The sequence below is a fragment of the Sorex fumeus genome, unplaced genomic scaffold (genome assembly GCF_029834395.1).
Source record: "Sorex fumeus unplaced genomic scaffold, SorFum_2.1 ptg000007l, whole genome shotgun sequence".
Lineage (NCBI taxonomy): Eukaryota > Metazoa > Chordata > Mammalia > Eulipotyphla > Soricidae > Sorex > Sorex fumeus.
The window spans coordinates 7075186-7219364 of record NW_026606064.1 but is presented as its reverse complement, the minus strand read 5'-3'; the positions used below and the strand labels follow the sequence as shown (position 1 = coordinate 7219364).

The following is a 144179-nucleotide window of genomic DNA, read 5'->3' as shown; positions in this document are numbered from 1 at the left end:
CTTGTATTGCCTTATCACCTCTTGAGAGATCAAGAAGAACAAAACTCAGCTAGGAAACTTTGGCTTTTAAGGAAGAAATAGAAGAGAGAGGGCTTATATCCCTATTCAGGGCTTTACACTCCAAAAAAGAAAGAAAGAATATACATTCTTTTCTAGTGCACACGGAATATTTTCCAAAATAGACCATGTGCTAGGACACAAAACATAATTCAATAGAATCAGGAAGATAGAGAAAGTATCAACAATCTATTTTTTTTATTAGTGAAACACCATGAGGTACAGTTGTAGACTTACAAGTTTTTGTGCTTGGGTTTCAGTTATACAATGATCAAGTACCCATTCCACCACCAGTGCCCATTCTCCACCCCCACCAATCCCAGTATTCCTCCCACACCCCCATCCCCCATCCCACCCTGCCTCGGTGGCAGGGCACTGTCTTTTGTTCTCTTTCTCCTTTTGGGTGCTGTGGTTTTCAGAAGAGGCATTGGGTGGCAATCATGTTCAGTCTATAGTCTACTTTCAGCATGCATCTCCCATCCTAGGCGGATCTTCCCAGCACCCTTTATTTGGTGCTCCCTTCTCTATCTGAGCTGCCTTTACCCCTAAGTGTGCGGCTGGCCTTGAAGCAATGGAGTGAACCTCCTGGTATTTATCACAGCTGTTCTTGGGTGTTAGTCTCTTATTTTGTTACTTTATGTTACCTTGATAAATCCAATATTTCTATGTCTATCACTCTCTTTCTGGATCATTTTGCTTCTTAGCATGATATTTTTTATGTAGTACCACTTGTATGTAAATTTCATGACTTCATTTTTTCTAACATCTACAAAGTACTCCATTGTGTAAGTGTACCAAAGTTTATTTAACCAGTCATTTGTTCTCAGGCATTCTGGTTTGTTCCACATTCTAGCTATTGTAAACAGTGTTGCAATGAACAAACAAATGCAGATGTCACTTCGACTATACTTTTTTTGCCTCTCCGGGGTATATTCCCAGGAGTGGTATTGCTGGGTCAAATGGGAGCTCAATTTCTAATTTTTTGAGAATCATCCATATTATCTGGCCACTTGGCATTCCCACCAGCAGTGAAGGAGGGTCCCTTTCTTGCCACATCTGCGCCAACACAAGTTGCTTTTGTTCTTGTGGATGTGGGCCGGTCTCTGTGGTGTGAAATGATATCTCATTGTTGCTTTGATCTGCATCTCCCTGATGATTAATGACGTGGAGCATTTTCTCATGTGCCTTTTAGCCATTGGGATTTCTTCGTTGAGAAAGTCTCTGTTCATTCTGTCGCCCCATATTTTGATGGGGTTGGATGTTTTCTTCTTGTGGAGTTCAATCAGTACTTTGTATATCCTTGATATCAACCCCTTGTCGGATGAGTATTCACCGAATATCCTTTCCCATTCTGTAGACTGTCTTTGTATTTTGGTCACTGTTTCTTTGAGGTGCAGAAGCTTCCTAGTTTATGATAGTCCCATTTGTCTATCTCTGTTTTCAATTGCTTGGCCAGTGGTGTGACATCTTTGAAAATACCATTAGTTTCGATGTCATAGAGGGTTTTGCCAACTTTGTCTTCAATGTACCTTATGGATTCTGGTCTTATGTTGAGGTCTTTGATCCATTTTGATCTTATTTTAGTACATGCTGTTAGAAATCTGAGCCCATGTTTTGCATGTAGCTGTCCAGTTTTGCCAGCACAATTTGTTTAAGAGGCTTTCCTTGCTCCACTTCACAGTTCTTGCTCCCTTATCAAAGATTAGATGATCATATGCTTTTTGGGGGGGGATGTCAGTATATCAACCCTATCCCATTGGTCTGCAGCTCTGCCTTTGTTCTGGTACCATGCTGTTTTAATTATTACTGGTATGTATTTTAGTTTGAAGTATGGGAGAATAATTCCTCCCATTTTCTTTATTCCAAGAATTGCTTTAGCTATTCGTGGGGGCTCATTGTTCCATATGAATTTCAGGAGTGTTTGCTCTATTTCTTTGAAGAATGCTATGGGTATTGTTATAGGGATCACATTGAATTTGTACAAAGCTTTGGGGAGTAATGCTATTTTGACGATGTTAATTCTCCTGATCCATGAGCAGAGGATATCTTTCCCATTTTCTCATGGCCACTTTTATTTCCTGAAGTAGAGTTTTGTAGTTTTCTTTGTACAGGTCCTTTACTTCCTTAGTTAAGTTAATTCCTAGGTAGTTGATTTTCTGGGGTACAATTGTGAACGGGATAGTTTTCTTCATGTCATTTTCTTCTCTCTCACTATTTGTGTATAGGAAAGCCATGGACTTTTCGGTATTGATTTTATAGCCTGCAACTTTACTATACAAGTCTACCGTTTCTAGGAGTTTCTTGGTAGAGATTTTAGGGTTCTCTAAGTATAGTATCATATCATCTGCAAATAGTAAGAGCTTGATATCTTCCTTTCCTACCTGGATGCCCTTAATAACTTTTTCTTGCCTAATCGCAATTGCAAGTACTTCCAGTACTATATTGAAGAGTAGTGAGAGAGTGGGCATCCTTGTCTCGTCCCTGATCTTAGTAGGAAGGCTCTCAGTTTTTCCCCATTGAGACTGATGTTTGCTGTAGGCTTGTGGTAGATGGCTTTAACTCTATTGATGAAAGTCCCCTCTATTCCCAATTTGGTGACGGTTTTCATCATAAACGAGTGCTGGATCTTGTTAAAGGATTTTTCTTCATCTATTGATATGATCATATGATTTTTATCTTTTCTTTTGTTGATATGATGGATTATGTTGATTTTTTTCGAAGGTTATACCATCCTTGCATCCCCGGGATGAATCCCACTTGGGCATGATGTATGATCTTTTTGATGAGTTGTTGAATTCTATTTGCTAGTATTTTTGTTGAGAATCTTCGCATCCGTGTTCATCAGGGATATCGACCTCTTGTTTTCTTTTTTTGTGGTGTTTCCTTATGTTAATAGGTCTATTCAGGTACTCTGTATCTTCTAGACTTTGCTTTGGGAAATTATAGGAATCCAGGAATTTATCCATTTCTTCTAGGTTCTCTTGTTTCGTGGCATACAGACTTTCATAGTAGTCTCGGATGATCTTTTGAATTTCTTTGGTTTCTGTTGTGATATCTCCATTCTTATTTCTGATTCGGTTTACTAGGGTTCTCTCTCTCTGTTTTTTTGTGAGAGTTGCTAGTGGTTTATCTATCTTGTTTATTTTCTCAAAGAACCAGCTCTTGGTTTCATTGATCTTTCAGATTGTTTCTTTTCTTTCCATGTCTTTGAATTCTGCTTTAAGTTTTATGATCTTCCTTCTGCCTGATTTGCGCTCCTTCTATTGATCCTTTTTCTAAGATTTTGAGCTGTGAAGTCAAGTTGTTTATGTGCATCCTTTCTTCTGTCCTGAGATATGCTTGCAGGGCCATAAATTTTCCCCTTAATGCGGCTTTAGCTGAATCCCATAAGATCTGGTAGCTCCTGTCTTCATTCTCATTTGTTTCCAGGTACCTTTTGATTTTTTGACTTCCTTCCTGATCCATTTATTGCTCAGCATTGAGTTGTTTAATTTCCAGGTGTTTGATTTGGTTCTCCGTGGTTACATATGGGCACTGTAGCACTGTAGCACCTCAGCACTCTCCTCCCATTGTTCATTGATTTGCTCGAGCTGGCACCAGTAACGTCTCACAACAAATTGTGAGATTTGCAGTTACTGTGTTTGGCATATCAAATCATCATGAGTAGATTGTGAGGCTTTCCTGTGTGGGCTAGGTACTCTCGGTAGCTTGCCAGGCTCTCAGAGAGGGGCGGAGTAATCAAACTCGGATCAGCTGCATGCAAGGCAAATTCCTATCCGCTCTATTGTCAAAAAACAAAAATAAAAAACAGGTTACATTGCATTGAAAAATATTCACAGAGCTAAAGCAACTCTACCCAAAATGAAAAAAAATCAACCATTATATGCAAAAATAAGTGTGTACCTTATGTCAAATAAAGGGTTAATACCACAGATTTAATCACTTAATCACTTAACTTCCCGTTAGTCGTCGATTTGCTTGAGCGGGCACCAGTAATGTCTCCATTCGTCCCTGTCGCGTGCCAGTGTAGCCCAATGGCATCCGTTCGCTCTGGGAACATGAAGAGCCTCAAACCGATCGTTCATGACCTTGATGAAGAAGTCTGACCATCTGGAGGTAGGCGGCCACGCGGTCTTTTGACATCCCATGGGATCCAGTCGGTAACAGCTCTAGTCCAGCGATCGTCTTTAAGTTTCATTACGTGACCAGCCCATCTGATTTTTGACACTTTGGCAAATGAGACAGCGTCCCTGATTCTTGATCGTCGACGGATGTCAGAATTCCGGATTCTTTCTCTCATTTGAGTGAAACGTGATATTCCAAGCATAGCTCTTTCAATTCCTCTTTGGGAGACCCGAATAGCATTCTCATCCTGTTTATGTAGGGCCCAGGTCTCTGAGGCATATGTTAATGCAGGAAGAACAGTGGAATCAAAGAGATGTGCCTGGAGCCAGAGGTTCTTCGTCCTCTTAGCTATTTCTTCGATGCTCTTGAAGGCATTCCAAGCCGCTCTCTTCCTCCTGCGCAGCTCGGGTGCTAGGTCATTTGTCATGTTGACTTCTCGACCTACGTACACATAGCTGTTGCATTCGGAGATGGTCGTTCCATTGAGAGCGAATGGGGTATCAGGAATGAGGCTGTTTCTCATAAACATTGTCTTCATAAGATTCAGCTGTAGTCCTACCTTTCCACACTCACGGTCAAAGTCGGCCAGCATTTGTGCCACTTGGCTGATGTTTGGTGTTATTAAAACAATGTCATCAGCAAAGCGGAGGTGGTGTAGTTGCTGACCATCTATCTTCACTCCCATTCCTTCCCATTCCAGTCGTCGCATGACGTTCACGAGGGTGGCACTGAAGAGTTTCGGTGAAATGGTATCACCCTGCCGAACCTCTCTCTTGACATCAATGATTACTTCTTTGTAGAATGGTGAGATCCTGGTAGTGAATCCGCAATACAGCTCACGGAGGATCTTGATGTATTGGGCTTGAATGCCCTGATTGGCTAGGGCTTCAATGACCGCTTCTAGTAATTACAACTGGTCTCATACCACAGACATATTACACATTCACAAAACCAAACACACAATAAAAAACCACATCAAAATACAAGATTAGATAATTATGTACTTCCCCCAAGAGGATTACACATGGCTATCAGGCATATGAAAAATTATTTATCATCACTTATTATCTTATTAATGAAAATCAAAACGACAGTGATATATGATCTAATAAGAGTAACAAATGTCAAAAAGCTGGAAATAAACTGTTGACATGGACGTGATGAAAAGGAATCCTCATTCACTATTGGTGGGAATGTTGTTAAGTTTCTATTGAGAACAACATAGAGGCTTCTGAAAAATTAAAAAATAGAGCTTTCTTGGAATACATGTCAAGGTATGAAATTTGGAGTCAAATAGGAGCTCAATTCCTAGCGTTTTTGAGAATTGTGCATACTGTTTTTGTAAAAAAGGCTGGACCAGTTGACATTTCCACCAGCACTGAATGAGGGTTCCTTAACCAAAAAGCAAAATATCATGTCTTAATTATTAATAGTTAGATAGTTTTAGTCTTCTAGTACTTTTTAACACATGCAATTTATGATTTGTAAGCCCCTCTGGTAATTCATTAGAGATGGATTTTGTTCAAATCTTGGGTTTATTTACCTTTAATTTTTTTAGATTCTTGATATAGAAGCTTATTTTATTATCTTATTTTAATACAAATAAAAACATAACATCCTGTGTATATAGAGCTATAGTAATAGTAGAGTGGGTTAGATATTTGCCTTTCAAAAATGCCAATCAGAATTTAATTTCTGGAATTGCAAATTGTCTGTAGAACAATGTCAAGAGTGCGCCCTGAGTGCACCCTGAGTGCATCCAGGAGGAGGTCCTGAGTATAGCTGCATGTGGCCTCCAAATAACAACAATCAAATTCTCTTTATATTCTACTCACACTGCTATGCTTATATATTCAAAATTTTATGAATTTTTTTCTGCTTAATTTGTGGTAATTTAAATTGGACTTGCCATATTTTCATTATTAAATTATACTTGAATCCTACTATTAACAGTTCTATATTCTATGTGAAACACAATGGAAGTTGTTATGACTGTTTTGCTGACTGTTCCATGAACTCTTTGAGAAGAATAACGTTGACCCACCCCTGCTCTCTCTCTTCCACATTCCATACTAAAGCAGATAGTTACCTTGTCTGTCTCAAAGTATGTGGTGAACTGTGTATGTAGAGCCAGAGTGATAGTACAGTGGGTTAGATATTTGCCTTTCACACAGGGGTGATAAAGGGGAGGTCTCTTCTTTTTCTGTACTGAAATCAAGACATAAGAATTATTCAAAATTTAACTTTCATCACTATTCTAAGTTCATTTAGGTATCAGCAATTATAAAATAATTTAAAGAGGCTTTTCTTTTTCGAAGTTCATGATCAATCCACACATGAGAGTTTTTATATATTTTACTTTTGTCCACTCACTTTTTTTTTGGTCATTGGAGCTCATGTTTTGCAATATCTTCCCCAAAGGACATGTAAGTCTTGCTCTCCATGATGATTATCCTGGTGGCATCTCTGGAGATTCAGAGTAAACTTAGAATAATGATGAGGTCCCAGTGAATTTAATTATAGAAGAATCATCTATGGAGATGAGCCAATGAACTACTTTAGAAGATGTACTGTACTTCAATTGTAGCTAGTGTTTATAGATCTTCGCTCTTAACCCAGAGACTGATTCATGTACCAGTATTCACTCACGTGAACGGATTATTCAACAATTGAAATGATTGATTCAAAACATAAGTACAGTATATTAAACATTTTGCATTTACGAGGCAAATTAAATTTAACTATGCCTTATGAAGAGAGAGATCATTACTACTGTTTACAAAGCCAAAGTTAAAAGCTATTTTTTTAAATTTTATTGGTAAAAATATAATATGCTAGATATTTATCAAAACCCAATGTTCTCTCTTGGAGGTTAATGCTTATTTTTTACCTAACCTTAAACTTTTGAGTTCTGGTTGTTTTTCATTAGAAAATATTCTCACAGCAAAAAATTTTTGGGGTCTCTAAGTTCATATTTCTTATAACAAGTAAAACTTTGGGTATCAATGTTCATATTATAAAACACTTATCCTTTTGACTGCTACTGTTTAAAAGTAATGTTTAGCTCAATGACTAAAATGGATTAGACTTCCTTTAAGCATAAAAAACGTTGGTAACTAGAAACAGTTCATTGTACAGTGATGGTATCTCCCCTCTCCTGCTGTGAACACTGCTAAGAATTGAAAGATACAAGCAACATCATTCAACAGGTAGGTGGAATGGTTGTCTCATCATACAGCTGTTCAAGGAAGTATATTAATTCGTAAGTTTCCAAACTAGGCTTTACATTTTCCGTGACTAACTGACCTTTTAAAAGTTCAGTGTGAATATGATGACCAACCTGACTGACCCCTCAAAAATGGAAAATGAATGAACTTCGTTGTGTTCTTTTGGTTAGTTTTATTTTTTGGACATTAATCATCATTTTTCTTCCTTCAACAACAGTTTTTTTGTGTGTATATTGGAGGTGAACTCCTTGTAGGAAGCTTCTCAGCCTTAACCAGGGTTATTCCCTGCAGTGTTTAACAGCACATGTTGCCAAGAATTGAACACAGGACACAGTTCCGGGACCTAATATCATTATATATGCAGATAATCTTCTTTTGAACTCTACAAAGAGACAGACAGGAGAACCAATGGAGCAAAGGAACAACGTGACTGAGTTTGTCCTCTTGGGGCTCACTCAGAGCATCCAAGGTCAGAAGATATTATTTGTTGTCTTCTTGCTGTGTTACATTGTGACAATGGTGGGAAACCTGGTCATTGTTGTGACTGTGATGGTCAGTCCAACCCTGGATGCCCCTATGTACTTCTTTCTTGGCAACTTATCATTCATAGATGCTATTTTTGCGACAACAGTCACCCCAAATATGATTATAAACTTGCTCTACGTGAAGAAAACCATTTCCTTCGATGCCTGCATGAGTCAACTTTTCATAGAGCACTTATCTGGGGGTTCTGAGATTTTACTCCTGGTGGCCATGGCCTATGACCGCTACGTGGCCATCTGTAAACCCTTGCATTATTCAACAATTATGAATAAACAAAAGTGTATGTTGTTGCTGCTCTTGTCCTGGTTCGGGGGCTTTTTGCATGCTGTAGTTAACTTTTTTCCTGTTTATAAACTTCCCTTTTGCGGCCCCAATGTCATTGACCATTTCATCTGTGACATGTACCCCTTATTAGAACTTGCCTGTATTGATACCTACATTATTGGCCTGACTGTGATTGCCAATGATGGGACACTCTGTGTGGTCATCTTTGTGCTCTTGCTCATTTCCTATTGGGTTATTTTGCGCTCCCTAAAGAATGTTAGTCAGGAGGGGAGGCATAAAGCCTTGTCTACCTGTGGTTCCCACATTACTGTGGTGGTCCTCTTCTTTGTCCCCTGCATTTGTACTTATGTGAGACCTCCTACCACCTTACCTATTGATAAATCTATGACTGTGTTTTACACAATTGTCACCCCCTTCTTGAATCCCCTAATCTATACTCTGAGAAATGCAGAAATGAAAAATGCCATGAGGAAGCTCTGGCCAAAGAAACAAAACTGAGAATGGAGAAGAACACTATATTATCTAATTTAGTTAGTAGCTGCTCATTTCAGAGCATCATATGTGAGTATTTGTAGGATATTTTTCTCGGAGTTTATACTTTGCACAAAATAGAATTTGTTATGTGAATACATTCAATCATCAAATATATTTAAATTGTTTCTATTTTTCTTAGTAAAGTGTATTTTTCAAACATATTTTAATATTGTCAAAATTTCTTGCAAACTATGCTTACTTGTTGCATAAAAATATCTGTTGAAGTAATAGATTTTTTTCATTGATGCATCGTGTCATAGTTGTTACTGTAAATTTAAGGTATGTATCTTATGTTAATATTTTGCTGATATATTCTCTATATTATTTTGATTAGATCCTTAACATATTACACTTAATATGGATGAATTTATATTTCTAATATGAATCTTAAAGATAAGTTTATTACTTGAATATGAACACTGTAGATACATATTAAAATAACTAAAGTGTACTGGTTTTTTGATTGGAAAGTCATACGTTTCTAACTATAGTGATTCTTTTTTGTTGTCATGGTTTCATATAGTATACTACTCACTCCAAATTTCAAAGTATCTGATAAAATGTCTTCTATTTCTCATATACCATATGTTCTTTTAAGTTTATGTTTCACACTCTTTGATGGCTTTTTGATTTTCACATAGAAATGTAGCATATTTTAGCATCCATTAGCAACTGAAAGCACCAAGTATTTTGTGCGATGTCAATTTCAAGAAAGAGTTAGCAGTGTAATTTTCCCCTTTCGTTATCAGAACGTGGATTATTGGAGCATAAGTATTTCAGAATAAAGTGTTTTATTTGACCAGTCCTCACTAATAGAAGCCTCTATCAATAGCTTTGTGGAGCTTGAAATAAAATATTTATTGATTCTAATGTGGTAGGAAGTCTGTGGTAAAGTAAGTTCTAATATTGCTTTCCTTGTTTAATCTAGATTCACGAGTGGCTCAGGAAATGGTGGATGGGTCTTTCCCCTGGAGAATTTCAGACATGATGTTGCTTATATCACCTGTTTACATAATTAAGTACTCCATCCTTAGACATATCTATAGTCCTAATATTTGTTTTCATACAAATTCCTAAGAAAAATCACATCAAAGATGGTATTTTAGAGGTAGGTTCTTTTGGGAAGGGATTAGGATATAAAGACAGATTCCATATAGATGAAAGTAATTAAATTGGTGAATAAATCAGTTGAAAGTCATAAATAATATAATATAAATAATATAAGTATAATATAATATAATAATATATAATTTAAAGTAAAACAGCATAGAAAATCTACTTGAGTCACTTGCTGTATGAAGACAAAATGAGAAGATGATTATCTATCAGCTGAGTTGTAAATCTATCAACTGGGTTGTAATTCCTCGACAGAATTAGAATCTATGAATCATGTTAGTTTTGGACGTGTCCACCAGAACAGTGAGCAATAAATGATTTTTTTCTTGTCTTTTCTGGGGATAAAGGGGTCATACCTGACAATGCTAAGAGGTTACTTTTGACTCAGGAATTACTACTGGTGATATTCAGGCAACCATATGGGATGCTAGAGATTGAACCAGGGCCACTGAATGCATGACAAATGCCCTACCATCTGTACTATCGCTCCGACCGAATTAATGATTTTTAAGTTACCAGTTCTTTGGTATTTGTTTTAGCAGTCAAGATGAAAAAGGTCAAGTTAAATTCCAAATTTACTTATTTCTTATTATAAGATAAAAGTCTTGGTTAGTAGATATATTCATTGTTTTATAAGCTCTATGAAGTTAGGGGAAGTTGCTAAAAGTCTTTGAGCTGTTTCTTGTATGATACCTTGGACAAACAATCTTTTCCATAAACTACCAACTATATTCTAGAATTATTATTACAATTGTTAGGTTTTTGGGTCACACTATGGTTATTCCTGGCTCTGTGATCAAAGGTAAGTCCTGCCAATGCTCTGGGGACCATATTCTGTAACAGAAATATAGTCAATCTTGTGAAAGGCAATCAGGTTATCCGTTTAACTGTCTCTCTGGTATTCCATTTTCGAATTTTTGACTATAGAAGTGACAATCTTTGATGGTGAAATTTGATGGAATATTTCTGTTTTAAATACATATAAACTCATATGCGTATTATTTCTATGAATTTGGCTGACCCGAGTTCAATTCCTCTGCCCCTCTCGGAGAGCTGGGCAAGCTACTGAGAGTACCTGTGATGTATTTGATATGCCAAAAACAGTAACAACAAAAGACTCCAATGGAGGTGTTACTGGGCCTGCTCAAGCAAATCGATGAACAACCGGAGGACAGTAACAGTGACAGTGACTTACTCTCCATCTGCTATAAATTGTCTCATATTATTTAGTTATAATTACTATTTTACATGGGGTGGAGTGATAGCACAGCCGGCAGTGTGTTTGCCTTGCATGCGGCAGACCCAGGTTCGATTCTTCTGTCCTTCTCGGAGAGCCCTACAAACTACCGAGAGTATCTAACCCACATGGCAAAACCTGGCAAGCTACCCGTGACATATTCGATCACTGTCACTGTCACTGTCCTCCCATTGTTCATCAATTTTCTCGAGCGGGCCCAGTAAGGTCTCCATCGTGAGAAATTATTGTTACTGTGTTTGGCATATCGAATACATCATGGGTAGCTTGCCAGGTTTTGCTGTGTGGGTGAGATACTCTCGGTAGCTTGCCGGGCTCTCCAAGAGGGGCGGAGGATTCAAACCCAGGTCAGCTGCAATAGCACAATGGCACCCTACCCACTGTGCTATTGCTCCAGTGCACATTTATATGAATGAGGAAATATATAATCATTTTTACACCAAGCAAGAAAATAATCTGCCAACATTATCATTGCCTTCACTAATAATATCAGATTTTTTTTATTTAAGATTTTAAATTTCTTACACCTAGAAGGTTCCATTGGGTGGGCTGTATTTGCTCTCCCTCTTGTTCTTTTCCATTTCTGCACTCTCTTTCTTCTCTTATTTTTCTTTTGCATATTCTACTCTCAGTAACATACACTTTTAGTGGTCAAATAATTTTTAAAAGTTTTATAGAGAAAAGAAGTTCTGACTTGAAACTATTTTTGTTTAAAAAGTGAAAAATACGTCATCTGGAATGAAAAATTTTCTAAACACATAAGATGGAAATTAAAAGAAGAATCAATAAACATGAATACAGTTTCTATCATTACTCTCTTCTCCATCTTTGTATCCCTTGAGGGGAGAGTATAATTGGGTCCATCCTTACTGATGCAGTGTCTACTTATGGCTCTGCACTCAGGGCTCATTTCCTACCAGTACTCAAGGAACCACATGCAGTACCATATCTTGAACTGAGGCCAGCTGCATGCCTTATCCTCTGGTAGCTCTCGGTTGCATTTTTGTATCTTGCTACTTAAAGGAGAAGTTCCTTTATTGGTCAAGGATTTCTAATTCATGTATTTTAATTATGTATATATGCTTAGTAAGTAGTCCTAATTAATCACCTTTTAAAAATATTTCTTTTAAAATATTATATTTTTTAATAAAGATTCATAGGTTCACTTTGTAAAGTTAAAAAACTTCCCATACAAAAATACTAATTTTGGGTAAAGTGACACATTTTAATACCTTGATTTCCCATCTAGATAAGCCACATGATTTAGAGTATTGATATCAAACTCATCTTAAGATTTTAACCTCTATATAGAGAGTGGATAAATGGAGCTCTTTTGCATTTAAAAGAATACATTCTTGCTTATTTTTTTCTATTTACATTTTATTCACACTTCAATTAGTTAATAAGAGGAAGTTAAGGTATTTTGCTGACATGAAACATAGAACCGTGTCTAAAGTCACTGGCATTTGTCTTTGTCCATCATCCTTTGTCAGACAACACAGTAAGATCCACACATTCAAGCCTGCTGGGACCTAATGTAGGCCTATATCCCCACCTACAGGTGCATATTAGATGATTTTAATGCCTACATCCAAGAGCAGATATGTGTCAGTATATGATCATATACAGAAAACTTTCAGCATATGACAATACATGGATCAGAATAATTGAACGTATTTTTATATGTATACATCTAAATATGAGTATATATCCGTGGATATGGATATCATAAATTCATGCAAAACCGTGTGCTTACATGCAGGGCCAAATGTTGCCGTATATTAGTCCTTAACTGACCATATGTCACCGTAGGTCACTGAACAATTCTGTTCTATTGGCATAGCAGATTGCATTGTTTCCAAGTAGGGTCAAAGGAGATTTCATTTATACATATATGGAGGATTTGAAATGGATGGCTGATGGGCTCTTCTGCTCCCTCTCCTTTTCCAGGTAGAACTAAGACTAGTGATCTCTTTGATGTGATCACTGGGCTTATAGTAGTAAATACCATTATTTATATAAAGGTTCAGGAGGAGAAATCAGAAGGGAATGGCCAGTTAAAATCTCATCCCATATTGACATCAGTTAGAATTCAAGGATTTCAAGTTTTTTTACCTGGTCTGTTTCTTTCCATCAAAAGAAACAATCAAAATAATATGATAGCTCCTGGTAAAGGAAAACATTTGCAAGTAACATGCAAAAATAAGGGATTTACAGCTAAAATAATGGGGAATGTTTATAACTTAATAAAAAGCCCCAAATCAAAGAGACAAATAACAAGAAACAAATTTCAAGGAAGTTATACACATAGGTGAACAACTTGTAGATGACAGACAATAGGCAGATCGGGCGATAGTTGCCAATGTCATGGATGTCTCCCTTCTTGAACAGTAGTACGGTCTTGCTGGTTTTCCATTGGGACGGAACCTTGCATTCCGACAGGTAGCGAGTGAAGAGCCAAGCCAGTGTATTGATGTGTACTGACGGCAGGTTCTTCAGGTGTTCAGGTCTGACCTTGTCTGGGCCGGGTGCTGTTTGTTTCTTTACCGACGAAATGGCGTGTTGGATTTCGGAAGGGAGAACGTTGGGAACGACATATCCATCCTGTGGAATTTGATATGTCGGCAAGTGGACATGGCTATCAAAGAGATTTGAGTAGAAGTCATGGATATTCTTCTCCATTGCCATTCTGGAGGATGTGATGGATCCATCAGGACGTCGGAGGACAATCATCTTGGTCTTGTAGTTGGCGAAGGACAGGCGGGCATTATGAATACTTTTCCCGGCTTCTGCCGCATCTACCATCCTAAATAAGATTAGCAGAACACTAGATGAAGGACAACCATGCGAGCAAGCCGGGTTCCGCAAAGGATTCAGCACCATCGACCATATCCACACAATAACCAAGCTCATTGAGGTTTCTCGGGAGTTCAAGATGCCGCTCTGTTTAACGTTCATTGATTTAAAGAAGGCCTTTGATTCTGTTGAGACGGAAGCGGTCATTGAAGCCCTAGCCAATCAGGGCATTCAGGCCCAATACATCAGGATCCTCCGTGAGCTATATTGTGGATTCACTACCAGGATCTCACCATTCTACAAAGAAGTGATCGTTGATGTCAAGAGAGGGGTTCGGCAGGGTGATACCATTTCACCGAAACTCTTCAGTGCCACCCTCGAGAACGTCATGCGACGACTGGAATGGGAAGGAATGGGAGTGAAGATAGATGGATGGCAACTACACCACCTCCGCTTTGCTGATGACATTGTTTTAATAACACCAAACATCAGCCAAGCAGCACAAATGCTGGCCGACTTTGACCGTGAGTGTGGAAAGGTAGGACTACAGCTGAATCTTACGAAGACAATGTTTATGAGAAACAGCCTTGTTCCTGATGCCCCATTCGCTCTCAACGGAATGACCATCTCCGAATGCAACAGCTATGTCTACCTAGGTCGAGAGGTCAACATGACAAATGACCTGGCACCCGAGCTGCGCAGGAGGAAGAGAGCAGCTTGGAACGCCTTCAAGAACGTCGAAGAAATAGCTAAGAGGACGAAGAACCTCCGGCTCCGGGCACATCTCTTTGATTCCACTGTTCTTCCTGCATTAACATATGCCTCTGAGACCTGGGCCCTACGCAAACAAGATGAGAACGCTATTCAGGTCTCCCAAAGAAGAATAGAAAGAGCTATGCTTGGAATATCACGTTTCACTCAAATGAGAGAAAGAATCCGGAGTTCTGACATCAGTTGATGATCAAGAATCAGGGACGCCATCTCATTTGCCAAGGTGTCAAAAATCAGATGGGCTGGTCACGTAATGAGATTTAAAGACGACCGCTGGACTAGAGCTGTTACCGACTGGATTCCACAGGATGTCAAAAGACCGCATGGCCGCCCACCTACCAGATGGTCAGACTTCTTCGTCAAGATCATGAACGATCAGTTTGAGGCCCTTCATTTTCCTGGAGCGAACAGATGCCATTGGGCAACACTAGCACGCGACAGGGACAAATGGAGACGTTACTGGCGCCCGCTCGAGCAAATCGACGACTAACGGGAAGTTAAGTGATAAGTGATTAAGTGATACACATAGGTATTACAAATATTGCAAAGCATTAAGCATTATTATTCAGCAGAGAACTGCAAAACAACACCTCCAAACTTCATAAATGTTAGGATAGCCATGATCAAAGATAAAGATAGAACAGATAGAGGTGAGGATACAGAGAGCAGAGAAAAGAAAGTAACATAAAATTCACTTGTATCACTTGTCATTCCATTGATATTCGATTTGCATGAGTGGGTGCAAGTGACATCTCCATTCATCCCTGCTGCGTGCTAGTGTAGCCCAATGGCATCTGCTTGTTCCAGGAACATGAAGAGCCACAAACTGTTTGTTCAGAATTTTAATGAAGAAGTCTGACCATCTCGTAAATAGGCTCCACACGTCCTTTTGACATCCCGTGGAATCCAGTCGGTAACAGCTCTAGTCCAGCGGTTGTCTCTAAATCGCATTATGTGTCCAGCCCATCTGATTTTTGACGACCTGGTAAACAAGACAGAGTCTCTGATTATTGATTATCAATGGAGGTCAGACCTCTGGATTTATTCTCTCACTTGAGTGTAGTGTGATACTCCCAGCATAGCTTTTTCGATTCCTCTTTGGGACACCCAAATCGCGTTCTTGTCCTGTTTTCATAGGGCCCGTGTCTCTGAGGCATATGTTAGCACAGGAAGAATGGTAGAGTCTAAAAGATGTGTGAAGAGCTGGAGGTTCTTTGTCCTCTTAACAACTTCTTTGACACTATTTTTATTTTATTTTATTTTTTGCCTTTTCTAAATAATATTTTTAAAAAATTTTTTTTAGTGAAACAGCATGAGGTACAGTTGTATACTTACAATTTTTTGTGCTTGGGTTTCAATTATACAATGACTGAGTACCCATCCCTTAACCAGTGCCCATTTTCTACCACCACTGATCCCAGTAACCCTCCCCCCCCCCATCCCATCCTGTCTCTGTGGAAGGACATTCCCATTTGTTCTCTCCTCCTTTTGGGAGCTGTGGTTTGCAAAAGAGGCAATGAGTGGAAATAATTTCGGTCTATGGTCTACTTTCAGCATGCATCTCCCATCCTGGGAGAATCCTTCCAACACCCTTCATTTGGTGCTCCCTTCTCTATCTGAGATGCCTTTACCCCTCGAGTGTGAGCTTGCCTCGAAGCCTTGGAGAGAACCTCCTGGTATTTATCACAGCTGTTCTTGGGTGTTAGTCTCTTATTTTGTTTATGTACCGCAGATGAATGTAATCTTTGTATGTCTGTCCTCTCTTTCTGACTCATATCGCTTAGCATGATACTTTCCATGTTGTACCACTTGTATGTAAATCTCATTAGTTCATCTTTTCTAACAGCTACATAGTAATACATTGTGTAGATGTACCAAAGTTTCTTTAACCAGTCATCTGTTCTTGGGCACTAAGGTTTGTTCTAGATTGTGGTTATTGTAAAGAGTGCTGCAATGAAAAAACAAGTGCAGATGTCACTTTGACTATACTTTTTGCTTCTCTGGGATGTATTTCCAAGAGTGGTATTGCTGGGTCAAATGGGAGCTCTATTTTTAATTTTTTGAGAATCGTACATACTGTTTTTAAAAAGGGTTGAACAAGTCGGCATTCCCACCAGCAGTGAAGGAGTGTTCCTTTATCGCCACATCTGCGCCAACACAGGGTGGTTTTGTTCTTGTGGATGTGGGCCCGTCTCTGTGGTGTGAAACGATATCTCATTGTTGCTTTGATCTGCATCATCTCCCTGTTGATTAATGATGTAGAGCATTTTCTCATGTGCCTTTTAGCCATTTGAATTTCTTCATTGAGAAATTTTCTGTTCATTTTGTCACCCCTTTTTTGATGGGGATGGATGTTTTCTTCTTGTGGAGTTCAACCAGTACTTTGTATATCCTTGATATCAACCCCTTGTCGGATGTGTATTCAGCGAGTATCCTTTCCCATTCTGTAGACTGTCTTTTTTTTTTTGCCACTGTTTCTTTTGATGTGCAGAAGTTTCTTAGTTTAAGATAGTCCCATTTGTCTATCTCTGTTTTCACTTGCTTGGTCAGTAGCGAGACATCTTTGAAGATACCATTAGCTTCAATGCCATAGAAGGTTTTGCCAACTGTGTCTTCAATATACTTTATGGATTCTGGTTTGATGTTGAGGTCTTCAATCCATTTTGATCTTAGTTTAGTATATGCTGTTAGAGATCTGAGCCCATGTTTTGAATGTAGCTGTCCAGTTTTGTCAGCAAAATTTAAGAGGCTTTTCTTGCTTCACTTCACATTTCTTACTCCCTTGTCAAAGATTAGATGATCATATGTTTGCGGGGGATGTCTGTATATCCAACCCCATTCCATTGCTGCTCTGCCTTTGTTTAAGTACCATGCTGTTTTAATTATTACTTCTTTGTAGTTTAGTTTGAACTTTGGGGGGATAATTCCTTCCATTTTTCTTTTTTCCAAGAATTGCTTTAGGTATTCTCGGGGGCTTATTGTTCCATATGAATTTCAGGAGTGTTTGCTCCATTTCTTTGAAGAATGTCACGGGTATTGTTATAAGAATTTCATTGAATTTGTACAATGCTTTGGGGAGTATTGCCATTTTTACTATGTTAATTCTCCTGGCCAATGAGCCGGGGATATCTTTCCATTTTTTCGTGTCCTCTTTTATTTCCTAAAGTACCATTTTGTAGTTTTCTTTGCAGAGGTCCTTTACTCCCTTAGTTAAGGTGATTCCAAGGTACTTAATTTTGGGGGGGGGGGCACAATTTTGAACAGGATTTTTTTCATGTCACTTTCTCTCTATTTGCTTATAGGAAAGTCATAGACTTTTGCGGATTGATTTTATAGCCTGCAACTTTATTATACAAGTCTATTGTTTCTAGGAGTTTCTTGGTAGAGGTTTTAGGGTTCTCTAAGTATAGTGTCATATCATCTGCGAATAGTGACAGCTTAATTTCTTCCTTTCCTACCTGAATGCCCTTAACATCTTTTTCTTGCCTAACCGCTATTAAAAGTACTTCCAGTACTATATTGAACAGCAATGGAGAGAGTGGGCATCCTTGTTTCATCCATGATCTTAGAGGGAAGGCTTTCAATTTTTCCCCATTGAGTATGATGCTTGTATTGTCTTATCACCTCTTGATATATTAGATCAACAAGAACAAAACTCAGCAAGGAAACTTTGGCTTTGAAGGAAGAAATAGAAGAGAAAGGGCTTAATGATCTATACAGGGCTTTACACCCTCAAAAGAAAGAATATGCATTCCTTTCCAGTGCACGCAGAACATTTTCCAAAATAGACCATGTGCTAGGACACAAAACATACCTCAATAGAATCAGGAAGATAGAAATAGTATCAACAATCTTTTCAGACATAGAAGTGAATCACACACAGACACAGAGAACCAAATCAAACCTTTGGAAAGGAAACAACTCAATGTTGAATAGCAAGTGGGTCAGGAAGGAAGTCAAGGAGGAAATCAAAAGATACCTGGAAACAAATGAGAATGAAGACACGAGCCACCAGAACCTATGGGATGCAGCTAAAGCTGTGTTTAGGGAAAAATTTATAGTTCCTCGATGCTCTTGGCATTCCATGTCGCTCACTTCCTCCTGCATTGTTTTGGTGCTAAGTTGTTCCTCATGTTGAGTTCTCGATCCAGGTACACATAGCTGCTGCATTCAGAGTTGTTTGTTCCGTTGAAAGCAAATGGAATATCAGGAACTAGTTCATTTATCATGAACATTGTCTTGTTGAGATTCAGGTGCAGTCTGACCTTTCCACACTCACTGTCAAATTCGGCCAACATTTGTGCCACTTCGCTAAAGTTCGGTGTTATTAGAACAATGTCATCAGCAAAGCAGAAGTGGTGTAGTTGCTGACTGTCTATCTTCACTCCCATTTCTTCCTATTCCAGTTGTCGCATGACGTTCTTGAGGGTGGCACTGAGAATTTTGGTGAAATGGTATCACCTTGACAAAACCCTCTTTTCATGTCGATGATCACTTCCTTGTGCAATGGTGAGATCCCGGTGGTGAATCCATAATACAGCTTGTCGAGGATCCTGATGTACTGAGTTTGAACACCCTGTTTGCCTAGGGCTTCAATGACCACCTCAGTGTCAACAAAATCAAAGGCCTTCTTTAAATAACAGTAAATTGTAGGTGGGAATAAAAGTTTGTTCAACATTATGAAAAGCGATGTGGAGGTTTCTCTAAGTAATTCAGAGTAGAATTACTACATGATCTTGGAAATCCTGGTGAACAAAAGTCCAGTCCTCAACCAATCATTCCAAGTCACCATTATGAAATAATTTTTGAACCTATTCAAAAGCTCTTCAATCAGCTAAATATAAAAAAGCAAACATATCATGCAACATGAATTGAAATAATTATTCAATCAAGCTCTATTTTCAGGTAATTATATAGGATACCATGGCATTTAACTTTAAAAAAAAGAGCCCCTAGACCATTTGCCAGAAAGAATGCAACAATTTATATGTATATGTATATGTATATGTATATATTATATATTTATTTTTCTACTTTAACAGTATTCCTACTTCCAATACATGTTATTTCTAATGTTTTTAACGTAAGTAATGGCAAGCAAAAGCAAAATGGGATAAAATCAAGTTAAAGGCTCTCACAAAGCAAAATAAAACTACTGTCAAAAGAAAGATAGTATACCAACTGATATATACATAATATGATAACACTGCACTGTAGCACTTTCCTCCCATTGTTCATTGATTTTCTTGAGTGGGCCCAGTGATGTCTCCATTGTGTGACTTGTTACTGTGTTTGGTATATGGAATATGTCACGGGAAGCTTGCCAGTCTCTGCCGTGTGGGTGAGATACTCTTGGTAGCTTGCTGGGCTCTCCGAGAGGGTAGAGGAATCAAACTCGGATCAGCCGGGTCAGCCACCTGCAAGGCAAATGCCCTACCCACTGTGCTATTGTTGCAGCCCTATATCATATATGTAAAGGCCCTCCCGTTGATCGTCGATTTGCTCGAGCAGGCCCAGTAACGTCTCCATTAGAGACTTTGTTGTTACTGTGTTTGGCATATCGAATACTCTCGGTAGCTTGCCGGGCTCTCCGAGAGGGGCGGAGGAATTGAACTCGGATCGGCCATGTTGGCCGCTTGTAAGGCAAACGCCCTACCGCTGTGCTATCGCTCCAGCATCATATATGTAAATTTTATATATATATATATATAAAATGTATTTTTAAGGGACTAATACCAAAAATAAATAAAGAATTTAACAACTCAACAATTGAAAAAGAAGCAATCTGGTTGAAGCTGGGCAAAAGATCTGAATAACCACTACTTTATAAAAATGATTTAGGTGTCCAGTCTTGCTCCTTTCCTCCCTTCTTCCTTTCCTCTCAATATTCTTTCTTCCCTTCCCTCTTTACTCTTCTTTTCTCCTTTCCTCCTCCCTTCCTTTTAATACCTGGTTGTGTTCAGTGTTTACTCCTAGTTCTATGCTCAGGATTCACTCTTGGCAATGTTCATGGAATCACGTGGTTCCCGGTATCAAACCTGGGTTGCTGTACAAAGTTGTACAAATTTGTACATGGTAAAATAATTTCTACAGTGCATTTGTATATAAGAATGTGTTTTACACTTTAACTTGCAGAATATTGTATGTCAATAGAGTAGCAGCGAAGTTGGGAAAACTCAAAAATAAATTTAGATTTAAAAATAATAAAATTCTGTGAATGATAGATTATTTTTTCATATGCTGTATATATGGTTATTTTGGGGGGTGCAGTAGTGGAAGCAGAAAATAACAGTGTAAACAATGGATATATTCGTATTTCTGATTATATCTTCTACTTTCTAAGGAATGTGAATCAGGAAAGGATCTGGGAAGTTCTTGAGATCTGTAGTTGTTTTCTTGTTTTTCTAAAACTTTATGTATGTGTGTCCTGCTAAGATATCCCCAGTGACAAATGACCAAGTTTATTTTATACAGACATAACCTTGCCTTGCACGCAGCCAACATGGCCGACCCAAGTTCGATTCCTCCGCTCCTCTCGGAGAGCCCGGCAAGCTACCGAGAGTATCTCACCCGCACGGCAGAGCCTGGCAAGCTCCCCATGATGTATTCGATATGCCAAACACAGTAACCACAAAGTCTCCAATGGAAACATTACTGGACCCGCTCGAGCAAATCGACGAACAACGGGAGGGCCTTTACCTTTACCTTAACCCATGCACAATAACCTACCCTCTGAGAAAATCAAAGATGACAAATGGTATGAAGAAGAGAACTCTGATCTATAAATAAGTTTGATCACTGTGAAGAAAGTCTTTGTTAGATCAAACTGAAGGCTATGCAGCAATCTGAAATCTGACATATATTTCCTTTTCTTCAAAAAATTTGTGATAATCATGATGAATAAATTACTATTTCTGTATGTTACTAATGTTTCCCTAATGAAATGTATGCTATGTGATATTATTACATTTGTGAGATGAAACTCATGTTTATTAGGATAAGTAATATATAAGGAAGTAAGCAAAAATATCTGTCACTGTCACTGTCCTCCCGTTGTTCATCGATTTTCTCGAGCGGGCCCAGTAATGTCTCCATTATGAGACTTTGTTGTTACTGTGTTTGGCATATCAAATATGTCATGGGTAGCTTGCCAGGCTTCATCGTGAGGGTTGGATACTCTCGGTAGCTCGCCGGGCTCTCTGAGAGGGGCGGAAGAATCGAACTCGGGTTAGCCATACCATAGGGTGTTTGTTGTGCAAGGCGAACACCCTACCCACTGTGCTGTCACTCTAGCCCAAGCAAAAAATAAAGAATTTATTATAATTCTTTTCTAAATTTACTTAAAAAAGAAAATTTATTCTCATCTTCTCTAAGTCAGATATCTGTAATGAAATGGTTTAAATAGGTATATTATAATTTTTTTTATAAATAAATGCTTTTAATTCTTTGAAAGTCATTGATGTAAGCATAGTAGTTTTAAGATATTTTATTTCTATCCACTGGAATTTTCCTTTTTGTGATTGAGCTCATTTTTCTTTAGTGATTGGCCTCCCCAGAGAACACATAAGTCCTATTTTATGTGATGATTATCCTAGCAGCATCTCTGGAGGAGGAGAGTAAACTTAGAACTAAAATTAGGTCCCAATGAATTTAATTAGGGAAGAATCATCCATGGAGATGAGCCAAGTGAATTAACTTACAGTATGTACTCTTGTTCAAATGTAGACAAGGTGTTTATAGATCTTTTCCCTTACCTCAGAGAGTGTGTCATATATCAGTGCTTGAAAGGATTTCTGAAGAAATGCAATGATGAATTCAAATCATATGTATCATACATTAGATATTTTGTATTTTTAAGGCAAGTCAAAGTTCGGCTATGTGTTATGGTGGTAACTGGTCATTATAATTCTTTCCAGGGAACAAGTTCAAAGTTATTTCTCTGCCTCAATTTTATTGTTAAAAATATAAATGTCTGGAGATTTATCCAAAATCAATCAAAATTTTTCTTTTACAAAGTGGACTTTCAGCTTGCCCTCTAAGTTCTCTCTTCAATATGAATCACATTTCCTTGTCTCTCTGAGGGTTTTTTGTTTGTTTGTTTTGCTTGGAATTTTTTTACTCTGGAAAAGTCTCTGTTCTCTCTTGAACATATTTCTTCTTTTTCTCTCCCATATTTCTAAGTAAGTCTTGTTCAGTAAGAACTACCTTGCTTCACTATTTCACTTCCTTCTGAAATTCTTTCTTTGTGAGGAAAAAACGACATATCTGCAATGCTGGTGCTGAGGCTGGGACTGACTTGATTTAGGCCAGGCATTTCCCAGGGCTCTGAGAACGAAGGTGTGTCCAGGGTAAAGGTGTAAACACTTTTCTGGAGCTGACCTTCTTTGTTTCCCACTTTACAAAGCTCCCTACACATATTTCCTAAATAAACCAATTTTCCTTTACTAAAAATGAAAAAGAAAACAGCAGATATTTTTTCTAACTAAAAATGTTCAGTTAGTATTTGTTTTTCATAAGGAAAAATGCTGATGGCAATACAATTTGGGATCTCTTTGGTCAGATCCTTTGAGTGGGTGTAAACTATTTGTATTTATTTTGAAAATCCTGATATTCTAAAGGTGATATTTGCAAAACGACTGAAATGAATTTCATTATTTTTCAGGCATAGAAAAAGTTGGTCACCTGGATACAATTTAAGGAGTGATGTTGGTGCCTGCATTTTACTTCTCTCTGTATACAGAGATGGCATTTCTGTTTGAAGTGCAAGGGAGAACCCCACCATTCAGCAGGTAGGTGGAATGTTTGTCTCATCAGAGTTACAGGAGTATTTTAAAAAAATTTATTAAATCACTGTGAGATATAGTTACAAAGTTTTCATGTTTAAGTTTCAGTCATACAATGGTCAAAGACCCATCCCTCAACCAGTGCACATTCTGAACCACCAATGTCCCCAGTATACCTCACCCCCCTTTCCAACTCTTCCCCCTTCCTCCATGGCAGACAATGTCCCCCATACTCTCTCTCTTGAGAACTTGTTTGGAGGTTCTAGCTGGTTCTATCTGGAGCGATAGCACAGCGGGTAGGGCATTTGCCTTGCATGAATGCTGACACGGGTTCGATTCCTCTGTCCTTCTTAGAGCTACTGAGAGTATCCGCCCACATGGCAGAGGCCGGCAAGCTCCCTGTGGCATATTCAATATGCCAAAAACAGTAAAAACAAGTCTCACAATGGAGACATTACTGGTGTCTGCTCTAGCCAAAATCCATGACCAATGGGAGGACAGTGCTACAGTGCTACTCTCTCTCTGTTTTTGGGCAATATGGTTTGCAATATAGACACTGATAGGTTATAATTTTTCGTCCTTTATCTACTTTCAGACCACATATCCCATCTCCAACGATTCCTTCAACCATCGTTGTCTTAGTGAACACTGCTCTATTCCAGCTGCCCTTCTCTGGCTAATGAGACAGGCTTCCAAATATGGGGCAATATTTACAGGAACATTTTTAATTCAATGGCTTCTGAACTAGTCTTTTCACTTTCCAAGAAACAAACTGGCATTTGAAAATTCATAGTTTCTTCAAAAGTTCAGTGGGGTTATGATGATACACCTTGTAAGCACCTGAGCTGAATTATAACTAAGATATTTGGAGACTGACTTAGCTTTGCAATGTATTCTTGGTTATTTTCATATTATGATCATTGATCATGATTTTTATTGATCTAACATACGTATTCTTTTATTTTGGGGTTTCAACTCCCTGTAATGAGGTTCTCAGTGGCAACCAGAACTGTTCTCTGTAGGACATGGGAATTCTGTAGTTCCAGAGGTGAAAACCAGGACCTTACACCTGCAAAGCATCAGTTGAACCACTTGAACCAGACCCTTACATCAGGGTTTTAATTCTTAAAACTAAATTTAACTATGACTATTTGGGTATATCTCAGGGACCTCTTCTAAATAATCTGTTATGTGTTGAAAGAAAGTCATTATACTTACTTTATTTTAAACAAAGTCACAAAGGTATTTATGATTGAATTTCTGGCATATCATGTTCCAACAACAATACGTTCACCCAGTATCCACTACAATCCACTAAAGACCCCAGTTTTGCTCCTTTCCCCAGTCTGTCTCTCTGGCTGCCACATTTCTCCTCCACCATCATCCTGGTGTGCATTTCCCTAATTTATCCTCCTCCCACCCCATGCCCCTGCCACTAGCACCCCCATGACAAGCTTTGAATGAAGACCAGTTTTCCTGATTTTTCCTTTCTATTGCTTTTGGGCATTTGATATTCCCCTTCAAAATTTGTTTATATCCTGCATATGAGAAAGAACATAGTGAGTCTATTCTCCTCCCTCTTATTGATTTCACTCAATTTCAGTCAATGAATACTCTTCAGATCCAAGCATGTAGCAGTGAATTGCTTGAGTTCAACATTTTTCTACAGCCAAGTAGTTCATTGTACCAATTCTTTGAGTGGAAAAAAAAATATCTTAAAATTTCGGAATGTCACACTAAATATTATCATTACAGCTAATTTTTTTTCCTGACCTCTACAAAGAGACAGACAGAAGAACCAATGGAGCAAAGGAACAACGTGACTGAGTTTGTCCTCTTGGGGCTCACTCAGAGCATCCAAGGTCAGAAGATATTATTTGTTGTCTTCTTGCTGTGCTACATTGTGACAATGGTGGGGAACCTACTCATTGTCGTGACTGTGATGGTCAGTCCAACCCTGGATGCTCCTATGTACTTCTTTCTTGGCAACTTATCATTCATGGATGCCATTTATTCAACTGCAATCACCCCTAATATGATTATAGACTTGCTCTGTGTGAAGAAAACCATTTCCTTCCATGCTTGCATGTGTCAGCTTTTTGTGGCACACTTATCTGGGGGTTCTGAGATTATACTCCTGGTGGCCATGGCCTATGACCGCTATGTGGCCATCTGTAAGCCCTTGCATTATTCAACAATTATGAATAAACAAAAGTGTATGTTGTTGCTGCTGTTGTCCTGGTCTGGGGGCTTTTTGCATGCTGTAGTTAAACTCTTTTCTGTTTACAAACTTCCCTTTTGTGGCCCTAATGTCATTGACCATTTTGGCTGTGACATGTACCCCTTATTAAAACTTGCCTGTACTGATACCTATATTATTGGTCTCACTGTGATTGCCAATGATGGGACGATTTGTGTGGTCATCTTTGTGCTCTTGCTCATTTCCTATGGGGTTATTTTGCGCTCCCTAAAGAATGTTAGTCAGGAAGGGAAACGTAAAGCCTTGTCTACCTGTGGTTCCCACATTACTGTGGTGGTCCTTTTCTTTGTCCCCTGCATTTTTATGTATGTGAGACCTCCTACCACCTTACCTATCGATAAATCCTTGACTGTGTTTTACACTGTTGTCACCCCCTTGTTGAACCCACTAATCTATACTCTGAGAAATGCAGAAATTAAAAATGCCATGAGAAAGCTCTGGACCAGAAAAAGAAAATGAGCCTTTGGGGGAAGGGGGTGGGGACAAAAAGTATTAACTCTGATAGTAAAGAATTATTCCTCCCGTTGGCCCGTGTGAATATTTGTAGTAATTTTCTTCTAATAATCTGGGAATAATATCATTTTATGTGAATACTTTAAAACATCTAATATATATTTTAAAGATGTTTATATATTTTTAGTTAGATAGGTACACATCTTATTTTTTTTGTATTCTAGATACTTTCTAAATGTTTTATTTTGGATATTTTGCATAGAAAACTCAGATTTAAAGATGATTTAGATAATGTAAATCATAAATACAGTGAGTTTACTACACGAATTGAATAAACAAGGGAGATTGCATAAAAATAAATAGCATTTATTTTTAAAGTTCAAAATTTATTTTCTTAAGTGTAGCTTTTTTATGTGTTATATTTTCTTAGTACATTATCTTTCCAGATTTTACAGTATCTGGTAACACTTCCTTAGTTTTTGAAATAGCCTTATGTATTTTTTTAAAGATACATTTATTTTATTTGTAAGCTTCAGTCAAAATTTAACTGGAGTTTGTAAATCACATGCCACATCAAGAAAAATTACTTCCTTAAGCCTTATGTATATTTTGTTCTTTATAATGTTTCACAGTCTTCTATATGACTTCTTTTTACAAATAAAATGTACAATCTTTAATCCTTTAGATTTCTATGTGCAGTTGAAAATGACACAATTATTTATGTGATACTAATTTCAAGAAGGAATCAATTAATGACAGTCTTGATTCTCATTGGTGAAACTCAGATTATTGAGTCATAAGGAGTTCAGAATATATGTTTTATTTGACAATATCTCATTTATAAGATGCTCTCTTACTTAATCATGCTTGAAAATGATAGTTTGTGCTTCCAGGGGAATTGGAAGTATGTGATGGAAGGATTTCCTGATATCATTTTCTTACTTAATCTAGATTCATTAGTGGCTAAGACTATGTGTTATAGATAATTTTTCACTTGAAAATCTTCTAATAAAACCATACATCATAATTTTTATCCACATGATGGAAATTTCTTATTTCATCTCAATGTTTTCCCAAACAAAGCTATTTTATACTGTATGTTTGATAATATCCCAGTTCATATAATTGAGTATACCAGCTGTAGACATATCTGTAGATTGAATATTTGCATTCAAAAAATTTCTAAGTTAAATCCTTTATGAAGAGATGATTTTTGTTTATTTATTTGTTTATTTTTTTGTTGGCTTTTTGGGCCACACCAGCGATGCTAAGGGGTTACTTCAGGCTCTATACTCAGGAACTATTCCTGTTGGTGTTTAGGGACCATATGGGATGCTGAGGATCAAACCTGGGTTGGTTATGTGCAAGGCAAATGCCCTACCCACTATTGCTCCAGCCCTGAGGATGATCTTTAGAGATAGGATCTTTGGGGACATGATTAGGTTACAAAGATGGATCTCTTATTCATGTTTTTAGTTCCTTTATTACAGAGACCCCAGAAAGAAAAGAGGAAGAAGAATCATTAAAGTGAATAAAAGGGGTCAATTTTATGACAAAAGATATAGTTAAACTTTAATGAACTTATGTTGTATGTACAAATGTTGACTTTTAATGCTGCATACCTGAACTGTAACATTATACAACAATTTTACATTAATAAAATTGTTTTAAAATTTAAATTAATATGAGCTGGAGCAATAGCACAGCAGCAGGGTGTTTGCCTTGCATGCAGTCCTCCTGGCCGAGCCGGGTTCGATTCCTCCGCCCCTCTCAGACAGCCCTGCAAACTACCGAGAGTATTGCGCCCACACAACAAAGCCTGGCAAGCTACCCGTGATGTATTCAATATGCCAAACACAGTAACAAGAAGTCTCAAAATGGAGATGTTACTGGGCCTGCTCGAACAAATCGATGAACAACAGGAGGACCCAGGAGGATTTACTGGAATCTTCTGCCTTTTGTGACTAATGAAGATGATTACTTATGAAACTAGAATGCACTTCCTCAGCAGAAGCTGAATCATCTGTCACTTCAGTTGGACTTTCTGGCACTAAAACTGAGAGAAATACGTGTTTAGCCACCCATTCTCTGGAATTCTATACTAGCAGCTGCATAGAAAAGACAGACATTGTTTTTATTTAAATTTTCTTTTATTATTTTAGATGATGAGATAAAAATCTTCTGGGTTCATTGGTTTACAAGCTGTTTGAAGTTAGGGAAAGTTGCTAGAAGTATTTGAGTTGTCAGTTACTTGAGCTACGTCTGGAACATGGAACATACCCCCACAAACTTGGTCAGTCAATTGTATTTTTGAATTATTGGAATGAGAATTTTCAGTTAAAACTGTTGATGAGATATTCCTAGATTAGCTATATCAATCGATGTATACATGTAAATAGCTATCAACAGTTATTCTTATTTGATATCTTCTACAATATTTTCACACTATTTAGTTATAACTATGGTTATTTTTCCATAAATTTGTTGTATATTAATATTATTTTACTTTTATCCACCATATCACTCTTGTAAATTCTATTTTCTCCCTATACTTTATAAATTTTAATATTGGTCTTAAAAAATTCTTGTAAAACATTTTTTGTTTAATTCATCTAGACTTATATTTGTACCCATGAGAAAATATCTAAACATGTTTTTGCAAGGAAGTAAAATAACCTGCCAACATTATTATTAATTCCAATATAAATTCAGTTGTCTTCTTTTGGAAATGTAAAATTTCTTACCCTTAGAAGTTTCAGTTGTGAGTAAGGTGTATTTTGTACTTTTCCTCTTTTTCCTTTTTATCATCTTCCTCCTTACAGACTAATTTCTCCTTCTTCTTTGGTGTTTTTTCCTAAAATAACAAGTTTTAGAGGTCAAATATTTCATTTTTTTTTTCTTTTTGGCAATACTCAGAACTGACTTGTGGCTTTGAGCTCATGAATTACTCCTGATAGTGCTCAGGGGACCATACTAGATGCTGAGGATGAAACTCAGGTTGGCCACATGCAAGGCAAGAGCCCTACCTGCTATAATATCTCTCCAGCCTCTTTAAATATTTTTAACAGAAAAATAAGTTTTACTTTAAAGAAATCAAATCTAAAGTTTAGAATTGAAAAATATATTAAATTAAAAATGCTCATAACAAAATGGAGATCAAGAGGAAAAGAATCACTAAACTTGTAAATTGACGGAGGGATTATACAGCGAGTAGGGCGTTTGCCTTGCACGTGGTTGATCTGGGTTCGATTCTTCCGTCCCTCTCAGAGAGCCCAGCAAGCTACCAAGAGTATTCCATCTGCACAGCAAAGCCTGGCAAGCTACCCGTGATGTATTTGGTATGCCAAAAACAGTAACAAGTCTCACATTGAAGATATTATTGGTGCCCACTTGAGTAAATCGATGAACAACGGGAGAACAGTACTACAGTGCTACATATTCTAAGTATTTATATTTAGTTGCAAAACTCTTTTTTATCACGGTTATCAATACATAAAACCTTTTCTGGGAAATGATTTCAGCCATTTATTTGATAGTTATAAATATATCAAAATCTGTTTTATTAGTCTGTTTTTGGTCTGTTTGGCAAAAAAACAAAAACAAAAACAAAACTATGAATAAGTTCACAAAGTCTAATTCCAAAAAGGAAAGTCTCTTAAAAGGAATGATTAACTACAACCAGACTTACTGTGTCAAGGAACATTGTGCAATTTAACGCAAGAAGATGATTCTATCCCCATTCCAATAAAGCCTGTTAGCTGAACTTCACAAATACCAAATTCTCACCATTTTGGGGTGGTGGAACAACAAACAGAATGTCATAAGTATTTTTTGATAAAAGTTTTAGGGGTGTTTTGCAATGTTTGAAAAGTTTTCACAAAAATATGCTTTGCTTCTTTGATGCTTTATAGTTATTTATTTGCTTGTCTGATTGTTTTTTGACCATAATTGGCAATAATCATGGGTAACTTTTTGTTCTGCACTCAGGAATCACTCTTAGTGGTGCTCAGTGTACCACATGGGATGTTGGGGTAGAATCCAAGTTGACTGCATGCAAGGCAAGTACCCTACCCGCTATACCTCTCCAGCCCTGACTTCATATTTATTTTGAGTAAAATGGCACATTTAATATTTTATTTTCTCACTTAGGAAAGACATATAGTTTGAAGATTTGATTGATAACTTAATATCAAAAACTTAGAGAGTATACATAAATCTCCTCTTTTTTATTTAAAAGAACTATCCTTTTACTTATTTTTCTTATATATATTTTATTCACATTTCAATTAATCAATAAGAAGGGGATAACTTCAAACTGTACTACAAAGCAGTAATAATTAAAACAGCATGGTACTGGAATAAAGGCAGAACTACAGACCAATGGAACAGGGTTGAATACACTGACATCTCCCCTCAATCATATGCTCATCTAATCTTTGATAAAGGTGCAAGTAATGTGAAGTGGAGTAAGGAAAGCCTCTTTAATAAATTATGTTGGCATCACTGGACGGCTACATGCAAAAAAATAGGCTCAGAACTCTGCCTAACACCATGTACAAAAGTAAGATCAAAATGGATTAAAGACCTCAACATCAGACCAGAAACCATAAGGTACATTGAAGATAAAGTTGGCAAAACCCTCCAGGACATTGAAGCTAATGATGGTATCTTCAAAGATGCCACGCCACTGGCCGAGCAAGTGAAAACAGAGATAGATAAATGGGACTATCTTAAACTAAGAAGCTTCTGCACCTCCAAAGAAACAGTGACCAAAATACAAAGACAGTCTACAGAATGGGAAAGGATATTCACCGAATACACATCTGACAAGGGGTTGATATCCAGGATATACAAAATACTGGTTAAACTCCACAAGAAGAAAACATCCAACCCCATCCAAAAATGGGGCAAGGAAATGAACAGAAACTTTCTCAAAGAAGAAATCCGAATGGCAAAAAAGCACATGAGAAAATGCTCTACATCATTAATCATCAGGGAGATGCAGATCAAAACCACAATGAGATACCATCTCACACCTCAGAGACTGGCCCACATTCAAAAGAACAAAAGCAACTGATGCTGGTGTGGATGTGGCGAGAAAGGGACACTCCTTCACTGTTGGTGGGAATGTCCACTGGTTCAGCCCTTCTGGAAAACAGTATTGACGATTCTCAAAAAATTAGAAATTGAGCTCCCATTTGACCCAGCAATACCACTCCTGGGAATATATCCCAGAGAGGCAAAAATGTATAGTCGAAGTGACATCTGCACTTGTTTGTTCATTGCAGCACTCTTTACAATAGCCAGAAACTGGAAGAAACCTGAATGCCCAAGAACAGATGACTGGTTAAAGAAACTTTGGTACATCTACACAATGGAGTACTATGTAGCTGTTAGAAAAGATGAAGTCATGAAATTTACATACAAGTGGTACAATATGGAAAGTATCATGCTAAGCGAAATGAGTCAGAAAGAGAGGGATAGACATAGAAAGATTGCATTCATCTGGGAGATATAAAGTAACAAAGTATGAGATTAATACCCAAGAATAGCTGAGATCAGCACCAGGAGGATTACTCCATAATTTAGAGGCCAGCCGGGTATCCTAGAGGAAAGGGCAGTTCAGATAGAGAAGGGAGCACCAAATAAAGGATGTTTGGAGGATCCTCCCAGGAGGGGAGATGCATGTCGAAAGTAGACTATGGACTGAACATGTTTGCCACTCAATGCCTCTTTTGCAGACCACAACACCCAAAAGGAGAGAGAGAACACAGGGGATTGCCCTGCCACAGAGACAGGGGGGATGGGGGGATGGGGGTGGGAGGGATATTATCCATGGTGGTGGAAAATGGGCACTGGTGGAGGGATGGGTATCTGATCATTGTATAATTGAAACCAAAGCACAAAAAATTGTAAATTTACAACTGTAAGAAAAAATAAAATAAAATAAAGGGAAAAAATTAAAAAAAAAGAAGGGGATAAATGTCTTTTCTTTGCATTAATTATAGCAGAATCCTCAAAGTTATAGGTTTTTTGGACGTTTGTCTTACCTATCAGCCATAGATCTTTATCTTACAACACACAGATAAGTGTATATCTACAAATTCAAATCAGTTCTGACCTCATGTAGTCCTATATTCTCACTTTTAGGTGAATATTTGGTGATTTTAGGTTTATCCTTAAGAGCACATATATATCTATATATGATCATGCATAGAAAACAGATGGCAACATTTCAATAAATATCTGATTAACCACATGAATGCATTTTTATATATACATTTATAAGTATTACCACTGTGTGGTTCCACTGGGACTTGAACCCAGGACCTTCTGTGTGTAAAGCAGGCGTGATAACTGCTACACTATGGGAGCGATAGCACAGCGGGTAGGGCGTTTGCCTTGCATGCAGCCAACATGGCCGACCTGAGCTCTATTCCTCCGCCCCTCTCGGAAAGCCCGGCGAGCTGCTGAGAGTATCTCGCCTGCACGGCAAAGCCTGGCAAGCTCCCTGTGACATATTCGATATGCCAAACACAGTAACAAGTGTCACAATGGAGACGTTACTGTGCTCACTTGAACAAATCAATGAACAATGGGAGACAATAACAGTGACAGTGACATTTAGATGTATGTGCACATGTCCTTGTATGTGTATATTATATGTTCATATAAATACCTGTGTTTATACAGAAGGATGTATGTTTCCTTCCACTGGCCTTTATCTGACCATGTATGAGTTTAGGCAAAACTTGATTGAGCAATTCTTTTATTCCATGTGGTATGATCTGAAGACACTTTGGCATTTACCTGATTATTGCAGAACTTTTAAGTGGAATCAAAGATGAGTTCATTCATAAAAAATGATGCCCTGGAATGAATGGCTGATGAATGTGATCTTCTGGTTCATTTCATTTTCTATACAAATAAAGTCTCTCATATATATGTATATCTTTATATCTCCTAGACATAGTTTTCCCTTTTCTTTCTTATGTAGATACAAAATCTCTCCTTGTAGTTGTTAGACTTATAAAATGGCATTGCAAAGGTTCTGGGACAAAAACAGAAGCTATGAGGTCCAGTTAAGATTCATCCTATATTGACATCAGCTTGATTCAAGGAACTCAAGTTGTAATTTTAGGGGCCAGAGACAGTATAGCAGGCGAGGCCTTGCATGCTGTTGACCTGAGTTTGATTCTGGGCACCGCACTGAGCACTGCTTTGAGGAATCCTGAGTACAGATCCAGAAGTAAGCTGGGTTTAAAGAAGAAAATAATCCCAGATACCCCTAACCTAATAACTTTGGACTTGAGTATCTCTATCTGTATTGCATTTCCCATAATTGCAAAGCCCACTTTATTGTGGTATTAAACAGAAATCTGATTATTTACAAAAGTCTCTTCTTGTTGGATAGTGAATCCCATTGCTAGTTTCCTGGAAAGGTCAAGTGTATAAAGGAAGTTCTACCCAGTTGGAAGTTAGAGAAAAAATTGTGGTTTTTAGAACTACGTATGCTTTAAATTAAAAAGAGAACAACAAAATATTTCTTTTTCTTTGCAGTGTGAGGTTTTGTATTGGTATCAGCAGCATACAAGGCAAGTACCTCCTATACTATCTCTTAAGTCCCCATCTCCAAATTATTTCTAAGAGAAGAAATATTTAATTACAGATTTGAATGCTCTCCAAATATCAATCCTAAAAATTCTTGATTCCATGTTCTCTAATGCCTTGAAATGTGAACATTTTATATTTTCCTAACTCTGGTTATTATCTGGCAACTACACCACCTCCTCTTCACTGATGACATCGTTCTAATAACACCAATCATCGGCCAAGTGGCACAAATGCTGGCCGATTTCGACTGTGAGTGTGAAAAGGTCAGACTACAGCTGAATCTCACGAAGACAATGTTTATGAGAAATGGTCTTGTTCCTGACGTTCCATTCGCTCTCAATGGGACGAACATCTCCTTATGCAACAGTTATATGTACCTAGGTCCAGAAGTCAACATGACGAATGACCTGGCACCTGAATTCCGCAGGATGAAGAGAGCAGCTTGGAATGCCTTCAAGAGCATCGAAGAAATAGCTAAGAGGTTGAAGAACCTCCAGCTCCGGGCACATCTCTTTGATTCCACTGTTCTTCCTGCATTAACATATGCCTCAGAGACCTGGGCCCTACGAAAACAGGATGAGAACGCTATTCGGGTCTCCCAAAGAGGAATCAAAAGAGCTATGCTTGGAGTAACACGCTTCACTCAAGTGAGTGAAAGAATCTGGAGTTCTGACCTTTGTCGATGGTCAAGAATCAGGGATGCTGTCTCATTTGTCAAGGCGTGGAAAGTCAGATGGGCTGGACACATAATGCAATTTGGAGACGACCACTGGACTAGAGCTGTTACTGACTGGATTTCACAGGACGTCAAAAGACCGTGTGGTTGCCTACCTACGAGAAGGTCAGACTTTTTTGTCAAGACCCTGAATGATCGGTTTGAGGCTGTTTGTGTTCCTAGAACTAGCAGACGCCCTTGAGATATACTGGCGTTTGACAGGGATGGATGGAGACATTACTGGCGCCTGCTCAAGCAAGTCAATGAGTAACAGGATGTCAAGTGATCAAGTGTTATTGTTTTTATTTAATTTTATTGAAATATATATGCATATAACCTTAAATAGATAATATATTTATATATTACACAATAATATATAATATAATAATAAATGTATGTTATATATAGTGATATATAGTGATATATTATATATCTATATGTTTACTTTGGGGCTACATCTAGAACATCCAAAGCATAGTACAGACACTGTGCTCAAAGGGCAGTTTGCAAAGCAAGTATCTTTAAAAAATTCTTTTTTATTTTATTGAATCACCGTGAGATATAGTTACAAGCTTTCATGTTTGAGTTACAGTCACACAATGATCAAACACCCATCCTTCCACCAGTGCACATTCCCCACCACCAATATCCTCAGTATACCCCCCTTTCCCACTCTCCCACTGCCTCCATGGCAGACAGTATACCTCATGCTCTCTCTCTCTCTCTCTCTCTCTCTCTCTCTCTCTCTTTCTACTTTTGGGCATTATGGCTTGCAATAAAGATACTAAGAGGAAAGAAAGATGGCGGCCGCATGGGAGCCTTGTGGAGAGCAGGTATGAGCCGGGGGTGTGGGGGCGACTAAAACCTCATGGGAAGGGGTGCGTTCCAGTCCGTCCTTCACGCCCTACCGAGGTCACCAGTTGCCCCCCACGAGCGGCTCTCCAGCACAGCCATGGCCCCAGAAGCACAAGGACTTAATGCAGAACCCAACAGCTTGGACCAGAAAAGTGAACGGACTATGCGTTAATCCAGGCCATCATGTCTGCCCGGAGGGGAAAGGGAGTTGCCCCATTCGCCCTCTCCTCTCTGGAAAGAAAGATGGCAGCTGCATGGGAGCCTTGTGGAGCGCAGGTATGAGCCGGGGGCTGGGGGCGACTAAAACCTCATGAGAAGGGCTGTGTCCTGGTCCGTCCTTCACGCCCTACCGAGGTCACCAGTTGCCCCCCACGAGCGGCTCTCTGGCACGGCCACGACTCCAGAGCACAGAAACCAATCTCTTAATTATCTGACTCTCAGTAGAAATACTTCCAGGGTTAATTAGCAAAATAGCGGAAATCCAAAACCAACATTTAATTCTTGAACCCAGCTGTAGAAAGCAAATCACTTCACAATGCTTTTTCAGCATGTCTGATTGGGGGGGGGGGCGGGGTAAACTCTAAATAATAGTGGTGCATCTTTTATTGAAACAATGAATCTAATCAAAGAAGATAGAGTGTTAACTAGAATTCATCTGCCTCGCAGACACTGGGAGGGGTGGGGGGTGGGGTTTTATTGGGGTTCTTTGGGGTAAAAAATAACTATTGGTAAAGGGAAATGTGTTTGATATTTGCATGACTGAGACCTAAACCTGAAAGCTTTGTAACTTTTCCCACAGTGATCCAATACATAAATTATTAAAAATAAAAAAGATACTAAGAGGTTATCATGTGTGGTCCTTTATCTACTTTCAGTATACATCTTCCATCCTGACCAATTTCTCCAATCATCATTTTCTTAATGATCTCTTCTCTATTCCAGCTGTCTTCTCCTCCTCCCTCCCCCACCCCCCCTGCCCATGATGCAGAATTCCAACTATGGAGCAATCTTCCTGGCCTTTGTATCTACTGTCCTTGGGTGTCAGTCTCATGTTATGTTATTTTATACTCCACAGATGAGTGCTGTCCTTCTATATCTGTCCCTCTCTTTCTGACTCATTTCACTAAGCATGATACTCCATGTCTATCCACTTATAAGCATATTTCATGACTTCATTTCTCCTAACAGCTGCATAGTATTCCATTATATAGATGTATCAGAGTTTCTTTTGCCAGACATCTGTTCTCGGCACTTGGGTTGTTTCCAGATTTTGGCTATTGTGAATAGTTCTACAATGAACATATAGGTTTGGATGTCATTTTTACTGTGCTCTTTTGAGTCCTCGGGATATATTCCTAGAAGTGGTATTGCAGGGTCATATAGAAGCTCAATTTCTAGTTTTTGAAAGAAAGGCTGGACCAGTTGGCATTTGGAAGTTGCCCACCAATAGTGAAAGAGCAACCATTTCCCCCCACATCCACACCAGCACTGATTGCTTTTGTTCTTTAGAATGTGTGCCAGTCTCTGTGGTGTGAAATGATATCTCATTGTGGTTGTGATTTGCATCTCCCTGATGACTAGGGATGTGGAGCATTTTTCATGTGCATTTTAGCCATTTGTACTTCTTTTTTGAGGAAGCTTCTGTTCATTTCTTCTCCCCATTTTTTTGATGGGGTTGGAGGTTTTTTTCTTATACAATTCTTCTAGTGTTTTGTATATCCTGGATATTAATTCCTTATCAGATGGGTATTGGGTAAATATTCTTTCCCATTCTTTGGACTCTCTCTGTATTTAGGTCACTGTTTCTTTCGAAGTGCAGAAGCTTCTTAATTTGATGTAGTTTCACTTGTATATGTTTGTTTCCATTTGCTTGGTCAGTGGAGTTTCATCCTTAAAGATGCCTTTAACTTCAATGTCATGGAGGATTCTGTCTACATTTTCTTCAATGTACCTTACAGATTAATGTCTGGTATTGAGGTCTTTAATCCACTTTGATCTAACTTTTGTGCCTGCCATTAGACAGAAGTCAGAGTTCATTTTTTTGCAGGTTTCTATCCAGTTATCCCAGCACCACTTGTTGAAAAGGCTTTCCTTGTTCCACTTCACATTTCTTGCTCCTTTGTAAAAGATTAAGTGGTCATATATTTGGGAGCCTGTGGAAGGATATTCAACTCTGTTCCATTGGTCTGTGGGTATGTTTCTATGCCAATATCATCCTGTTTTAATTACTACAACTTTGTAGTACAGCTTGAAGTTGGGGAAGGTGATGCCACCCATCTTCTTTTTCCCAAGGATGCAAAGAAAGCATCTTATTTTTTAATTATTTTTAGACACCATAATGTATATAATACTGTTAATGATAGGGTTTCATGCCTAAAATGTTCCAGTACCACACCATCCACCAGAGTGCTTACTTCCCTTCACCACTGTCCCAGTTTCCACCTATCATCCTATCCCTATCCCAAATGCATTGTTTCCTTCTGAATCTTCTGAAGACTAGTTCTCAGCCCCTGTTGCGTTTGGGAATTAGTTATTCCCAACTATGTTTTCTATTTTTATTTTAAATATCACACATTTGGGAGATATAATTCTGTATCTCCTTCTTCTCACTAAATTCCCCCAGCATGAAATGCTCTAAATCTATTCATGTGGCAACACGTTGCATGATTTTGTTTCTTGTTATAACTGAGTATTCTACTGAGTGTGCCTATATACATAGACTTATATATGTATATAAGTATATATATATATCATAGATTTTTTATCCAGTCATTTTTTTCAGGGGTTCTTGTTTTGTTTGTTTTGGGGTAACCCTTGGTGCTCAGAAATTACTCCTGTTTCTGAATCAGGGATCACATCTAGCAGTGTTCCAGAGTCAAAATTTGGTCCTGCGGATCAATCAGAACCAGGATGGTCAAATGTAACGCAAACACCCTATATATTTGACTCTTGTGATAGTTATTTTTGATTCATTATTATGGTTCTATTTATTTTTCTTAGGGGATTTGGTGAAAGGAATGATTTTTTTTTTTTTTTTTTTTTGCTTTTTGGGACACACCCGGCGATGCACAGGGGTTACTCCTGGCTCTTCACTCAGGAATTACTCCTGGCGGTGCTCGGGAGACAATATGGTATACTAGGAATCGAACCCGGGTTGGCCACATGCAAGGCAGACACCCTACTTGCTGTGCTATTGCTTCAGCACCAGGAATATTATTTTTATAATATGGCCTTTTCATTTAATTTTATTAGTTTGGCAATATATTTGGTTTCTAAGAATTATCTTAGGCTACTGCACATGTTGAGGTAAAATCTATATTAATGTTTTCAGCATGTTAATTCTTATTAAGTTGTTTCAGACATCAGATTCAACTTTTAAAAAATTATTTTTATCTAATTCAGATTCACAGAAAGCATCAATAGTTCTTTGCATTCACCGAAAAGACATGGAAAATAATTCCTATTCATAAATTAGATCTCTATTTCAAGCAACCTCAATCACATCATATCTTTAAAAGAACTTTTTAAGTGGAAATGCCGGGATTTACACAGTTGTTCAGAATCCAGTTGCTTCAGTCATTCAGTACTAGGACCCCAATCTCACTCCCAGTGTGACCAATGTTCCTCGTTTTCCACCTACTCCTTAAGCTTTATCTTTAGTGGGCACAAATTTACTTCATTTTGTTTGTTACAACGAAATGACAACTGGAATGATCAGAAAATAGATCAATAAATGTCAACTAAAATTCACTGTCGCAAGTTTTTCTAAATTCAATGGTGCTGGTTGAGCTTTTTGTGTTATTGTTTTCATGCATTGAGCATGGGCGTCTATGCAACTTTCCCATCAGATTTGCTACCGTCCTACTGGGCTGTTAGTACTGTGAAATAAAGATAAAGTGTAGCATGGTTGAATATGCTGTGCACTCCAGGCTGTGCAACTGGGCCCTTTAGATGTTGGAGTAGGTCAGGTGTGACAGGTGTTGGGCCTCTCTGGAAGGAAGGGTAATCTGCCCACCCCATTCTGAGAAGGGTTCTCAGCCCAAGATCTATCTACCTGAGATGATTAGGTATCTTGGCTTTTTATAACAGATCTTTTTAATTAAGGATACTATCCCATCTTTGCCACTAACCAGTAACAGAGGAACAGTGCTTAGAAGTCTTAAATATAGAAGTAATAGAATATTTGAAGGTGAATATATGTTCATTTGTTGATAAGTTGTAGCCATAAACTTTAAGTGGACCTCAGCATGTAATTAAATATGAAGCTGAATCAGATAGACTTTTAACATCTCTTTAGTTTGTGCCTAGAAAATTCAGTGTCAAGTGAAATATATGAGGACTGAAGATGTTTAAAGGAGACCATAGTCAGTTGTTGATTTTTGGTTTGTTTTTAAGCCACACAGAGAACTATTTAGGGGTTATTCCTGGCTGTACATGCAGGAATCACTGCTGGCAGTGTTTGAGGGAAATTAATGGGATCAAACTTGCCACGGGCTGTATGCAAGGTGAGCATCCCACTTGCTGTAATATTTCTCGGGTCTTATAGAGGATTATGTTAAGGAATAGTGAAGTGTTTGGAGATTTGGCAGGGTCTTGATAGGAAATGATTATTTTCTTATGGCAAAAGTTAGTACAGGGCTGAAATCTGGGAGTAAACTAATGAGAAGAAAATCCTTACGATTCCATCTAACATATGGGTTCTGAACTTTTTCAGTGTTCTCTCATAACTACGCAACCATGCTTTTAAGAATTTGAGCAACAATTTCAATAATGTTCTCAGTTCCAAAGCTCTGTGTAAGTCTCCAAGCCTCTTGTGCAGAGAATAAAAGCTAGAGCGTTGTTTCCTGGTAACTGATACTTGTCCCAAACCTCCATCAGGATCGGCAGGTGAAATTGGTCGGTGCCTCTGGTACAATTAGGAAAAGGAATTGTACTTTTCTGTTCATTTAAACAGATTTCAGAGTGCCAGTGAATTATTTTCTGAAAAGGGTGTGGTATCCAAATATGTTTAGAAACCTCTGAGTTAGTATAAGGAACTACTCTGTTAGATATTGTGTTATATAAGATAATCTTATAGTTTTCATTTCTTTGGTATAAATATTAATCAACATGAATATTATATAATATATAATATCCCATAAATATATCAGAATTTTCTAATGTAAAAGTTCTAAATATCAGTCACTTTTTATATTTTTAATTATTCCTTTCTCTATATTTTATATATAAATATGTATATATACATACATGCATACAGTAACAATAATGGGTCTCATTCCCCTGACCCTGAAAGAGACTCCAACATGGGAACATTGGGAAGGATGAGTAAGAACGTGACAGCAATGAATGAAGAAGTTACTGGCGCTTGCTCAAGCAAATTGATGACCAATGGGATGACAAGTGATACAAGTGATATATACATACATATATACACATATATGTATACATACATATATATATACATACAGACATATATTATACATATATGTCTGTATGTATATATGGTTCAAGGCTGGAGCGATAGCACAGCGAGTAGGGCGTTCGCCTTACACGCGTCCAACATGGCAGACCAGAGTTCGATTCCTCCTCCCCCCTCGGAGAGCCCGGCAAGCTACCGAGAGTATTCGATATGCCAGACACAGTAACAACAAAGTCTCCAATGGAGACGTTACTGGGCCCGCTCGAGCAAATCGACGATCAACGGGAGGGCCTTTACCTTTACCTTTACCTTTACATTTGGCAAGACCTGAACAATTTTTTCTATTTGGAACTTTCATAGGGAAAATTGTCTAAAAAGTGTATGTCATTTGCATTTTCAAATATTATACTAAATTATAATGGCTATTTTGTTAAAGAGATTGTCTACTACTTATCTATCTAGAGGCTGTTTACACATGTATAAATAGGAGGATTTATACATTCAGTAGAAGACCACTGTATCCATGTTCAAGATAGACTGGCCCAGAGGATTTTTGAAAATCTAAACTTCTGCCTAGGTTAGTACCTACTAACCTCTATTGGCATTTAATCTTCAGTTGTTCATTTATTGTATTTATTTCACTGTGTGTCTATTTTGGACATTTTGACTTACATGAAATGAAGCAGGCAAGAGAGATAGAAGCTTTTTTTTAATTAGGGAGGAAATGGCTTTAGGGAGTAACTGTTTGAATGACTAAAGGCTAAATATACCACAACCAACTGTAGAAAGCTCAGTGTTTGCTATTCCAGGGACATAAATCCTTTGCAATTGTCCCAGTAGGTATGAGAGAAACTGGTAACCAAAGACACCAATACTATTCTAAATTCAAGGTAAAATAGTTGGGGTTTGTCTTATCATTTGTGACTGAAAAGTCTACGTTCAAATTAGTCATTTCAATGTTTAAAACTGTTTATTTCATATATTTGTTAATAATGAACTTGATCAAATAAGTTCCACTAATTGTGTTATGTAGTCATGTAAAACTTTGATTTATGTAGTTTAATGTAGTCATGTAGTATTATATACTTATGCAAAACTTTGATTTTCTTTGAGGAAATTTTGTTAGCAGGCGAGAATATTCAACTATCTGTGAACAGTAAATTTATGCTATGTATATAAATGACTAATGTAGGCACTGACATAGGATTCATCCACTTTTTCTTGAAAAGCCGAGACGGGGCTTGTGTGGAATTATGGAAAGCATGGCCACTATAAACAATTTCTGGTTAATCCATCTGTCACATATTATTTTGTGTTCCACAGACAGACAAACAGATAGACCCACCCACACACACACACTACAGTTACATCAGTGGAAGAATAACTGATTTTAGAGACCAAGGAAAAAAACATCGAATTAAGGATTAAAATAGTTTACATGAATACTAATTAAAAATTCATGAATGCATATAATGTAACTAATTATTTGAGGATATCTGAATGGAGAAAATGAAACTACCAAGGAATATACTGTTAATCAAAATATACACAATGCCTTTGGGTATAATAGTAGAATATAGTGAATGTTTATTGTCCACTTTGCTGAATGAGAGAAATGGAATGCACTAGAAATAGCCTAATGGTTTTAATCTGCATCAGTGTATATATATTTGATGATATCTTAATATTATGTTGCCTTTAAATTAGAGGATTATATCTGATATATAATCTCAAACAAATATTAACATAATATTTGATTTGCCATTTTCTATGAGTTTGATATGATCTTTCATGTGAGAAACTTTAAAATTAATCACATCAGTCATTTTTGCATGTATCTATAATAAGCTCCACATTAGAAAGTGACTTATTACTATCTCTTAGAGAAAGATAAACTTAAAATTTTAAAGTACTACAGAGGCTGCTTTTGTTATTGTAAAAAATTTATCTCTTATAAATAATATGTTCTAAAAAACTGACGTTAAAATATTTTCATAAAATTGCTACTCATTTTGTAATTTTTTTGAAAGTCAAATAATATTGTGTTAAGTTTTTTGGGATTTTTTTGAGATGGGGCCACACCCTGCAATGCTCACGGGTTAGTTACTTCTAGATGTGTGTTCAGGGGTTACTCCTGACAGTGCCCAGTAGACCATATGGGATGCCAGGAACTGAATCTGGGTCAGCTACCTTACACACTGGCCCAGTCAAAGCAAATGACTTACACACTGGCCCAGTCTTTGGACTTTTATACATTTAAATCAGTCATATTGAGTTCTAGAGGATGCTTTAGAAGTCTAATTTTACCTGTATTCCAAATCACTAATCTAAGATTTATCCTGGTGAAAGTCAACTTTGATGATTAGTCAGAGTTTTGTCATTAAATGCTCTGAAAAGTAAGGAGTGAGCTAAATAATTAGATTTAATCTACCTTGCACCTTTAGATTCTTCATCAGGTGTGCTTCTATCAAGCTATAGCTCTGCCTTCAAAAAGAATCCCGAATCAAATGTCAGCAGAAGTCTGAATGATATGTGGAGAATATTGTTCATAGCTGGACTTTTAAAAATTGCTTGACCTTTTTGCACATCTTCCTTACAAAATTGATGTAGATAGACCCAAATTGTTTAAACTGAAGGTTAGTATTTCTATAATTTCCTGAGCTTTGAATGATCTAATCACTTAGGCTTGTATCTAAATTTGTGATTTTTTTCTCTTGCTTAATTTTGCTCTTAGCATTAGATGTAGAGTTTTTGAGAAAAAACATGATTTTATTTTTGTAATACACTTTTTCTTTGCTGAGTGTGCTCTGAGTTGATATGCTATTGTCTCTCAAATTTTCTTCACACATACAAACCTAAGATGATTGGACTTTGAGTACGTCTGTAGAGGAGAAAATGTTTGTAAGGATTTCTGTTTGTTTTGAGGGTTACACTCAGCAGTTTTCAGGGCTTATTCCTTGCTCTGCATTCAGGGACATTTCCTGGAGTTGCTCAGGACATCATATGAGTACCAGAGATTGAATGCAGATTTTATATCTGTGGATAGCACAGCGGGTAGGGCATTCGCCTTACAAGCGGCCAACATGGCCGACCCGAGTTCGATTCCTCCGCCCCTCTCAGAGAGCCCGGCAAGCTACCGAGAGTATTCGATATGCCAGACACAGTAACAACAAAGTCTCCAATGGAGACGTTACTGGGCCCGCTCGAGCAAATCGACGATCAACGGGAGGGCCTTTACCTTTACCTTTATTAATTTTTATAAACAATTTCTCCTTTTATTTGATCTGTCATTTTTTATCTCCCAGTTTTATATTGTTCTATCTCTCATCATCATAGGTAAATATCACTTATATATAAAATACATGATTTCTAAAGCAACAAAACGGGAGACTAACACCCAGGAAGGGCTCAGATTAGTACCAGGAATTTTGCTCCATGACTTGAAGGCCAGCCACATGTGCTAGGTGAGAAGGAAGCTCAGATAGAGAAGAGAGCACCAAATAAACGGTGTTGTGAAGACCTCCCAGGGTGGGAGAGACATGCTAAAAGTAGTCTATAGACCAAACATGATTGCCACTCAATGCCTCTCTGGCAAAACACAGTACCCAAAAGAAGAGAGAGAGAACAGGGGGGAATGCCCTGCCACAGCGGCAGGGTGGGACGGGGGGGGGGGCGGGGATGGGGGGTGGGAGGGATGCTAGGACCCGTGGTGGGGGAGGATGGGCACTGGTGGAGGGATGGGTACTCGATCATTGTATAACTGAAACCCAAGCACAAAATTTTATAAGTCTATAAGTGTACTTCATTGTGTTTCACTAATAAAAAAAATGATAAAAAAAGCAAACCATATTCATAACAAGCAATACAAAAGAGAGTATGAGGGAGATTGTCTGCCGTAGAGGCAGGGGGAAGGGTGGGATGATTGGGTGATCGATCATTGTATGACTGAAACTCAAACAGGAAAGTTTTGTAGCTGTATTTCATGGTGATTAAAAATAATAGCACAGAAAAAAATACATGATTTCTAAATATTATCCTTTGACTAAGAAAAGATTCATGAGTCTTAAGCATGCTATCCTTTTTTTAAAATCTAGGAATATATCTATAATTCTTGAAAACTTCACAAAGATCTAGATGATTTTTTCTGCTATTCATAGTAACCCTTTCAGAGTGAACATTAATCATTGCTATTATTTATTAATTTTTTTCAGGTTTCAAGTGGTTTTATAGGTTCATTGTTCATAATGAAAGAACAATAGAACAACTGGCACTATTGTCCTGAGCATGTATCAAATGATGAGTGTGAGGTAGAGATGATTCATTGAATTACTTGCGGTTACTGAGAGAGTATATGGTAAAGCCAGGATTTCAAAGAGGCAATACAACCTAAAGTCTGCTCAACTCTTTCTCCAAGGATATCATGGAATTTAAGAGATTTATAGTGAATGGGAAATCTGTATTTATTTTTTTTCAATAATGAATCAAACCACATTTACCTTTGGGGAATATTTTTAAATAACAGTGATAGGCTTGGAATCTTTTCTTTTATATAAAAGTACGAAAAACAAATGTCAGTAGAATAGAATAATATAGGGTGGTGTAAATCAGAGTTGGGCTGAAAAAGATTCTAATCTTATAAATCAATCACTTTGCCTTTCAGTTCTCAAATCAAAATCGACTTATAATGACAAATTAAAAATGAATTAACCACACAACTTCTTACACTGTATTTGGACTTTATCCTTGATACACTTCCTTTATAGTCTAGAACCTAAAAGTTTATAAATAAAACCATGGTCTATATACTCAATTTTGTAATATCTGTTTTTTAGTTATTACCCAGTGAGATTAAAAAGTTTTGCAAATTTTTTAAAAAAAGTTTTTGCAAAGACCTAGCTGCTAGTTCAGTAATTTGCATTCTTCAGGAGTGACTTCTTGTGGGCCCAAAAATATTTACTAAAAAGATTGCTAGTATATCAATATGAGTGTGGGATAGTCAAATATTAGCTGAAAAGAATTTAACCTTGTGAAAACCTGACAAAGAGTCCTACAAGAGAATTGCTATGTAGATAATATAATAAATAATTAAGTACTTAGCTATTCTTTAGGACTTGAAGTAAAGTTTGTTAAAATTTAATGATATTCTTAAATAACTGTACATCATTTGAGAGAAGAAGGACCAACCTACAATAAAACGATAAGTTAGTTAATAATTTATTCCAAGGACGGTATTTTTAGCCCTACATAGAACATTATAAAATTACTCAAGATAAATAATACCAGTTCTGTGGACTGATTCTATGACAGTTTGTTCTGTGATCCTTATCATCTCAGGGATCAAGCTCTTCCAGAACAGGAATCCTTTCCTTGTTTATCATCTCTAACTTCTGTGCCAGTAAGTTTTGTAGGGACATAATAAATTGTATGAATGACTGTTCATATCTTCTCTAAGTAAAAGGTTTAGAGCTATAAACTCTTATTTGTTATCCCCATAAAATCATATCAGGAGAAAAAAAATTTTATGGTCATTACGTAATGACTCTCTGAAGAACTCAGTAGATACTTGCTAAATGTTTATTGAGGCTAAATTTCTGTAGAAGATGAAATGAGAAAATGAGCTCCATTATAAAATGATGGATGTTATATTATTATACTATAATTATAAAATATAATTATATTAGAAGCATAATATATATAATATATCATATATTATATTTTATATTATTATATTGTGATTATAATATATATAGTACTGTCCTCCCATTGTTCATTGATTTGCTCCAGTGGGCACCAGTAACGTCTCCATTGTGAGACTTGTTACTACTTTTGGAATATGAATATGCCACGGGGAGCTTGCCAGGCTCTGCCTTGTAGGTGGGATATGCTCGGTAGCTCAACAGGCTCTCCGAGAGGGACAGAGAAATTGAACCCAGGTCCGCCATGTGCAAGGCAAATGCCCTACTTGCTGTGCTATCGCTCCAGTCTGATTATAATTATATAAGTTATATAAAAAATATAATATATATGATATAATTATTATAATTATAATTATATTATAATTATACATAATGTAATTATACACTGCACTGCACTGTACTGTACTGTACTGTCTTCCCATTGTTCATCAATTTGCTTGAGCGGGCACCAGTAACATCTCACAACAAATTGTGAGACTTGTTGTCACTGTTTTTGGCATAACAAATATTTCACAGATAGCTCGTCAGGCTTTGCAGTGCAGGTGAGATACTGTCAATAACTTGCCGCACTCTCCTAGAGGGGCAGAGTAATCGAACCTGGGTCAACTATGTGCAAGGCAAAGGCCCTACCTTTTGTGCTATCACTCCAGCCCGTAGTTATACATAATATAATATCACTGTCCTCCGGTTGTTCATCGATTTGCACAAGCGGGCCCAGTAACATCTCCATTGGAGACTTTTGTTGTTACTGTGTTTGGCATATCGAATACATCACAGGTAGCTTGCCAGGCTCTGTCGTGCAGGCGAGATACTCTCTGTAGCTTGCTGGGCTCTCCTAGAGGGGAGGAGGTATCGAACTCGGGTCAGCCATGTTGACTGCATGCAACGCAATCACCCTACGGTTATGCTATCGCTCCAGCCCATAATAATATAATATATTAGAATATAATTCATTATAATGTAATGGACTATATATATGATAATATAATACAACAGGTATATTCACAATGTCATTGCAGATCCATTTCTCCTGACTGATCTATTTCTCCATGAAATGGTCTTCTGGAAGATAAATGGGACACAGAAACAATGTTACTGAATTTGTCCTCCTGGGCCTCACTGAGGATCCCAATGTGCAAAAAGCATTATTTGTGATGTTTTTACTCATCTATGTTGTGACAATGGTGGGCAACCTGCTCATTGTACTAACGATTTTTGCCAGCCCCTCACTGAGCTCCCCCATGTACTTCTTCCTTGCCTACCTGTCGCTCCTGGATGCTGTGTATTCCACTGCTGTTTCACCCAAATTGATTGCAGATTTGCTTCGTGAAAAAAATTCTATTTCTTTCCCAGAATGCATGGGCCAGATGTTCGTAGCACACTTTTCTGGGGGTGCGGAGGTCTTTCTTTTGTTGATGATGGCATATGATCGGTATGTGGCCATCTGCAAGCCACTCCACTATGTGACCATCATGAATCAGAGAGTTTGCATCCTGCTCTTGGTGGTGTCTTGGGTTGGAGGATTTATGCACTCCATAGTACAAATTGTCCTTTTGTATGATCTCCCCTTTTGTGGCCCCAATATCATTGACCACTTTATGTGTGACATGTACCCGGTACTCAAACTTGCCTGCATTGATACCTTCTTTATTGGCCTTCTTGTAGTTGCCAATGGTGGAGCCATCTGTATGGTCGTCTTTACCCTTCTTCTAATTTCCTATGGTGTCATCCTCAATTCCCTTAAGACTCACAGTCAGGAAGGCAGGCGCAAGGCCCTGTCTACTTGTAGTTCCCACATCATGGTGGTAGTTCTGTTTTTTGTTCCTTGTATTTTCATGTATGTTAGGCCCGTTGCTAACTATCCCATTGACAAACCTGCAACAATGATGTTTACTGTGGTAACTCCATTGTTGAATCCTTTAATATACACCTTGAGAAATTCAGAGATGAAAAATGCAATTGAAAAACTCTGGTGTAAAAAGTGAAGTATTGATTAATTCTGAATGCGTCATTCTCACAGGTAATCTTGGTTACTTATTCATTCCAACAAACAGGCCATTCTAGGATGTGAAGATTAGTCATTTTAAATGGCTTATTTGGAGGTGTCTACTTATACAAAGTTAAAAAAAAGTCAGAACACATTTTTCTTTGATGAGTCAATACAGAAATTCTATAGGGTCTTTAATAGACATAGCTTTTTGCCCCTTTATAAGTAAAAATAAAGTACAGTTCACATTGTACTTGTATTTTTCTCAAATACTAGAAATAGATGTTTAGAGGAAAATCAGAAAACATTTTTCTTTGTAAAAGTAAAAAAATATATGTAGTTGAAAATTAATTTCATCCTTTTAAGAATGCAATTTGACTAGTATTTAGAAAAATCTCTGGTGCCAATATACTGCTTTGAAAAATTATTGTCTATTAGTTTGTCCTGACCACCAATTTTCTGAAGTTGCACTGTTCTTTTTTTTTCTTTAAATTTATTTCCATTGTCTTGCACTTGTCTGCCCTGCGTTTGATAGCGAGCACAATGTATGGTCCCAAAGCCCACCAGTAGTGAATTCCTCAATACAAAACCAGGAATAAGCCCTAAGTGCATATGGATTTGGCCCCCCAAATCCAAAAATAAATAAATGAATAAATTGGCTTCTATCAGTGTTGTGGTCTTTTGTGTTGAGTTTTTGTAAGTAAGAGAATATCATGTACAGAGACCCCATCAGTGAGCATTCAATGGGGTACATGACTAAAACAAATTTTTGAAGATAAAAATGTGTATGAATTCAAATTGTAAACATATTTTGATGTTGTTCCTTGCTTATTATTATACTTATTTTTTTCCATTCTTATAAGTGTGTATAGAGTTTTAGTATTTTTATGATACGAAGCTGGGGTAAAAATATACTATTTTACATAAGTCATGTTAAGAATATCAAAAATATATCTACAATTTTAAGAGTTTGTTTCTGACAAAAATAGGAATTTAATTTTTTTTTGTTTTACATGTTATTCTGTATTTTGTTAATGTTCAATAATATAGACACACAACTCATGAATATGTAGTTTTTTATCTAGAAGATTGTCAATATAGTAGAAGAAATCTGTTTTCTTTCATAATATTTCTTTCTTCTTCCTCGAGGTAATCCCAATACTGAACTTTTTTGATGATCATAGTCAAAAATGCTTTAAATACATATTCATGTATCCTTCAAGTCTGTGTCTCAATGTTTTATATTTCTTATTTTCATTAAAGTGATACTATATATACATATCTTTTTGCATATCATCATTACAAGTAATAGGTATAATAATGACAAGAGTCAATGTGATTACTATATTTAGCCGTCATAGAGGTTATTTTGATTTTGGTATAAGTTTTGCCGAATGTGTATAACATATTTTCAGTTTTATAAAACATTTTTGGTTTTATAAAAACATTTTTTTAAAAATTTCTCAGGTAGCATAATGATAGGGTCTATAATATTCCATTCTATCACTTTTTATATACTATTCTTCTGAATAATAGGAAGCTTGTAAAGGTTAAAGAAGATCATGACTCATTGCTTTTCCATAATATTGGCTTTTTAGTCAATATAGGGGCTGGAGTGATAGCACATCGGGTAGGGCATATGCCTTGCATGTAGCCAACATAGCTGACCCTAGTTCAATTCCTCTGCCCCTCTTGGAGTGCCAGGCAAGCTACTGAGAGTATCTCACCCACACGGCAAAGCCTGGCAAGCTACCCATGATGTATTCGATATGCCAAAAACAGTAACAACAAGTCTCACAATTTGACAATTTGTTGTGAGACTTTACTGGTGTCCGCTAGAGCAAAAAGATAAACAATGGGAGGACAGTGCTACAGTGCTACAGTCAATATAGGCTGGGTTTGCATGATGATGAATGAAACTAATTTTGTGAGTTCATGTATATTAATGACATAAACAGAATATCTACCTCTTTAACAACTGCCCCTTTAATGATTAGCAGTCTAATGTAACAACTGGTATCAGATATACCTTATCAGTTGCTACTTTATGTTCTATCTGATGTTTTCTACTGATACTAGTCTGAGATTTATGCTGTAGCAGTTGCCTGAAAACTCATCATAGTGTAGATAAATCTCTATAAATTCCTTAAAATGCTGCCTGTCTCCAAAGCTCTCTATTCAGATCTGAACTATAATCTATCTGGGTAGACAATTATTGGTCATGTACAGCATAAAACCCATTCTGTTCTGACTCAGAAAGTCACATTTGATAGGCCTGTTGTGGACCTGTATTTTTTAAATTTAATTAAAAAATTAAATGCCCCCATGCCTGGCTGTCCTCACCAGGGCCCCTTGGAGTGGAGTGGATTGAGTTTCTCTCCCCACCCCGAGCGGAGCCCCAGCAGCAGAAGACCTCTGGAGCCAGCCACAGCCATGCTTAATACCACTATTCACAGGATCGGATGAGCCTCATGCATGAAGGAACCGGCAGAGGAACCCAGGTGTGCAGGACCTGGGGCTGGGATCTCCAAGCCTGCTCAGATCAGGTCTGGGCCTCCTCCACACCGATTCCCCATCTTCCAGTAGCTAGCCATTACACCCACCAACTGCTCCCCTACACTGTGTAATCCCATCAACGGCCAAGACCCAGAGACTATAAAACCAAGCTCCTGGAAGTGCGCGACCTTGTCTCACTCTCAGAGAACCTGGCATGCTACTGAGAGTCTGGCAAGCTCTCCGTGGCATATTCGATATGCCAAAACCCAGTAACAATGATGGGTCTCATTTCCCTATCCCTGAAACAGCCTCCAATGTGGCACTTGCTAAAAATCTCAGGGTTATGATGAATGGAGACATTACTGGTGTCTCTCAAGGAAATCAATGAATAACAGGATGACAGTGATACAGTGATACAGTGAATTTTCTTATTTTTTAAATATATGATTTAATTATACTTAATATAATTCACTGGAGTGATAGTATAGTGCGTAGGGCATTTGCCTTGCACGCAGCCGAACTGGGTTTGATTCCTCCATCCCTCTCAGAGAGCCCAGCAAGCTACTGAGATTATTCCGCCCACATGGCAAAGCTTGACAAGCTACCCGTGATGTATTCGGTATGCCAAAAACAGTAACAACAAGTCTCACAATGGAGACATTACTGGTGCCAGCTCGAGCAAATCGATGCACAACAGGAGGACAGTACTATAGTGATATCTTTTAATTAATTACTGTGAGATACAGTTACAGACTTACAAACTTTCATGATTACATTTCAGTCATACAATGATTGAATACCCATCCATCCACCAGTGCCCATTCACCACCAATGTTCCCAGTATCCCTCCCGACACTCCCTATCCTCCACCTCCACATCCCTCCAGCCTCTGTGGCAGGCACATTCCTTAAAAGTGCAACTCTCTCTCCATTGGGGTGTTGTGGTTTGCAACATAGGTAGAAAGTGTTCAGTCTATAGTCTACTCTCATGTTCTACTTTCAGCATGCATCTCCCCTGAGTGAGCTCTCCAGGCATCATTCACTTGGTGGTTGCTTCTCTATCTCAGCTACGTTTTTCCCTGGCATATGAGGTTGACTTCCAAGTCATGGAGTAATCCTCCAGGCTCTTATCTCTATTATTTTTGGCTGGCAGTTTCCTATGTAGTCTTCAGGCAGCTAGGGAAAGTCCCGGTGGTTCTCCCTCTCACTGCCTGGGTTCAGTGGACTCGGGCTGCTTCCCCGCTCAGGATGACTGATGCCATGTGTGGACGAAGAGGTAACAAGGTCACCAGGCTGGTCGGTGATCAATTGCCATTTATTCCATTCTCCCCTTGTGCCTTTTCCAGTCTCACTGAACTCCCCATTCTAGTCTCACACTGCCCCTCATTCCTGTCACCTCCTGTCTCTCCCACTTATCTCTCCTCGCTTCCTCTTGCAGCCGCATCTCTCATTTCTCTCTCATCTCTCCACGATCTTCCATTCTTCCCCTACATACTTCTCCCTCTTTCCCCCTTGGTAGTCTTCTCCATGCTCCATCTTGCTTGTCCTGGTCTCTTTCTCACTCCTCTCCAACTCTGCAATGGGGGTAGACACCACACCCCCTCCAGTGGTAGAGCAATCAACATGTCAAAAGCCCTTCTGCTCAAGGGCAAAATACCACTTAGGGGTGTTTCTTCTCTTCTTAGTCCAATACCTTAATTAACATCTTAATTAACATCTTAATTCTACTTCTTAATATTAGTTATTTTGTATGGACAGAGTAATGGATACTCTAAGCTTGTAAGATGGCTCTCCTGGTTACACCTTGCTATAGATATTGACTGCAGTGCTCAGGCCAGATGAATCTTTCCTAACCCTAGCAGGGTCCAAATCTAGTTATTACTTTTTGCATTACGACAGCATTTGTCCATGACCATGTTCTTAACTTATTGTTAAGTTTTATGGTGCTTTGGCCAGGTCCATTTCGATGTCAGGGTTGCTCGTCACTTGCCCTGGGTTCATCTAGTCCCTGATAGGGACCCTGCTTTTGAGGTGCTAGGAAGTAAGGGAAACTGAGGCTTAGGTCTAGAGAAAAGATGCCTGGGAGGTAATATTATCTGGAGTCAATTAACTCCCAAATTACTAAAGCATAGCATTTACTGTCTTCTTGTGCCATACAGAAAGGACGTTGCTCTGAATTAACTCTGCAAAAGACATAAGGAGAAGAGAAAATCAGTATTTACAAGTTAACAGAGCACAAAGAAAGAGGTTACAAATAAACACAGAGGAATGGGAGCACTGTGATGGGAGGAACCCAATAAACCTAAGCTCCCAGAGGCAAGACTGAATGGACAAACCAATGTTATCCTACAGTTTCCCATTCTGTTACTTTATATTCCACAAATAAGTGCAGTCATTTTTTGTCTGTCCCCCTCTCTCTGACTCATTTCACTTAGCATGATGTTCTCTAATGTTGATCCACTAATATGCAAATTTCATGATTTCATCTTTTCTAACAGCTGCGTAGTATTCCATTTTGTCTATGTACCAAAATCTCTTTAACTAGTCATCTATTCTTGGGCATTTGGGATTTTTCCAGATTCTGGCTATTGTAAATATAGCTGCAATACAGATACAAGTGCAGATATAATTTCTACTGTATTTTTTTTGCATCTCTGGGATATATTCCCAAAAGTGGTATTGCTGGGTCAAATGGGACCTCAATTTCTATTTTTTTGAGAAACATCCATATTGTTTTCCAAAAAGGCTGAATCTTAGAAGATTTGTTTGTAAGTTCCTTTTCTAATCTTCTGCTTTCAATATTCTATCTCTCTCTCTTTTTTTTGCTTTTGTCATTGTGATTTTAATGTGTCTTGGATTTTTTTCTGTTTTTGCTGTATCCCATTGTCTGCACTCACCAACTCTGGGAAATTTGTATTTATGATTTCTTTATCAAATTTGTCTTTCTGTTCTTGAGGAACTCGAATGATTCTTATACTGTTCTTCCTGAGCTCATATCATAGTTCTCTGATGTGGTGATTATTTCTTTTCAGACTTTCCCACAGTCTGTACTATTTTTTCCAGAGGTTTCCTGGATCTCCTCTTGGAGTTACAAGGTATTTTCCTTTGCAGCTTTTATTCTGCTGCTTAGTCCTTCTCTTGAGCATACATATATCTTATACCATATTTTTCGTATTCTCTTTATTTCTTCCACTTTTGTTGTAGTTTTCTCATTTTGTCTCATCCTTTCTTTTGCTTTGCTGACAAACTGTGTCATTGTTTCTTCTAGCTCATTAAGCATTCTCAATATGGTGTTACGAAAGTTATTAGCTGTGTGAAATTTTTTTTGATATATTGTACTTCCTTCTGAGTTGAATTGAAACTTATTATTCTGACTATGAATAACTGCCTGCCATTTGTTGTTATGTTTGCCAACAATCAAAACTTCATCTTAAGGTCATTTCAGTCACTTACGGTTATCCTAAGGTCATCTCATGTCATTTTAATATTGACTTTAAGAATTTTTATATAATTAATAATAAATGATTCTTTTTTATGCAATCTTATATTTTTTGCTATTGAAATGTGATTTATGGGCCAGAAATACAATACAGCAGCAAGAATACCTGCTTTGAATGTAGCTAACCCAAGTCTGACCTTTTTCACCTCTTATGGACTCCCAAGTACTGCCAGATGAGATCCTTAAACACAGAGGCAGGAGTAAACCCAAATAATGCTGGGCATGACCCTCAAGAAAAACCAAAAGAAGAGACTTTTGCTGCTAGCTTGTAGATTTCCCACACTTAAATCCCTAAGTGTTAGGGTAGGAAAAGCCTTCAAAATACAGAGGATACTGGCTTGAGAGATAGTACAATAACTTGCATATATTTTTAGAAGTGGTGTATCATTCTTAGCTTTAATATTGTAAGCCAAAATCTCTAGAAATGAGTATATATACTTTCTCTATTTTCTAAAATATTATCAAATTAGTACAAATATAATAATTTTCTCTTGTATTTGTTTAGTATTGTCTCAGTGATTATTGAAATAAAGAATATAAACAGTACATCATAACACACCAATTATTGAGCTTGAATGCTCTGATTGGCTAGGGCTTCAATGACCGCTTCTGTCTCAAAAGAATCAAAGGCCTTCTTTAAATCAATGAACGTTAGATAGAACGGCATCTTGAACTCCCGAGAAACCTCAATGAGCTTGGTTATCATGTGGATATGGTCGATGGTGCTGAATCCTTTGCAGAACTCAGCTTGCTCGCATGGTTGTCCTTCATCTCGTGTTCTGCCAATCCTATTCAGGATGACTCGAGTGTACAACTTGTAGATGACAGACAATAGGCAGATTGAGTGATAGTTGCCAATGTCATGGATGTCTCCCTTCTTGTACAGTAGTACAGTCCTGCTGGTTTTCCATTGGGAGATCCAACCTAGGAGACCCATATGGCTGCGGTGTTTTTAGAAACACTCTATGAATACTCGCAGCTTTTCTACATTGCGGTGGTCTTTACCTCCTTCATCGTGACTACTGGCCTTGTATTGGGATGGTTTGGTTGGGATGTTCCAGTAATTCTGAGAAATTCGGAAGAAACACAGTTCAACACAAGAGTTTTCAAAGAGCAAATGAGACAAGTCAAGAATCCTTTTGGCTTAGAGATCACTAATCCATCTTCAGCTTCAATTACAAAGACCCAGGGATTGGATTGTGCACAGAAGACCCACCCTACCCCTACTGGGACCAGATAAATACCTCACTGGCAGACCTCCACTACCTCCAGTACCTCCACTACCCAGCCGCCGCCACACTCCAGGACACTTTCTGGACCCACGCAACACATTATAAGACACTAAATACCCATCTTCCAGAATTGCTACACCATATTTAATAGGGTTCAAATATGGTAACACCTACAAGGGCTATTAGAGGTCGCCCCCAAAGCCTCTATTACTCTCGGAAAGACTGGCAAGCTACCAAGAATATTCCACCAGCACGGCAGAGCCTCACAAGCTCTCCGTTGTGTATTCAATATGCCAAAACCAGTAATAACAATGGGTCTCATTCCCCTGACCCTGAAGGCATCACCAATATGGCAGCAATGAGAAGGATGAGAAAGGAGAGGCCAATAAAATCTCAAGGCCGAACTAGGATGCCACAACGAAGGAAGACAAAAGTGATCGTCTGTACTTTTAATGCACGTACGCTAGCATCAGATGCATCCATCAAGGACCTGATGGTACAAGCACGAAAGATCAAGTACGACATCATTAGTCTGACCGAGAGAAGAAGGCACCAATCTCATCACACTGTTTTCGACACTGGAGAAGAATTGTTCCTTGGAACATGCGATAAAAGAGGTGTTGGAGGCGTTGGTGTCCTTGTCAACACAAACTTGGCCATGAGCATTGATTCATTCGAATGCCTAACAACCTGAATCGGATGTTTACATTTGAAAAGATGTGGCTCACTGCCAGCAGTTTCTATCTTTATGTCTACGCACCAACATCCAAGTATGATGAAGGAGAAATTGAGAAGTTCTACATGGAGCTGGAGAAGTTCTATAAAATAGACCACACCTTCTACAAGATCATTGTGGGTGATTTTATTTATTTATTTATTTATTTTTTAATTTAATTTTTTTATTAAAAATTTTTTTAATAGTGAGACATCATGAGGTACAGTTGCAGATTTACACATATTTGTGCTTGGGTTTCAACCATACAGTGATCAAATACCCATCCCTCCACTGGTGCCCATTTCCCACCACCATGGATCCCAGTATCCCTCCAACCCCCATCGCCCCCTTCCCACTCTGCCTCTGTGGCAGGGAATTCCCCTCTGTTCTCTCTCCTTTTGGGTGTTGTGGTTTGCAAAAGAAACATTGAGTGGCAATCTTCTTTGGTCTATAGTCTACTTTCAGCATGCTTCTTCCATCCTGGGAGGATCCTCCCAACACCTTTATTTGGTGTTCACCTCTTTATCTGAGCTTCCTTTTCCCCTAGTATGTGTGGTTGGCCTCCAAGTCATGGAGTAAAATTCCTGGTACTGATCTCGGCCATTCTTGGGTGTTAGTTTCCTATTTTGTTACTTTATGTTCCCCAGACGAATGCAATCTTTCTATGTCTATTCCTTTCTTTCTGAGTCTTTTCGGTTAACATGATACTTTCCATGTAGTACAACTTGTATGTAAATTTCGTGACTTCATGTTTTCTAACAGCTACATAGTACTCCATTGTGTAAATTGTGTACCAAAGTTTCTTTAACCAGTCATCTGTTCTTGGGCACTCAGGATTTTTCCAGATTCTGGATATTGTAAAGAGTGCTGCAATAAACAGACAATTGCAGATGCCACTTCGACTATACTTTTTTTGTCTCTCTGGGATATATAGCCAGGAGTGGTATTGCTGGATTAAATGGGAGCTCAATTTCTAATTTTTTGAGAATCATTCATACTCTTTTCCAAAAGGGCTGAACCAGCCGGCATTCCCACCAAGAGTGAAGGAGTGTCCCTTTCTCACCACATCCGCACCAGCACTGGTTGCTTTTGTTCTTGTGGATATGGGCCAGTCTCTGTGGTGTGAAGTGATATCTCATTGTGGTTTTGATCTGCATCTCCCTGATGATTAATGATGTGGAACATTTTCTCATGTGCCTTTTAGCCACTTAGATTTCTTCTTTATAAAATTTTCTATTCATTTCATCTCCCCATTTTTTGATGGGGTTGAATGTTTTCTTTTTGTGGAGTTCAACCAGTACTTTGTATATCCTTAAAATTAACCCCTTATCAGATGTGTAGTTGGCGAATATCCTTTCCCATTCTGTAGACTGTCTTTGTATTTTGGTCACTGTTTCTTTTGAGGTGCAGAAGCTTCTTAGTTTAAGATAGTCCCATTTGTCTATCTCTGTTTTCACTTGCTTGGCCAGCGGTATGACATCTTTGAAGACACCATTAGCTTCCATGTCATGGAGGGTTTTGCCAACTTTTTCCTCAATGTACCTTATAGATTCCGGTCTGATGTTGAGGTCTTTAATCCACTTAGATCTTACTTTTGTACATGGAGTTATGCAGAGATTTGAGCCCATTTTTTTTGCATGTAACCATCCAGTTTAGCCAGCATAATTTGTTAAAGAGGCTTTCCCTGCTCCACTTCACTTTTCTTGCCCACTTATCGAAGATTAGATGCTCGTATGCTTGGGGGGAGATCTCAGTATATTCAACCCTGTTCCATTGGTCTACAGCTCTGCCTTTGTTCCAGTACCATGCTGTTTTAATTAATACTGCCTTTTAGTAGAGTTTGAAGTTAGGGGGGTTGATTCCTCCCATTTTCTTTTTCCCAAGAATTGCTTTAGCTATTCGTGGGGACTTATTGTTCCATATAAATTTCAGGAATGTTTGCTCCACTTCTTTGAAGTATGTCATGGGTATCCTAATAGGGATTGCGTTGAATTTATACAGTGCTTTGGGAAGTATTGCCATTTTGACAATGTTAATTTTCCTGACGCATGAACAGGGGATATTTTTCCATTTCCTCATATCCTCTTTTATTTCCTGAAGTAGCGTTTTATAGTTTTCTTTGTATAGGTCCTTTTCTTCCTTATTTAAGATGATTCCTAGGTACTTGATTTTTTGGGGCACAATTGTAAATGGGATTGTTTTCTTCATGTCACTTTCTTCTCTTTCACTATTTGCATATAGGAAAGCCATGGAATTTTGGGTATTGATTTTATAGCCTGTCACTTTACTATATAAGCCTATTGTTTCTAGAAGTTTCTTGGTAGAGGTTTTAGAATTCTCTACGTATAGTATCATATCATCTGCGAATAATGAGAGCTTGATTTCTTCCTTTCCTACCTGGATGCCCCTAATATCTTTTTCTTGTCTTATCGCTATTGCAAGAACTTCCAGTACTATATTGAACAGCAGTGGAGAAAGTGGACATCATTGTCTCGTCCCTGTTTTAGAGGGAAGGCTCTCAGTTTTTCACCATTGAGGACAATGCTTGCTGTAGGCTTGTGGTAGATGGCTTTAACTATATTGAGGAAAGTTCCCTCTATCCCCATTTTGGCTAGGGTTTTCATCATAAATGGGTGCTGGATCTTGTCAAATGCTTTCTCTGCATCTATTGATATGATCATATGATTTTTGTCTTTTCTTTTGTTGATATGGTGGATTATGTTGATTGATTTCCGAGTGTTAAACCAGCCTTGCATCCCCGGGATAAATCCTACTTGATCATGGTGTATGATCTTTTTGATGAGTAGTTGAATTCTATTTGCTAGTATTTTGTTGAGAATCTTCACATCCGTGTTCATCAGGAATATAGGCCTGTAGTTTTCTTTTCTCGTGGTGTCTTTGTTTCCTTTTGGTATTAGAGAGATATAGGCTTCATAGAAACTGTTTGGGAGAGTTTCCGTTTTTTCAATTTCCTGAAAGAGCTTGAGAAGGACTGACAGCAGGTCCTCTTTAAATGTTTAAAACAATTCGCTAGTGAATCCATCTGGACCTGAGCTTTAGTTTTTGGGAAGACTTTTGATTGCAGTTTCTTTTTTGTTGATGTTAATAGGTCTATTCAGATACTCCAAATCTTCTTGATTCAGCTTTGGGAGATTATAGGAGTCCAGGAATTTGTCCATTTCTTCTAGGTTCTCTTGTTTCGTGGCATACAGACTTTCAAAGTAGTCTCTGATGATCTTTTGTATTTATTTGGTTTCTGTTGTGATATCCCCCTTCTCATTTCTGATTCGGTTTATTAGGGTTCTCTCTCTCTGTTTCTTTGTGAGTGTTGTTAGTGGTTTATCTATCTTGTTTATTTTCTCGAAGAACCAGCTCTTGATTTCGTTGATCTTTCGGAATGTGTCTTTCGTTTCCATGTCATTGATTTCTGCTCTAAGTTTTATGATCTCTTTCCTTCTGCCTGACTTAGGCTCTTTCTGTTGATCCTTTCCTAAGGCCTTGAGCTGTGAGGTCAAGTTTTTTTTTTATTTATTTTTTTACAGTTGTAGATTTACAATTTTTTTTGTGCTTGGGTTTCAATTATACAATGATCAGATACCCATCCCTCCACCAGTGCCCGTTTTTCACCACCATGGATAATATCTCTCCCACCCCCATCCCCCCATCCCCCCCTGCCTCTGTGGCAGGACAATCCCCTGTGTTCTCTCTCTCCGTTTGGGTGTTGTGGTCTGCAAAAGAGGCATTGAGTGGCAAACATGTTCAGTCCATAGTCTACTTTCGACATGCATCTCCCCTCCTGGGAGGATCTCCAAACATCCTTTATTTGGTGCTCCCTTCTCTATCTGAACTGCCCTTTCCTCTAGGATACCCGGCTGGCCTCTAAGTTATGGAGTAATCCTCCTGGTGCTGATCTCAGCTATTCTTGGGTATTAATCTCATACTTTGTTACTCTTGGGTATTAATCTCTTGGGTATTAATTACTCTTGGGTATTAATCTCATACTTTGTTGTCATCCCCCAGATGAATGCAATCTTTCTATGTCTATCCCTCTCTTTCTGACTCATTTCGCTTAGCATGATACTTTCCATATTGTACCACTTGTATGTAAATTTCATGACTTCATCTTTTCTAACAGCTACATAGTACTCCATTGTGTAGATGTACCAAAGTTTCTTTAACCAGTCATCTGTTCTTGGGCATTCAGGTTTCTTCCAGTTTCTGGCTATTGTAAAGAGTGCTGCAATGAACAAACAAGTACAGATGTCACTTCGACTATACATTTTTGCTTCTCTGGGATATATTCCCAGGAGTGGTATTGCTGGGTCAAATGGGAGCTCAATTTCTAATTTTTTGAGAATCGTCCATACTGTTGTCCAGAAGGGCTGAACCAGTGGACATTCCCACCAACAGTGAAGGAGTGTCCCTTTCTCACCACATCCACGCCAGCATTGGTTGCTTTTGTTCTTTTGAATGTGGGCCAGTCTCTGAGGTGTGAGATGGTATCTCATTGTGGTTTTGATCTGCATCTCTCTGATGATTAATGATGTAGAGCATTTTCTCATGTGCCTTTTTGCCATTGGGATTTCTTCTTTGAGAAATTTTCTGTTCATTTCATTGCCCCATTTTTGGATGGGGTTGGATGTTTTCTTCTTGTGGAGTTTAACCAGTATTTTATATATCCTGGATATCAACCCCTTGTCAGATGTGTATTCGGCAAATATCCTTTCCCATTCTGTAGACTGTCTTTGTATTTTGGTCACTGTTTCTTTGGAGGTGCAGAAGCTTCTTAGTTTAAGATAGTCCCATTTATCTATCTCTGTTTTCACTTGCTTGGCCAGTGGCGTGGCATCTTTGAAGATACCATTAGCTTCAATATCATGGAGGGTTTTGCCAACTTTATTTTCAATGTACCTTATGGTTTCTGGTCTGATGTTGAGGTCTTTAATCCATTTTGATCTTACTTTTGTACATGGTGTTAGGGAGAGTTCTGAGCCTATTTTTTTGCATGTAGCCGTCCAATGATGCCAACCTAATTTATTAAAGAGGCTTTCCTTACTCCACTTCACATTACATGCACCTTTATCAAAGATTAGATGATCATATGATTGAGGGGAGATGTCAGTGTATTCAACCCTGTTCCATTGGTCTGCAGTTCTGCCTTTGTTCCAGTACCATGCTGTTTTAATTATTACTGCTTTGTAGTACAGTTTGAAGTTAGGGAGGTTGATTCCCCCCATTTTCTTTTTTCCAAGAATTGCTTTAGCTATTCGTGGGGGCTTATTGTTCCATATAAATTTCAGGAGTGTTTGCTCCATTTCTTTGAAGAATATCATGGGTATCCTTATAGGGATTGCATTGAATTTATACAATGCTTTCGGTAGTATTGCCATTTTGACAATGTTAAGTCTCCCGACCCATGAGCAGGGGATATCTTTCCATTTCCTCATATCCTCTTTTATTTCCTGAAGTAGCGTTTTGTAGTTTTCTTTGTACAGGTCCTTTACTTCCTTAGTTAAGCTGATTCCTAGGTACTTGATTTTCTGGGGCACAATTGTGAACGGGATTGTTTTTTTCATGTTGCTTTCTTCTCTCTCACTGTTTGCGTATAGGAAAGCCATGGACTTTTGGGTATTGATTTTATAACCTGCAACTTTACTATACGAGTCTATTGTTTCTAGGAGTTTTTTGGTGGAGGTTATTGGGTTCTCTAAGTAGAGTATCATATCATCTGCGAATAGTGAGAGCTTGATTTCTTCCTTTCCTACCTGAATGCCCTTAATATCTTTTTCTTGCCTAATCGCTATTGCAAGTACTTCCAGTACTATATTGAACAGAAATGGAGAGAGTGGGCATCCCTGTCTCGTCCCTGATCTTAGAGGGAAGGCTCTCAGTTTTTCCCCATTGAGGATGATGCTTGCTGTAGGCTTGTGGTAGATGGCTTTAATTATGTTGAGGAAGGTCCCCTCTATACCCATTTTGGCTAGGGTTTTCATCATAAAGGGGTGCTGGATCTTGTCAAATGCTTTCTCTGCATCTATTGATATAATCATATGCTTTTTATCTTTTCTTTTGTTGATATGATGGATTATGTTGATTGATATTCGAATGTTAAACCATCCTTGCATCCCTGGGATGAATCCTACTTGGTCATGGTGTATGATCTTTTTGATGAGTAGTTGGATTCTATTTGCTAGTAGTTTGTTGAGGATCTTTGCATCTGTGTTCATCAGGGATATCGGCCTGTAATTCTTTTTCTTTGTGGTATCTCTGTCTGCTTTTGTTATCAGTGTGATATTTGCTCCGTAGAAACTGTTCGGAAGTGTTTTTGATATTTCAATTTCGTGGAAAAGCTTAAAGAGCAATGGGAGTAAGTCCTCTTTAAAGATTTGGAAGAATTCACTAGTGAATCCATCCGGGCTAGGACTTTTGTGCTTGGGTAGACTTTTTATTACCAGTTCAATTTCCTTGATGGTGATAGGTCTGTTCAGGTATTCCAGGTCTTCTTGGTTCAGCCTTGGGAGTCTGTAGGAGTCTAGGAATTTATCCATTTCCTCGAGGTTTTGATGTTCCGTGGCATAAAGCTTCTCAAAGTACTCCCTGAGGATCCTCTGAATTTCTGTAGTTTCTATTGTAATGACCCCCTTTTCATTTCTGATTCGGTTTATTAGGGTTTTCTCTCTCCCTTTCTTTGTGAGTTTTGCTAGCGGCTTATCGATCTTGTTAATTTTCTCAAAGAACCAGCTTTTGGTTTCATTGATCTTTTGGATTATTTTCTGGGTTTCCATCTCATTAATTTCTGCTCTGAGTTTTATTATTTCCTTTCTCCTGTTCGGGTTGTGCTCCTTTTTTTGGTCCTTCTCCAAGCTCTTAAGCTGTGAGGTTAGGTTACTTATGTGTGTTCGCTGCTCCTTCCTGAGGAATGCTTGTAGAGCTATAAACTTTCCTCTTAACACAGCCTTTGCTGTGTCCCATAAGTTTTGGTAACTCGTGTTCTCATTTTCATTCGTTTCTAGGAATTTTTTGATTTCCTCTTTGATTTCCTGTCTAATCCACTCGTTGTTCAATAGTGCACAGTTTAATTTCCAGGTGTTTGATTTAGTTTTCTGTTTTTGTGTGTGATTTACTTCTAATTTCAGCGCATTATGGTCTGAGAAGATTGTTGATACAATCTCTATCTTCTTAATTTTATGGAGGCATGTTTTGTGGCTCAGCATGTGGTCTATCTTGGAGAATGTTCCATGGACGCTTGAGAAGAATGTGTATTCAGCTTTTTGTGGATGAAGTGTCCTATATATATCTACTAAGTCCCGTTCTTCCATTGTTTCCCTCAAATGAAGTATGTCCTTGCTAAGCTTGAGTCTGGTTGATCTATCAAGAGGTGACAAAGCAGTGTTGAAGTCTCCCACTAGTATTGTGTTGCTATTGATGTCTTTTTCCAAATCTATGAGTAGTTGTTTTAAGTACTTTGCTGGTCTCTCATTAGGTGCATATACATTTATTATTGTAAGTTCTTCCTGTTGTACAGATCCTTTGATCAATAAGAAATGGCCTTCACTGTCTCTTATGACCTTCCTCACTCTGAAATAGATGTGGTCTGATATAAGGATGGCTACCCCAGCTTTTTTATGGGAGCTGTTTGCCTGTAGGATTGTTTTCCAGCCTTTGACTCGGAGTCTGTGTTTGCTTTGACTATTGAGATGCGTTTCTTGCAGGCAGCAGAATGTTGGGTTCAATTTTCTAATCCATCCTGCCACTCTATGTCTTTTAATTAGTGCATTTAGCCCATTGACATTGAGAGAGAGTATTGTTATGGGATTTTGTCCCATTGTTCTGTTAAAATTTGGTGTATTTGAGGGGCCTTTCTTGCCTTAAAGTAGCCCATTTAGTTGTTCTTGTAACCATGGTTTTGAGTCTATGAAGTTCCTGAGCTGTTGTTTCTCTGTGAAACTGTGTGTTGTTCCTTCTATTATGAATGAGAGTCTCGCTGGGTAAAGTATTTTTGGAGAGGCATTTATTTCATTGAGTTTTTTCACTATGTCCCACCACTGTTTTCAGGCCATGAGGGTTTCATCAGAAAAATCAGCTGTAAATTTTAAGGATGCTCCTTTGTAAGAGATTTCTTTCTTCGATCTTGCTGCTTTCAGAATTTTGTCTCTGTCTAAGGTTTTGGTCATTTTGATCAGAATGTGTCTTGGGGTATTTTTATTCGGATTTCTTCTAGCTGGTACCCTTCGGGCCTCCTGAATGTGGTCACAAGTTTTCTTCAGCTCTGGAAATGTTGTAGCAATGATTTCTTTGACAGTTTCTTCTTCATCGAGGTTTTCTTCCTGTACCTCTGGGACTCCAAAAATTCTTATGTTACCCCTCTTGGCTTCATCACGATCTTCTCTTGCCATCTGTTCCCGAATTGTGAGTCTCTTTTCCATTTTCTGATCTTTTCTGGAGAGTCTCTGAACTTCATATTCGAGTTCACTGATTCTGTTCTCAGCAGCTGTTACTCTGCTGCTGAGGCCTTCCACTGAGCTTTTCAATTCGCCTACGAGATTTCTCAGGTCTGATATTTCTGATTGCATTTTCCTCATTTCTGCCTTCAGATCCTCTTGTCTTCTATTGGCATTGCTTTCCATTGTTTCTTTTAATTCCCTAAGCATCCTAAGTAGCTCCCTCCTGAATTCCTTGTCAGAGAGGTTGTCTAACACTACAGTACTGTTGGTGTCATCTGGGCTAGACTCTTCAATATGAAAGTTTGGTGGGCTTTTGCGTTGCTTTACCATTGTGAGAGGTGTGGTTTAGTCCTTCACGTTCACTGTTACTATTCTGCTTGATATGCAGTGTGAGTTAAGATAGGCTTATGAGTTATTGGCTACTGTGTTTCTAGTGGCTGAGCTAAAATAGAGAAGTTTCCATCTAAGAAGGTAGCTTATGGTTCCTAAGGCATATGTAGTGGGAAAATATTTCGCGGCCGCGGCTCCGGAAAGAGTCCCTGGCACTGGCGAGGAGTTGGGAACGTCTCCTGTTTGGAATTGGAGCCGTTCAGCTTTGTTGCCCAGAGCTGGGCCTCCGTGCCCGTCCCGCGCAGCTCAGGGGTTGAAAACCGGCTGTCTAGGGGCTGGATCTACGTGCGCATGCCCAGAAAGGGTCCCAGGCCCTTGGAGGCGGGCTGTACCTGTTTGAAATTGGAGCCGTTCAGCTTTGTTGCCCAGAGCTGGGCCTCCGTGCCCGTCCCGCGCAGCTCAGGGGTTGAAAACCGGCTGTCTAAGGGCTGGATCTATGTGCGCATGCCCAGAAAGGGTCCCAGGCTCTTGGAGGGGGGCAGTACCTGTTTGGAATTGGAGCCGTTCAGCTTTGTTGCCCAGAGCTGGGCCTCTGTGCCCGTCCCACGCAGCTCAGGGGTTGAAAACCAGCTGTCTCGGGCTGGATCTACGTGCGCATGCCCAGAAAGGGTCCCAGGCCCTTGGAGGCGGGCTGTACCTGTTTGGAATTGGAGCCGTTCAGCTTTGTTGCCCAGAGCTGGGCCTCCGTGCCCGTCCCGCGCAGCTCAGGGGTTGAAAACCAGCTGTCTAGGGGCTGGATCTACGTGCGCATGCCCAGAAAGGGTCCCAGGCCCTTGGAGGGGGGCAGTACCTGTTTGAAATTGGAGCCGTTCAGCTTTGTTGCCCAGAGCTGGGCCTCCGTGCCCGTCCCGCGCAGCTCAGGGGTTGAAAACCGGCTGTCTCGGGCTGGATCTACGTGCGCATGCCCAGAAAGGGTCCCAGGCCCTTGGAGGCGGGCTGTACCTGTTTGGAATTGGAGCCGTTCAGCTTTGTTGCCCAGAGCTGGGCCTCCGTGCCCGTCCCGCGCAGCTCCAGGTCAAGTTTTTTATGTGCATCGTTTCTACAGACCTAAGATTTGCTAGCAGAGCTATAAATTTTCCTCTTAATACAGCTTTTGCTGCATCCCATTGGTTCTGGTAGCTCGTGTTTTCATTCTCATTTGTTTCCAAGTATCTTTTGATTTCGTCCTTGACTTCATTCCTGACCCACTAGTTGTTCAGCATTGAGTTTTTTAATTTCCAGGTGTTTGATTTGGTTCTCTGTGTCTGTGTGTGATTCATTTCTATCCTCAGTGCATCATGGTCTGAAAAGATGGCTGATGTTATTTCTATCTTCCTGATTCTGTTGACGTATGTTTTGTGTCCTAGCACATGGTCTATTTTGGAAAATGTTTCGTGTGCACTGTTGAAGAATGTGTATTCTTTCTTTTTGGGGTGTAAAGCCCTGTATAGGTTTATAAGCCCTCTCTCTTCTATTTCTTCGTTCAAAGCCAATGATTTCTTGCTCGGTTTTTTCTTTTTTATCTGTCTAGATGTTATAGGGCGATGTTGAAGTTTCCAAGTACTATTGTGTTACTTGCAATGTCCTTCTTAAAATCTGTTAGCAGTTGTTTTAAATATTTAGCTGTTCCCTCATTAGGTGCATATGCATTTAAGAGTGTGATTTCTTCCTGTTGTACGTATCCCTCGATGAAGTGAAAATGGTCTTCACTGTCCCTTCTAGTCTTTTTCAAGGTGAAATTAATGTTGTCGGATACTAGTATGGCCACCCCAGCTTTTTTGCACGAGCTGTTTGCTTGCAGGTTGTTTTCTATCCTTTGACTTTGATTCTGTGTTTGCTCTGAGTGTTGAGATGAGTTTCTTGTAGGCAGCAAGATTGTTGGGTTCTGTCTCTGTATCCATTTTGCCACTCTGTGTCTCTTAAATGGTGAATTTAGACTGTTGACATTGAGAGAGAGAGAGAGAGAGTATGGTTATGGGGTTTTGTGTCATGTTTCTGTGCGGGTGTGTTGTGGTTGTAGGGTTTGTCTTGTCTTATAGTAGCCCCTTTAGGCCTTGTTTTAGGTTTGGTTTTGAGTCTATGAAGTTCCTGAGCTGCTGTTTATCTAGAAAATAGTGTAGTGTTCCTTCGATTTTGAGTGAGAGTTTAGCCGGATAGAGTATTCTTGGTGAAGCATTCATTTCAGTGAGTTTTTTCACTATACCTCACCACTGCCTTTGGGCTTGTAGGGTTTCCTCTGATAGGTCTGCTGTGAATCTCAGGGGTGCTCCTTTGCATGTGATTTCCTTTTTTGCCCTTGCCGCTTGCAGTATTGTGTCTCTATCGGCAGCATTGATCATTCTAACTATACTATGTCTTGGAGTGTTTCTGTTTGGGTCTCTTTTAGCTGGCACCCTTCAGGTTTCTTGTATCTGAATGGCTGTATTGTGGAACTCTGGAATTTTCTCGGCAATGATTTGTTTAAGCATGGTTTTTTCATAGGGATTTTTTCCCTGAGCTTCTGGTAGTCCAATGATTCTAATGTTGTTTCTTTTGGAATCGTCTCGTAGGACTCTGATTCTCTGTAGAGCTATTTTGAGGTCCTTTGCCACTGTTTGTTGTTGCGTGTTGGCTTGGTGCAGCTGATCTTCCAGCTCACTGATTCTTTCCTTAGCTGTGGTCATTCTATTTTTGAGGGCACAGAGTGAGTTTTTTATTTCATCTATGGAATCTGTGATCTGTGCCATTTCTGTGCGAAGCTTTCCAATTTCCGCTCTCATTTCTTGCTGTATGTTGTCGATTGTGCGATTGATTGTTTCTTTCATGTCCTCTTTCAATTTAGCGAATATCTGTCTGACTGTTTCATTGAGTTGATTGAACATCTTAATGACTTCATATCTAAATTCCTTGTCAGAGAGGTCCCTGAGGTGGCTAGAACCTGCTGAGGCTTCTGGACTTATTTCCTCATCGTCTCCCTGTGGCGGGGATTTGCGTTGTTTCTTCATGTTGTTGTGTAGGTGTAGCGGTGAGATTTCTTGATTCGAGTAAACTACCTGCGGCCGCGTGAGCGTTGGCCCACCGAAAATTAGGCCATGCCCACTTTTAAAATCCATGCCCACTTCTAAAGTGGCCACACCCCCACGGATACCTGGTGTGTGTCCAGGGAGTAAAGACTGGGTGGGGGAAGAGACCAGCTCGGCTTGGGCTGAGGAAAGGGAGAGGCAGAGAGGCTCAGATCTGCTTTGTCTCCCGGCATCCAGGGGACGCCTCGGGGCTTGCACGGTGGAATGCAAGTCACGGGTCCTTGAAACGGCACGAAGACTGACCTGGGAATTGGGGAGGAGAGACCAGCTTGGCTTGGGCGGCGGAAAGGGAGAGCTGTGGGTGATTTTAATGCCAAGATAGGACCAAGAAGATCAGCCGAAGAACTTCAGATTGGGACACATGTCCTAGAATGGAATGCACAGGATGAGAGACTGTCTGAGTTCATCATGTTGACCAAGACCACCCATGGTAACTCAAGATTCCAATAGGCCAAATCTAAACATTGGACATGGGAGTCTCCCGGTGGACGATTTCACAAAGAAATAGACCACATCATATTCAATCGATGGTTTTGTCTGACCAATGTCACTGTTGTCCCAAAATTCCAAATGGGATCGGACCACCGTCTCCTTCATGCAAAATTCTACTTCACAGAGCAGGGAGAAAGGGCTGCAAGGTTTAAAAAGAGAACTCCCAGAACGACCACCAACTGTAGCTCTTTGGCACTATTGTGGCAACATGGGAAGATTCCATTATTGACAACATTGACGAGGAATATGATCGACTGGTTCAGCACCTCCATGATTGTGCGAGGAACGCCAAGAGAGAGATAGCCACAAAAAAACGCCTGTCTTCGAAAACTCTTGAGCTTATTCTCCAACGTGGTTTGGCGCATGCCTCAGGCAACCACAAGTGAACGTCCGAGCTCACAAAGCAGTGCAGAGATGGGATCAAGAAGACCTCAAAGATAGAAGAGCAGAAGTGCTGGTAGATGAGGCAGAAGCAAGGAAAAGTATTCGCAATTCCCTCCTGGCCTTCGCCAACTACAAGACCAAGATGACTGCGCTCCGAAGTCCTGATGGATCTATCACATCTTCCAGAATGGCAATGAGAAGATTATCCATGACTTTGACTCAAATCTCTTTGATAGCCATGTCCACCTGCTGACATACCAAATTCCACAGGATGGATATGTCGTTCCCAATGTTCTCCCTTCTGAAATTTGACGTGCCATTTCATCAGTAAAGAAACAAACAGCACCCGGCCCAGAAAGGTCAAACCTGAACACCTGAAGAACCTGCCATCAGTACTCATCAATAAGCTGGCTCGGCTCTTCACATGCTACCTGTCTGAATGCAAGGTTCAAAATTTCAAACCAAACAAAATTAAAAAAAAAAAAAACCAAACAATTAAAAACACTGCATGTAGGTAACAAGCCTATTAGTGCAAAATTACAGTTAAAATAACATAACATTGTGAGTTAGGCAACACACTGGTGTTTTACTCGGTGTATTATTCAAAGTCAGTTGAGCTGCAGTAATCTTGTATTTATTTACTTATTTGTTTATTTATTTGGGTTTTGGGTCATACACAGTGATGTGCAGGGCTTATTCCCGTGCTCAAGGATCACTACTGGCAGTGCTGGAAACTTTATAGGGTGCCAGGATCAAACTCTGGTCAGCCTCTTTCAAGGCAGGTGCCCTAACCACTGTACTATCTTGCTGGTTTCCTCAACCTCAGTAAACCTTTAGAATTTTACTTTTTCTTTAATATGAAGAAATTGACTTATAAGTTGCAACAAATCTTCAAAACTTGATTTCTCTTCATTTTAATACTTTTTTCTGGGTTTTATCCTATGCAGTTCTCAGGAAGCCTGAGGGTCTCCTACAACAGTTCTTGGCCAACAAGAGCCTGAGAATGAGTAGCTACATAGACCCTCGTTGCTTGGGATGATCTAGGCCACAATGGCAATATTCAGGGAATTTCAGGGCTGTGCCCTGCAACATGTGGAACTAGATATTAAATTTGTATAGGAAAACCCCTGAACCTTTTCACTATCTCTCTGGACCTCCAAATTATTCTTTTTTTAGGAGAAGCTGATTTAGGTATTTAGTTAGGACACCCAAATTTTTGCAGATCATTTTTCTTTTCTTTCTTTTTTTTGTGACAATCATTAAACAAAAGCAGTTGTTTATATGGGGAAGTTGGTGATTTTGCTATAGAAACAAAAGAAACAGGGATTAAGTTTGATCTTATGTTTCAAAAAATCTGGAATGGAACACTGTTTTAGAGTCTACAATTTCTAATATGTTGATGAAAAAGTTTTGTGTAGAATTTTACTTTTTACATACTATGAAAGTTTTATTTTGCATTAGGTTGTAAGAATTAGTATAGTGTGGATGTGCTTGTCATCTAGCATCGTTCTTGTAGATTTACATATTTCAGCATATATTAGTGATTAATTTATTCTCACAAAATATAAATAAATTTCAAGAAACTCATGTGTTTGAATAAGAAATCTTTTCTTTATTAGATATAATAGGCTATACTGGCTCTGTCCTAGGATATCACCCTTGTCAGTTTTGGGATAACAGATATGGGCATCCTTCATGTGAAGCATGTGCTCAGCTCTTTAGATTTCTTTGGCTCCATGGAATGATTTATAACAGTCATATATATTAGAAAGCCAGAGGGTATTGAAGAAAAATTAAAGAAATCAGATATAGAAAATGTGGTCTTCGTAAAGATATTCTAATAAAGAATAACGTTTTTATTGTTTATTAAAGTGTCTCATACACAAAAACTGTGTCTCCCAGATAGTATATAAGTCTCCCAGATACATATTCCTCCCACATAGAATACTGAGATCTCAACGGAAACCTCCTCATTGCAAGTGAAGAAATAAATCTGTAAGAAAATTTTGAGTCACTAAAGAAGAGACCCCATTTTCTAAAGAATCATTACACAATGGTCTTATGTAGAAAACTATGAATAATTCATAATCATTTTAATTTTGACATGAACTTTAAAGTATTCTCAATTTAATCTTTGGTCTTTTTTTTAAAATTCCATCTTCTGACAGAATCTCTCCTCATTGTCCAAACTCTAGAACTCACGGCTGCTTCTCCCAGAAGGGAGCATAAAATGAGGCCCACATAACCATGCCACAGGGCTTTGTCCCGGGCTTTTTTCGCTTGGGGTGTCCTAGAGGGGGCTGGGTGAGAGTCCTCCCTACCCAAGGGACCCAACCCCAGCAGCCGACCTCCATTACCTAACCACCACCACATTCCAAGCCACTTTCCACATGCTCGGGCCGAGTCTCAAGCATGAGTGAACATATTCCTGGACTGTGTGGCTGATTTCGATAAGACATATCAAAAGACATAATCATTAGACACTCCCTACCCAGCAGAGCCTAGCAAGCTACCCATGGTGTATTAGATGTGCCAAAACAGTAAGAATAATGGGTCTCATTCCTCTGACGCGGAAAGAGCCTCCAATTTGGCAGCATTGGGAAGACAAGTAAGGAGAGCTGCTAAAGTCTCAGGGCTGGTACGGATCGAGACATTACTTACTCCTGCTCGAGTAAATTGATAAACAATTGGATGACAGTGACACTGACAGTTATCTTCTGACATCAGAGAATACATGAAAAATAAGCACAGTGTTACAGAATTTATCCTCCTGGGCCTCTCACAGAACTCTGAGGGGCAAAAAAGTGCTGTCTGTCATATTCTTACTCAACTACATTGTAATAGTACAGGATAAATTGTTTATCAGAGTAACCATCAAGACTAGCCCGTCACTGAGTTTGCTCATGTACTTCTTTCTGGCTGATTATCATTTATAGATATCGTGTGTTCTACTGTCATCATTCACAAAATGATTGTAGACATGCTTGAGGAGAAAAACAACAAAACAAAGCATTTTCTTCCATGCTTGTATGACTACAGTGTTCATAGATCATTTATTTGTTGGCACAGTTGTTCTTCTGGTAGCAATGGCCTATGACCAATATGCAGCCATCTGTAAACCTCTTCATTAGACGGGGTATGTTTTCTCATACTGCTGGTAGCTTGGACCAGAGGATTTCTCCACTCCATGGTTCTATTTCTCCTTATTTATCAGCTTCCTTTCAGTGATCATAATGTTATTTGTAATTTATTGTGTGAATGTACCCCTTATTGAAACTTGCATGCACCAACACCTACTTCTTTATCTGATAGTGGATGGAGAGGCAGTTTGCAGTGTTATTTTCTCCATTCTCCTAATTTCCTGTGGGGTTATATTACATTCCCTCAAGTCCCATCATTTGGAAGGGAAATAAAGCCCTGTATACTTGTGTATCTCACATTACTGTTGCCATTCTGTTCTTTGCTCCCTGTATCTTCCTTTATACCATTCCCAGTGATAAATTTATGACTGTGTGTTAGCTTTTAAGACTCCCATGTTGAACCCTTTAATCAACACACTGTGAAATGCAGAAATAAAAAATGCCAAGAGAAAAATTTGGAGTAAAGATGTAAAGTTTGTTGGAAGAGGACTTTAGTCTTCTGTCAGAAATTAATATTTATTTTATTTTTTATTGAATCTCCATGAGATAGTTACGAAGCTTTCATGTTTGAATTTCAGTCATATAGTGATAGATCACCCATTCCTCCAACAGTGCACATTTTCCACCACCAATATCCCCAGTATTCCCCCCACCCCGGATCTTGGTGGCAGACAATCTTCCCCATACTTTCTCTCTACTTTTGGGCATTATGGATTGCAAGACAGATACTAAGAGGCTGTCATGTTTAGGCCTTGATGTTCTTTCAGTACACATCTTCCATCCCGATCTATCCCTCTAACCATCATTGACTTAGTGATTCCTCCTCTTTTCCAGCTGCCTTATCCCCCAGCTCATGACACAGAGAACTGCAAATAAATACCTCCAAACCTCATAAATGTTAGGATAGCCATGATCAAAGATAAAGAGAGGACAAATAAAGGTAAGGATGCAGAGAGCAGAGAAAAGAAAGTAACAGTAAATTGTATGTGGGAATAAAAGTTTGTTCATTATGAAAAGCAATATGGAGATTTCTCAAAATAATTCAGAGTAGAATTACAATATGATCTTCTTGGAAATTAGGATGAACCAAAAGTCTAGTCATCAACCAGTCATTCCAAGTCACCATTGTGATATAATTTTTGAACCTATTCAAAAGCTCTTCAATCAGATAAATTCAAAAGGTAAATATATCATGTTACATAAAATAAAATAATTATTTAATCAAGTTTTGTTTTTGCCTTGCATGTAGCTGACTGGGCCATACCAGGTTTAATTCCTCCACCCCTCTTGGAGAGCCCAGGAAGCTACCAAGAGTATGTAGCCCACATGGCAAAACCAGGGAAGCTACCTGTGATGTATTTGATATGCCAAAAACAGTAACAGCAAGCCTCCCAGTGGAGCTGTTACTGGGCCCACTCAGGCAAAGTGATGAACAAAGGGAGGACAGTGCTACAGTGCTTGTTTTTAGATAATTATATAGGATAATATGGAATTCCTACTTTTATTTTAAAAAAGCCCCTATACCATTTACCAGAGAGAATGCATCAATTTATATTTTGATCAACAGTGCTCCTTCTTCAAGTACATGTTATTTCTAATGTTTGTAATGTAAGCAATGGCAAACAAAAGCAAGAATAAATAAATGGTATTAAATCAAGTTAAATGTTCTCAAAAAGCAAAATAACGCCACTGCTAGAAGAAAGATAGCATACAAACTGGAATACACATAATATGATATATATAAATATTATATATTATATATATAAATTATATACGTGATGTATTTGACAAGGGACTGATACCCAAAATGTATAAAGAATTTAACAACTCAAGAATAGAAAAACAAGAAATTCAGTTAAAGCTGGACAAAAGTCCTAGGCTAGAGCGATAGCACAGCGGGTAGGGCGTTCGCCTTACACGCGGCCAACATGGCCGACCCGAGTTCGATTCCTCCGCCCCTCTCGGAGAGCCCGGCAAGCCACCGAGAGTATTCGATATGCCAGACACAGTAACAACAAAGTCTCCAATGGAGACGTTACTGGGCCCGCTCGAGCAAATCGACGATCAACGGGAGGGCCTTTACCTTTACCTTTACCATAAAAACCAATTAGGTGTCCAACCTCATTCCCTTCCTCCCTTCTTTCCTTCCTCCCTTTCTTATTTTCTCCCTTCTTCCCTTCCATCCTTCCTCTTCTTTTCTCTCTTCCTCCTTGCCTTACTTCCCATACCTGGTTGTGTTCAATGTTAATTCCTGGCTCTATGCTCAGGGATCATTCTTGGCAATGTTCATGGGAACATGTGGTGCCAGGTATCAAACCTGGGTCAATTGTTTGCAAGGTAAGTGCCTTACTGCTATACTATGTCTCCAGTTTTATAGATGGAGTTTTATCAGATATATATTTGAATTTTGACTTCCACATGATAGAAGTTGGAAGAAATAGAGACGTTTTTAAAACTTGTATTTATGGGTTAAATACATCCTGGAAACTGATACTTGTCCCCTACCTCCATCAGGATTGGCAGGTGAAATTGGTCGGTGCCTCTGGTACAATTAGGAAAAGGAGTTGTACTTTCCTGTTCAATTAAACAAGGTATACTTTCAGAGTGCCAGTGAATTATTTTCTGCAAAGGGTGTGGTATCCAAATAAGTTTAGAAACCTCTGAGTTACTATAAGGAACTACTCTGTTAGATATTGTGTTAGATAAGATAATCTTATAGTTTGCATTTCCTTGGTATAAATATTAATCAACATAAATATTATATAATATATAGTATCCCATAAATATTATATCAGAATTTCCTAATGTAAAAATTCTAAATTATCAGTCACTTTTTATATTTTTAATTATGCCTTTCTCTATATTTTATATATAAATATATATACATATGTATATATACATACATACATACACAAAGTAACAATAATGGGTCTCCTTCCCCTGACCCTGAAAGAGACTCCAACATGGCAGCACCGAGAAGGATGAGTAACAACGTGACAGTGATGAATGGAGAAGTTACTGGTGCTTGCTCAAGCAAATCAATGAACAACAGGACGACAAGTGATACAAGTGATATATACATACGTATATATACACATACATATATATACATACATATATATGCATATAGACATATATCTATTATATATGTCTATATGTATATATGGTTCACTACATTTGGCAAGACCTGAACATTTTTTTCCTATTAGGAACTTTCATAGGGAAAATTGTCTAAAAAGTGTATGTCATTTGCATTTTCAAATATTATACTAAATTATAATTATATTAAATTATAATATTATACTAAATTATTATTTTGTTAAAGAGATTGTCTACTTATCTATCTAGAGGCTATTTACACATGTATAAATAGGAGGATTTATACATTCAGTAGAAGGCCACTGTATCCATGTTCAAGATAGACTGGCCCAGAGGATTTTTGAAAATCTACACTTCTGCCTAGGTTAGTACCTACTAAACTCTATTGGCATTTAATCTCCAGTTGTTCATTTATTGTATTTATTTCACTGTGTGTCTATTTTGGACATTCTGACTTACATGAAATGAAGCTGGCAAGAGAGATAGAAGCTTGTTTTTAATTAGGGAGGAAATGGCTTTAGGGAGTAACTGTTTGAATGACTAAAGGCTAAATATACCACAACCAACTGTAAGAAAGCTCAGTGTTTAATATTCCAGGGACATAAATCCTTTGCAATTGTCCCAGTAGGTATGAGAGAAACTGGTAACCAAAGACACCAATACTATTCTAAATTCAAGGTAAAATCGTTGGGGTTTGCCTTACCATTTGTGACTGAAAAAGTATACATTCAAATTAGTCATTTCAATATTTAAAACTGTTTATTTCATATATTTGTTAATAATGAACTTGATCAAATAAGTTCCACTAATTGTGTTAATGAACGTGATCAAGTAAGTACCACTAATTGTGTTATGTAATCATTTAAAACTTTGATTTATGTAGTTTAATGTAGTCATGTAGTATTATATACTTATGCAAAACTTTGATTTTCTTTGAGGAAATTTTCTTAGCAGGTGAGAATATTCAACTATCTGTGAATGTTAAATTTATGCTATGTATATAAAAGACTAATGTAGGCACTGACATAGGATTCATCTACTTTTTCTTGAAAGACTGCGATGGGCCTTGTGTGGAATTATGGAAAGCATGGCCACTATAAACTATTTCTGGTTAATCCATCTGTCACATATTATTTTGTGTTCCACAGACAGACAGACAGACAGACAGAAAGACACACACACACACACACACTACAGTTACCTCAGTGGAAGAATAACTGATTTTAGAGACCAAGGAAATAAACATCTAATTAAGGATTAAAATAGTTTACATGGATACTAATTAAAAATTTATGAATGCATTTAATGTAACTAATTATTGGAGGATGTCTGAAGGGAGAAAATGAAACTACCAAGGAATATACTGTTAATCAAAATATACACAATGCTTTTGGATATAATAGTAGAATATGGTGATGTTAATTGTCCACTTTGCTGAATGAGAGAAATGGAATGCACTAGAAATAGCCTAATGGTTTTAATCTGCATCAGTGTATATATATATATTCAATGATATCTTAATATTATGTTGCTTTTAAGTTAGAGAATTAAATCTAATATAATCTCAACCAAATAGTAACATAATATTTGATTTGTCACTTTCTATGAGTTTGATATGATCTTTCATGTGAGAAACTTTAAAATTAATCACATCACTCATTTTGCATGCATTTATAATAAGCTCCACATTAGAAAGTGACTTATTACTATCTCTTAGAGAAAGATAAACATATAATTTTAAAGTACTACTAAGGCTGCTTTTGTTATTGTAAAAAATTAATTTATCTCTTATAAATAATATGTTCTAAAAAACTGACGTTAAAATATTTTCATAAAATTGCTATTCATTTTGTAATTTTTTTGAAAGTCAAATAATATTGTGTTAAGTTTTTTGGGGTTTTTTTGAGATGGGGCCACACCCTGCAATGCTCACGGGTTAGTTACTTCTAGATGTGTGTTCAGGGGTTACTCCTGACAGTGCCCAGTAGACCATATGGGATGCCAGGAACTGAACTTGGGTCAGCTACCTTACACACTGGCCCGGTCAAAGCAAATGACTTACACACTGGCCCAGTCTTTGGACTTTTATACATTTAAATCAGTCATATTGAGTTCTAGAGGCTGCTTTAGAAGTCTAATTTTACCTGTATTCCAAATCACTAATCTAAGATTTATCCTGGTGAAAGTCAACTTTGATGATTCGTCAGAGTTTTGTCATTAAATGCTCTGAAAAGTAAGGGGTGAACTAAATGATTAGATTTAATCTACCTTGCACCTTTAGATTCTTCGTCAGGTGTGTTTCTATTAAGCTATAGCTCTGCCTTCAAAAAGAATCCCGAATCAAATGTCAGCAGAAGTCTGAATGATATGTGGAGAATACTGGTCATAGCTGGACTTTTAAAAAATTGCTTGGCCTTTTTGCACATCTTCCTTACCAAATTGATGTAGATAGACCCAAATTATTTAAACTGAGGGTTAGTATTTCTATAATTTGCTGAGCTTTGAATGATCTAATCACTTAGGCTTGTACCTAAATTTGTGATTCTTTTCTCTTGCTGAATTTTGCTCTTAGCATTAGATGTAGAGTTTTCGAGAAAAAGCATGATTTTATTTTTGTAATACACTTTTTCTTTGTTGAGTATGCACTGAGTTGATATGCTATTGTCTCTCAAATTGTCTTCACACATAGAAACCTAAGATGATTGGACTTTGAGCACATCTGTACAGGAGAAAATGTTTGTGAGGATTTCTGTTTATTTTGAGGGTTACACTCAGCAGTTTTCAGGGTTTATTCCTTGCTCTGCATTCAGGGACAACTCCTGGAGTTGCTCAGGACATCATATGAGTGCCAGAGATTGAATGCAGATTTTATATCTGTGGATATTAATTTTTATAAACAATTTCACCTTCTTATTTGATCTGTCATTTTTTATCTCCCAGTTTTATATTGTTCTATTTCTCATCATCATAGGTAAATATCACTTATATATAAAATACATGATTTCTAAATATTATCCTTTGACTAAGAAAAGATTCATGAGTCTTAAGCATGCTATCCTTTTTTTTAAAATCTAGGAATATATCTATAATTCTTGAAAAATTCACAAAGATCTAGATGATTTTTTCTGCTATTCATAGTAACCCTTTCAGAATGAACATTAATCATTGCTATTATTTATTAATTTTTTGTCAGGTTTCAAGTGGTTTTATAGGTTCGTTGTTCATAATGAAAGAACAATAGAACAACTGGCACTATTGTCCTGAGCATGTATCAAATGATAAGTGTGAGGTAGAGATGGTTCATTGAATTACTTGCGGTTACTGAGAAAATATATGGTAAAGCCAGGATTTCAAAGAGGCAATACAACCTAAAGTCTACTCAGCTCTTTCTCCAAGGGTATTGTGGAATTTAAGAGATTTACAGTGAATGGGAAATCTGTATTCATTTTTTTTCAATAATGAACCAACCACATTTACCTTTGGGGAATATTTTTTAAATAACTGTGATAAGCTTGGAATCTTTTCTTTAATTATAAAAGTATAAAAAACAAATGTCAGTAGAATAGAATAATGAAGGGTGGTATAAATCAGAGTTGGGCTGGAAAGGATACTAATCTTATAAATCAATCACTTTGCCTTTCAATTTTCAAATCAAAGTTGACTTATAATTACACATTAAAAATGAATTAACCACACAGCTTCTTACACTGTATTTGGACTTTATCCTTGATACACTTCCTTTATAGTATAGAACCTAAAAGTTTATAAATAAAACCAAGGTCCATATACTCAACTTTGTGATATCTGTTTTTTACTAATTACCTGGTGAGATTAAAAAGTTTTGCAAATATTAAAAAAAAGTTTTTGCAAAAAACTAGCTGCTAGTTCAGTAATTTACATTCTTCAGGAGTGACTTCATCTGGGCTCAAAAATATTTACTAAAAAGATTGCTGGTATATCAGTATGAGTTGTGGGATATTCAAATATTACCTGAGAAGAATTTAAACTTGTGAAAACCTGACAAAGAGAGTCCTACAAGAGAATTGCTATGTAGATAATGTAATAAACAATTAATTTCTTAGCTATTCTTTAGGACTTGAAGTTTGTTAAAATTTAATGATATTCCTAAATAACTGTACGTCTAAAATAATCTGATAAGTTAGTTAATAATTTGTTCCAAGAAAGATAGTATTTTTGGCCCTACATAGAACATTATAAAATTTCTCAAGATAAATAATACCAGTTCTGTGGACTGATTCTATGACAGTTTGTTCTGTGATCCTTATCATCTCAGGGATCAAGCTTTTGCAGAACAGGAATCCTTTCCTTGTTTATCATCTCTAACTTGTGTGTCAGTAAGTTTTGTAGGGACCTAATAAATTGTATGAATGGCTGTTTATTTCTTCTCTAAGTAAAAGGTTTAGAGTTATAACCTCTTATTTGTTATTACCATAAAATCATTTCAGGAGAAATAGGATTAGTATGGCCATTATGTAATGACTCTCTGAAGAACTCAGTAGATACTTGCTAAATGTTTATTGAGGGTAAATTTCTGTAGATGAAATGATAAAATGAGCTCCATTATAATATCACGATCACAGTCTTCCTGTTGCTTGTCGATTGCCTCGAGCAGGCACCAGTAACGTCTCCTTCTTCCCAGCCCTGAGATTTTAAAAGAACCATTGCAATGCTCTTTCAGGGTTAGGAGAATTAGACTCATCATTGTTACTGGTATTTGGCATATTGAGTACGACACAGGAAATTTGCTAGACTCTGCCGTGCGGGCAGGATACTTTTAGTAGCCTGCCAGGTTCTCCAATGGAAAAATGAAACAATAAGATGTCACGTTGCCGCGAATGAGGCCTCCTGCTTCCGGGAGCTGGGTTTTATAGTCTCTGCGTCTTGGCTATTGATGGGACCAACCTGGCGCTGCTGGCAGCTGGTGGGTGTGACGCCTACCTACTGGTAGATGGGGGGTCTGGGTGGAGAAGTCCTAGTCCCAATCCGAGCAGGCTTGGAGATCTCAACCCCAGGACCCGCATGCCTGGGTTCCTCTGCCAGTTCTTTCATGCATAAGGCTTGTCTGGACGTGTGTAGAATGGTCCCAGCATGGCCGTGGATGGCTTCGGAGATCCTCAGCTGCTGGGGCTCTGCTCGGGATGGGGGGAGTGAAACTCAACCCACCTCCCTCCAAGGGGCCCTGGTGAGGACAGCCTGGTACGGGGGCAGGAGACTCTGCACTGTTCTCTTCCGGGAGCTGGGTTTTATAGTATTTTATAATATAATGTATGTTATATTATTATACTATAATTATAATATATATAATTATATTAGAAACATAATATATATTATATTATATATTATTATATTGTGATTATAATATATATAATACTGTCCTCCCATTGTTCATTGATTTGCTCCAGTAGGCACCAGTAACGTCTCCATTGTGAGACTTGTTGTTACTGCTTTTAGCATATAAATATGCCACTGGGAGCTTGCCAGGCTCTGCCTTGCAGGCAGGATACACTTGGTAGCTTGCCAGGCTCTCTGAGAGGGACGGAGGAATTGAACCCAAGTTGGACGCGTACAAGGCAAATGCCCTACCTGTTGTGCTATCGCTCCAGCTCGATTATAATTATGTAAGTTATATATATAAATATAATATATAAAAATTATATAATTATATATTATAATTATAAAAAATTATACATAATGTAATTATACACTGCACTGCACTGTACTGTACTGTCTTCCCATTGTTCATCGATTTGCTTGAGCAGACACCAGTAAAGTCTCACAACAAATTGTGAGACTTGTTGTTACTGTTTTTGGCATATCAAATATGTCACAGAGAGCTTGTCAGGGTTTGGAGTGCAGGTGAGATACTTTCAGCAGCTTGTTGGACTCTCCTAGAGGGGCGGAGTTATCGAACCTGGGTTAACTGCGTGCAAGGCAAAGGCCCTACCTGCTGTGCTATCACTCCAGCCCATAGTTATACATAATATAATATGTTATTATGTAATTCATTATAATGTAATGAATTATATATATATATATATAAATATAATACAACAGCTATATTCACAATGTCATTGCAGGTCAATTTCTCCTGACTGATCTATTTCTCCATGAAATGGTCTTCTGGAAGAATAAATGGGACACAGAAACAATGTTACTGAATTTGTCCTCCTGGGCCTCACTGAGGATCCCAATGTGCAAAAAGCATTATTTGTGATGTTTTTACTCATCTATGTTGTGACAATGGTGGGCAACCTGCTCATTGTACTGACGATTTTTGCCAGCTCTGCTCTGAACTCCCCCATGTACTTCTTCCTTGCCTACTTGTCGCTCCTGGATGCTGTGTATTCCACTGCTATTTCACCTAAATTGATCGCAGATTTGCTTCGTGAAAAAAAGTCTATTTCTTTTCCAGCATGCATGGGCCAGATGTTCGTAGCACATTTTTCTGGAGGTGCGGAGGTCTTCCTTCTGTTGATGATGGCATATGATCGCTATGTGGCCATCTGCAAGCCACTCCACTATATGACCATCATGAATCAGAGAGTTTGCATCCTGCTCTTGGTGGTGTCTTGGGTTGGAGGATTTATGCACTCCATAGTACAAATTGTCCTTTTGTATGATCTCCCCTTTTGTGGACCCAATGTCATCGACCACTTTATGTGTGACATGTACCCGGTACTCAAACTTGCCTGCATCGATACCTTCTTTATTGGCCTTCTTGTAGTTGCCAATGGTGGAGCCATCTGTATGGTCGTCTTTACCCTTCTTCTAATTTCCTATGGTGTCATCCTCAATTCCCTTAAGACTCACAGTCAGGAAGGCAGGCGCAAGGCCCTGTCTACTTGTAGTTCCCACATCATGGTGGTAGTCCTGTTTTTTGTTCCTTGTATTTTCATGTATGTTAGGCCCGTTGCTACCTATCCCATTGATAAACCCGTAGAAGTGGTGTTTACTGTGATAACTCCTTTGCTGAATCCTTTAATATACACCTTGAGAAATTCAGAGATGAAAAATGCAATTGAAAAACTCTGGTGTAAAAAGCAAACTATTGATTAGTTCTGAATGCGTCATTCTCATGGGTAATCTTGGTTACTTATTCATTCCCACAAATAGGCCATTCTAGGATCTGAAGATTAGTCATTTTAAATGGATTATTTGAGATGTCTAATTATACAAAGTTAAAAAAATGTCAGAACACATTTTCCTTTGAAGTAAGAGTCAGTACAGATATTCTACAGGGTGTTTAAAAGACATAGCTTTTTTGCCCCTTTGTAAGTAAAAATGAAGTACTGTTCACCTTGTACTTGTATTTTTCTCAAGTAATAGGAATAGATATTTAGAAGAAAAACAGAAAACATTTTTCTTTGTAAAAGTAAAAATATATGTAGTTGAAAATTAATTTCATCCTGATTAAGAAAGCAATTTGACTAGTATTCAGAAAAATCTCTGGTGCCAATATACTGATTTGAAAAATTATTGTCCATTAGTTTGTCTAGACAACCACTTTTCTGAAGCTGCACTGTTCTTTTTTTTTCTTTAAATTTATTTCCATTGTCTTGCACTTGTCTGCCCTGCGTTTGATAGCGAGCACATTTTATGGTCCTAAAGCCCACCAGGAGTGAATTCCTCAACACAAAACCAGGAATAAGCCCTAAGTACATATGGGTTTGGCCTACCAAAACCGAAAAATAAATAAATTGACTTCTATCAGTGTTGTGGGTTTCTGTGTTGAGTTTTTGTAAGTAAGAGGATATCATGTTTAGAGACCCCATCAATGAGCATTCATTGGGTTACATGACTAAAACAAATTCTTGAAGATAAAAATGTGTACCAATTCAAGTTGTAAACATATTTTGATGTTATTCTTTGCTTATTATTATACTGATTTTTTTCCATTCTTATAAGTGTGTATAGAGTTTTAGTATTTTTATGATATGAAGCTGGAGCGAAAATATACTATTTTACATAACTCATGTAAAGAATATCAAATACATATCTATGGTTTTAAGAGTTTGTTTCACACAAAAATAGGAATTTAAATTTTTTTGTTTTACATGTTATTCTGTATTTTGTTAATGTTCAATAATATATGCATACAACTCATGAATATGCATTTTTTTAATCTGGAAGATTGTCAATATTGTAGAAGAAATCTGTTTTCTTTCTACAGTGGTAGATATTTCTTTCTTCTTCCTCGAGGTAATCCCAATACTGGACTTTTTTGATGATCATAGTCAAAAATTCTTTAAATACATATTCGTGTATCCTTCAAGTCTGTGTCTCAGTGTTTTATATTTCTTAATCTTCATTAAAGTGGTACTATATATACATATCTTTTTCGCATATCATCATTACAAGTAATAGATATAATAATGACAAGGGTCAATATGACTACTATATTTAGTAGTCATAGAGGTTATTTTGATTTTGGTATAACTTTTGCTAAATGTGTATAGCATATTTTTCAGTTTTATAAAACATTTTTGGTTTATAAAAACAATTTTTTAAAATTTCTCAGGTAGCATAATGATAGGGTCTATAATATTCCATTCTATCACTTTTTATATCCTATTCTTCTATATAATAGGAAGCTTGTAAGGTTAAAGAAGATCATGACTTATTGCTTTTCCATAATATTGGCTTCTTAGTCAATACAGGGGCTGGAGCGATAGCACAGCATGTAAGACGTTTGCCTTGCATGCAGTCAACCCAGGTTCGATTCCTCCACCCCTCTCGGAGAGCCCGGCTAGCTACCAAGAGTATCTCGTCCGCACAACAAAGCCTGGCAAGCTACCCATAATGTATTCGATATGCCAAAAACAGTAACAACAAGTTTCACAATTTGTTGTGAGACTTTACTGGTGCCCGCTAGAGCAAATCAATAAACAATGGGAGGAGAGTGCTACAGTGCTACAGTCAATATAGGCTGGGTTTGCATGATGATGAATGAAACTAATTTTGTGAATTCGTGTATATTAATGACATAAGCAGAATAGCTAGCTCTTTAACAACTGCCCCTTTAATGATTAGCAGTCTAATGTAACACCTGATACCAGATATACCTTATCAGCTGCTACTTTATGTTCTATGTGATGTTTTCTGCTGATGTTAGTCTGAGAGTTATGCTGTAGCAGCTGCCTGAAAACACATTGTGTAGACAAATTTCTATAAATTTCTTAAACTGATGCCTGTCTCCGAAGCTCTGTATTCAGATCTGAATTATAATCTACCTGGGTAGACAAATATTGATCATCTACTGTATAAAACCCATTCTCTTCTGACTCAGAAAGTTATATTTGATAGGCCTGTTGTGGATATGTAGTTTTTAAATTTAATTAAAAATTTAAATGCCCCCACGCTTGGCTGTCCTACCAGGGCCCCTTGGAGTGGAGTGGGTTGAGTTTCCCTCCCCACCCTGAGCAGATTCCTGGCAGCAGAAGACCTCTGGAGCCAGCCACAGCCATGCTTAATACCACTCTTCACACGGTTGGATGAGCCTCACACAGGAAGGAACTGGCAGAGGAATCCAGGTGTGCAGGACTCGGGGCTGGGATCTCCAAGCCTGCTTGGATCAGGACTGGACCTCCTCCACACAGATTCCCCATCTTCCAGTAGCTAGCCATTACACCCACCAACTGCTCCCCTACGCTGTGTAATCCCATCAACGGCCAAGACCCAGAGACTATAAAACCAAGCTCCTGGAAGCGCGCGACCTCATCTCACTCTCAGAGAACCTGGCATGCTACTGAGAGTCTGGCAAGCTCTCCGTGGCATATTTGATATGCCAAAACCCAGTAACAATGATGGGTCGCATTCCCCTATCCCTGAAACAGCCTCCAATATGGCACTTGCTAAAATCTCAGGGTTATGATGAATGGAGACATTACTGGTGCCTCTCAAGGAAATCAATGAATAACAGGATGACAGTGATACAGTGATACAGTGAAATTTTTTATTTTTTAAATATATGTTTCAATTATATTTAATATAATTCACTGGAGCGATAGTATAGTGGGTAGGGCATTTGCCTTGCATGCAGCCAAGCAGGACTTTATTCCTCCGTCCCTCTCAGAGAGCCCAGCAAGCTACTGAGAGTATACCGCTCACCCGGCAAAGTCTGGCAAGCTACCTATGACATATTTGGTATGCCAAAAACAGTAACAAGTCTCACAATGGAGATATTACTGGTGCCCGCTCAAGCAAATCAATGAACAACAGGAGGACAGTGCTATAGTGCTATGTTTTAATTAATTACTGTGAGATACAGTTACAGACTTACAAACTTTCATAATTACATTTCAGTCATACAGTGATCGAATACCCATCCATCCACCAGTGCCCATTCACCACCAATGTTCCCAGTATCCCTCCCGACACTCCCTATTCTCCACCTCCACATTCCTCCAGCCTCTGTGGCAGGCACATTCCTTAAATGTACAACTCTCTCTCTCTCTCTCTCTCTCTCTCTCTCTCTCTCTCTCTCTCTCTTTGGGGTGTTGTGGTTTGCAATATAAAGAGAAGACTCATCTGGAGCTCTTAATTGTCTAAGTTTCTGTTTGAATTTAATTTTGAATTAGCAGCATGGGAACAACTGTTTTAACAACTCAGTGAAGCAAATTTTTTTCTTTTGTTTATTAGGTGTCTGGATTTTTTTAAATTTGGGATATTTCTCCTTGAATACTGATTTTACCATCAAAATGTTAAATAAAATGGCTAGTTTTTAAATTACTAAATATTAAATTCAATTACTAGACATTGAATAATTGAATTGGGCAGGAGAGTTCATTAAAGAATACCCAAAGTCTAATTCTTTATAATGCAGTTCGCTGTAATACTAAAACTGTTATTGAAGTTTTTAAAATTAATTTTATTAATATTAAATAGAGTTTTAAGTATGATGTTTTGAATTTTTTATTCTTAACACATATTCTCAATGATAGGTTTCAAATTTTATAAATCATGTACCATGTGCCACATCAACTTCATATTCTTGAAGTCAATTCTAGATATGTTTTCAACCCCAACTCTAAAATGCTTGTAAAATTCTAAGAGGATGGTCATGGTTTGTGCAGGTTTAAGAGAAATATAATCATGTGACAAAACATTTGTGACTACCTGAACTCTGATATATTCTCTGCTGTCAAGTCTAGATTGATGTCATGGCAATCATGTTTTTTTTTTTTTATGCCCTGAAAGTCACTTACTGCTGGGAGTACTGGGCAAAGCACCTACCTGTGGCCATATCAGCTTGGATGCAATGTCTAATGTTCCAGTAAACAGTATTACAAATGGCAGGTGTAAGGCCCAGCTCTGGATACTGGCAGGGTGCCTTCTACCATATTGCTGGAAGTAATAGACCTAGAACCTGTCCAGATTCATGGGCATGGGACAGAAACTTGCCCTCTGGCTGGAAGGAGTGTAAAAGAATTTTTTTTATTCCTCACAACAATCCTGATCTTATGATCATCATCTGTGGACACAAAGTAGCATGTCAGTGTGACACTTTCACTATCACTGTATCACTGCCATCCCGTTGTTTGTCGATTTACTCGAGCAGGTGCCAGTAACGTCTCTATCCATCCCAGCCCTGAGATTTTTTTTTTCCCCTTTATTTTATTTTATTTTTTTTAAAGTTGTAGATTTACAATTTTTTGTGCTTTGGTTTCAATTATACAATGATCAGATACCCATCCCTCCACCAGTGCCCATTTTCTACCACCATGGATAATATCCCTCCCACCCCCATCCCCCCATCCCCCCTGTCTCTGTGGCAGGGCAATCCCCTGTGTTCTCTCTCTCCTTTTGGGTGTTGTGGTCTGCAAAAGAGGCATTGAGTGGCAAACATGTTCAGTCCATAGTCTACTTTCGACATGCATCTCCCCTCCTGGGAGGATCCTCCAAACATCCTTTATTTGGTGCTCCCTTCTCTATCTGAATAGCCCTTTCCTCTAGGATACCCGGCTGGCCTCTAAGTTATGGAGTAATCCTCCTGGTGCTGATCTCAGCTATTCTTGGGTATTAATCTCATACTTTGTTACTTTATATCCCCCAGATGAATGCAATCTTTCTATGTCTATCCCTCTCTTTCTGACTCATTTCGCTTAGCATGATACTTTCCATATTGTACCACTTGTATGTAAATTTCATGACTTCATCTTTTCTAACAGCTACATAGTACTCCATTGTGTAGATGTACCAAAGTTTCTTTAACCAGTCATCTGTTCTTGGGCATTCAGGTTTCTTCCAGTTTCTGGCTATTGTAAAGAGGGCTGCAATGAACAAACAAGTGCAGATGTCACTTCGACTATACATTTTTGCCTCTCTGGGATATATTCCCAGGAGTGGTGGCAATCATGTTTTTTAAAAACTCAAACTATGCCATAAATTTTCAGAACAAAGGTAGAATTGTGGACACCTAATTTTGGACAAGTGGCCAAGAATGAGAGGAAGAAAAGGACAAAGAAGCATATTTACCAAAACTTTTTAACCCAGAGCATGATTATTGGGTAAAATAGACTGACTTCTAATAACTTGCATACTTTTTTAGAAGTGGTGTATCATTCTCAGCTTTAATATTATAAGCGAAAATTTCTAGAAATGAGTATATATACTTTCTCCATTTTCTAAAATATTGTTAAATTAGTACAAATATAATAATTTTATAGTATTTGTTTAGTATAGTCTCAGTGGTTATTGGAATAAAGAAAATAAACAGTACATCATAAGGTACCAATTATTTCTTTTATATCTAAATATGCTGAATAAATATAAATAGAGAGATAGCACAGCGGTAGGGCGTTTGCCTTGTACGCAGTCAACATGGCCGACCCGAGTTCGATTCCTCCGCCCCTCTCGGAGAGCCCGGCAAGCTACCGAGAGTATCTCGCCTGCATGGCAGAGCCTGACAAGCTACCCGTGATGTATTCGATATGCCAAACACAGTAACAACTAAGTCTCCAATGGAGACGTTACTGAGCCCACTTGAGCAAATCGATGAAAATGGGAGGACAGTGACAGTGACATTTATAAATTGTTGCCTTTACAAGGTATCTTGTTTGAGGGCTCTTCATGGATTTTCTTTCTGTTGTTTTATCTTTTAATGGATAAATGATAAGTTTTGCATTACTGTGAATACACTATTACTGTCAATTTCCAAAATAGTTTTTTTTCATTATGAATGGAAGTTCTACACATTCATCAATAACTATTCGATTTTTCTCCACTGCAACCCATGTAACCATTTTTATGCATATGCTATCTTATTGCAAATGCTTTTTGCAGGTACTTCATAAAAGATCATAAAATATTTGTCCTCTCATTGTTCACTTTGTATAATATTTTAGAGATTCATTGGTGTTGTAATACTTATCGAAATTTTCTTACCTTCTGACACACTAATTAAACCATTTTAAAAAGAAAATCTCAAAACTTATATGGAAACCAATTTAGAAAGATTTAGATTCATATTAGACTTATCATGTACTTTTATGCATTTATTTTTTAAAATCTTATAATTATTGGAAATAAAGTTTATGAGTTGTGCTACAGTATCTTAAAGTGACTATATCTATGTCTATACACAAGTTATTACATAATATTTTCTCATTTTTAAAAATCTAACAGCTTCATTCTTATAGGTGATAATGAACAGCCATTGTATCTATCCCTCAGGTATTGATCCTGTGTGTCATGAGGAAAATGAGTGGACTTTTGGAAAATTCGTGTAAAACTATTGTAAAATTGAGGTGCTAATATTAATATAGGGAAACAAATAATTGAAAATGTGTTTAATTTTTTGGTGCTCATTTATTAGTAAATATTTTACCTATCAGAATTATTTGATTGAATCTTTAAAATCATTTCATATGTTTGGTGTCATTACATGTCTCCTTATATAGAGAACATGGATTAATTCGTCCAAGGTCATATTGTAAGTAGGTATAGAATCTTGCCCCTTCACACCCAGGTTCAAAATTTGAAACCAAACAAAATTAAAAAAATAAAAAACAAACAATTAAAAATGCTCCATGCAGGTAACAAGCCAATTAGTGCAAAATTACAGTTAAAACAACATAACATTGTCTGGGAGTCGGGCAACACACTGGTGTTTTACTCAGTGTTTTACTCAAAGTCAGTTGAGCTGCAATCACCTTGTATTTATTTACTTGGGTTTTGGGTCATTAATAGTGATTTCTCTTAATTTTAATATTATTTCTGGGATTTATCCTGTGCAGTTCTCAGGAAGCCTGAGGGTCTCTTACAACATTTCTTGGCCAACAAGAATCTGAGAATGAGGAGCAAAAAAGAGCTTAAAAAGTCAAAAAGAGCCCTCGTTTCTTGGATGATCTAGGCCACATTGGCAATCACAATCACAATCACAACCCTCTTGTTATTCGTTGATTTCCTCGAGCGAAATTCGTTGATTTCCTCCTTCGTCCTAGCCCTGAGATTTTTTTAAAAAGTGCTATATTCAAGGCTCTTTCAGAGTTAGGAGAATGAGACCCTTCATTGTTACTGGCATTTGGAATATTGGGTACGCCACGGGGAGTTTGCCAGACTCTGCCGTGTGGGCAGGTTACATTCGGTAGCCTGCCAGTTTGTCCAAAGTAGGAATGAGATGATAAGATGTCACGCGGCCGCAAATGCAGCCGCGCACTTCCAGGAGCTGGGTTTTATAGTCTCTGAGTCTTAGCCGTTGATGGGATTACACGGCTACAGGGGGGCAGTTGGTGGGTGTGACTCCTTGCCTACTGGAATTTGGAGGATCTGGGTGGAGGATACTCAGCCCCGATCCGAGTAGGTTTGGAGATCTCGGCCCCGGGACCCGCGTGGCTTTGTCCCTCTGCCGGTACCTTCATGTGTGCGGAGAGTGGTCTCAGCATGGTGGTGGCTGGTTCTGGAGGTCTTCGGCTTCCGGAACCCTGGTTGGGACGGGGAGGAAAACTCATCCCGCTTCCCTCCAAGGGGCCTTGGTGAGGACAGCCAGGCACAGGGGCAGTAGACTCTGCGCTGTTCTCTTCCAGGAGCTGGGTTTTATAGTCTCTGAGTCTTGGCCATTGATGGGATTACACAGCTACAAGGGGCCAGTTGGTGGGTATGACCCCCGCCTACTGGAATTTGGAGGATCTGGGTGGAGGATGCTCAGCTCCGATCCGAGTAGGCTTGGAGATCTCAGCCCTCGTGGCTTTGTTCCTCTGCCAGTACCTTCATGTGTGCGGAGAGTGGTCTCAGCATGGTGGTGGCTGGTTCTGGAGGTCTTCGGCTGCCGGAGCCCTCGTCGGGGTGGGGAGGAAAACTCCACCCACTTCTCTCCAAGGGGCCCTGGCGAGGACAGCCAGGCATGGGGGCAGGAGACTCTGTGCTGTTCATTGGCAATATTCAGGGAATTTCAGGGCTGTACCCTGCAATGGTTGTTGTCCATTGTGGAATTAGAGATTAAATTTGTATAGGAAATCCCCTAAACCTTTTCACTATCTATCTGGACCTCCAAATTATTCTTTTTTTTGGGAGAAGCTGATTTAGGTATTAGTTAGAACCCCCAAATTTTTTGAGATAATTTTTCTTTTCTTTCTTTTTTTGTGACAATCATTAAACAAAAGCAGTTGTTTATATGGGAAAGTTGGTGATTTTGCTATAGATACAAAAGAAACAGGGATAAAGTTTGATCGTATGTTTCAAATAGTCTGGAATGGAACACTGTTTCAGAGTCTACAATTTCTAATATGTTGATGAAAAAGTTTTGTGTGGAATTTTACTTTTTACATACTATGAAAGTTTTTATGTTGCATTAGGTTGTAAGAATTAGTATAGTGTGGATGTGCTTGTCATCTGGCATAGTTGTAAATCTACAAGATTTACATTTGTTCTCACTAAATATAAATAAATTTCAGGAAGCTCATGTGTTTGAATAAGAAATCTTTATTTTATTAGATATAATAGGCTATACTGGTTCTGTCCTTGGAGATCACCCTTGTCAGTTTTGGGATAACAGATCTGGGCATCCTTCATGTGAAGCATGCGCTCAGCTCTTTAGATTTCTCTGACCCCATGGAATGATTTTTAAGAGTCACCTATATTAGAAAGCCAGAGGGTATTGAAGAAAAATTAAAGAAATCATATATAGAAAATGTGGTCTTCGTAAAAGATATTCTAATAAAGAAAAAATTTTTATTGTTTATTAAAATGTCTCACACACAATAACTGTGTCTCCCAGATAGTACATAAGTCTCCCAGATACATATTTCTCCCACATAGAATATTGAGATCTCAACTGAAACCTCCTCATTGCAGGTGAAGAAATAAATTTGTGAATACATTTTGAGTCACTAAAGAAAAGACCCCATTTTCTAAAGAATTATTACACAGTGGTCTTATGTAGAAAACATTATGAATAATTCAGAACCATTTTAATATATTTTTAATGTAGACTGAAATGAAAGGTCTAATCTTTCCTTCATGTTGCATATTCCCCCCCCCTTTTTTTTGGTGAAACACCATGAGGTACAGTCGTAGATCCACAAATTTTTGTGCTTGGGTCTTGACTATACAATGATCAAACACCCATCCCTCCACCAGTGCCCATTTCCACCACCATGGATAATATCCCCCCCACCCCCATCCCCCCATCCCACCCTGCCTCTGTGGCAGGGCATTCCCTTTTGTTCTCTCTATTCTTTTGGGTGTTGTGGTCTGCAAAAGAGGCATTGAGTGGCAAACATGTTCAGTCCATAGTCTACTTTCAACATGCCTCTCCCCTCCTGGGAGGATCCTCCAGACACCCTTTATTTGGTGTTCCCCTCTCTATCCAAGCTGTCCTTTCCCATAGAATACCCAGCTGGCCTCTGAGCTATGGAGTAATCCTCCTGGTGCTGATCTCAGCTATTCTTGGGTATTAATCTCATATTTTGTTACTTTATATCCCCCAGATGAATGCAATCTATGTCTATCCCTCTCTTTCTGACTCATTTTGCTTAGCATGATACTTTCCATGTTGTACCACTTGTATGTAAATTTCATGACTTCAGCTTTTCTAACAGCTACATAGTACTCCATTGTGTAGATGTACCAAAGTTTCATTAACCAGTCATCTAGAACCATTTTAATTTTGACATGAACCTTAAAGTATTCTCAATTTAATCTTTGGTACTTTTATTTTTTTTTAAGTTCCATCTCCTGACAGAAAATCTCCTCTTCAGCCACCCTCCAGAACTCATGGCTGCTTCTCCCAGAAGAGAGCATAAAATGGGGCCCTCATAACCATTCCACCAGACTCCACGCTAGGCTGTTTTCACTTGGGGTGTTCCAGAGGGGGATGAGTGAGAGTCCTTCCCACCCCAAGGGACCCAACCCCAGCAGCCAACCTCCATTACCCAACCACCACAACACTCCAGGCCGCTTTCCAATGCTCGGGCCAAGCCTCACGCACGAGTGAATATATTCCTATACTGTGTGTCTGCTTTCGATAAGACATATCAAAAGACATAATTATAAGACACTCCCTATGCATTTTCCATAATTAACACACTATATTTGATGAGGTTCAGACAGTAGGCAACAAATCATAGAAATATGATATATATATATCTCGTCTTCCCCACATATATATATCAAATCTGAGATATATATATATATATATCAATCTTCCCCATACTTTCTTTCTACTTTTGGACATTATGGTTTGCAAGACAGATACTAATATATATATATATGTATATATATATATATATATATATATATATATCTCAGAGAGCTTGGCAAACCACAGAGAGTATCCCACCCACACAGCAGAGCCTGGCAAGCTACCCGTGGTATACTCTATGTGCCAAAAACAGTAACAATAATGGGTCTCATTCCCCTGACCCTAAAACAGCCTCCAATTCGGGATCGTTGGGAAAGACAAGCAAGGAGAGCTGCTAAAATCTCAGGGCTGGGATGAATGGAGACATTACTGATGCCCGCTCGAATAAATTGATGAAAAATGGGATGACAGTGACAGTGACAGTGGTTCTTCGACATCAGAGAATGCATGAAAAATAAGCACAATGTGACAGTTTATCCTCCTGGGCTTCTCAAAGAACTCTGAGGGGCAAAAAGTGCTGTTTGTCATATTCTTACACATCTACATTGTAACAGTACTGGATAAATTGTTTATCAGAGTAATCATCAAGACTAGCCAGTCACTGGGTTTGCTCATGTACTTCTTTCTGGCTGATTTATCATTTGTAGATATTGTGTGTTCTGTCATTACTCCCAAAATGATTGTAGACAAGGTTGAGGAGAAAAACAACAAAGCAAAGCATTTTCTTCCATGCTTGTATGACTTCAGTGTTCATAGTCATTTATTTGCTGGCGCAGAAGTGGTTCTATTGATAGCCATGGCCTATAACCAATATGCAGCCATCTGTAAACCTCTTCATTAGATGGGTATGTTTTCTCATACTGCTGGTGGCATGGACTGGAGGAATTCTCCAGTCCGTAGTTCTATTTCTCTTTATTTATTAGCTTCCTTTCACTGACCATATGTTATTTGTAACTTATTGTGTGATCTATACCCCTTATTGAAACTTGCAAGCCCCAACACCTTCTTCTTTCTCTGATAGTGGATGGAGAGGCAGTTTGCAGTGTTATTTTCTCCTTTCTCCTAATTTCCTGTGGGATTATATTACATTCCCACAAATCCCATCATTTGGAAGGGAAACAAAGCCTTGTATAATTTTGTATCTCACATTGCTGTTGCCATCCTGTTCTTTGCTCACTGTTTCTTCCTTTATACCTTTCCCAGTGATAAATTTATGACTGTGATTTAGCTTTTCTGACTCCCATGTTGAACCCTTTAATCAACACCCTGAGAAATGCAGAAATAAAAAAATGCCAAGAGGAAAATTTGGAGTAAAGATGTAAAATTTGTTGGAAGAGGACTTTAGCCTTCTTTCAGAAATTAATATTTATTTTATTTTTTATTTAATCACCATGAGATAGTTACAAAGCTTTCATATTTGAGTTTCAGTCATACAATGATAAAATACCCATCCCTCCACCAGTGCACATTTTCCACCACCAATATCTTCAGTATTCCCCCCTCCCCAGGTCTTGGTGGCAGGCAATCTTCTCCATACTTTCTTTCTACTTTTGGGCATTATGGATTGCAAGACAGATACTAAGAGGCTATCTTGTTTGAGCCTTGATCTACTTTCGGCACACATCTTCCAGCCCGAACTATCCCTCTAACCATCATTGACTTAGTGTTTCCTTGTCTATTCCAACTTCCTTATTCCCCAGCTCATGAGGCAGAGAACTACAAATCAACACCTCCAAACCTCGTAAATGTTAGGATAGCCATGATCAAAGATAAAGAGAGAACAAATAGAGGAGAGGATGCAGAGGGCAGAGAAAAGAAAGTAACATTAAATTGTATGTGGGAATAAAAGTTTGTTCAACAGTATGAAAAGCAAATGTGGAAGTTTCTCAAAATATTTCAGAGTTGAATTACCATATGTTCTTCTTGGAAATTAAGGTGAACAAAAAGCCCAGGCATCAACCAATCATTCCATGTCACCGTTGTGAAATAATTTTTTGAACGTACTCAAAAGCTCTTCAATCAGATAAATACGAAAGGTAAATATATCATGCCACATAAAATAAAATAATTATTTAATCAAGTTTTGTTTTTGCCTTGCACATGGCCGCCCGGGCCGCTCCGGGTTCAATTCTTGAGCCCCTCTCGAAGATCCCGGCAAGCTACAGAGAGTATCTTGCCCACATAGCAAGGCCTGGCAAGCTACCATGACATATTTGATATGCCAAACACAGTAGCAACAAGCCTCACAGTGGAGATGTTACTGGGCCCACTCGAGCAAATGGATGAACAAAAGGAGTACAATGCTACAGTACTACAGTGCATGTTTATAGATAATTATATGTAATAATAAGGAATTTCTGCTTTTATAAAAATAGCCCCTATACCATTTGCCAGAAAGAATGCATCAATTTATATTTTAACCAACAGTGTTCCTACTTCAAATACGTGTTATTTCTAATGTTTGTAATGTAAGCAATGGCAAACAAAAGCAAGAATAAACAAATGAGATTAAATCAAGTTAAATGCTCTCACAAAGCAAAATAATGCTACTTTCAGAACAAAGATAGCATACCAACCAATATGCACATAATATGATATATGTAATATATCATATATAAATTATATATAATATACTTGACAAGGGACTGATACCCAAAATGTATAAAGAATTTAACAACTCAACAATAGAAAAACAAGCAATCTAGTTAAAGCTGGACAAAAGACCTGATTAAACACTTCTTCATAAAAACCAATGAGGTGTCCAATCTCATTCCCTTCCTTCCTTCTTCCCTTCCATCCTTCCTCTTCTTTTCTCTCTTCCTCCTTACCTTACTTCCCATACCTGGTTGTGTTCAATGTTAATTCTTGGCTCTATATTCAGGGATCATTCCTGACAATGTTCAAGGGACCATGTGGTGCCAGGTGTCAAATTTGGATCAGTTGTTTGCAAGGTAAGTGCCTTACTGCTGTACTGTGTCTCCAGTTTTATAGATGAAGCTTTATCAAATAGATATTTGAATTTTGACTTCCACATGATAGAAGTTGGAAGAAATAGAGATGTTTTTAAAACTCGTAGTTATGGGTTGATATGTTCAGGGGATCAAATACTCTACATGGATATACAACCATCACTGTCACTTTTCTTGCATTGTTCATCGATTTGCTCAAGCAGGCCCAGTAACGTATCCATTGTGACAATTGTTACTGTGTTTGGCATATCGAATACATCACGGATAGCTTGCCAGGAATTATCTTGCACGTGAGATATTCTCAGTAGCTTGCCAGGCTCTTCGAAAGGGGTGGAGGAGTCGAACTCAGTTCAGCTATGATGGCCGCTTGCAAGGCAAATGCCCTATCCACTGTGCTATTGCTCCAGCCCATGCAAAATTATTGTATTATAAAAGAGTAGATATTAAATTTCTCACACATGCAAATTGTAACTAAGTGAGGTGAAGTATATGTTAACTGATTTCATCATGGTAATATTTCTATAGTGCATTTGTATATAAGAATTTCTTTTACACCTTAAACATGCAAAATATATATCAGTAGAGTCGCAGTGAAGTTGGGAAAACTGAAAAATAAAATAAAATTTAAAAATAATAAAATTCTGTGTAATGTCAGGAACGAGTCCATTTCTCATGAACATTGTCTTGTGAGATTCAGCTGCCGTCCGACATTTCCACACTCATGGTCGAAGTCGGTCAGCATTTGCGCCGCTTGGCTAATGTTTGATGTTATTAGAACGATGTCATCAGCAAAGCAGAGGTGGTGTACTTGCTGACAGTCTATCTTCAACCCCATTCCTTCCCATTCTAGTCATCGCATGAGGTTCTCAAGGGTGGCACTGAAGAGTTTCGGTGAAATGGTACCACCCTACCCTACCCCTCTCATCACATGGATGATCACTTCCTTGTAGAATGGTGAGGTCCTGGTAGTGAATCTGTTATATAGCTCACGAAGGATCTTGAAGTATTTGCTCTCAATGGGACAAACATCTCCAAAGGCAGCAGTTATGTGTACCTAGATCTCAACATGACAAATGACCTGGCACCTGAGCTGTGCAGGAGGAAGAGAGTGGTGTGGATCTGTGGAACATAAGGTAACAAATTAGGAGACTAACACCCAAGAATAGCCAAGATAAATATCAGGAGGTTTACTCCATGGCTTGGAGGCCACCTTCACACTTTAGGGGTAAAGGCAACCCAGATGTAGAAGGCAGCACCAAATGGGGGGTGTTGGGAGGATTCCCCCAGGATGGGAGAAAAATGCTGAAATTAGACTATAGACCAACCATGATTGCCACTCAATGCCTCTGTTGCAAACCACAGCACCCAAAAGGAGAGAGAGAACAAAAGGGAGTGCCCTGCCACAGAGGTAGGGTGGGATGGGGGGATGAGGAGGGTGGGCGGGATACTGGGATTAGTGGTGGTGGAGAATGGGCACTGGTGGAGGGAAGAGCACTGGTGGGGGGATGGGTACTCGATCATTGTACGATGGAACCCCAAGCATGAAAATTTGTAAGTCTACAACTGTACCTCGTGGTGTTTCACTAATAAAAAAAAGGGGGGGGAGCTGGAGCAATAGAACAGCGAGTATCCGGGTTCAATTCTCAGTATCCCATATGGTCCCCCAAACACAGCCAGGAGTGATCCCTGAGTGCAAAGCAAGGGTGTGACCCAAAAAGCAAAAAAAAAGAAAGCAAAAAAAAAAGAAATAGCTAAGAGGGCGAAGAACCTTCGACTCCAGGCACATTTCTTCGACTCCACCGTATGCCTGGGCAGAGATCTGGGCCCCATGAAAATAGGATGAGAATGCTATTCAGGTCTCCCAAAGAGGAATCAAAAGAGCTATGCTGAGAGTATCACGCTTCACTCAAGTGAGAGAAGGAATCCAGAGTTCCAACCTTTGTCACCAGTCAAGAATCAGAGATGCTGTCTCATTTGCCAAGGCATTGAAAATCAGATGGACTGGACATGTAATGTGATTTGGAGATGACTGCTGACATGGCCACCCACCTTTGAGAAGGTCAAACTTTGTCAAGACCCTTGAATGAAAAGTTTGAGGCAGTTTGTGTTTCTGGAGATAGCAGATGCCATTGACGAATGGAGACATACTGGTGCCTGCTGGAGCAAATAGTTGATTAACGGATGTCATCAAGTGATCAAAATTCCATGAATGATAGATAGATTATTTTTTTTCATATGCCATGCATATGTATATTTTGGATGGTGCTGTAGTGGAAGCAGAGAATGACAGTGTAACCAAGGGAGGTTTTCATATTTCTGCTCTTATGTTTTTATCTTCTACTCTCCAAGGAATGTGAGTCAGGAAAGGATCTGGGAAGCTCTTGAGACCTGTAGTTATTTTTTTATTTGTTTTCTATACCTTCATGTATGCACGTCCTGCTAAGATCTGCAATGACAAACCTCCATGTTTATTTTATACAGACATAATCCCATGCTAAACGCAGTGATCTACCCTCTGAGAAAATCAGAGAGAAATAGTATGAAGAAGAGAAGGCTGATCGGTAGCTAAGTTTGTAATAAGTAAATAAGTTTGTTAATCACTATTAAGAAAGTCTTTGACTGTTGGATCAATTTTCAGACTCTGCAGAAATCTGAAATATGACACAAATTTCCTTTTATTCGAAGAAGTTGTGATAATTATGATTAAAAAATTAATATTTTTGTATGTTAGTAATATGTTTCCCTAATGTAATGTATGCTAAATGATATTATTACATTTGTAGAGATGAAATGCATGTTTGTTAGGCTAAGCAATAGAGAAGGAAGTAAGCAAAGAGCATACAATTTATTATAATTCTTTTCTAAATTTACTTAAAAAAGAAAGTTTATTCTCATCTCTAAGTCAGATGTCTGTAATGAGATGGCTTAAATAGGTTTTCATTCTTTGTAAGTCAGTGATGTAAGCATAATAGTTTTAAAATATTTTATTTCTATCCACTGGAATTTTCCTTTTTGTGATTTGAGCTCGTTTTTCTTTTGTGATTGACTCCCCAGAGGACATGTAGGTCCTGTTTTATGTGATGATTATCCTAGCAGCATCTCTGGTATAGAGTAAACTTAGAATTAAAATTAGGTCCCAATGAATTTAATTAGGGAAGACTCATCCATGGAGATGGGCCAAGTGAATTACCTTACAGTATGTAGCCATTTTTTTCATATTATATACAGTAGCAGGTAGGACGTTTGCCTTGCACATGGCCAACCGGGCCGACCTGAGTTTGATTCCTCCGCCTTTGATTCCTCCACCCCTCTCAGAGAGCATGGAAAGTTACCAAGAGTATCTTGCCCACATGGCAAAGCCTGGCAGGCAAGCTACCCGTGAGGCATTTGATATGCCAAACACAGTAACAACAAGTCTCAAAATGTTACTGGGCCCACTAGAGCAAATTGATGAACAACTGGAATACAGTGATAGTGATAGTAATCCAAAGCTATATTTTCATTTCTAGTTATTTTTATTTATGAATGCTATATACTCACAGTGTTTTAAATATTTCAATAAGTCAATAAGTTCTAAAGAACTATGGTTATGCTATTTGTTTAGGAGACATAAATCAAAAAGGATTTTTCCAACCATGTTCATTTTTAAATGAAGGATAGCTTAAATATTGAGAAGCCATTTTTATTATTTTTTTTTACTGAAAAACTATGAGACACAGTTACACATCTTTCATGTTTGAGATTCAGCCATACAGTGATCAAACACCCATCCCTCCACCAGTGCAAATTTTCCAACTACCAATATCCCCATTATCCTACACATCCCAATTCTCACCCTGCTTATATTGCAGACAATTTCCCTGATACTCTCTCTCTACTTTTTGGGCATTATATTTTGCTCGAATTTTCCCACCACCATTCAAGCCTGCCTAATGGGGGCAGACATTAGATCATTTATTATCCATTGTGCATTTTGTATATCATGCTTCTGTGATTCTAAGATTGTAAATGGTTGGGTTTCAGAACATCCCTGTAGGGAACTAATCCATTTTGGGATTCAACTGGGAGTTTCTGGACCTGGGCTGTTGGTACACTAAGATGGAGCCCAGACGCAGGTTGTGGGCATGACATCCAGTCTCAGGAGCAGATGGGAAGCCGAGGCAGGACAGCCAGACTCTGCTGCCACGATGCAGCTTGGAGACTTAGTCCTGGAGCCTGCATACCTGTGCCTTACTTGTGGAAGCTCTTGGTCGCCAAGATTTCATCTGGAGTAGCCCTGCAGTGCAGTTGGTTCAAATGTAGACAAGGTGTTTATAGACCTTTTCCCTTACCTCAGAGACTGTTTCATATACCAGTACTTGAATGGATTTCTGAATAAATTCAATGGTGAATTCAAATCATATGTATAGTACATTAGATATTTTGCATTTGTAAGGCAAGTCTAAGGTCAGATATGTGTTACAGTGGCGACCGGCCATTACAATTCTTTTCAGGGCACAAGTTCAAAGTTATTTCTCTGCTTCATTTTTATTGTTAAAAACAAATTTTCAGAGATTTATCCAAAAACAGTCCACAGTTTCCTCTTACAAAGTGGACTTTTTGGCTGGCCCTTCAACTTCGTCTTCTCTCTTGAACATGTATCCCATTTCCTTGTCTTTGTGGATATTTTTTGGGGGGGTTTATTTTGCTTGGAAATTTTCACTCTTGAAAAGTCAATGTTCTCTCTTGAACACATTTCTCCTTTTTCTCTCACATCTTTCTCAGTAAGTTTTGTTCAATAAGAACTACCTTGCTTTCACTATTTCACCTACTTCTGAAATTCTTTCTCTGAGGAAAAGACTACATATCTGCTATGCCTGTGCTATGCCTGTGCGGAGTTGGGACTGACTTGATTTAGTCCAGGCATTTCACAGGGCTCTGAGAATTAAGGTGTGTCTAGGTAAAGGTGTTAACAAATACTCTTGGAGCTGAATTTCTTCGCTCCCCACTTTACTGAGTCATGGACAGTAACTCCCTCTTCATATTTCCTAAATAAAACAATTTTTCTTCACTAAAAAAAGCAGTCCTTTTTTCTAACTAAAAGTGTTGAGCTCATACCTGTTTTTCATTAGGAAAAATGCTGATGGCATTTTTGCCATCAGCAATTTGGGATACAATTTGGGATCTCTTTGTTCAGATCCTTTGTGTGGTTGTCAACTAATCTGTATATGTTTTGAAAATCCTGATACTCTAAAGGTGATATTTTTGCAAAACAACTGAAATGAATATCATTTTTTTTCAGGCTTAGAAAGAGTTGGTCACATGGACAAAGTTCAAGGAGGGATGATGGCTCCTGAATTTTCCTTCTTTCTGTATACAGAGATGGCTTTGCTGTTTGGGAGAAGGGAGAAGCCCACTATTCAGTAGGTAGTTGGAATGTTCATCTCATCAGACAGAGTTACAGGAACATTTTTAATTCAAAGATTTCTTAATTAGACTTTACACTTTCAAGAAACAAATTGGCATTTGAGAACTCATAGTTTCTTCAAAATTTCTATAGTGTTATAGACATAGCTTTGCAATGTATTCTTGGTTATTTTCATATTGTGATGATTGATCATGATTTTTATTTATCTAACATATGTATTCTTTTACTTTTGGGTGTCCATTTCCTGTAATGACATTCTCAATGGCAACCGGGTCTGTTCTCAGCAGGACGTTGGACTCTGTAGTTTCAGAGATGAAAACCAGGACCTCACACTTGCAAAGCATCAGTCATACCACTTGAACCACATCTCCAGACTCTTATATCAGGGTTTTAATTTTTAAAAGTAAATTTAAATATAACTATTTGGGCATATCTTAGAGAGCTCTTCTAAACAATTTCACAATCTACAATCTTGTATGTATTGGAAGAAAATCATTATACTTAGATTATTTTTTACAAAGTCACAAAGGTATTTATGATTGAACTTCTGGCATACCATGTTTCAACACCAATACCTTCACTCCAGCATCTACTACACTACACCAAAGTCCCGAGTTTTGCTTCTTTCCCCCGTCTGCTTCTCTAGCAGGTACATTTCTCCTCTACCAGTATCCTGGTGTATCCTTCCCTAACCTAACTACCCCCAAACTCACCCCCTGCCACTCCTACTATTGTGACAAGCTTTTCCTTTTCTTTGTTTTGATTGAGTCACCATGAGATACAGTTACAAAGCTTTCATGTTGCAGTTTCAGTTATACAATGATTAAACACCCATCCCTCCACCATTACACATTCTCCACCACCAATGTCCCTAGTATACCCACCCCTTTTCTAATCCTCCCCCTGCCTCCATGGCAGACAATTTCCCCCATACGATGTCTCTAATTTGGGGCATTATGGTTTAGAATACAAAGAGGTTATCACATTGGTCCTTTGTCTACTTTTTTTTTTTTTTGCTTTTTGCTTTTTGGGTCACACCCAGCAATACACAGGAATTACTGACTCATGCACTCTGGCAGTGCTCAGTGACCATAAGGAATGGTAGGAATCCAACCCAAGGCAAATGCCCTACCCCCCGAGCTTTCACTCCAGTTCCCCCTCCCCTGCTTTCTACTTTCAACACACATTTCCCATACCAAACGATTCTTCACCTATCATTGTCTTTCTATATATTCCAGTTGCCTTCTCCCCCAGCTTATGAGACAGGCTTCCAACTATGGGGCAGTATTCCTGGATCTTCTGACTACTGTACTTGGGTGCTGTGACAAGCTTTTAATGAAGACCAATTTACCTGATTTTTGTTTCTATTGCCTTTGGGCATTTGAAATTCTCCTTCAAATTTTCTTTATATCCGGCATATGAGAAAGAACATACTGAGTCTGTTCCCCTCCCTCTTATTGATTTCACTCAATTTCAATCAATAAATACTCTTCAAATTCAACCCTGTAGCAGCAAATTGCTTAACGTCAACATTTTTCTATAGCCAAGTAGTGTGTTATCCAAATTTTTGAGTGAAAAAAAAAACCTTATAATTTCAGAATGTCACACTAAATATTATCATTATAGCTAATTTCTTCTCCTGACCTCTACAAAGAGACAGACAGAAGAACCAATGGAGCAAAGGAACAATGTGACTGAGTTTGTCCTCTTGAGACTCACTCAGAGCATCCAAGGTCAGAAGATATTATTTGTTGTCTTCTTGCTGTGCTACATTGTGACAATGGTGGGGAACGTGCTCATTGTCATTACTGTGATGGTCAGTCCAACCCTGGATGCCACTAAGTACTTTTTTCTTGGCAACTTATCACTCATGGATGCTAGTTATTCAACTGCAATCACCCTAAATATGATTATAGATTTACTCTGTGAGAAGAAAATCATTTCCTCCAGGCCTGCATGAGCCAGCTTTTCATATGGCACTTTTCTGGGGGTTCTGAGATTTTACTCCTGGTGGCCATGGCCTGTGATTGCTATGAGACCATCTGTAAGCCCTTGCATTATTCAACAATTATGAATAAACAAAAGTGTATGTTGTTGCTGCTGTTGTCCTGGTTTGGGGGCTTTTTGCATGCTGTAGTTAAACTCTTTCTGTTTACAAACTTCCCTTCTGTGGTCCCAATGTCATTGACCATTTTGGCTGTGACATGTACCCCTTATTAAAACTTGCCTGTACTGATACCTATATTATTGGTCTCACTGTGATTGCCAGTGATGGGACAATTTGTGTGGTCATCTTTGTGCTCTTGCTCATTTCCTATGGGGTTATTTTGCGCTCCCTAAAGAACGTTAGTCAGGAAGGGAAACGGAAAGCCTTGTCCACCTGGGGCTCCCACATTGCTGTAGTGGTCTTCTTCTTTGTCCCCTGCATTTTTATGTATGTGAGACCTCCTACCACCTTACCTATCGATAAATCCTTGACTGTGTTTTACACAGTTTTACACCCTTTGTTGAATCCACTAATCTATACTCTGAGAAATGTAGAAATTAAGAATGCCATGAGAAAGCTCTGGATCAGAAAAAGAAAATAAATCTGGGGGTGGGGAGGTGGAGGGGAGGGAGTATTGTCTGCATAGTAAAGAATTGCTCCTCCCAGTGGCCCATGTGAGTATTTGTAGTAAATTTCTTCTAAATTTAATAATCTGGGAATAATATCATTTTATGTGAATGCTTTATAGCACTGTAGCACTGTCCTCCTGTTTTTCATCGATTTGCTCAAGCAGGCACCAGTAACATTTCCATTGTGAGACTTGTTGTTACTTTCTTTGGCATATCAAATATGCCACAGGGAGCTTGCATGAGGACGGGATACTCTCACTAGCTTGCTGGTCCTAGTAGTAGCTAGTAGTAGTAGCTAGCTTACTCTTCGAGAGAGACAAAGGAATCAAACCCGGGTTGGCCGTGTACCAGGCAAACACCCTTCCTGCTGTGCTATCACTCCAGCCCTACGAATACTTCAAAAGAACTAATATATATTTTGAAGATGTTTATATATATTTTAGTTAGTTATGTACACATCTTATTTTTTTGTATTCTAGATATTTTCTAAATGTTCATTTTGGTCATTTTGCATAGCACATTCAGATATAATGATGGTTTAGATATTTAATGTAAATCATATATACAGTTAATATATTACATGAATTTAATAAACAAGGGAGATCGCATAAAAGTAATAATTACTTATTTTTAAAATTCAAAATTCATTTTCTTAAGTGTAGCATTCTTTTCATGGTATGTTTTCATATAGTACATTATCCTCCCAGATTCTCTGTATCTGATAATACTTCTTTAGTTTTTTAAATAGCCTGATGTATTTTTTAAATATACATTTATTTCACCTGTAAGCTTCAGTCAAAATTTAACTGGAGTTCGTAAGTCACATGCCAACTCCAGGAAAAAGGTTTACTTCCTTAAACCTTATGTTTTTTATTGTTGTTTATAATGTGTCATAGCCTTCTAGAGGGACCTTTTTTTTTTACAAAAAAATGTACAATCTGAATTCCTTTAGCTTTCTATATGCAGTTGAAAGTGACACAAATATTTATGTGATACCAATATCAAGAAAGAATCAATTAATGCCAGTCTTGACTATCATTCATGGAACTCAGAATATTGAGTCATAAGGAGTTCAGAATATAATGTTTTATTTGACAATATCTCATCTATAAGATGCTCTCTCACTTAATTTAATCATGCTTGAAAATGATAGTTTGTGCTTCCAGTGGAATGGGAAGTATGTGATGGAAGGATTTCTTGATATCATTTTCTTATTTAATCTAGATTCATTAGTGGCTCAGACTGTGTTATAGATCAATATTCACTTGAAAATCTCTCTAATAAAACCATATATCCTAATTTTTGTCGATATGATGGAAGTCTCTAATTTCATCTCAATGTCTTCCCAAATCATGCTATTTCAAATTGTATGTTTGACAATATCAGAGTTCATGTAATTGAGTACTCCAGCTGTAGACATATCTGTAGACTGAATATTTGTGTTCAAAAATTTCCTAAGTTAAATCCTTTATGAAGAGATTATTTTTGTTTGTTTATTTATTTGTTGGCTTTTGGGGGTTACACCAATGATGCTAAGGGGTTAGTTCTGGCTCTGCTCTCATCAACAACTCCTGGAAGTGTTTGAGGATTTATATGGGATGCTGAGGATTAAACCTGGGTTGGCCATGTGCAAGGCAAATGCTCTAGCCACTATTGCTTCAGCCCTGAAGGATGGTCTTTAGAGATTTGATCTCTGGGGACATGATTAGGTTGCAAGGATGGATCTTTTATTCATGTTTTTAATTCCTTTATTACAGAGACCCCAGAAAGCAAAAAGGAAGAAGGATCAATAAATTGAAAAAAAAGGGTCAATTTTATGATAACTGATATGTTAGACTTCAGTGAACTTATGTTGTACATACAAATGTTGATTTTGCATAACTGAAATGTAACATTATACAACAATTTCAATATACTAAATTGTCCTAAAAATAAAAGAAATATACCCCAGAGGAATTTTAGAATCTTCCGCCTTGTGTGACAAATGAAGATGATTACCTATGAAATTGGAATGCAGAAGCTGAATCATCTGTCACTTCAGTTGGATTTTTCTGCCACTAGAACTGAGAGAAATACTTGTTCAGCCACCCATTCTCTGGAATTCTGTTTTAGTAGCTACATAGAAAAGATAGACATCTGCTTTTATTTGAATTTGCATTTATTATTTTAGATGACGAGATAAAAATCTTCTGTCCATTAGTTCTCAAGCTGTTTGAAGTTAGGGGAAGTTGTTAGAAGATTTTGAGCTGTCAGTCATTTATGCTATGTCTGGAAAATGGAACATGCCCCCATAAATTAGGTCAGCCACTTGTATTCTTGAATTCTTCATTTATTGAAAGGAGAAATTTCAGTTATACGTTTTTTGTAGAATAACACTGTTCTGTCCTCCCTGCATAGCCTCAGGAATAGTTGATAGTTTATTGGACTGAGGAAAAAAGAAAAACACCTTAAGAGGTGTTTTGACCTTGGGCAGTCAGGAAGGGCTTTCTTATATTGATTTGGCTACCTGACTGGGTGGAGTGTCAGCCCAGACTAGAAGGGAGCTGGAGAATGAGAGAGCAGGTCTGAAAGATGGACCACTAAGAGACTACCAAGGAGAACTTGTGCTTGAGAGAACCTAGGCCCTCCATAACATAAATTTCTCCTTTGGGATAAACTTCCTTGTAATAAACTGCTACAAAGATCAAACCGGCCTGGCCCTCATCTCTTCCTTCGTCTGCCCTTGGCCAACAGCCGTCCCAATCCAGGCCACACACAGCTGCTCTAGGGCACTGAAACTGGGTGGTGATATAGAGCTGTCCAGAGAGCCCGCGAACACACAACCTTCTGCGTGCATAGTTTTTTACACGTTTTGATGAGATATTACTAGAAGCTATATCAATTAATGTATACCTGTAAACAGCTATCAACATTTATTCTTGTTTGATATCTGTTACAATTATTTTCATACTATTTAGTTGTAACTACAGTTATTTTTCCATAAAGTTGCTATATTGTATGTTTCTTTGTTTGTTTTTTGGGTCACACCTGACAATTCACAGGGTTTATTCCTGGCTTTGCACTCAGGAATTACTCCTGGTGGTGCTTGAGGGACCATGTGGGATGCTGAGAATCAAATCTGGGTCGGCTGTGTACAAGGCAAACACCGTACCTGCTGTACTATCTCTCCAGCCCCAAGTTGTTATATAGTAATATTATTTTACTTTTATCCGTCATATTACTTTTGTTAATTCTACGTTCTCCCTATATTTTTATAAATGCTAATCTTGGTCATAAAAAGAACTCTTGTAAAACATTATTTCTTTAATTCATCTAGACTTATATTTGAACCCATGAGAAAATATCTAAACCTGTTTTTTGTCAAGGAAGTAAAATAATTTGCCAACATTATTATTAGTACCAATATAAATTCAGCTGTTGTCTTTTGGAAATGTAAAATTTATTACACCTAGAGTTTCAGTTGTGAGTAAGGTGTATTTTCTACTCTCCATCTTCCTCTTTTTTATCATCCTCATCCTTTTAAATTACTTCTCCTTCTTTGTTGTGTTTTCCTAAAATAACAAGTTGTAGAGGTAAACATATCTCATTTATTTTTCTTTTTTGGCAATACTCAGAACTGACTTCTGTCTCTGCACTTATGAATTACTCCTGATAGTGCTCAGGGGACCATATCAGATGGCAGGGATCAAACTCAAGTTCGCTAAAGGCAAAGCAAGGACTTTACCTGCTATAATATCTCTCCAGCCTCTCTAAATATTTATAACAGAAAAATAAGTTCTGCTTTAAATGAACCAAATGCAAATTTTATAATTAAAAAATACTAAATTAAAAATGCTCATAACAAAATGGAGATGAAAAGGAAAAGCATCAGTAAATTTCTGAATAAGATTCCCTTATTTTCCCCTTTCCTCCTTTAGCTTAATTTTGCTCCTTGCACGTCGGATTTCTTTAGTGGTCAAGTATTTCTATATGTCATCTACTTAGTCTATCCTAATTAGTCACATTTTATTTAATTTTTAAAATTTTTAAAAAAATTTTAATTTTAATTTTTTTTAATTAGTGAAACCACCATGAAGTACAGTTGCAGACTTACAAACTTTTGTGCTTGGGTTTCAGTTACACAATGATCGAGTACCCATCTTTCCTCCAATGCCCATTCTCCACCACCAATGATCTCAGTAGCCTTCCCACCCCACCCCCCCACCCCGACCCCAGCCCATCTCTGTGGCAGGGCATTCCCTTTTGCTCTCTCTTTGCTTTTGGGTGTTGTGGTTTGCAATAGAGGTATTGATTGGCCATTGTGTTCCTACTTTTAGCATGCATCTCTCATCCCGAGGGAATCCTCCACACACCCTTTACTTGGTGTTCCTTTGTCTATCTGAGCTACCTTTTCCACCAGCATGTGCTTCCGGCTTCCAAACCATGGATAAGGATCTCCTGGCACTTATCTCAGCTATTCTTGGGTGTTTGTCTCCCATTTTGTTACTTTATATTCCCCAGATGAGTGCAGTCTTTCTATGTCTGTCCCTCTCTTTCTGATTTTTTTAAAATACAACAAATGTTTAATGAGCAAATTCGTCTTAGCAAATATGAAACTGCCAGTGAGGGGGTCAGGTCAAGGCAGGGGTGGGGGCACTAAGAACTAACTAAGAAATCAGGGAGGGCTGGGGGCCAGGGCCAGGGCACTGGGCAGACAACAAAATTTAAAATATTTTGCCCATAAAATATAAACATGCTTTTTTCTACAGCCGGGAAGTAAAGGTGGGGTGGGGGTGGGGTGTTGATGAGAGGATGTTGTGGGGCGAGGCGCCGTGGGTCCCGTCTGCCCTGTCCTTCTGTGTACCACTCGCAGCCCTCCGACCTTCTGTGCCTGTGGGTGCTTGTCATGTGCACATCCCCAAGCCTCCCTCCCCCCTGCACCCCCAATGTTGCCATTCATGTTGCTGCCAGCTATTGATTGGTGTCACTCTTCTGCCCGTGTCACATTTTAAAATAATTCTTTCATATTCTAAATATTTATTTTTAGTTAAAAAACTTTTTTTTATTACTGTTATCAATATATAATACTGCCATATTGGTGACTCTTTCAGAGTCAGGGGAATGAGACCCATTGTCACTTAATCACTTAACTTCCCGTTAGTCATTGATTTGCTCAAGCGGACCCCAGTAACGTCTCCATTTGTCCCTGTTGTGTGCTAGTGTAGCCCAATGGCATCTGTTCGCTCTGGGAAGATGAAGAACCTCAAACTGATCATTCATGATCTTGATAAAGAAGTCTGACCATCTGGTAGGTGGGCGGCCACGCAGTCTTTTGACATCCCATGGAATCCAGTAGGTAACAGCTCTAGTCCAGCGGTCATCTTTAAATCTCATTACATGACCAGCCCATCTGATTTTTGATGCCTTGGCAAATGAGACAGCGTCCCTGATTCTTGATCGTCGATGGAGGTCGGAACTTCGGATTCTTTCTCTCATTTGAGTGAAATGTGATATTCCAAGCATAGCTCTTTCAATTCCTCTTTGGAGACCCGAATAGCATTCTTATCCTGTTTACATAGGGCCCAGGTCTCTGAGGCATATGTTGATGCAGGAAGAACAGTGAAATCAAAGAGATGTGCCCGGAGCCGGAGGTTCTTCGTCCTCTTAGCTATTTCTTCAACGTTCTTGAAGGCGTTCCAAGCCGCTCTCTTCCTCCTGCGCAGCTCGGGTGCCAGGTCATTTTTCATGTTGACTTCTCGACCTAGGTACACATAGGTGTTGCATTCGGAGATGGTCGTTCCATTGAGAGCGAATGGGGCATCAGGAACGAGGCTGTTTCTCATAAATGTTGTCTTCGTAAGATTCAGCTGTAGTCCTACCTTTCCACACTCACGGTCGAAGTCGGCCAGCATTTGTGCCGCTTGTCTAATCTTTGGTGTTATTAAAACAATGTCATCAGCAAAGCGGAGGTGGTGTAGTTGCCGACCATCTATCTTCACTCCCATTCCTTCCCATTCTAGTCTTCGCATGATGTTCTCGAGGGTGGCACTGAAGAGTTTCGATGAAATGGTATCACCCTGCCGAACCCCTCTCTTGACATCAATGATTACTTTGTAGAATGGTGAGATTCTGGTAGTGAATCCGCAATACAGCTCACGGAAGATCTTGATGTATTGGGCTTGAATGCCCTGATTGGCTAGGGCTTCAATGACTGCTTCAGTCTCAACAGAATCTAAGGCCTTCTTTAAATCAATGAACGTTAAAAAGAGTGGCATCTTGAACTCCCAAGAAACCTCAATGAGCTTGGTTATCGTGTGAATATGGTCGATGGTGCTGAATCCTTTGTGGAACCCGACTTGCTCGCATCGTAGCGTGTGAAGAGCCTAGCCAGCGTATTGATGAGTACTGACAGCAGGTTCTTTAGGTGTTCAGGTCTGACCTTGTCTGGGCTGGGCACTGTTCGTTTCTTTACCGATGAAATGGTGTGTCAGATTTCGGAAGGGAGAACGTTGGGAACGACATATCCATCCTGTGGAATTTGGTATGTCGTCAAGTGGACATGGCTATCGAAGAGATTTGAGTAGAAGTCATGGATAATCTTCTCCATTGCCATTCTGGAGGATGTGATGGATCCATTAAGACGTTGGAGGACAGTCATCTTGGTCTTGAAGGACAGACGGGCGTTACGAATACTTTTCCCAGCTTCTGCCGCATCTACCGGCACTTCTGCTCTTCTCTCTTTGAGGTCTTCCTTGATCGCATCTCTGCACTGCTTTGCGAGCTCGGACGTTAGCTTGTGGTTGCCTGAGGCATGTGCCAAACTACACTGGCGAATCAGCTCAAGAGTTTTCGAAGACGGTCATTTTTTTGTGGCTATCTCTCTCTTTGTACTTACTGGTTTTGGCATATCAAATACACCACGGATAGCTTGCCAGGCTCTGCTGTGTGGGTGGGTAGCTTGCCCGGCTCTCCGAGAGAGATAGAGGCTTTTAGGGCGACCTCTAATCGCCCTTGCAAGTGTTGCCATGGTTCAAACCATATTTGAACCCTATCAAATATGGTGCAGTAATCTTGTACTGGTGTCTTATGATGTGTTTGAAGAAGAGGCTGATAAAATCTCAAGGCCAAACTAGGCTGCCAAAACAAAGAAGGACAAAAATGACTGTCTGTACTTTCAATGCATGTATGCTGGCATTGGATGTATCCATCAAGGACCTGATGGAACAAGAGTGAAAGATCAAGTATGGCATCATTAGTCTGACCGACACGAGAAGGCATCAATCACCTGACACCGTTTTTGACACTGGAGAAGAACTGTTCCTTGGAACATGCAACAAAAGAGGTGTCAGTGGTGTCAGTGTCCTTGTCAACATGAACTTATCTGTAACATCGATTCATTCAAATGCCTAACAACCCGAATTGGACAATTACACTTGAATAGATGTGGCTCAGTGCCAGCAGTTTCTCTCTTCGTTGTCTATGCACCAACATCCATTTATGATGAAGGAGAAATTGAGAAGTTCTACTTGGAGCTGGAGAAGTTCTATAAAGAACACACCTTCTACAAGATCATTGTTGGTGATTTTAATGTCAAGATAGGACTGAGAAGATTAGCCGAAGAAATCCACATTGGGACCCATGGCCTAGAAAGGAAGGAACAGGGTGAGAGACTGTCTGAGTTCATCATGTCAACCAAGATCATCCATGATAAATCACAATTCCAGAAGGCCAAATCTAAACATTGGACATGGGAGTCTGCCGGTGGATGTTTCCACAATGAAATTGACCATATCATATTCAATAGAGGGTTTTGCCTGACCGATGTCACTGTTGTCCCAAAATTCCAAACAGGATTGAATCCCTGTCTTCTTTGTGCAAAATTCTACTTCACAGAACGGGGAGAAAGGGCTGTAACATTTAAGAAGAGAACTCCCAGAATAACCACCAACTGGGAGCTCTTTGGCACTATTGCAGCAACATTAGAAGATGCCGTCATTGACAACATTGACGAAGAATATGAGACTGGTTCAGCACCTCCATGATTGTGTGACGAATGCCAAGAGAGATAGTCACAAAAAGATGACTGTCTTTAAAAACTGTCAAGCTCATTCACCAACGTGGCTTGGCGCAAGCCTCAGGCAACCGCAAGTGAACTTCTGAGCTCACAAAGCAGTGCAGAGAAGCAATCAAGGAAGACCTCAAATAGAGAAGAGCAGCAGTGCTGGCAGATGCAGCAGAAAAGGGAAAAGCATTCACAATATCTGCCTGTCCTTTGCCAACTACAAGACCATGATTACTGCCCTCTGACATCCTGATGGATCTAACATATCGTCCAGAAGGACAGTGGAAAAGATTATCCATGACTTCTACTTGGATCTCTTAGATAGCTACGTCCACCAGCCCACATACCAAATACCGCAGGATGGATATTTGTTCCCAATGTTCTCCATTCCAAAATCCAACATGCCATTTCTGTCAGTAAAGAAGCAACCAGCACCCGGCCCAGACAAGGTCAGACCTGAACACCTAAAGAACCTGCCATCAGTACTCATCAATACACTGGCTTGGCTCTTTACATGCTCCCTATCTGAATGCAAGTTTTCGTACCAATGGAAAACCAGCAGGACTGTACTACTGTACAAGAAGGGAGACATCCACAACAATATGCAACTATCGCCTGATCTGCCTGTTTGCTATTGTCTATAAGCTGTTCACTCGAGTCATCCTGAATAGGATCGGCAGAACACTAGATGAAGGACAACCAAGCCAAGTTCCGAAAAGGGTTCAGCACGATTGAACATATCCACATGATAGCCAAGCTCATTGAGGTTTTTTGGGAGTTTAAGATACCTCTCTATCTAACATTCATTGATTAAAGAAGGCCTTTGATTCTGTTGAGACTGAAGCGGTCATCAAAGGCTAGCCAAACAGGGTGTTCAAACTCAATACATCAGGATCCTCTGTGAGCTGTATTATGGATTCACTACCAGGATCTCACCATTCTACAAGGAGGTGATCAGCCATGTCAAGAGAGGGGTTCAGTAGGGTGGTTCCATTTCACCGAAACTCTTCAGTGCCACCCTTGAAAATGTCATGCGATGACTGGAATGGGAAGGAATGGGAGTGAAGATAGACGGTCGGCAACTGCACCACCTCCGCTTTGCTGATGACATTGTTCTAATAACACCAAACATTAGCCAAGAGGCACAAATGCTGGCCGACTTCGACTGTGAGTATAGAAAGGTCGGACTACAGCTGAATCTCACCAAGACAAAGTTTATGAGAAACAGTCTCTTTCCTGATGTTTTATTTGCTCTCAACAGAATGAACATCTCTGAACGCAAGTTATGCATACCTAGGTCGAGAAGTGTATATCTACATACTCAAATCAGTTCTGAACTTCTGTAGTTCTATATTCCCACTTTTAGGTGAATATTTCATTGATCAGATCTATACTTAAGACCACATATATGTTTATATATGACCATGCACAGAAAACAGATGGTAGTGGCAAAATTTAGATAAATATTTAACTAATCACATGAATGCATTTTTATGTAATATATTTAGATGTCTGTGCATATATTCTGTATGTATATATTATGTGTTCATTCAAATACCTGTGTTTATGCAGAAGGATGTATGTTGCCATCCATTGGTCTTTATCTGACCAGGTATGAGTTTACGCAGAACTTGATTGAGCAATTCTTTTGTTCTATGTGGTATAATTTGAAGACACCCTTGGCATTTAACTGATTATCGCAGAACTTTTAAGTGGAGTCAAAGATGATTTCATTCATAAAATTGATGACTAGGAACGAATGGCTGAATAAATGGGATCATCTGGTTTACCTCTTTTTCTATGAGATTCATCTCATTTTCTGTACCAATAAAATCTCTCCTATATATCTTTATATAACTTTGTATCTCTAAGACACAGTTTTTCCTTTTCTTTCTTATGTAGATATAAAATCTCTCTCTGTCCTTGTTAGATTTATAAAATGGCATTGCAAAAGATCTGGAATTAAAGTAGAAGCAATGAGGTCCAGTTAAGTTTCATCATATAGTGACATCAATCAGCTTGATTCAAGGAACTCAAGTTGTAAATTTAGGGGCCAGAGACAGTACAGCAGGTGAGGCCTTACAAGTTGTTGACCTGAGTTTGATGCTGGACACCCCACTGAGCAGTGCTTTGAGGAATCCTGAGTACAGGTCCAGAAGTAAGCTGGGTTTAAAGAAGGAAGAAAATCCCAGATACTCCTAACCAATAATATTGGACTTGAGTATCTATATTTGTATTGCATTTCCTGTAATCGCAAAGTTTACTTCATTGTAGTACTAAAAAGAAATCTGATTATTTACAAAAGTTTCTTCTTGGTGGATAGTGAATCCCATTTGTTGTTTCCTGAAAAAGTCAAGTGTATCAAGGAAGTTCTACCTAGATGGAAGATAGAAAAAAAAGGCTATTTGTGGTTTTTAGAGCTACGTAAGCTATAAATTAAAAAGAGCACAACAAATATATTTCTTCTTTGCATTGTGAGGTTTTATATTGGTATTAGTAGCATACAAGCCAAGTACCTCCTATACTATCTCTTAAGTCCCCATCTCCAAATTATATCTAAGAAATGAAATACTTAATTACAGACTTGAATACTCTCCAAAAATCTATCCTAAAAATTCCTGGTTTCATGTTCTGTAATGCCTTGAAATGTGTACATTTTATCTTTTCCTATCTCCAGTTATTATTTTTATTTAATTTTATTTAAATATTTCTGCATATACCCTTGAGATATAATATATTTGCATGTATTATATAAAATATAATATATTTATATGCATTATATAAAATATAATATAATAACAAATATATTACATATAAATTAAAAAATGGTTCCTTCAAAAGTAAGATAACATGGTTTTCTTAAATAATCAAGGACATGATACAATCTACATAAGATACTAAATGATTCTGGTAAAACAGAGAACAATTATTGTGTAATGGATTTCTGAAAAGGTCAGCAAAGACCTTTAATTTTGTCTTAAGTACAAACCAATATGAAGCTGGAGAAGTAGTTTAGGGACAAGCTACTTGCCTTGCTTGAAGCTCTCCAGCACTGCATATGGTCCCCTGAGTATTTGCACACCTACATTCATGAAAGCTGGTAGGAAAACAGGATATGGAAACATCCCAAATGTCCAATTATAGATGAATCAAGAGCTCGGGGTATATGTATGCAATAGGATACTAAGCAGTTGTAAAATAGATGAAAGTTTGTAGTTTTCTTAAAGGTGAGTGGAACTGAAGGGTGAATGTTAACAAATTTAAATATAGGAAGAAGGGCAGATACTGATCAACTCACTAATGTGCAATACAGAGAGAAGAAAATGCGACTGTCTTAATATGCTAAATGCAACCAGTATAGAAACGTTTATAATGTGGTAAAATAAGTACTTTTACATGATGCTGTGTTAGCTTAGAAGAATATTGCTTGACTTGGCTTACATGAGGGAAATCAGGCAGAGAACTGTTGATAAAAATAACAGCGTCCACTATATGCTAGTTATAAAAGCATGTACTCGGGCCTTTCCATGCAGTTCCTGATTCAGAATAAATGTGAGAGAAGCTCAAGGATCTGATTTATTTATTTATTTATTTTCACTTTGATATTCAGAGCAGGGACTCCGCGCCAGGCTGTGGGGCAGGTGCAGACCCTCCCCGCCCCAAGGGACCCAGCCCGGGCAGCTCCGCTTCCACTGTCCAACCACTGCCACGCTACACAGCGCTTTCCGGACCAAGTGGCCATGTGGCTGCGTGACACATTATGGGACACTTCCTACCCATTTTCCACGATTGCTCCACCATATCTAGTGGGGTTCAGATGGTAGGCAACAGATCATAGATATATAAATATATGCCTCTCAGAGAGCCTGGCAAGCTACTGAGAGTATCCCGCCCTCATGGGCAAGCTCCCCGTGATGTATTCCATCTGCCAAATACAGTAATGACAACAGGTCTCATTCCTCTGACCCTGAAAGAGCCTCCAATTGTTGGGAAAAGATGAGTAAGAAGAGGCTGCGAAAATCTCAGGGCTGGGAGGAATAGAGATGTTACTGGTGCCTGCTTGAGCAATTCGACGATCAATGTGATGACAGTGATTCAGTGATAATAATATATTATATATATATGATTACTTTGGGGCCACATCTAGAACATTCAAGGCATGCTCCTGGCTCAGTGCTCAAAGGGCAGCTTGCAAATCAAGCATCTTAATTTTTGATATTTTTAGACACCATATGTGTATAATACTGTCATGGTCCTCCTGTTGTTCATTGATTTGCTCGAGCGGGCCCAGTAATGTCTCCATCATAAGACTTGTTGTTACTGTGTTTGGCATATCGAGTACGTCATGAGTAGCTTGCCAGGCTCTGCCATGCGAGCGAGATACTCTCGCTAGCTTGCCGGGCTCTCCAAGAGGGACAGAGGAATTGAACTCGGGTCGGCCATGTTGGCTGCGTGCAAGGCAAATGCCCTACCGGTGTGCTATCGCTCCAGCCCTATGATGCTGTTAATGATAGGATTTCATGCCTAAAATGTTCCAGCACCACACCATCCAACCACCAGAGTGCTGACTTCCCTTCATCACTATACCAGTTTCCATCTATCATTCTACCCCTATCCCAGTCACATTGTTTCCTTCTGAACCTTCTGAAGACTAGTTCTCAGCCTCTTTTGCCTTTGGAAATTTGTTATTGCCAACTATGTTTTTGTTTGTTTTTAAAAATATCACACATTTGAGAGATACCATTCAGTATCTGTCCTTCTCACTAACTTCCCTCAGCATGAAATGCTCCAAATCTATTCACATAGCAGCACATTGCATAATTTGGTTTCATCTTATACCTGAGTATTCCATTGTGTACATATACTACAGATTTTTTTATCCAGTCATTTTTTCAGAGGTTCTTGTTTTAGTTTGTCTTGGGACCACACCCTGTGGTGCTCAGGGATTACTCATGCTTCTGCATCAGGGATCATATCTAGTAGTACTCAAATTTCGTCCTGGGGATCAGAACCAGGTTTGCCATATGCAAGGAAAACACTCTACAGCTTTGACTGTTGTGACAGTTATTTTTGGTTAGTGATTAAGATTCTAGTTATTTTTCATAGGGGATTTGGTATAAAGAATATTATTTTTATAATGCTGTCTTTATATTTAATATTATTAGTTTAGAGATATTTGGTTTCTAAGAATTACATTAGGTTATTGCACATGATGAGGTATATCTATATTAATGTTTTCAGCATGTTAATTCTTACTCAGTTGTTTTGGACATCATCATATTTAGCTTTTTAAAAAATATTTTTATCTAATTTAGATTCACAGAAAACATCAATAGTCCTTTGCATTCACTAAAAAGAAATGGAGAATGATTTCTATGCATAAATTAGGTCTACATTTCAAGCAACCTCAATCAAATCATATCTTTAAAAGAACTTTGTAAGTGCAAATGCCAGGATTTATACAGTTGTTCATAATCCAGTTGCTTCAGACATTCAGTGCTAGGACCCCAATCTCACTCCCAGTGTGATCAATGTTCCCTGTTTTCCACCTATTCCTTAAGATTTCTTTAGTGGGCACAAATTTACTTCATCTTATTTGTTATAATGAAATAACAACTGGAATGATCAGAAAATAGATCAATAAATGTCAATTTGTGATGACTATTTTATTTCACAATGGTGTTACCAAAGTCATTGTCCAAAGATTTGCTGAGTTGGTGCTGGCTGAGCTTTTTGTGTTATAGTTTTCATGCATTGAGCTTGGACTTCTGTGCAATCTTTCCATCAGATTTTCTGTAGTCTTACTGGGCTGTTAATACTGTAAAAGATGGATGAAGTGTAGTGTGGTAGAATATGCTACCATACTCCAGGAGCGATGCAGCTGGGTTCTTTATATGTTGGAGCAGATCAGGTGTGACAGCTGTTGGGCCTCTCTGGAAGGGAGGGTAATCTGCCCAACTTAATTCTGAAAAGGGTTTTCAGCCCAAGATCTATCTGCCTGAGATGAGTAGGCATCTTGGCTTTTTATCTCAGATCTTAATTAAGGATACTAGCTCCATCTTTGCCACTTAGTGGTAGTAGAGGAACAGTGCTTAGAAGTCCTAAACATAGAAGTAATATAATATTTGAAGGTGAAGTATATGTTCATTTGTTGATAAGTTGAAGCTATAAACTTGAAGTGGACCTCAGCATGAAATTATATATGAAGCTGATGGGATGGGTACTCGATCATTGTATAACTGAAACCAAAGCATAAAAACTTGTAATGGCCACAACTGTACCTCATGGAGTTTCACTAATAAAAATTTTTAAAAAAGCTGAATCAGATAGATGTCTAATGCTTTTTTAGGTTGTTTGTGAACTAGAAAATTCAATGTCAAGTGAATTATATGAGGAATGAAGATGCTTAAAGAAGACCACAGTTAGTTATAGTTTTTTGTTGTTTTTTGAGTCACACAGAGAAATGTTCAGGGGTTACACCTGGCTCAATGCTAAGGAATGACTACTGGCAGTACTTGAGGGACCTTAATGGGATTAAAACTGGGATGGCTGTATGCAAGGCAAGCACCCTCCTTGCATAATTTCTCTCTGATCCTATAGTGTATTACTTCTAAGTGAAGTGCTTGGAGATCTGCCAGGCTTTTAATAGGAAATGCTTACTTGCTTATGGTAAAAGTTAATACGAGGCTGAAACCAGGGAGCAAACTTAATCACTTACTTAATCACTTAACTTCCCGTTAGTCGTCGATTTGCTCGAGCGGGCGCCAGTAACGTCTCCATTTGTCCCTGTCGCGTGTTAGTGTAGCCCAAAGGCATCAGTTCGCTCCGGGAACATGAAGGGCCTCAAACTGATCGTTCATGATCTTGATGAAGAAGTCTGACGATCTGGAAGGTGGGCGGCCACGCGGTCTTTTGACATCCCGTGGAATCCAGTCGGTAACAGCTCTGGTCCAGCGGTCATCTTTAAATCTCATTATATGACCAGCCCATCTGATTTTCGACACCTTGGCAAATGAGACAGCGTCCCTGATTCTTGATCGTCGACAGATGTCAGAACTCCGGATTCTTTCTCTCATTTGAGTGAAACGTGATATTCCAAGCATAGCTCTTTCTATTCTTCTTTGGGAGACCTGAATAGCGTTCTCATCTTGTTTGCATAGGGCCCAGGTCTCTGAGGCATATGTTAGTGCAGGAAGAACAGTGGAATCAAAGAGATGTGCCCGGAGCCAGAGGTTCTTCGTCCTCTTAGCTATTTCTTCGACGTTCTTGAAGGTGTTCCAAGCCGCTCTCTTCCTCCTCCACAGCTCGGGTACCAGGTAATTTGTCATGTTGATTTCTCGACCTAGGTACACATAGGTGTTGCATTCGGAGATGGTCGTTCCATTGAGAGCGAATGGGGTGTCAGGAACAAGGCTGTTTCTCAAAAACATTGTCTTCGTAAGATTCAGCTGTAGTCCCACCTTTCCACACTCACGGTCAAAGTCGGCCAGCATTTGTGCCGCTTGGCTGATGATTGGTGTTATTAAAACAATGTCATCAGCAAAGCGGAGGTGGTGTAGTTGCCGACCATCTATCTTCACTCCCATTCCTTCCCATTCCAGTCATCGCATGATGTTCTCGAGGGTGGCACTGAAGAGTTTCGGTGAAATGGTATCACCCTGCCGAACCCCTCTCTTGACATCAACGATCACTTCTTTGTAGAATGGTGAGATCCATCCGCAATACAGCTCACTGAGGATCCTGATGTATTGGGCTTGAATGCCCTGATTGGCTAGGGCTTCAATGACCGCTTCCATCTCAACATAATCAAAGGCCTTCTTTAAATCAATGAATGTTAAACAGAGCGGCATCTTGAACTCCCGAGAAACCTCAATGAGCTTGGTTGTTGTGTGGATATGGTCGATGGTGCTGAATCCTTTGCGGAACCCTGCTTGCTCGCATGGTTGTCCTTCATCTAGTGTTCTGCCAATCCTATTTAGGATGACTTGAGTGAACAACTTGTAGATGACAGACAATAGGCAGATGGGGCGATAGTTGCCAATGTCATGGATGTCTCCCTTCTTGAACAGTAGTACGGTCCTGCTGGTTTTCCATTGGGACGGAACCTTGCATTCAGACAGGTAGCGAGTGAAGAGCCGAGCCAGTGTATTGACGGCAGGTTCTTCAGGTGTTCAGGTCTGACCTCGTCTGGGCTGGGTGCTGTTTGTTTCTTTACCGACGAAATGGCATGTCGGATTTCGGAAGGGAGAACATTGGGAACGACATATCCATCCTGTGGAATTTGGTATGTCGGCAAGTAGACATGGCTATCGAAGAGATTTGAGTAGAAGTGCTGGATAATCTTCTCCATTGCCGTTCTGGAGGATGTGATGGATCCATCAGGACGTCGGAGGGCAGTCATCTTGGTCTTATAGTTGGCGAAGGACAGGCGGGCTTTACGAATACTTTTCCCGGCTTCTGCCGCATCTACCAGTACTTCTGCTCTTCTCTCTTTGAGGTCTTCCTTGATCGCATCTCTGCACTGCTTTGCGAGCACGGACTTTAGTTTGCGGTTGCCTGAGGCATGCGCCAAACCACACTGGCGAATTAGTTCAAGAGTTTTCGAAGATAGGCGATTTTTTGTGGCTATCTCTCTCTTGGCGTTCCTCGCACATTCATGGAGGTGCTGAACCAGTCGATCGTATTCCTCGTCAATGTTGTCAACAATGGCATCTTCCCATGTTGCCGCAATAGTACCAAAGAGTTCCCAATTGGTGGTCATTCTGGGAGTTCTCTTTTTGAACTTTGCAGCCCTTTCTCCCCACTCTGTGAAGTAGAATTTTGCATGAAGGAGACGGTGGTCCGATCCCGTTCGAAATTTTGGGACAACAGCGACATCAGTCAGTCAAAACCGTCGATTGAATATGATGTGGTCTATTTCGTTGTGGAATCGTCCACCGGGAGACTCCCATGTCCATCGTTTAGATTCTGCCTTCTGGAACTGTGAGTTACCATGAATGGTTTTGGTTGACATGATGAACTCAGACAGTCTCTCACCCTGTTCGTTCCATTCTAGGCCATGGGTCCCAATGTGAAGTTCTTCAGCTGATCTTCTCGGTCCTATCTTGGCATTAAAATCACCCACAATGATCTTGTAGAAGGTGTGGTCTTCTTTATAGAACTTCTCTAGCTCCATGTAGAACTTCTCGATTTCTCTTTCATCATAATGAGATGTTGGTGCGTAGACAACGAAGATAGAAACTGCAGGCAGTGAGCCACATCTATTCAAATGTAAACATCCGATTTGGGTTAGGCATTCGAATGAATCAGTGCTCTTGGCCAAGTTTGTGTTGACAAGGACACCGACGCCTCCAACACCTCTTTTATCGCATGTTCCGAGGAACAATTCTCCAGTGTCGAAAACGGCATGGTGAGATTCGTGCCTTCTTGTCTCGGTCAGACCAGTGATGTCGTACTTGATCATTTGCGCTTGTACCATCAGGTCCTCGATGGATGCATCTGATGCTAGCGTACGTGCATTGAAAGTAAGACGATCATTTTTGTCTTCCTTCGTTGTGGCAGCCTATGTCGGCCTTGAGATTTTGTCGGCCTCTCCTTTCTCATCCTTCTCAGTGCTGCCATGTTGGTGAAGCCTTCACGGTCAGGTGAATGAGACCAGTTGTAGTTACTGGTTTTGGCATATCGAATACATAGCGGACACTACTTCCACTACCCAGCCGTCGCCACACTCCAGGACACTTTCCGGACCCGCGCGGCCATAAGACACTAAATACTCATCTTCCGGAATTGTCGTACCATATTTGATAGGGTTCAAATATGGTAACACCTACAAGGGTGATTAGAGGTCGCCCCAAAAGCCTCTATCTCTCTCAGAAAGACTGGCAAGCTACCGAGAGGGAGCAATCTAATGAGAAGAAAATACTTATGATTCCAGCTAACAAAGATTCTGGACTTTTTCAGTATTCTCTCAGAACTACACAACCGTGCTTTTAAGAATTTGAGCAACCAGGTTGTGAGATGGGAGCTGAAAGTACACTATAGACCAAACGCAATGGCCACCCAATACCTCTATTGCAAACTACAACACCCTAAAGGAAAGAGTGAGCAAAAGGGAATGTCCTGCCACAGAGGTGGGGTGGGGTGGGGGGATGGGGTGGGGGATGGGTGGGCTACTGGGATCATAGGTGGTGGAGAATGGGCACTGGTGGAGGGATGGGTACTCGATCATTGTATAACTGAAACCCAAGCACAAAAGTTTGTAAGTCTACAACTGTACCTCATGGTGTTTCACTAAAAAAAAAAAAAAAGGAATAGGGAAAGGATGGGATAACATATTGATTTTTGTCACGTTTTACTTTTTAAATGTTGTAGGTATTACATTGATCAAAATAAAAATTAAGTTGAAAATTTTAAAAAAAGAATTTGAGCAGCAATTTCAATAATGCTCCCAATTCTAAAGCTCTGTCTGGTCTCAAAGCCTCTTGTGCAGAGAATAAAAGCTAGCTGTATTTCCTGAGGTAGGTGATACTTGGTAGGTGCAATTGGTAGGTGCCACTTGGTATGATTAAGAAAGGGAGGTGTACTACTCAGTTCAATCCAAGAAGGTCTACTTTCAGGAAGGCAATATATTATTTTCTGAAAAGGGTGTGGTAATCCAAAAAAGTTTAGAAACGTCTGAGTTAGCATAAGGAATTACTTTGTTAGATATTCTATTAGATAAGATAATCTGATAGTTTTCATTTCTTTGGTGTAAATACTGTGCACCATAAGTATTATATAATATATCTAATAGTCCATAAATATTTTAATATTAGAGTTTTGTAATATAAAAATCCTACATTATCAGTCACTTTTTATATTTTTATTATGACTCTCTTTATATATTTTATAAATATGTTTGATTGTTCATTGTACTGTAGCACTGTCCTCCCGTTGTTCACATTTGGCAAAATCCAAACATTTTTTTCCTATTAGGAATTTTCCTTAGAAAAATTGTCTTAAAAATGTATGTCATTAGCATTTTTCAAATATTATGCTAATCTACAATGACTATTTTTTAAAGAGATTGAATATGTATCTATCTAGGGACTGATTACACATGTATAAATGGAAAGATTTATACATTCAGTAGAAGGCCACTCTATCCATGTTCAAGATAGACTGCCCCAGGAGGATTTTTGAAAACATAAACTTCTGCCTAGGCTAGTACCTAACCTCTCTTGGTATTTCATCTTCCAGTTGTTTATTGTGTTTATTTCACTGTGTGCATACTTTGGACATTCCCAGTTACATGAAATGAAGTTGGCAAGAGAGATAGAAGCTTATTTTTTAATTAGAGAGGAAATGGCTTTAGGGAGTAACTGAATGACTAAAAGGCTAAATATATCACAACCACCTGTAAGAAACCCCAGTGATTGCTATTCCAGGGACATAAATCCTTGCCATTGTCTCCTTAGGTATGAGAGAAACTGGAATCCAAAGACACCAAAACTATTCTAAATACCCAAGGTAAAATATTTGGAGTTTGCCTTACCATTTGTGACTAAAATGTCTACATTAAAATTAGTCATTTCAGTGTTTAAAACTATTTATTTAATATATTTGTTAGTAATATCTTCATCAAATAATTTCAACAAATTGTATCATGTAGTCATGCAAAACTTTGATTTGTGTAGTTTTATGTAGTCATGTAGTATTATGTAGCCATGTAAAACTTTGATTTTCTTTGTGGAAATTTTGTCAGAAGGCTAGAGCATTCAACTCTCTATGCACAGTAAATTGATGCTATGAATATATGTGTCTAATCTAGGCACTGACATAGGATTTGTCTACTTTTCCTTGAAAGACTGAGATGAGGCTTATGTGGAACTATGAGAAGAATGGCCACTAGCAGCTATTGCTGGTTAATCCATCTGCCACATATTATTTTGTGTTCCATAGACAGACAGACAGGCAGACAGACAGACAGACAGACAGACACACACACACACACACACACACACTCATATGCACACCAGTTACGTCAGTGGAAGGATAAATGATTTTAGAGACCAAGGGGAAAAATAGCTTAGAGGTATACTGAGTGAAAATTCATGAATGTGTTTAATATAACTAATTATTGGAGGGCACCGCTACCTGTGACATATTCGATATGCCAAACACAATAACAAGCCTCACAATGTTACTGGGCCTGCTCGAGCAATTTGATGAACAATGGGAGGACAGTGACAGTGACAGTGATTATTAGAGGATATATAAATGGAGAAAATGAAAATACCAAGGAATATACTGTTAATCAAAATATACACAATGCTTTTTGGATTTAATAGTAGAATATGGTGAATATTTATTGTCCAGTTTGCTGAGTGAGAGAAATGGAATGCATTACAAATAGTCTAATGAGTTTTAAACTGCATCAATGTATATATTCAGATGATATCTTAACATTATGTTTCTTTTAAATTAGAAGATTATATCTCATATACAATCTCAAGCAAATTATAATATATCACTGTCTATGGGTTTAGTATGATCTTTCATGTAAGAAACTTCAAAGTTAATCACATCAATCATTTTTGTATGCATTTATAATAAAATCCATGTTAGAAAGTAACTGATTGCTATCTCTTGAAGAAACATAGACATAAATTTTAAAGTAATACAGAGGTTGCTTTTGTTATTGTAAAAAATTATTTTATCTATTATAGCACTAAATTCTAAAAATTGATGTTAAACTACATTCATAAGAAGTGGCTGTTGATTTCATAATTTTGTTTGAAAGTTAGTATTGTCTTTGGATCCTGCAATGCTCAGGAGTTAGTTACTTCTAGTTACTTCTAGCTCTGTGTTCAAGGGTTCCTGCTGACAGTGCTCAGTGGACCATATGTGATGCCATGAACTGAACCTGGGTCAGCTGTGTGCAAAGCAAGTGTCTTACACACTGTACTATCTCTGGCTCAGTCTTTGGATTTTTATAAATTTAAATAAGTCATATTGAGTTCTAGAGATTGCTTTAGAAGTCTAACTTTACCTGTATTTCAAATCACTAATGTAAGATTTATCCTGGTAAAATTCCACTTTGTTGATTGTCAGAGTTTTGTCATTAAATGCTCTGAAAAGTAAGGATGAACTAAATAATTAGATTTAATTTACCTTACACATTTATATTCTTCATCAGGTGTGCTTCTATCAAGCATAGTTCTTCTTCCGATAAGAATCCTGAAACAGATATCAGCAGAAGTCTGAATGATGTGTGGAGAATATTGGTCATTTTAAAAAAATGCTTGGCCTTTTTGCACGCCTTCCTTACCAAATTGATGTAGATAGACTCAACTTGTTTATATTAAAGGTTAGTATTTCTATAATTTCCTGAGTTTTGAATAATCTAATCACTTAGGCTTGTACCTAAATTTCTCTTGTTTAATATTTCTGTTACCATGAGATGTAGAAGAGTTTTGAGGAAAGCCATGATTTTATTTTTGTAATAGTTTTTCTTTACTCGGTGTGCTCTGAGTTGATATGTAATTGTCTCTAAAATTGCCTTCACACTTAGAAACCTAAGATAATTGGGCTTAGAGCACTTCTGCACTGGGGGAAATGTTTGTGAGGGTGTCTGTTTGTTTTGGGGGACAACACACAGCAGTTTTCAAGACTTATTCCTTGCTCTACAATCAGAGATTACTTGAGGGTCTTGGATGATCAAATGAGTACCAGAGACTGAAAGCAGATTGTTTGCATGCAGTCAAGCACCCTATCCACTATACTATCTTGCCAGTCCCATGGTTTTATAAGAATACTAAATACCATTAATTTTATCCTTAGTACTAATATTTGTGAATATTAATTTTTATAAACAATGTCTCCATTTTATTTGATCTATCTTTTTTTATCTTCCATTTTATATGATTATGCCTGTTTCCCAGCATCATAGGTGAATATCACATATAATATATAAATATACAGGATTTCTAAATTTTACTCTTTGACTAAAAATAGATTCATGATCCTTAAACATGGTATTCTTTTCTTTTAAATCTAGGAACATACTTATAATTCTTGAAAACTTGACAAAGATCTAGATGATTTTTTTTCTGCCATTCATAGTAACACTTTCAGAATGAACGATCATTTGTTCAAGTGGTTTTGTAGTTCTTTGTTTATAATGAAAGAACAGTAGAACAATTGGTAATATTGTTCTCAGTATGTATCAAATGATGAGTGTGGGATAGAGATGGTTTATTGAGTTGCTTGAACTCACTGAGTATATGGTGAAGCCAGGATTCCAACAGAAGCAATGCAACCTGAAGTCTGCTCAACTCTTTCTCCAAGGACATTGCAGATCTTAAGAGATTTGCAGTGAATGGGAAAACTATATTCATTTTTTTTCAATAATGAATCAATCCAAATTTACCTTTGGGAAATATTTTTTAAATAACAGTTATAAGCTTGGAACATTTTTCTTTAATTATAAAAGTATAAAGAACAAGTTTCAGGGGCTGGAGCATTAGCACAGTGGGTAGGGCGTTTGCCTTGAATGTGGCTGACCCGGGTTCGATTCCCAGCATCTCATATGGACCCCTGAGCACTGCCAGGAGTAATTCCTGAGTGCAGAGCCAGCAGTAACCCCTCTGCATTGCTGGGTGTGACCCCCCCAAAAAAACAAAACAAGTGTCAGCAGAAAAGAATAATGTGAGGTTGTGTAAATCAGAGTTGGACTGGAAAGGATTTTGATCCTATTTATTTATTTATTTATTTTTGGATTTTTGTGTCCGACCTGGAGATGCACAGGGGTTACTCATGGATTTTCACTTAGAAATTATTCCTGGCGGTGCTTGGGTGGCCACATGGGATGCTGGGAATTGATGCTGGGTCTACCGCTAGCAAGCCAAACACCCTACCCTCTGTTTTATCACTCCAGTCCCCAGGATTCTGATCTTATAAAACAATCACTTTGCCTTTCAGTTTTCACATCAAAACTGACTTATAATTACACAAAGAAAATGAATCAATTGTACATCTTCTTCCACTGCATTTGGACGGTATTTATGATATACTTCCTTTGTAGTCTAGAACCTAGAAAGTTGATCAATAAAACCATGGTCTATATACTCAACTTTGTTTGTAATATCTTTTTTTTAACTAATTTCTACACTGGATTCAAAAGTTTTTCAAATATTACTAGCAACTAGTTCAATAATTTGTAGTATTCACAGTATTCAGGAGTGACTTCATGTTGGCTCAGAAATATTTACTAAAAATATAGCTTTTATATCTATGAGTTGTGGGAGAGTCAAATATTAACTGAGAAGAATTTGAACTTGTGAAAATTTGACAAAGAGAGTCCTACAAGAGAATTGCTACAGTAGATAATGTAATATACAATTAATTACTTAACTATTCTTTAGGACTTGAAGTAAAGTCTATTGAAATTTAATAATATTTTTAAAAACCTGTACATATTTTGAGAGGACTAGACCTAAAGTAATAAGATAAGTTAGTTAATAATTTATTTCAAGAAGGAAAGTATTTTTGGCCACAAATATAGAGCACATTATAAAATTTCTCAAGATAAATATTACCAGTTCTGTGTAATGATTCTGTGACAATTTGTTCTGTGATCCTTATCATCACAGAGATCGAGCTCTTCCATAATAGGAATCCTTTCCTTGTCTATCATCCCTGACTTCTGTGCCAGCACGTTTTCTAAGGACCTAATAAATTGTATAAATGACTGTTTACTTCTTCTCTGGGCTGGAGCGATAGCACAGCGGTAGGGCGTTTGCCTTGCAGGCAGCCAATATGGTCGACCCGAATTCAATTCCTCTGCCCCTCTCGGAGAGCCCGGTAAGCTACTGAGAGTATTTCACCCACACAGCAAAGCCTGGCAAGCTACCCGTGACGTATTCTATATGTCAAACACAGTAACAAGTGTCTCAATGGAGACGTTACTGGGCCCGCTCGAGCAAATTGATGAACAATGGGAGGACCGTGACCGTGACTTCTTCTCTAAGTAAAAGATGCAAGAAGGTTTATAACTATAACCTCTTATTTGTTATAAAATCATTTCAGGAGAAACAAGATTATTAAGGTCATTATGTAATGACTCTCTGAAGAACTCAGTATATACTTGCTAAATGTTCATTGAGGGTGTATTTCTATAGAAGATGAAATGATGAAATGTGCTTTATTATAATGTGATGTATAATTCACAGGTATGTTCACAATGTCATTGCAGGTCAATTTCTCCTGACTGATCAATTTCTTCATGAAATGATCTGCAAGAGTAAATGGGACACAGAAACAATGTAACTGAATTTGTCCTGCTGGGCCTCACTGAGGATCCTGATTTGCAAAAAGCATTATTTGTGATGTTTTTACTCATCTATATTGTGACAATGATGGGCAATCTGCTCATCGTACTGACGATTTTTGCCAGCCCCTCTCTGGGCTCCCCCATGTACTTCTTCCTTGCCTACTTGTCACTCATGGATGCTGTGTATACCACTGCTATTTCACCCAAAATGATTGCAGATTTGCTTCGTGAAAAAAAGTCTATTTCTCTCCCAGCATGCATGGGCCAAATGTTCGTAGCACACTTTTTTGGGGGTGCTGAGGTCTTCCTTTTGATAATGATGGCCTATGATCGCTATGTGGCCATCTGCAAGCCACTGCACTATATGACCATCATGAATCGGCGAGTTTGTGTTATGCTCTTGGTGGTGTCTTGGATTGGAGGGTTTTTGCATTCCATGGTACAAATTGTTTTTGTGTATGATCTCCCCTTTTGTGGCCCCAATGTCATTGACCATTTCATCTGCGACATGTACCCTGTACTCGAACTTGCCTGCACAGACACCTATTTTGTTGGTCTTATCGTGGTTGCCAATGGCGGAGCCATCTGTATGGTCATCTTTACCCTTCTTCTAATTTCCTATGGTGTCATCCTCAATTCCCTTAAGAATCACAGTCAGGAAGGCAGGCGCAAAGCCCTGTCTACTTGTAGTTCTCACATCATGGTGGTAGTCCTGTTTTTTGTTCCTTGTATTTTCATGTATGTCAGGCCCGTTGCTAACTATCCCATTGACAAACCTGTAACAGTGGTGTTTACTGTGGTAACTCCATTGTTGAATCCTTTAATATATACCTTGAGAAATTCAGAGATGAAAAATGCAATGAAAAAACTCTGGTGTAAAAAGATAACTACTAATTAATCTGAATGTGTCATACTCACAGATAATGTTGGTTACGTTTTCTAATCCAATAGATATTTGTAAGATCTGAATTTTTAAACAAATTTTTAAACGGTTTATTTAGAGATATCTACTTATACAAAGTTAAAAAAAATCAGAACACATTTTTCTTTGAAGTAAGAATCAGTACAGAAACTCTATAGGGTGAATAAAAGACATAGCTTTTTGTCACTTTTTAAGTAAAAAAAAAGTACCGTGCAACTTATTTCTTTATTTTACTCAAATACTAGAAATGGACATTTATAAGAAAGACAGAAAACATTTTTTTCATAAAACTGAAAATATATGTAGTTGAATATATGTAGTTGAAAATTAATTTCATTCTGATTAAGAAAGCAATTTGACTAGTATTTAGAAGAAACTCTGGTGCCAATATACTGATTCAAAAATATAATGTCCATTAGTTTGTCTACACCACCAATTTTTTTAAGGTGCACTATTCATTTTTTTCTTTAAATTTATTTCCATTGCCTTGTACTTGGCTACCTTGAGTTTGATAGAGAGCACAGTGCATGATCTTAAAGCCCACCAGGAGTGAACTCCTAAACACAAAACCAGGAGTAAGCCTTGAGTACATTGGGCATGGCCCCTCCAAAACCAAAATATAAATAAATGAATAAATTTGCTTCCAACAGTGTCATGGCTTTGTGTGTCATATTTTTGTAAGTAAGAGGATACCTTTTTTAGAGTGTCAGTGAACAATTTAATTGATGGGTCGGGGTACATGTTTATAACAAGTTGTTGATTAGAAGATAAAAATCTGTACCAATCTAAGTTGTAAACATATTTTGATGACTTTCCTTGCTAATTAGTATTCTGATTTTTTCTATTCTTATAAGTGTGTATAGAGTTTCAGTATAGCACAGTGGGAAGGGTGTTTGTTTTGCACATGGCTGACCCAGGTTCGATTCCTCCATCCCTCTCAGAGAGTTCGACAAGCTACTGAGAGTATCTCGCCCGCATGAAAAAGCCTGGCAAGCTAACCATTATGTTTTAGATATGCCAAAAACAGTAATAACAAGTCTCACAATTTGTTTTGAGATGTTACTGGTGCCCACTTGAGGAAAATCAATGAACAACAGGCGGACAGTGCTACAGTGCTATGATATGAAATTGGGGTGAAAAAGATATTATTTTATACAAGTCATGTAAAGAATATCAAGAATATAGTCTATGATTTTAAGTTTTCTTTCTCAGAAAAATAGGAATTTAACTTTTTACATGTTATTCTGTATTTTGTTACTGTTCTAGGGAACAGTAACAAAATGTAGTAATATAGGCACACAACTCGTGAATATGTAGGTTTTTTATCTAGAAGATTTTCAATATCATTGGAGAAATCCATTTTCTTCCCTGTTATTTCTTTCTTCTTTCTAGAGGTAATCCCAATACTGAATGTTTTTGATAATCATAGTGAAAAATGTTTTAAAAACATGTGTATGTACCCGTCAAGTATGTGTCTTAGTGTTTTATATTTCTTACTTTTATTAAAGTGATACTATATATACATATCTTTTAGCATCTGATTATTCCTTATGATGACAAGGGTCAATTTGACTAGTATATATGGCTGCCAAAGAGATTATTTTGATTTTGGTATAACTCTTGCAAAATGTGTATAACACATTTTTTGGTTTTATAAAAACAATTTTTTTTGTATCTCTTGTTCTCAAGTAGCACAATAATAGTATCTATATTATTCCATTCCTTCACTTTTTATATCCTTGAGTAGGGGATTTGCCTTGCACACAGTTAACCTCAGTTTGATTCTTCTGTCCCTCTCAGAGAGCCCTGAAAGCTACCAAGAGTATCCCGCCTACACGGCAGAGCCTGGCAAGCTAGTTGTGGCATATTCAATATTCCAAAAATAGTAACAACAAGTTTCACAATGGAGATATTATTGGTGCTCGATTGAGTAAATCTATGAACAACAGGAGGTCAGTGACAGTGCTAGAATTCTGAATAATAGGAAGTTTGTAAGGTTAATGAATATCATGACTCATTGCTTTTCCATAATATTGGCTTGTTAGAGTCAATATAGGCTAGGTTTGCATGACGATGAATGAAACTAATTTTGTGAATTCATGTATGTTAGTGGCATAAACAGAATTTCTAGCTCTTTAACAACTGCCCCGTTAATGGTATCAGTTAACACCTGATACCAGATAGACCTTAATAGCTGGTACTTTATGTTCCATGTGAAATTTTCTACTGATGTTAGTCTGAGAGTTATGCTGTAACAGTTACCAGAAAACCCATAGTGAGGACAAATCACTATAAATTCCCTAAACTGTTGCCTATCCCCAAAGCTCTGTATTCAGACCTGAATGATAATCTATCTGGGTAGACTATTATTAGTAATTTTATTGAGGTTTTGTGTTGTATAAAATCATTTTCTTCTGTCTCAGAAAGTCACATTTTAAAGGTCTGCTGCTGTGACTCTTTGGAGATTTATTTGTAAATTTCCTCTCTAATCTTGCTGCTTTCAATATTCTGTCTGGTTTTTTTTTTTTTTTTGCTTTTGTCATTCTGACTATAATGTGTCATGGATTTTTTTTCTTTTTTTGATCTCTGTTTTTGCTGGGATCCTTTTAACCTCTTGGATCTCAGTGTCTGCATTCACCAACTCTGCAAAATTCTTATTGATGATTTCTTCATCGAATTTGCCTTTCTGTTCTTGAGGAACTTCAATGATTCTTATACTGTTCATCTTGAGCTCATACCATAGTTCTCTGATGTGGTGATTATTTATTTTCAGACTTTCCCCCTAGTCTGTTCTATTGTTTTCCAGAGGTTTCCTGGATCTCATCTTGGAGTTACAGGACATTTTCCTTTGCAGCTGAAATTCTGCTGATCAGTTCTTCTCTTGAGCATCCGTATATCTTATACCATACTCTTGTTTTTCTCTTCATTTCTGCCACTTTAGTTGTAGTTTTCTCATTTTGTCTCTCATCCTCTCTTATGCTTTGCTGATGACCCGTGTCTTTGTTTCTTCTAGCTCATTAAGCACTCTCAATATGATGTCACCAAAATTATTAGCTGTGTGGAAATTTTTTGATATATTATGCTTCCTTCTGAGTTGAATTGAAACTTATTATGCTGACTTTGAATAACTGTCTGCCATTCGTCATTATGGCCACCAAACAAAACATCTTAAGGTCATTTTAGATCACTTAAGGTCATCTCAAGGACATCTCATGCCATTTCATTATTGACTTTTAGAATTTTTATATAATTAATAATAAATAATTCTTGATTATGCAATCTTATATTTTTTGCTATTGAAATGTGATTTATGGGCCAGAACTATTATACAGCAGGAAGAGTGCCTGCTTTGAATGTAGCTAACCCAACTCTGACCTTTGTCACCTCTTATGGACTCCCAAGCACTGTCAGATGAGATCCTTAAACACAGAGCCAAGAGTAAACCCAAATACTGCTGGGCATGACCTCCAAGCAACCAAATAAAGAGACTTTTGCTGCTAGCTTGTAGATTTCCCATACTTAATTCCCTAAGTGTTAGGGTAGGAAAAGCCTCCAAAGTACAGAGGACACTGGCTTGAGAGATCATACAAGGGTTAAGGCACTTGCCTTGCATGTGGCCATTTCCTAAGTACAGTAAGGTCCCGTAAGCACCACTGGAAGCAGTCTGCAAGCAAGAGGTGGAAAGAGCCCTCCAACACCACTGGATATACCCCTCCCCCAAGCTATAAACAAAGAAATAAAAATTCAAATATAAAGAGAAGAATCACCTGGAAATCTTAATTCTCTAAGTTTCTGTTTGAATTTAATTCTGATTAAGAATCATTGGAACAACTCATGAAGCAAATTATTGTTCTATGTTTATTAAATGTCTGGATGCTTTTGTTTTATTTATTTTTTGGCTTTTTGGGTCATACCTGCGATGCACAGGGATTACTTTTATATTTGCACTCAGGAATTACTCCTGGCCATGCTCAGGGGCCCATATGGGATGCTGGGGATCAAACCTGGGTTGGCTGCATGCAAGGCAACCACTCTATCCACTGTACTATCGCTCTAGCCCCAGGATCTATTTTTGTAATTTTGGATATTTCTCCTTAGGTACTAATTTTGCTATCAAAATGTTAAATAAATTGCTAGTTATTAAATTACTAGATATTGAATTCAATTACTAGACTTTGAACAAGATGCTGCTAAGCCAGATCATTAAGGATGAGTCCTTCGACCCTTCTGCAAGCAAGAAGCAGAACCAGGACCCTACTTTTAACTAAGTGGGAGAGCTGAAGCTTGTGAGTACGGTTGATCTGGAAAAGTACAGTAGGCTCTCATATGCCTACCTGGTCATACATTATCTTGGCAGTACAAAGTAGCAGTTTTTCCCTCTCCTGCACAACCTTAAATTGGTTTGACCCTTAAGTATCAGTATAACCCTTCTCTTTGCCCTTGTGTAACTGACCACAGGAATGTGGGGAACGTGACTTTATAGCCTATGTGTCCAACTCCATCTCCCTCAATGTTTTAATAATGACAACATAGCTTTGACAGGACAAAGCTTACCTTGATGTTCTTTTGACAATGCTTATCCTATAACTGTTTGTACTCTTGTTAATTATTCTTTCTCTGTGATGAAGTCATTGAAATGCATAAAAAGTAGAATTAAAGAAGACCTGTGGCAGCCACTCTTTGCCACTGAGCCTGAGCGAGCCTTTGACTCTCCGTGCTTCTATAATCCCTCTCGTGAAGTCTTGTCTCTGTGTCTCCAACTAACTTATATATATCACTTCATGCAACAGATATTGAAAAACTGAAATGGGCATGAGAGTACATAGGATGACATTGCGACAGGGAGCTTAGGTTTATTGGATTACACCCATCACTATGCTCCTGAGTCCTCTGTTTATCTGTAAACTCTTCTCTGTGTTCTCCTCCCCAGCCAGTTAATCACCTTTTCCCCTAATCAGATTCTGTTAGCTTATAAGATCAGATCCTTCTAAGGACACTGAACTTGCATTGTAAATTATGTCTTTTGCATAGTTTACCTTAAATTAATGTCCTTTCTGTATGGACACAGGAAGACAGTTAATATTATGCTTTGTAACTTGGGAGTTCATTGACTCAGAATAATATTTATTTCTGGGCATCTGCTTTCTTAACTCATTTGCCCTTAGTTCCTAGCATCCAAAAAGCAGTGTCCCAACCAGGGAATGAATGAACCCAGGGCAAACTGTGAGCTACCCTGGCATCAAAATGGGCCAGGCCAAAGTGCTACAATACTCTACTATAAGTTGAGGGCATGATCTTGGACAAATGCTATCATGATCCAAAAGTAAGTAACGACAAGACTAGGACCCTGCTGGGGCTAGGAAGACTAACCTGGCCTGAGTACTGCAGAATACATAGTGAGTCCTCAGGAAGCACCTAACTGTAAGTTCATATCTCTTACTGTGCTCATACAGAATGACATTGCTAGAAATATTGGAAGTAGATTTACTACAACTATTTAAGTATATTACTAGCTGGTGCCAGTAATGTCTCCATTTGTTCCTGTTTTGTGCTAGTGTAGCTCAATGGTGTCTGCTCATTCTAGGAACACAAAGAGCCTCAAACCGATCGTTCAGGATCTTGATGAAGAAGTCTGACCATCTGGTAGGTGGGCGGTCCAGCAGTCATCTCAAAATCTTATTACGTGACCAGCCCATGTGATTTTCGATGCCTTGGCAAACAAGACAGCATCCCTGATTCTTGATCATCGACAGAGGTTGGAACTTCAGATTCTTTCTCTCATTTGAGTGAAACATGATACTCCAAGCATAGCTCTTTCGATTCCTCTTTGGAAGATTCAAATAGCGTTCTCATCCTGTTCGTGTAGGGCCCAGGTCTCTGAGGTGTATGTTAATACAGGAAGAACAGTGGAATCAAAGGGATGTGAGGTAATTCGTCCTCTTAGCTATTTCTTTGATGCTCTTGAAAGTATTCCAAGCCGCTCTCTTCCTCCTGCGCAACTCAGGTGCCAGATCATTCATCATGTTGACTTCTCGACCTAGGTACACATAACTGTTGCATTCAAGGATGGTCGTTCCGTTGAGAGCGAATGGAGCATCAGAAACAAGGCTGATTCTCATAAACATTGCCTTCGTAAGATTCAGCTGTAGACCGACCTTTCCACACTTACTGTCGAAATCGGCCAGCATTTGTGCCGCTTGGCTAATGTTTGGTGTTATTAGAGCAATGTCATCAGCAAAGTGGAGGTGGTGTAGTTGCCAACCATCTATCTAGCTTCACTTCCATTCCTTCCCATTCCAGTCATCGCATGATGTTCTCAAGGGTGGCACTGAAGAGTTTCGGTGAAATGGTATCACCCTGCCGAACCCCTCTCTTGACAAAGAATGATTACTTCTTTGTAGAATAGTGAGATCCTGGTAGTGATTCCATAATACAGCTCACAGAGGATCCGGATGTATTGAGTTTGAATGCCCTGATTGGCTAGGGCTTCAATGACCGCTTCCATTTCAACAGAATCAAAGGCCTTCTTTAAATCAATGAACGTTAGACAGAACGGCATTTTGAATTCCCGAGAAACCTCAATGAGCCTTGTTATCATGTGGATATGGTCGATGGTGCTGAATCCTTTGTGGAACCTGGCTTGCTCGCATGGTTGTCCTTCATCTAGTGTTCTGCCAATCCTATTCAGGATGACCCAAGTGAAAAGCTTGTAGATGACAGACAATAGGCTGATTGAGCAATAGTTGCCAATGCCATGGATGTCTCCCTTCTTGTACAGTAGTACAGTCCTGCTGGTTTTCCACTGGGATGGAACCTTGCATTCAGACAGGTAGCGAGTGAAGACCCGAGCCAGTGTATTGATGAGTACTGATGGCAGGTTCTTCAGGTGTTCAGGTCTGACTTGTCTGGGCCGGTTGCTGTTTGTTTCTTTACTGATGAAATGGCGTGTCGGATTTCTGAAGGGAGAACATTGGGAATGTCTTATCCATCTGCGGAATTTGGTATGTGGGCAGGTGATTTAACATGTGCTGAAGATTTTCTGCATAGCCACATGCAAACAAAAAAAGTGCTTTATCCCCGGTGCTGTCTTTATAGTCTGGAAGCAAATACGTAAGATTTATATATACTAGATTCCCAAAGATGTGTATTTTGATGAACTCTCTGGGTATACATTTTGCTATTATTTTTAATTCAAAAAATTTAATTAAAAACAATCACAAATTTAACTAAGCAGTTTTTAGAACTTTTTTTTGGTTTTACTTTTTGATTCTCTGAAAACCAAACTAAGTTCTTAAGGGTTAAATTTAAAACCATAGTTATCAGTTATATAAATGAACATTTTATTATAAAAATTATTGTTAAGATTATGGCATTACCTATTTCATTGTAAAGTCAATGCACAATATAACTAGTTAAGCATGAAATTATTGTTTCTTTGCATTTACCTTTTCTAAATTCAAAATTGAATTCACTTATTAAATCCAGCAGTATTTGATTCTTCTTCTTTAAGGTATATTGAATAAATGCCAGTCATAAGCTTTCATTCATTCTTTACTGATGGAAACAAAAAGCCTATTAGAAAGGAATCCAACACAACACATCAAATTCTTCAAAATTATCATAGCTGAAATACTGGAATAAAGTTAGTTGGAATCAAGGATTTGTCACCTAAATTAAGTCGTCATATTTTTACTGACTTTTTAAATTTTCAATAAAATAGATAACTTGTCTTCCTGTCGACCATCAATTTTCTCAAGTGGGCACCAATAACATTTCAATTTGTCCCTGTCACATGCTAGTGTAGCCCAGTGGCGTCTGCTCACTCCAGGAACACAAAGAGCCTCAAATCATTTGTTCAGGGTTTTGACAAAGAAGTCTGACCATCTATAGGTGGCCAGCCACTCATTCTTTTGACATCCGTGGAATTTACTTGGTAACAACTCTAGTCCAGAGGTAATCTCTAAATCGCATTACATGTTCGGCCGATCTGATTTTCAACACCTTGGCAAACGAGACAGCATTCCTGATTCTTTACCATCAACAGAGGTCTGAACTCTGGATTCCTTCTCTCACTTGAGTGAAACGTGATATTCCAAGCATAGCTTTCCATTCCTCTTTGGGATACTAGAATAGCATTCTCATCCTGTTTTTGTAGGGTCCAGGTCTCTGAGGCGTAAGTTAGTGCAGGAAGAACAGTGGAGTCTAAAAGATGTGCCCAGAGCCGGAGTTTCTTCATCCTCTTTACACTTCTTTGACGTTCTTGAAGGCACTTCATGCCTCTCTCTTCCTCCTGTGCAGTTCTTCTGCCAAGTCATTCCTCACGTTGATTTCTCAACCCAGGTACACATAGCTGCTGCATTAGATATGTTTGTTCCATTGAGAGCAAATGGAATGCCAGGGACTTGTTCATTTTTCATAAACATTGTCATGGTGAGATTCAGCTGCAGTCGCACCTTTCCACACTCATAGTCAAAGTAAGCCAGCATTTGTGTTGCTTGGCTAATATTTGGTGTTATTAGAACAATGTCATTAGCGAAGCTGAGGTGGTGTAGCTGCTGACTATCTTCATTCCCATTTCTTCCCATTCCAGCCGTCACATGATGTTCTCAAAGATGACACTGAAGAGTTTTGGTGAAATGGTATTGCCTTGCCAAACCCCTCTCTTTATGTCGATGATCGCTTCCTTGTAGAATGGTGAGATCCTGGTGGTGAATCTGTAATACAGCTCACAGAGTATCCTGATGTATACCGAGTTTGAATATCCTGTTTGGCTAGGCCTTCAATGACCATTTCAATCTCAACAGAATCAAAGGCCTTCTTTAAATCAATGAACATTAGACAGAGCAGCATCTTGAGCTCTTGCAAAATCTCAGTGAGCTTGATCACTGTGTGGATATAGTCGATCATGCTAAATCCTTTTCCGAACCCAGATTTCATGCATGGTTGCCCTTTATCTAGTGTTCTGCCAATCCTATTTAGGATGACTCAAGTAAATAACTTGTAGATGATGGACAACAGGCAGATCGAGCGATAGTTGCCAAGGTAATGGATGTCTCCCTTCTTGAACAACAAAACGGTCCTGCTGGTTTTCCATTGGAATGGAACCTTTCATTCATACAGGTAGTGTGTGAAGAACCAGTGTAATGAGAATTACTGGTGGCAGAGTGTTGGGTGTGACCTTGTCTGGACCGGGTGTTGTATGCTTCTTTACCAATCAAATGGCATGTCAGATTTCAGAAGAGAGAATGCTGGGAACAACATATCCATCTTGCAGAATTTGGTATGTGGGCAGGTGGACATGGCTATCGAAGAGATATGAGTAGACGTAGCAGATAACCTTTTACATAACCCTTCTGGAAGATGTGATAGAGTGTGATCAGGACATCAGAGGTCAGTCATTTTAGGCTTATAGTTGGCGAAGGACAGGCAGGCGATGTGGATACTTTTTGGGCTTCTGCCGCATCAACCAACACTGCTGCTCTTCACTCTTTGAGATCTTCCTTTATTGCTTCTCTGCACAGCTTTGTGAGCTGGGATGTTACATTGTGATTGCCTGAGGCTTGCACAAACCCACATTGGTGAATGAGCTTGAGAGTTTACTAAGACAGGCATCTTTTTGTGGCTTTCTCTCAGTGTTCCTTGAACAATCATGGAGGTGCTGAACCAATTGATTGTATTCCTCGTCGATGTTGTCAACAATGCCATCTTTTCATATTGCTGCAATAGTGCCAAAATGCTCCCAATTGCTGGTTGTTCTGGGAGGTCTCTTTTTAAACTTTACAGCCCTTTCTCCACGCTCCGTGAAGTAGAATTTTGAATGAAGGAGATGGTGTTCTGATCCTGTTTGGAATTTTGGGACAATAGCAACATTGGTCAGGCACAACTGTCCATCGAATATGATGTGATCAATTTCATTGCCGAACTGTCCACCGAGAGACTTCCATATCCAACGTTTAGGTTTGGACTCCTTGAACTGCGAGTTACCACGGATGGTCTTGGTTGATATAATGAACTCAGACAGTCTCTCACCCTGTTCGTTCCATTCTAGGCCATGAGTCCCAATGTGAAGTTCTTCCAGTTACCTTCTCGTATCTTGGTGTTAAAATCACAACAATGACCTTGTAGAAGGTGTGATCTTTATAGAACTTTCCAGTTCCATGTAGAATTTCTCAATTTCTTCTTCATCGTAGTTGGATGTTGGTGTGTAGACGATGAAGACAGAAACTGCCGGTAATGAACCACATCTATTCACATGTAAGCATCTGATTCGTATTGTTAAACATTTGAACAAATCGATGCAAGTTTGTGTTGTTGAGGACACTGACACCACCAACGCCTCCACTGTTGCATGTTCCGAGGAAAAGTTCTCCAGTGTTGAAAACTGCGTGATGTGATTGATGCCTTCTCGTCTCGGTAAGATCAATGATGTTGTACTTGGTCTTCTGTGCTTGCACCATCAGGTCCTCGATGGATGCTTCTGATGCCAGTGTACATGTGTTAAAAGTGCAGATAGTCATTTTAGTCCATCTTTGTTGTGGCAGCCTACTTTGGCCCTGAGATATTAGCATGAACCCTTGTTCATCCTTCTCAATGCTGCTGTATTGGAGGCTAGTTTGGCCCTGAGATTTTAGCAGCCTCTCCTTGCTCATCCTTCTCAATGCTGCTATTTTGAGGCCTCTTTCAGTGTTAGGGGAATGAGGCACATTTTTGTTACTGTTTTTGGCATATCGAATACACCACGGGTAGCTTGCCAGGCTCTGCCATGCAGGTGGCATGTTGTAACGATCTGTGTTGGTTCATCATTGCCATCCTCCTGCCAAGATCAGGCACTGAACCAATAGGTAGGTGGACTTCCTACTCCTCACTTATCTACAGTAGCTGGCCCCGACCCTACTCCTCCCTTGTCCCTCTGTAGATAATAAAATAGATAGGCTAAATTTTTGTGACAGATCAAAGCTTAAAATTTACATATTATTAGTCTATAATTTTTGATAAGAGAAAATTCTATAGAATAATGTCAGAGGATATATTTGGCTATGATTTATAAAGTCTTTACTTCCTAAATCAGATTCCATTTGGGAAATAATGTGACTTCTTGCAGTAACTATACAGATTAAACTATAAAAATATTTATTTTTCTCTGAATTACTCTGTCACAAGTGAGATTATCTACTGATCCATTTAGAGAAAATATGAAAGGTTGAGATTTAGAAACCTTAATTTCTATTTTATTTGATTTTCTATTTGTGACCACACCCAGTGGTGCTCAGGAATTATTCCTGTTTGTACCTGGGGACATATTTGATAGCGGGAATCACACCTGAGTCAGCCACCTGCAAAACAAACATTTTTCCTACTATACTATCTCTCCAGCCCCATAAATTCTTAATATGTAGTTACACCATGTAAATGTGCAGTTTCACTTCTCATTTTTCATCTGCAAAACAAAAACAATAAATTAAATATTCTCTAATAATGCACTAAATTTGCAGTGATTGATAAAAGTATTTTTCTTTTATTGAAAAAGTTAAGGCTTTCATGTACTTTAATTATTAGAAAAATTACTATCATTATAATTATGACTTTGTTTTAGTGTTTCTGGAAGTTAATTAGGAATGGAATTGCTGAAACATACACTAATTTTATCTAAAGTATTTTTAGAAGTCTTTGTACTATTTTCCATATAGACTGACACTATTATATAACCACCAACAATGAAAGAGTGTTCCTTTGTTTTTATTGAACCAGACTCTAGCCAGCACTTACTTCTGACCTTTCGAATATAGACTGTTTTCATAGGTGTTAGCTGATATCTCAGTGTTTTGATTTGCATTTCTGGGATAATGCTGAGCAAAATATAAGCAAATGGGACCATATAAGAATAAAAAGTCTCTGCAGATAGAAATTGTCTCTAAATCACATTGTTAACCAATTACATGAAAGAAGACAAAGGGTTAATAATAATCAAGAGATATTCCAGATTATATGAGGATGGGGCTGGAGCGATAGCACAGCGGGTAGGGCGTTTTTTTGCAAGCGGCCAACATGACCGACCCGAGTTTGATTTCTCTACCCCTCTAGGAAAGCCTGGCAAGCTACCGAGAGTATCTCACCCTCACGGCAAAGCCTGGCAAGCTACCCCTGACGTATTTGTTATGCCAAACACAGTAACAATTCTCACAATGTTATTAGGCCCACTCGAGCAAATCGATGAACAACAGGAGGACAGTGACAGTGACAGTGATATGGGGATGGGCCAACAAATTCTAGTTTTTGAAATGGAATTTAGGGGAGGAATTAAAAAATGTCTTCCACCTCCAAAACATTGACATATTTTAATTCTCTTAATATTGTGATGGGCTGGGGCGATAGCACAGCAAGTAGGGTGTTTGCCTTGCACGTGGCTGACCTGGGTTGGATTCCTCCATCTCTCTCGGAGAGCCCAGCAAGCTACTGAGAGTATCCCGCCTGCATGGCAGAGCCTGGCTAGCTCCCCCTGGCGTATTTGACAAGCCAAAAACAGTAACAACAAGCCTCACAATGGAGACGTTACTGGTGCTCACTTGAGCAAATTGATGAACAATGAGAGGACAAAGCAGGACAGTGCTAATATTGTGATACATAACCTTATATTAATTTTTATTCAATTTAAATATAAAATCAAACTCAATAAAATTAAGTAACAGCATCATGTCTTTTGATTCTGCATCCTCTACCTACCTCACATAGTTTTTGTTAAAATAAAACACAAAACAATTCATTAACCACTTGCCAAGACTTCCAATATACTGCACTGTTTTATTCTATTATTATGTGATAATAATAATAATATAATAAAAATAATATAGTCCCATTTAGATTTCCTAGACCTCTGTTTCCCTGCCAATTTACAGTATCTTAATTCCTTCTGCATTGGAAAAAAAAAGCAACCAGTGATGTCAGTCCTAAGGATATGTCACCCTTCATGGTTAACATGAAAAGTGGGGATTAGTGGACTATTAGAAGACATAATAGTGGACTATTAGACATACCTCAAATGGTTGTATTTTTAAAAATGTGATGCGTGATACTTGAAGGAAAATAAACAACTCAGTCACTAAAGTGGGTGATATTCTGAACATTAGTGTTGCAAATTGAGTTTAATTTTATATTCATAGGACTTTTATCAATGTTGTCACATGGTACTGATATCGACAGCTTGAAATATTGCTTCGTGCTAAATTAAGTTTGGGAATTTTTATTGCATTTGTCTAATAATCATTGTTTAGTGTTTATAGTATGACAGAAGGGCTGGAGCAATAGCACAAAGATAGGGCTTTGCCTTGTGTGCAGCCAGCCTGGCCGAGCCTATTCAATTCCTCCACCCCTCTCAGAGAACCCAGCAAGCTACCGAGAGGATCTTGCCTGCATGGCAAAGCCTGGCAAGTTATCCATGACGTATTCGATATGCCAAACACAATAACAAGAAGTCTCAAAATGGAGACATTACTGGGCCTGCTTGAGCAAAATTGATGAACAATGGTAGGACAGTGACAGTGACAATATGACAGAAAGTTCTAAGGAATAACTAAACATCATTGAACAATGCAAATAAGAGTTATTTACTTGTTTATTTATTTAGCTTGTTTTGTGTCACCAAGTGATGCTCAGGGGTTATTCCTGGCTTTGCACTTAGGAATTACTCCTGGCGGTGCTCGGGGGACCATATGGGATGGCAGGAATTTAACCCAGGTCGGCAGTGTGCAAGGTAAACTCCCTACCTGCTGTACTATCACTACGGCCCCACAAGAGTTGTTTATTTATGGAACTTGAATTCTAGTGGGAAATGTATTGGTAATAAAAAATGAATAGACAAATGGAAAACATAATTGTTATATCACTTAACTTCCCGTTGGTCGTCAATTTGCTCGAGCAGGCGCCAGTAACATCTCCATTTGTCCCTGTCGCGTGCTAGTGTAGCCCAATGGCATCTCTTCACTCTAGGAACATGAAGAGCCTCAAACTGATTGTTCATGATCTTGATGAAGAAGTCTGACCATATGGTAGGTGGGCGGCCACGCGGTCTTTTGACATCCTGTGGAATCCAGTCGGTAACAACTCTAGTCCAGCGGTCATCTTTAAATCTCATTATGTGACCAGCCCATCTGATTTTTGACACCTTGGCAAACGAGACAGCGTCCCTGATTCTTGATCGTCGACGGATGTCAGAACTCCGGATTCTTTCTCTCATTTGAGTGAAACGTGATATTCCAAGCATAGCTCTTTCAATTCCTCTTTGGTAGACCCGAATACCATTCTCATCCTGTTTACGTAGGGTCCAGGTATCTGAGGTATATGTTAATGCAGAAAGAACAGTTGAATCAAAGAGATGTGCCCGGAGCCGGAGGTTCTTCGTCCTCTTAGCTATTTCTTCGATGCTCTTGAAGGCGTTCCAAGCCGCTCTCTTCCTCCTGCGCAGCTTGGGTGCCAGATCACTTGTCATGTTGACTTCTCGACCTAGGTACACATAGCTGTTGCATTCAGAGATGGTCGTTCTGTTGAGAGCGAATGGGGTGTCAGGAACGAGGCTGTTTCTCATAAACATTGTTTTCGTAAGATTCAGCTGTAGTCCTACCTTTCCACACTCATGGTCAAAGTTTGCCAGCATTTGTGCCACTTGGCTGATGTTTGGTGTTATTAAAACGATGTCATCAGCAAAGCGGAGGCGGTGTAGTTGCCGACCATCTATCTTCACTCCATTCCTTCCCATTCCAGTCATTGCATGATGTTCTCGATGGTGGCACTGAAGAGTTTCAGTGAAATGGTATCACCCTGCCAAGCCCCTCTCTTGACATTACCGACACTACCTCCATTACCCAGCCGCCACCACACTCCAGGATGCGTTTTGGACC

General features: G+C 38.6%; 5 protein-coding genes and 3 pseudogenes across 5 annotated transcripts; all 8 read left to right on the top strand.

The window, feature by feature from the left end:
- Positions 1-7817: 7817 nt before the first annotated feature.
- On the top strand, positions 7818-8735 carry LOC130042889 (olfactory receptor 4A47-like). The gene has a single exon (XM_056135143.1). It carries the CDS (start codon positions 7818-7820, stop codon positions 8733-8735), a length of 918 nt encoding a protein of 305 aa, XP_055991118.1.
- Positions 8736-25293: 16558 nt separating this feature from the next.
- Positions 25294-26211, top strand: LOC130043893 (olfactory receptor 4A15-like). Its single transcript, XM_056136397.1, has one exon. The coding sequence runs from the start codon at positions 25294-25296 to the stop codon at positions 26209-26211; it is 918 nt and encodes a 305-aa protein (XP_055992372.1).
- Positions 26212-47577: 21366 nt separating this feature from the next.
- LOC130043544 (olfactory receptor 4A16-like) lies at positions 47578-48489 on the top strand. Its single transcript, XM_056135911.1, has one exon. It carries the CDS (start codon positions 47578-47580, stop codon positions 48487-48489), a length of 912 nt encoding a protein of 303 aa, XP_055991886.1.
- A 6933-nt stretch (positions 48490-55422) lies between these two features.
- LOC130042883 (olfactory receptor 4A15-like) lies at positions 55423-72746 on the top strand (annotated as a pseudogene).
- Positions 72747-81575: 8829 nt separating this feature from the next.
- Positions 81576-82499, top strand: LOC130043008 (olfactory receptor 4A16-like). The gene has a single exon (XM_056135317.1). It carries the CDS (start codon positions 81576-81578, stop codon positions 82497-82499), a length of 924 nt encoding a protein of 307 aa, XP_055991292.1.
- Positions 82500-93468: 10969 nt separating this feature from the next.
- LOC130042872 (olfactory receptor 4A15-like) lies at positions 93469-94366 on the top strand (annotated as a pseudogene).
- An 8703-nt stretch (positions 94367-103069) lies between these two features.
- LOC130044342 (olfactory receptor 4A47-like) lies at positions 103070-103985 on the top strand (annotated as a pseudogene).
- Positions 103986-128340: 24355 nt separating this feature from the next.
- Positions 128341-129264, top strand: LOC130042711 (olfactory receptor 4A16-like). Its single transcript, XM_056134870.1, has one exon. The coding sequence runs from the start codon at positions 128341-128343 to the stop codon at positions 129262-129264; it is 924 nt and encodes a 307-aa protein (XP_055990845.1).
- The last annotated feature ends 14915 nt before the right edge of the window (positions 129265-144179 follow it).

Coding starts and splice junctions, on each gene's coding strand:
- LOC130042889 (XM_056135143.1), top strand. CDS start 7,818: ATGGAGCAAAGGAACAACGTGACTGAGTTTGTCCTCTTGGGGCTCACT.
- LOC130043893 (XM_056136397.1), top strand. CDS start 25,294: ATGGAGCAAAGGAACAACGTGACTGAGTTTGTCCTCTTGGGGCTCACT.
- LOC130043544 (XM_056135911.1), top strand. CDS start 47,578: ATGGGACACAGAAACAATGTTACTGAATTTGTCCTCCTGGGCCTCACT.
- LOC130043008 (XM_056135317.1), top strand. CDS start 81,576: ATGGGACACAGAAACAATGTTACTGAATTTGTCCTCCTGGGCCTCACT.
- LOC130042711 (XM_056134870.1), top strand. CDS start 128,341: ATGGGACACAGAAACAATGTAACTGAATTTGTCCTGCTGGGCCTCACT.